Raw genomic sequence first — 120,986 nt, 5'->3', positions numbered from 1 at the left:
GACCATGAGAAGATCACCACCAAGAAACGCTACAAAAAAAAAGAAAAAATTCTGCTTTGTAACTGTCCGAGCAAGAGAGGTTTGCTTGCAGCAGTGAGTTTTTGGAGGTCTCCAGTCCAACCCTCTGCTAAAAGCAAGGCCAGCTTCAAAGCTAGAGTATGTTGTGTAGGGACTGTCCTGCTGGGTTTTGAGTATCTCCAAGAAAGGAGAAGCACAGCCATCCTGAGCAGCTGGTGCTACTGCTGACCACCTTGGAGCAAAAAAGGTTTCTTTCTGATACCCAAGCAGATTTCCCTCATTGCAACCTGCCCCGTGACCTTTTGCTGTGCACATCTGGAAAGGGTCTGGCTGCTTTTTGTCTCGGACCATTCTCTGGGCTCAGCAATTCCAGCTCCCCTGCAGTCAGTCCTGGCGAGCAGCTGTGGAGTTCTCCACGTTGCAGATCTCTGGAATACAATCTAGGGTATAACACACCAAAACTTGTAATCCGACAGAAGAGAATAAAAGGTCTGTCCTGCAACCAGCATCCCAGCATTGGGAAGGGTCATTGGATGGGGCTGCGATTGCAGACTGTCCCTGAGGAGGGACAGGCGAGAGGGGAGGGAGAGTCTGGTGACCAGGACTGTTATAACAGGAAAATTTCTTTCCTCATTAACCTCCTTGGGTGAAGCTAGTTGCTGTTTCCAGATTATTCTCACTTTATTTTTCAGCCTTGCTCACAAGGGACTCCTACAATCCGGACAGTCTGGGCCTTAAAGGCCTGTTTAGATCATCACACATCAGTGTCCCCCTCAGGGTAAACTACAGCCGTGTTTTGCATTTGTGTTACAGACCACATTATGCTCACCCTGCAGAATATTTGCTGAGAAGATTCATTTCTTGGAAACCAGCCAGAATCCAGCGATGCTCACACTAAAGCACGTGTCAGGACATTTTAAAAGCACCGCAACATTGGCAGGATGATCATGGAGATCATTTGCCAATGGTGAACTGCAGCTGAATCCAATCAGGGTTGTGAAATGGTCCTTTCAGCCTCCTCTGACTCACAATAATAATAGTAATAATAATAATTTGGGGTTAGATTTTGAATTTGGCTGTGGCTCTTAATGGAGGGTTGTGGAAAGCTGCACCTGCTGGAGCTGTGCACCAGCCCAGGGAAGGGGGAAGGATCAGTCTGAAACATTTCAAATGTTTGTCATGTGCCTTTCCAGCTCTCCAAGTGGGGACGCCTTTTCCTCCCCTGTTCTGCAGTAATTTCAGTTTGTTTGAATTTAGGATAGTGGCTAAACAAAAGGTAATCAGCCTGTGCCAGTGAAATTTTTTGTTTGATTATTTTTTGCCAGCAAATCATTATTATATCACTTTGGGCTAGCTGATGGACTGTGGGAGCAGTCAAATACAGGGAGGAAAGAAAATACTTCTCCTATGTGGGAGTGTGACTTGGGGAGCATGCACAGCATGAAATAATCAAGCTGCTGGTAGATCCCAGTGTACCAGGGGGAGGACAGAGCAGGGGAAAGCTCAGCATTTTCATAGAACTTGCCCTAATTCTTCCAGGTCTAGAGATGCCATTCTGTCTGTCCACAGCCAGTCCAAGGAAAACAACTACAGTGTGAAAGCAGGTCTGTCCTCCCTCCTTTAGCTATCCTACAACCCCAGAATGAGAGGAGAACAAACCAGGAGGATTGAATTTGATTAACTTTCTCTACTTTGGACCCAGCTCAGGGCAGAAATAACAAGCATCACTGTGGACAGACTATCAATGTGATATTGATGTCTCTATGTAATTTAAAATGAATTAAGCCACCACTCAAAAACACCTTACGGCATTGTTGGGTGGCCAAAATGTGCCCCCATTCTGTCTTCATCATCAAGTTCTTTATTTAATAAATGTAAAAAAAGTCTGCATTCCCATCTCCTAAAAATGTGCTAAAGGAAGCAGAAAACAGAAGGGAAAATATTGATGTCTGGAAGAGTTTCTATGTTGTTACTGAGTGCCTGGTATTGCAGAGCCATATTGTTAAGGTTTCTGTACCCAGAGGTGACTTCTAACTGGTTCTGACTCATTGAGCACTAAAATTTAGGCTAATTTGCTTTCCTTCCTGGTAGAATTAATAATGGCAAACTGATGGGTATTCTGCATAAGAACCTCATTCCAGAAGAGTAATGATCATGTCAGAAAAGATATTTTCAGACCACAAAGCATTTTGCAGACGTCTCCTGCCTGTGCTGGTGACAAGTCCTCTGCAGTAAACAGCCACGTCACAGGTGGAGGTGTGACTGTGCCAGGTGAACTGCTGTCCTGTCTGTCTGCAGGGACCTGGGTCTAAACACTGCAAGCATCCCAGTACCACCTGAGCCAGCAGGAACAGTGTTAAGCCCATGGATGAGCCCTGAGGAGGTCTGGATTGCATGGGGGGCTGGTGCTGAGACATGGCCCATGGCTGGTGCATTCCCAGGCTGAATGAGCCAGTGGATTGCTGCTAAAGGCTTTGCTTGGATGAGCAGAGGAGGCAGCACTATTTATTTCATTGAATAATATATGGCTTGTAGGTTAAATAAGAGAAAGCAAAGTGAGCTTTCTGGTCAATCCAAAATGTTTGATGCTTGTTTCCTGGGCATTTTGAGTCTCTGAGAAGCTTTGAAGTGGTCCTAATAAACTTGCCAATGTAGATAATGTAAAATCTTTAATAATTAATTTATCAGGAAGAGCTGTCTATGATATATGTTCTGAAATGTTTAAAGAGATGAAACTGTCCTTTCTAAGTGGTTGTTTGACCTCAAATAAAAAGGTGAAAATTCTGATGCAAAGATCTTTCATGGAAGCACTTCAATCTACTTTGCTTTGGATTAAATTGTCCTAATTGGACTATATTTTATGTCCTTATAATGCCACTTTTGCATCAGATAACTAAAGAGAGGGGTGAAGGAGAAAGACCTGAAGAGTAGCAACCAAAATTCCCAGAGACCAACCTCACCAAATGACAGAGCCATTTACTGTTGTAATTTTGATCTGTATCAAGTGATTAAGGCCAGGAAATAAGCCCTAAAAGAACTTGCTTTATCTTATCAACCCTCCTATACCCATTATACCTTTATTGTGGTTTAACTTTCATTTCCTGCACCTTCTTCTTTTGGGCACCTGTGAAATTTAGGTTCCTGCTTTGCAATCTAATCTCCAAAAACGACCCCTGCCCACCTCGAGCGTCCCACAGGCTTTTCATGGCAGATGCTGTTTGGCACCTTGGTGAGACTGTGGTGTCAGAAGGCAACCCAGCAACCAGTCTATGCCCAAAACTTTATTTTTTTCCCCTCAAAGTAATGCAGATCGTTGTGGCAGAGAGCAATAGAAACTGGGGATTTGTAGCAGGGGGCTGAGCATCTACACAGCTCTCACTAAGGACAGGGGATGCCAGTGGTGTCTGCCGGTGGCTTGGGACATCTCCTGGCCACCGGACAGCTGAGAGGGTGCCCTCAGCCCCGCGTCCTCGACACAGAGGCCGGTGCCACCAGCACCACTGAGCTCTTCCATTGCCATGGCCCCACAGTGCCACAGTCTCAGCACTGTTTCCAAGCTGTGAAACACAGCAGGAGACACACAGGAGGTTGGAGGTGAAGTGTGGGATCACTTCCTCCCTGCCAACACGGGTCCAAAACACATTTTTACAAGGTTGGACACATGACTGAACAGTCCCTCCCATCCGTGTGGGAGCGCTGGGATTGCCTGGACAAACCCTCTTGAGTTTGTGTTTCCAGGGGCTGTCCTGCAAACTGTCACGTGAGAATTGTTTTACTCAGAAAAGCCCTCAGTGAGTTTGGCCATGCTCACATCTCTGTGCTGACTGGGCAGGGTCACATCCTCCCTGCCCAGGGGCACACCTGTGTCCATGTGGGGGACGGCAAGTGTTGTAAGTCCAGTTTTTTTCCTATTTCCACCCTAGAAAATTACCTAACAACAATTAATGCCGGCGTTTTGGTACTATATAACAGCAGCACTGTAATGTGCCAAGACAAGGAAGGGCCTGAGAACAGCAAAAAACTGTTTATATTTTCAGCTCTCAGCTCTGAGTTAAATGAAGGTTTCAAACATGTGGCATGACTCCTCTTGGATCATGTTTAAAATAAATTTTGTATGTTTGGAAACAGTGAAACTAGAAACTGCAACAACAAATGTTGTGTTTGGGGGAAAAGATACCAGGGAGAGAAGAAACAAGCCTATCTAGAGATCTTATCTTCGTTTTTCTTGGGAGGACAATTTATCTGGCCAGCACTGGAAGTTGATCATGGTTGGGTGGTTCCCAGCAGCCGCATTTGGAAAGGAAAGGGAGGCAGCAGTAGGCCAGGTAGATATCTGAGTAATTCCACGTCTGCTCTTTTAAGTTAAATACCAGATGTTAGGACTTTGCTTGTAAACCTTTAACAACACGGACGAAAACGAAATGTTTGCTGCATTCTCTGCCTGGCTCCATTTCAACACCAAGCAGTGCACACACATCCCCCCTCACCTGCACTCGCCTCTTTGCAAATGGCCCAGATTTGAGCCTTGTGGCTGTTTCCAGGACTCCTTAGTTTTCCCTTGTCCATTCTAGCAGGAAGAGAGATGGGAAAAGCTAGATCTAATGTATGCAAAAGAGGCCACAGTGGTCACTGGTGCAGCACTGGTGCTGAGGGCTTTTAGGAGATCATCTGTTCAGCCTGCATAAAACTCCATTCTTCTAAGGAAGTATATCCTGATGGATTGCATATATTTATGGATATATTCCATATTTAAATTTTAAAATCATGCTTATTGCACAACAGAGACTTTATCCAGTTCCTGTGATGCCATTCTTCCTCAAAGTCTTCGCTAGCACAAACATTAACAGGGTGCAATGACCTGCCTGTGTTTCAGCCTGACACCTGGGAAATATTTTATTGCACAAGGTTTCCTTATCCGCTCCGGCAATAAAACTAATGGAGCCAGGTGTCTGCTAGGTCCTGTCTGCTTGGGAGGCAAGTGAGAGCCCTCCTGTGAGTTCCTGCCATGGCTTGGGATAGTGGCACTTCTCCCAATGTTAACCCCAGTTCAGCATCTGGGATCGTCAGCGGATTTTGTTTCTAATTAACATTTGCAGGGTAATAGACATTTATTCATACAAATATATAAAGAGGCCACATTTTACAAGCCCCAGCTCCCAGCCGAAGTCACTGCCTTTGTGAGCGAGGCCCACTCACCTGCTGAGAAATCCCTTGAGCCTGAATGTGTTGAAATAATTTGGTGTCCCAAGCTGTAAAATATATTAAATGAATCACAGTACAAGAAACAGATGTTTATTCCAGTGAGTGCAGGAGTCCAGACACAAAGTATTGGGTTACTGTCTGTCTCAGACAACCGTACAAAGCAGAGAAAAGTTGGGATTAAACATTTGACATGTGTTCAGTGTAGAAACTTTAAACCTTAAAAACGTAGCCCAGGTCCTGTACCTGGCCTTATGGGAACAAACCTGCTGTTGCCATGAGGCATTCCCAGGCTGTGATCAGCGCCTGGGCACAAACCTGGGCACTGGCACATGCCCTGCCCATTACACCAAACTCTGAGGTTTGGCTGCTTTGATGTCTGGCCACATTCCTTAACTGCCATGTCCAAGAGACAGTGATCCACAGCCAATATCTGTGAGACATTTGGGACCATCTGAGACCCCATCTATGACATTTCAGGCCTTTAGACACTGCTGTCCTGAGGTCTAACTGCAGAACTGAGTCCTGGGCTTTTCAAATGAGCTGTTTTCCTTAAAATAAAGGCTCATTATAGTTGATTAGTTGTTTTTGTCTTTTAAACCAAAACTCTAGATTAGGAGTGAGAAAACCTGGGCTGAATTTTTTTTTCCCCAAATGAAACATGAAATATGAGGAGCTCCAGAGAAGTTTGGGGGCTGGGCCGTCTCTGTCAGGCTGGCTGCTTGACCCTTAGCAACTCATTACAGGGAATGTTTACTCAAAACTCTGTACAGGAGAAAGCAGGAGCCCGAGAAAGCAAATGAAGTAATGAAAAGCATCTCTGTAGAAAGATCATGCATATCCAGGGATGCTCCTTGCCTGCAACTTTAGTTCCCTGCACTGATTCTTTTATCATCAGCATTACCCACATAGGTCCTGCTTGGGGTCATTTCTGAAAGATCTGTGGGTCCAGGCCATGCTCTCTGCTTGGGGACCCTGAGGGATCTCAGCCTTTGGCCCCACAGGAAGGCAGTCAGTGGAAAGCAGTGTGACCAGACCTCCAGCAGCTCCTGTCACCTGCAACCACTGTCCTTCAGCTAGCAGCAACTGCAGAAAATGAAAAGCGCCACTTTTACATTATAAAATCTGTTTAAACAAGCAGACCTTTGCTCAGACAGAGTTCTGCCTCCTCCCACATCCCACCAATCGCAGCATCACAGGCAGTGCTTCCTGGCTGCAGAATCTGAGCTTCACTCATAAAGGAGAAGAGATCCGCTGCTTCTTTTCTGTTCCTGTTTGCATCCCTCACCACGCTTGAAATGAGCTGTATCCTGGCTTATTCTTATACAAGTCTTCCCACTGTTCACGTCACAGGTTATGAATTCTGTTCCTTTGAAGAAACATGACCCATGTTATGGAAAAGTGAGAATGATGTTGAGTCTGCACGAGATCCTCATGGATGTGACATACAGGAAAAGGATGAGTGCTTTGCTCTGTCCTCATGAATGAAGCCACAGGAAGGAGGTGTGACAGGGCACCGGGTGAACTGCTGAGAAATTTCCATGGTTCCTGATTCTGCACTGGCTCAATTTGCATCCTCACCCTGCATTTTAATTGACTGAAAATGTTCCTCATAAAGGGCTCCTCTGGCACTAAAAGTCTTGTCTCTGCTAAAAGGTTTTTTAAATACTTAGCACCAGTGATTCAGACTTAATTTGTAACATTTGTGTCATGACAACCCGTGCTAAGCAGAGCACATGTACCGGAGTACAAACATCTCTACCTGGGATTGAGCAGACCTGGTTATATGTACATGCTTGGGAAGGGGAGGCTGGGGAGAAGCCCCACAGGAGGAGATCTGTGGGTTAGGGTCGATGGCAAATTAAACGAGTCAACAGTGCCTGGCAGCCAAAAGGGCCAACCATGTCCTGAGATGCTTCAGGCACAGCATCACCAGCTTGTCAAAGGAGGGGACTGTCCCACTCTGCTCTGCACTGCTGCAGGGTGCTGTGTGTCGTTTTGGGCTCCTCAATATACAAAGGACATCAAACTATTAGAGTGTGTCCAGAGGAGTTCAACTAAGATGGTGAAAGGCCTCGAGGGCAAGACTGAGAGGAGCAGCTGAGATAACTTGGTTTGTTCAGCTTGGAGGAGACTGAGGTGTGCCCTCATTGCAGGCTACATCTTCTTCACAGCAGGCTGGAGATGGGCAGGTGCTGATCTCTCTCTGGTGACTAGCAATAGGACAGGAGAATATGGAAGTTATATGAAATATAACTGAAATAGCTCAGTCAACTTTCAATTTTCAGAGGAAGTTCAGACTGGACATTCGGAAAAGGTTCTTTGTTGAGAGGGTGTTGATCTCTGGAACAGACTCCCTGGGGAAGTGGTCATTGCACCAACTCTGCCAGAGTTCAAGCAGCATCTAGAGGATGCTCTCAGTCATATGGTTTATTTGTAGGTAGTACTGTGAGGAGCAGGGAGTTGGACACAATGATCCTCATGGGTCCATTCCAGCTTGAGATATTATATGATCCTATGACAGTAATTGGTCCCTTGCCCATCTCTCCACACTAGACTGCTCCTTTAGTCTCATCAGCACTGCCAGCTGAGCATTTGCAAGGATGGGAGAAAACGCTGTGTGCTGATAGAGACCAAAAGTGCCTCTCTGGTGGCTGCAGTCTCCTCCCCAGGATGCCATTACCATTCACACAAGGTATATTTTGCTGGGATAGGAGAAAAAACCAAAATGCCTCAGCCAAAGGCCTGGTGCAGGCAGGTTCTGAGCATCACCAGTCTGGAGCATTTGGTGTTTGCTGCTGGGGCTCTGTGCCCTGCACTGTCCCTGGGATCACTTGGCATTTTGTTCTCCCAGCCCCACTCTCAGCACTGGCAGTGCCCATGCTCACCAACGCGGGCTATGCTGCCCATCCCGAGCTCCTTCCCATGCCTCAGCACCTCACTCCTGGAGGCTGCTATCATGTGCAAAAAGGAAGGAGAAGACAAAACAAGCGCAGCCAGGAATCACATAATATTGCTGCAGTCCTGCCAGGAAACAGACTGTAGAAGTTCCTGTATTTAAAAGCCAGGAGATGAGTTTTATTGTTAGTAGTTGTTATAGCAACCTGAGGTGCTGGAGAGTAATACATGCTCGGCGCGTTGCAACAGACTCTGACAAGTTCAAGGCTGTTGCCTTGCTGCTAAATCTTGTTGCCAAGGCAATGCAACACAAGGCAAGAGCCTAGAGAAATGAATACTGCTGACAGCTCGTGCCAGCAGGCCTGGGCTGATTAAAAGGGAACTTTTAAAAGTGATATTAACTTAAAGAGCATAGCAGCAGAAGGGAAAGGGGAGCACAGATATGGAGGAGAGGATCCAGAGGAGGAGCAATGGGTTAATGTCAAGCAACAGGTAAAGGAAAGTGTTAGATTAAAAAGCAATGTGGCTGAATAGGATGTCTCTGCTTGTGATGCAAGAAATGCGCCACATTTTTGGAGGGAGTAAAAAAAAAATCACAAAATCCTCACTTTTTAAATTTGTTTGGCTTAGGCAGTACTGCTGTAATTTGAATGGGAAGTTTGGCTTTTTCCCCGTAGTGTTGACAGCAAAAATCATTTTCTCAGTAAATTTGTTTAGTGGCATGGGTATTGTTGCTGCTGTAATAAAAACCATGAAATAGCTCCGTCAACTTTCAATTTCATTTCCACCCTTTTTAAACTGCTTCATGGCAAAAGGTTAGCTGGAAAAGAGATGAAGCTGCAAGCTGATTATTCTCTCCTGTGTATGATTCACTGTTAATGCTGACAGTATACTCTGAATTGGAGGAAGAATATTGCCCCAAGGACCACAGAGTCAAAATAAATGATCAATGCTGAAGAACTCAAGTAATTACTTTAATTTCAACTACAAATACAATATTTTGACATTGCTATGGGATACCAGGGTTCTAAAATTAAAGTACTGCAGAAGTACCTCAGACACACAATGATCTCAGATGAACTTGTTGACTTGTCTATTGATTTGTGAATAAAAGCATAACATTTCTTGGAAAATTACCATAGCACTATTCTGATCCACTCCCACTTATGTCCCATGTATTTTACATTTCCATGAATTATCAATAGCTAAAAGTGACCTCATGTTTTCCTGTTCAATGACTATTCCATCATGTGCAACTTGCAGTACAGTAGTACTTTACCTGACCAAATGCCCTATGTGGGAATTTGTTCTTCTGGCACCTGCTGTGGATCATGGAAAAGTCAGGTCTGCAAGTACTTTTTATTATTTAAAAATGGGAAACTAAGACATGGGAAGTGATTTGCCAATTGTGCTGGAATTTTTTTTTGTGTGCATTCCTTGGCAGAGCCATCTCTATTGACCTTCATAAAAGTCAGATTTTTAATTAACTGTGAAATATTTTTGTACTATTTTAACATTCTTAAGCTGTGGGCCAGGAAGCAGGCAGGTGACTGGTCATATGCTTGTAGCCATCATTTGGTTTTCAGCAGCTAAACTGTATGCAAAAAGTTAGCAATGTGTTACTTGCACCCTTACTACTGTTACTGGCATTTTTCCACAACTGCCATAGCTAGCTGTGAGATATTATACAATCAGAAAGGAGGGAAAAACTGGTTCAGGCAATTGGGAAGGGAACATGGCATTGCCCCAGAGGATGTTTTTATTTGGAGACTGTCCATTAGATAAAAACCATGAGAATCTGAAATCTGGGCATTAGCATTTTTTTTAATAAGAAAGCAAAAATAAAGTGTTTTTAGTCTTAATTTCTCTGCTGGTGATTCCACATGTGGTGTTATTTCTTAATATAGCCAGGTTTTGAAACCCTCCAGAATATCATTCCTTTTTCTGAAGGGATGCATACACAGAAGTCAGGCTAGTAAAAAGGCAAAACCATATGGGCAGGTCACACAGCAACATCAACAATTAGTTGAACTGCAGGATCCCAGAGTACTTCCAAGACCTGGCTCTCCTATCTGCAAGTCCCATCTGCCCCTAATGCCTGTGGACAGTAGGATCCTTCTTGGAAGGTATCTAGACCATGTTTCCCACCCCGAACCCGTTGTGTGATGCTTCCTCCAGGACAGATGGGATGCACAGGGGAAGCTCAGACCCCCCAGAAAGAACCACGGCTGAAAAGCACTGCAGCTAAATGCACCTTGGCACAGCCTGTAAAATATGGACGCACAGCCCAAGGGCATCCCCCTCTGCTTCCTTCTGCCTCCTACCCCTCTTCCCTGCTGTGGACTTGCTCGAGAGCCACCCCCAGAGAGCAGGGAAGCAATGTGGAGCCGGGACAGTGTGTCAACAAGATAGCTACTGATAGCAGAGCAGACAGAGCTATTTCCAGAATGATTAATACTATTAGCACATGCTAAAGCTTAAGGCTAAACATAAGCTTTAGACGAATGGATTTTGATGTAAAAAGTGAATAAATGAGACAACTGTCAGAACAATGAGTGGCGAACCAAGTAAAGATTCTTAGCATAGCCGATGCAAAGCACTGCCTGCTGGCCTGTTTTCATTGAAGCTGCTGGTAAAATTCCCACTGCCCTTCAGGCTGGAGAAATAGCCCTGCAATAGCATGTGGCACAGAGGTAACCCAACCAGCAGGCACCAAGGCTGCTCCCACAACTAATTAGCTGCATGGCATTTGAGCAGAGGCACTGCAATGGTAACACCCTGAGATCCAAGGCACCGATCCTCCCCCAGCCCAAACTACGCTCCACTGCTCCTGGAGCATGTTTGAAGATCTTTGTGCTGCCCTTTACTGTACATACCTTGAGTGCTTGCAAGAGTACCAGTGTGAAGGCTTGTCTGTCGCTGAATAAAAAGCACATCTCAAAAGGGCCATCTGACTTATGCTATCTTCTCATAATCCCTGCTCCAGAGGTCTCAAATGCCATAATTGAAAACCTGCTGTTCATCTTCTGAAAGTCAGGTTTAACTTCTTGTAAGCAGCTCCCAGAAGGACAATATTTTTCATGATCAGTTACAGGGGATATGTGTAGCATTTTTCTGTTTTTCTTCTTGTGACACTTTCCTCACAGGAGAGCAAGCAAATAAAATGTAGGCAGAGCTGTGAAATGTCCTCTTCCCCAATTCCTTTTTTTTAACCCCAATTATCAAGTCTACTTGTTTTCTTATGGCTATAGCATTGTATGGACTGCTCTTAATTTCCTTTTTGAAAATTTATTTTTCTTACATAAGACATCTTGAGAATAGATGTCTTGAAGGGATTCACCAAAATCAGGTGGGTTTGTTACTTTAGATCTGTGTCTGCAAAGAAGTCACATGCTCAGGGTGTTTCTCTGGAGTAGCTAATTCAGCTGGGACCCAGCCACATGATCCCCCTTTCGAGTCTTGCCTTATGGCCTCTGAGGAATGTTGCATTGGCTGCGAGGGAATTACTAGGTCTTGGCAAGACATGTTAGTATCTTCGCAAAGACTTGTTAGGGACCAAGACTTCAGCCTCCAACTATTTCCTCTGATAAAGCAGAGTATTCACAGCAGTTCATTAGTCTTGAACCACCAGTTTGAGAGAAATGAAAGTTCCCCAGAAAGAAGAGGGACTCTGTAAGTCAAGCTAGCTGGCGTTCCCTGCCTGTGTCTGCTAGCAGGCTTTGAAACAGAAGCACAGCATTAGATCCAGTTAGAGAAATCAGTGGCTCAGGACACTTTAGTGAAGGGTTGGGAAAATGAATACCCAGGTAGAAGAAAAGTTATGAATTATGGCCATACCTGCTGCAATGGGATTGGAAAGACCATCCATCAGGACATTGGAAAACTTGGACTGTCATACGTGGGCATGCAAATTTGATGTTTTCTCCTGAAGATCTGCCCATGTTTGTACACCAAGTTTGTAGCAGCAACAGAATTACAGTCTTATTTTATTACAGCAGTTGTTTTGGGTTTTTTTTAACACTCAGTGCTATCTTTCCATTAGCATCCAACATTACACTGATAATCCTTGAAAGCATCAGAGCGTGAGTATCTTATCTGCAGCTGGATCTCTCTGCTAGGAAGCTCATTACACAGCATGGAAAGAATTTTTGTTATCTCATTTTGAATCATTGATAACAATATCACAAGTGAAGGGACTGTATTGTTCATCCATGAGATGGGGAGGAACCACTCCCCCAGTCCCAGCACATTGCTGTCCCAAGTCCCCGCTTGCAAGGCAGAGAAGCAACATCTGAGTTACACATTTTTGCAAACCAAGAGCAGTTTTCCCAAAGCGCGTGGGGAACAACACTGGTGCAAGGGACAGAAGGTGTATCACAAAACAGGTCCCTCCACACCAGCTTCCCAAAGCATTTGTATCATTGAGCTGAGCTTCAGAGCACAGCACAGAGAACACTAAAGGAACCTGAGAGCTGGCCCCTAGCAGCAGCAGCCAGCCCCAGCAGCTGGAGTGCTCGATCCAAGCAAGGGTATCTATCAGTCAGATGCTCAGAGAATCCCAGCTGACTCACGGCCCCATTTCTTGGCTGCATGCTGGCCTCTTTACACCTCTGGTGTTGGAAAAGGAAGTGAAACAGCCGGTTCTCATGTATACGTTCAACAGCTTTGAAGCCCCCAGTTGTAGAAAAACGCAGCAGAGCTGCGAGGTCTGGAGCTGGTTTCCTATCTGAAAGCCAGGCAGGATGCTGGATCTGTAGCTGCAGTTTGGCTTGACAGAGGGCCAACTCCAACACCGCTGTTCTCATCTGCTTTAGTGTCAGCTGAACGTTTGTGTGCCATTTTCCCATCCAGCATCATACAAGCCTAAACCTAAGACTAAAGTTCCCCTAGCTTTCTATAGAGTGGTGCCATGAATTGCAGCCTTGTTCAGTGCCATTTGCCATCACCCAACTGACACTGGGATCCAAATCAGGGCCCCAGTTCAGCAGCTACTCAATGACTTGTCCCATTCCAGCCTCCCTTGGCTTGTGCATGTCCCTAGTTAGACACCTGTTTAAATAACTCACTACAGCCATGCTTAGGCCCTGAGAAAAAAGCAGCAGAAGGGCAGAGAACCAGCTCGATCAACCACTCACAACGAGATGTGTTCAAGCCAACTAATGGGTAATCCTCTGTCTATGTACCACAAATACACAAGATAACTCACTGTCCTGCTTGGCAGAAGAGTGTTATTGCCTCTTGGGAAACAAGCATTCCTGGTCAAAGATTATCCTTGTAGAATAAATAATCAAACCAAACTAATGCATGTGTATGTGTATATAAATATATATATATATAGTTCACATGGATTCATATGACATGTTGTATATGCTTATGTCAGTCCATCTGATGGGGTAGAAACTGATGGGGAAGTTGTAACTACATGGAAAGAATGGGAATTTTCTGGTGAGCCTCAGCATGGCAGAGATTGTTCTCAGAGGTCGTAAAAGACTTCTGCAGCCTGCTAATTATACACTAGCCAAATCTTATTACAAACAAGTAATAAGTATAGGCACGTTTGTTGGTTTTGCTAATGACATTAATGCCCTTTTTGATGATTTGCAGAGCTCCAGGAGGCCAGAGGCTCAATTTGTACTGATGTGTCTCTCACTCTGGTGAAGTCTAGGAAAGTCTGGATGTTTGATACCTTTTCACCATCTATCTTTACATAATCCAAGGTCTGTTTTCTTCACAGTAGTTTGAGCTGCTTCTTCTGCTGTATAACACACGCATTTGGAACTCTACTTAGATAGTGGATCTGTGTATTATTTTCTGGTATGTAAGTGATGGTACGTAGAATTACACATTATTCTTCTTAAAGGGAATTTGTGCTTTTACTCCTCCACAATTTCCTTATCTCCCTCAGCAAAATGGCTGTGACACTGAAGTCGGCTGTGTAGATTCATTTATCTTTCCCCTGTGGAGTCCCAGAGAGTTCAGATATCCCAGTTAAAACCACAGACTTTGCAATTTGGGTAAGTCATGACAGGGTAAGAGACAGACTTGGAGCTGGTTAGTACACATTCTGAAGAATTACCAGGATTTGCTGGGCAAAGAGAAGCAAAGGTTTTCCTCTTCTCTTGTCTCTGTCCACATACCTCTGTGACTGATTTGTTTTGAGTTTCCAGTGTCTGTTTGCACAGACCTGATCATGGGTCCCACTGCCCTTCTCCACTTCCTGTCTGAGAACAAATGGAGACAGTCAGCAGCAGCAATCTCACATCCTTTCGTATGAAAACCACGGAACACAATTTGTCCCGCCAGGGAGATCAGTGCTTTAAGTATGTGAGTAATCCACTGACTTCATAGGAGTATCTCTGGATGGTTTTTTCAGCCTGCTCTCGATGGCTGCAGTGACAGAAGGATGCTGTCCTGAGCACACTCTTGCAGGCTGCAGGCGGGTGCCAGGAGCTCTCTGTAGGCACTGCTGGCCCGTGCTGCAATTTGGGGGGCCCTGCTGTGCTGGGACAGCGAGCTCCTGCCCCGGCTTTCAATCCAGCCGTTCCTAGCATTACGCATCCCTGGGAATACACTCAGAAACTACAGATGAGGTCATTCCCAAGAGTCTGCTTAGGTATTTGGGGCCCTTGACACTGAGAGGAGCTAAAATCTTATACTCTATGAATGGTTTTTAAAGGGAAAGTGGAACTCCTTTTATAGTACATTAGCTGTTTGCTAATCTCAAATTGGTAAATTATTAACTCCTCTACAATTTGTTTATCCTTATTGTTAGGTACTGCACTAATACACATTCTTCTATTTTACTTGCCTCCTAAGAAGCTTTGGGAGTGACAGTTACTTACCAAAATCCAAAAGAAGACATTATTCATGAATTAATATTTTTTATGCATATTAACAAATCTGAGGCTGATTTCATGGTCGTGCTGTCCTTTCAAACGATCCATAAAATGTGAAAAGCAACAGTTGACCCAAACGGCTCTGAATTTGATTTGATGCTCTGAATTCCAAAGCATTTGTCTAGGAAATTACTTCACATGCTCCTCTGTGGGCTCTGAGATAGAACAACAAGCACAGCATGCAAAGATACTCCACCACTGAGGACAGGGGGTGGCTCTAGCTTCGTCCTATGTTAAATTCATCTTGGGGTAATGGAGAAGAAAGTGGAACTCCAGGATAGTTACAGAAATCCTTTTTCAGACTTACTGAATCAACATTCACATCCACCAGCCCATGACCTTAGACTCCCATACTTCCACGCTCCTCTCCCCCAGGCAGCTGCACAGGGCTTCCCAGCTGGTGTGTGTCTGGTGACAGCACACCCATGTCAGAGATGGCACTTTAGGTTCAAGTCACCGTTAATGTGCTGACAAAGAATCCCTACCTTGTTGTTCAACCAACATAAACCTTTTCCCTGAGTGTAGATGGTGCTGAGCCAATAAACGTGGGTTTCTTGATGCAAAAGGACGTGCTGTGCTCCAAATGCATCATCAGAATCACAGCTTAGTGATTCTTTTTAAAAATGTGCGCTGAACATGAGCTTTTCCTTCCAAAAATAACTTTTATTTTGTTCATATTAGAAGAGCAGGATGTTCTTTCCTGTCCTGAAGGGATAAGGAGGAAATGAGAACTATGGGGTTCTTATATGGTATGAGCTACTATTCTTCTGGACTAGTGCTGTGAATCTTGGATTTTTTTTCCCCAGGCTTAGCATTTTATTCCCCATGGACCTCATTTTGCATTCATTCATGCTGATGTTACTCCAGTGAAGCTCTCTTTGATATGAAAGGAATTCCTCCATGTTTACAACCTCTCTCATCCTAAGGCAATAGGCATTAGAAGGGAGGCAACCTACTGAAGACAGTGCATGCTAAATGTCTCAACTCCCTTTTCAAATGAGATAAAGTCAGTTGAGAGACATGAGTGGGGGCAGAAAGCATCCTTTCCTGTACTCTGTGTTCAAGGAAAGAGACAGCAGTTTGGAGGAAATGTGAACGTAATGGACTGTACATTTGTATCCCATTGTACTGAGGTCTGACAGGAAACACTTGGGGTTTGATTCAGGAAAAAGTAAATCGTATCCCGTTATAATACTCTCATAACCCCGGTTATCCTGCAGTATTTGACTGTCTTTAATGTATATATTCTCACAGCTCTCTCCAGAAGACCAGAAGGAAATCTGGCCACTGGGGAGCGGGGGAGGCATGGGAAGAGATTTTACAGCATTTTCCATCCAATGGCCCTCCTGAGTGACAGCAAAAGGCCAGCAGCTCTTCACTTTCAAACCAAAGGGACTCCTGAGCAGCTGCCATTATCGACTGCCACCATAAGCAGTTCCTTACATGAGGAAAGCTGCAAATACCAAACTTCGGATAATTTCTGAGCAGCCTCTGCCAAGGCTGTGAAAGTTTTTCATTGCCATTGACCTTAGCTGTAATGTGTAGATGGTTGCAGTGAGTTCCCACCACATGTGCAGGGCCAGGGACTCCTCAGCAGGCACTGGAGAATCCCTTGGTTAGAGGTTCACCCTGCAGCAACATGGAAGAGCTTCCAGCTCTGAGCATTTAGCAACTTCCCTCCTCATGCACCCGCTGAAGCTGATGAGTTGTGTGGGACCTGCGCTGGTCCCCGGAAATGCCTTTAATCACTCCCAAGGGAGCCTGCCTCCCAGAGTGACCAGGGTCAGGGAGTTGTTACAGTCCTTTGTCTGTGGGGAACATGCAGCACCACCAGCGTTTGGCATTTTGCTGTACAGCTCACGAAGCTGCAAAGATTACAAAAGAAACCACCCCCCCCCCCCCATGTGACCCAGAAGAGACAGATTGAGGACATAATGCCCTTGATTGAAAAGGAAGGCACCCAGGAAACCTTGTGGGACGTATATTTTTTTTAACTAGAGCTAAAGTAATTTGGCATGTGTGTCCCCTGAGCTGCTTCCTAAACCACAGCTGAATGAAGATTTATCTAGCTCTTAGCTGAAGTGACTTCTCAAAAAAACCCCAAACATGTAGGTCATTAAAGTGCTAATAAAAAAAACTTGATGAATCTCTGAGCAGTGTTCCGATTATCTCTCTGTGGGGAATGAAGAACTCATTAACATGAGCTCCATGCCACTCCCTCCTCCTTTCTCTGAGTTTGGCATAAAGCAAGGAAACAAATGTTTGTGGTTTGGCCAAGTTTCTAATGAGCAGCTCAACTAGGTCCACTGATTAGACACGTGGCTTCTATCGAGGGTGAAAAGGCTGCAGTACCATGTAAAGTGGCAAAGAGTGGCAAAGAATTTCTGCCACATTGGGTCCCTGAAAAGGAAACACTTTACCTCTTGTCTGTATTTTTTTCCCATGTATTTAGCCAGAAATGTACACACAGAGGGTTTCCTTGACATGGCAGACAGAGAGAAACACTGTGAGGTCCCGAGAGAGTAACAAAGCCGGGTGTATGTCTGAGGACCCACTCTCCAAAAACTGTTGTTGCAGCTTACTATGGGTTTGGTTTCACTTGTTAAGTGGGGGTTCTTAATGCTAAGCTACAGTCCAACCCCAAAAGAACAGTCCTGCCTATCATCTCTCCTCCCTGCTCTAGGTGTTACCTGTCCCACTCCACAAAAGGATGTCTGCACAGCAGCCCCCAGGCACCACAGGAGCCCACAGGAAGCACAAGCAGAGGTCTCCATTTGCTGCACCACCTGCAGGAGCTGCAGCACAGCGATCTGCCTAACTAGAACTGGCCCAGGCCACTGACTCTCCAGGAGCACCTGGCAGTTGTTTCGAAGGAGGGAACAAAAGCTCCAGAATTAATGGGAGAAGTCCCTTCCATGCAGGAAAGTTTCTTCTTGATCCTGCTTGTAACCCATTTATAGCCTGAATCATGAGTACTTGTCAGCTTCATAATCCTTTCAAGCCTAAACTAAAACTCACTCATCTACATGCCCAGGAGAAGAAAACTCACCCTACAATAAACAGGAAAAGCATCTGCTGGGATAAGCAACTGTTGCCTCTGAAATTCAAATATAAGGGTGTGTGATCAATGTCACACAGCACCTTAGCACTCAAATCAACCTCCTGAGACATCAAGTCTGTCCCCTGCTGCTGCAGACAATGCATTGTATAATGACTTTAATAAACTACAACTAAAAAGCAGTGAAATTTTTCCGTTCCAAATACCCTCCTTGGAAAAGGCAGTATTTGATTGCTCTAATGGTTAACAGCTCTCTTCTGGTTTCCAGCTGAAATCTGTGTGTGGCCAGTTCCTATTCAATCACTCATGTGCCAGCACCCTCTCTAGCTAAGCAGTTGTCTGGGCCAGAGCTCAGAGTTCAAGGCAAGTCCCAATCCACCAACCTCATTCCAGTATCACCCTGACTTTCAAAACCACACCTAGTTTGAGATTTCTTGGTCTTTTCCGGTTCAAAGTTTATTAAAACATGATACAGCTGCCATTTTTTTCCAAAAAGAAATAAAAAAGAGGGGATGAACATGGATGGAACAGCCCTACTAATTGCATGAGTGTTAAACTGAATAAATATGCAAATTGGAGAAAGCCAATTGCTTCAACCTTCATAGCACACTCCACATGTAGTTACATATTCTTGCTGTGCCCAGGGTAAGTTTAATTTCCAACAACCACCAGATAGTTAAAAGTCCTATGTTAAATAACAGATGCTGTACCACCTCATCCCCTTATTAGTGGCCATTACCTGCAGGTTCCCATGGCGCTGGTCTGGTCTGGTAGAGCCATCTCAGTGCTGTGTATACATTTGCAAAGTTAAAGCATGTTCTGTATTCTCTCCCTATTCAAATCAAATATGCCGTGGCTGGCCAGTTTGGTGCCTCAGGCACTTTTTTCTCCAAGGACCTCTCCAGCTCCCAAGAGCCCTCGTTCACCTTTCTGTGATGGACTTGTAGCTCCTACACTGATGTGGTGGCAGCAGCCAGCCGGGCTGGAGCCTCTCTGGTGGCTCCATCAGAAAGGGGTCCTGGCACGCAGTGTTTTCATCCTACCCTTGCTCCAGCCCTGCTGCTTTCCCCACGCCCACAGTCCTCGAGGGGCTCTTTAAAAGCAAGCAGTACCCAGAATTAAAAGGTTTTGTCCCTGAACCTACACGGAGTTAGCTAATGTGTGTAAGCACCTGTAAGCAGCAGTGCTGATTTCAAAGGGACTTTCTAAGCCTTTCAAACATATTTTAAGAAGTTTCTACTTGATCCTGCTTGTAATTCACTCCTAGCCTAGATCATGAGGACTTGTTGGACTTGAGGACTTCTGCGTCTTAGAAATAATTAAAAATATAATTAAAATAGAATTAAAATACAGAGGGGGTTTTTCCACAAAAAGGAGAACTATCAGCCAGTGCTTCTGTAACTTCAAAAGTCTGATGAGAGCCGCTCAGATGTAACCAAACCAGCTCTGAAACTGACAAACCAAGTAACTTTGGGTGGGGAACCAAGACAGGGATGATTTCAGCAGCAAAGCGGAACAACTACAGAAAGCCAAGAAAACAAAAAACAGGGAGGAAAAAAAAAAAAAGGAGAGAAAGAAAGGACAGTGTTTACCAAGACGACTTTAGCATTTTGTGCAGCTTTTTATAGCCAGGGCTGCTCTCGGCAAAAGAGCTTTCTCCTGAGCAGCACGAGCCATCCGGAGAAGCCGTCTACTGCCTTTCAGCCCCAACAACTGCTTAAATTTCTCAAAAATTCACTTCCAGCCCAGGGTTTTGTTGTTGTTGTTTGTTTGGGGGGCGTGGGTTCTTTATTCATTTTCCCCGCATACAGCTCCCTGTATCCCCCCGCCGCCTCAGCTGTGCGCTGGCCATCGAGGAGTCCCTCTCCAGCGCCATGGCCCCTCGGGGATCGATGCTCCAGCCCCGCACTGCAGGTACAGCCGAGGCGTGGGGCGGGGGACAACAATGGAGGGCAACTGGGGCGGAGGACACTGGCGGTGCCGCCGCCCCTCGGCCAAGTTGGAAGCCGCGGAAGGGCGAGGGAAGGCGGCCGTAATTCCAACTTGGCCGAGGGGCGGCTGGGGAAGGGCGGCGGGCGAGCCCCCTGGCGCTGCCAGATAGTGATCCTGCCGGGCGGGCGGGCGCGGGAGGAGGAGCCCAGGTGTCCCTTCCTGCCACATAGTGCGCCGCCCCTTTCCCCGCCCGCTCCCGCGGTGGTGCTGGCGCTCCCGCCGCCGGGCGCGGGGATGGACTGCAGCACAAAGGCGCGGGCCCGCTGAGGTAACGCTGCCCGGGCTGCGGGCACCGCGAGGGGGACGCCGAGGGAGCGGGGGCTCTCCCTTCCCGCCGAACGCGGGGCCGTGGCCGCCCCGGAGCCGCGGTCGAGAAGAGGGGGCGGCGGCGGCCGGAGGCCCCGAGCGCTCCCCGCGTTGCCGCGGCCGCCCCGGGGCTGCGGGGGGAGAGCGGGGCCGCGGCCGGCGGCGGGATGGGGCGGTGCGGGGGGACCGCGGCCGCCGCGGGGCCACGGGGGAACTTGCTCGCGGGTCTGCGCCAGCTCTCCGCCGGGGGAGATGCTGCAGTGCTGTCGTTCTGCCTCGGCGCTGGGCTGAGGAGGACGGGGCTTTAAATAATGCGCCTCCGCTCCGAAACTCCGCTAATCAAATAAAACCTTGGGAGTAATTGTTGTAACTACGGTCTGTTCTTGCTCCACCGCAAGGTTCCGGACTCCTTATGCGTCTCGGAAAACTTCTTAAAATTTACGTTATTTGGGGGTTTCGTAGTCGAGCGCAGCTCCACCTTCGCCGTGAATCCCGGTGCGGAGAGCCCGGGAATGCGCTTCCCGGTGCGGGCTCACGCATTCCGGTCACGGCAGCGCGGACCCTCCGTCGTGACCAGCATCAGCCCAGCGCCGCTCGCTGCTGCGGGCTCGCCGTGGCCACACAGCCCCCTGCTCTGTTCGCAGTCTGGAATTATCTCCATTCTGTGCTTGTCTTAGCGAGGAGGAAATTCAGGAGTGCTGCCTTGAACTTTAGGCTCCAGAAATGAGGATTTACGAGGGGCCTTTTGGGAGTTTGTTCCTCGGTGTTGGTCAGTTTTCATCTCGCATTAAAAAGCTTATTTAGGAATTCTGAGCGGAGTTATCAGTCAGTGTTCGCTGCAGACTTCAGGGCAGGCAGGGTCTCCATGGCTGAGTGATGTGATTTTGGCAGGGAAGCTTTGGACTGGCTCTGTAAGGAGGGTAGAGCATGCCTCAAAAGCAACAACCCGGTTGTGGAGGTGGGTTGCCTCTGTCTTCTCAACATCATTATGTTACAGGCAGGTTGAGCCTGAATCTGCTGGTTTTCATTCACATGTCCTGGACTCGTGTCTGGAGGGATGTGATATGAAGTGGAGGAAAAATGTGTAGGTTTGTGTCTCATCTACATGGTGCCACTATGTGGAGGAGTTAAGTTTAAAAATACAAATAGATAGAATCAATGGCAGTGAATATCTGGGCAAAAAACAAATGGCCAAGGGTTATAAAAGCATGAATGTATGGAATTGCTGAATTGTGTGGGAGAAGTTTCTGCTTAAATGAGCTTTGGTACCAGAGGAATGAACCTGACAAATGTAACCTCAGCCTTTCAAAGAGTTTTGGTGTGCCTGGGGCAGCTTCAGGCTGTCTCACTTACCTTCTGGTCCAGTTGCTGATGACTGGAGTAAAGCACAGGTGTGGCAGATGTATGGCTGTGTGTGATCTGCTAGGAAGGGATGGTGGTGGCTTTTGGGGGGAGCAGTGCAAGATGGGGCAGGTTCTGCACGTGTCTGCTCTGGCAGCAGTTCTGCTGTGAAAGACTCCCTTTTGCCTCCCTGCCAGGGTTTGCCTTGGACCAGGGAGTTCTCAGGACTGCCTACCCGGTCACTTAAGTGGCCTTGCTGGCTGGAAATTTTGTGTGAACAAATTGTACAAACCTCCTTGGTGGCATCCAGTACTTGCAGGGAAAGAAAGTGTCAACCCAGGGAACGGCATGAGCTCTTTGGCTGTTATCAGACAAGCTCCTCAATGCTGCTTTGAGTAAGAAGTGCATGTATTTCTCAATGAAACAAAATGATAATTGTGTGACTAATAGAGTATACCAGTTTTAACTTTAGATGTTGTCGTGTTAACGCTTCTAGTGTTACTCGCATTGTTTTCCAGAAGATATTATTACTTGAGTTTAATTTTTGCTGGAAGAATATGAAGTCTCAGGCAGGAAGGGGTGGGCTGCTTAGGGGCTGAGTGTTTAATGATAGAGGTTAGTGCACGGTGATGATGATGATTAAGCACATCCTTAATTCCTGACCAATAGATGGAGTGCTGCTATGCTTTAGGATATCTGGGGATTTAATGGTCTCTTGGTTAAATCAGTCATTATCCTTGACTCTTGCCTGAGGATTGAGGCAGCTGACATCATTTAAGGGAAAGGTGGTTTTAGGGTGGTGCTTTCAGGCTGTCATGTAGACCACGATCATGTAACCCAAAGAGGAGGTCCAGGTGAAGCCTCTCATGCCCCAGGCTTTGCATTGCTGGTAGGGTGGTTGGACTGGAGCGATTTGGGGGAATGGGGCAGTTCCACTGCCTCGGCCAGCAAGGTGCACTGCAGCCCTTGTGTCGACCCTTTGCTGGTTATGAAATGAGCTGTTGGACAGGGCTGGCTGAACCGAGCTGGGCTCAGTGTAACTGTGCTGGAACAGTCCCTGTTGCATGTGATGTTAGAGGTGACATTGCACGCCTGCTTTTGTTCAGCTCCACTTGTTACAGGCCAAATGACCTGGCATAAGGCTCTTACTTGCTGTGAAAATCGTGAGAAATTAACATGTAAGAGGTGAGAAGTGAAAACTTTTAAGAAAGGCCAGCATTAGTTTGTTTCCTTTTGTAAGGGGAATGTTTTATGGATCAAGAACTGAACTGAAAGAAGGCAAAAGGCCGCTAGTTTTTCCCTTGTTAAAATCATTGTTGCCAGTTAAAAGTGCAGCGCTGTCCTTGCTGTGCTTTGGTTGGTGCTGGAATGATAATGCTTTAAAAAAACAAATGTAATTTAGGAGAATAACTTGTTTCACTTTGAGATGGTGCATTAAATTGCCTTTGCTAGCTTTTTTAAAACTGGATATGAATTCTTTAAAAAATGTCCTGTAACTTTAGCAGCCATAGTAACCTCTGGCTGTTATTTCCCTTGTAAATCAATTTTGCATTTTCATAGTGCTGCTGTTTCAAAAACTGAGTCGGTCATTGTTTTGGTATTGACTTAGAAGAATGCAATCTATATTATTCCCATTACATCACAGGCTTTTCTTCAAGCTATGTTTTGAAATGCCTGTTGCCATATGAGAGGTGGTGGTAGATGGTGGTGTGGCTTCTGGTAGGATTCTTGGTGGGTAGTTGTCTTTTGTGTAGTGTTTTTTGGCAGATGAAGATGAATAAAAGCTACTTGACCCTTAGGGAACAAGCAGTAACTTACTCATTGTGTGTTAATATTAGCTCTGTTTGCCCACAGAGTCTACTCTGCTTCTATACTAACTCTGAATCACTTGACATGGGGGAAAACACTTTTGTTTCTTTTCTGTATTCAAGATAACATGTGTCATTGTACATCATCACAAATGGGGTTTTGAGGAATTTCATTTAAAGATATCCTAGCAAGTACATGGCTTTTTTGCAGCTAATTTGTGATCCAGTTTATTAGTTAAGAGAAACAAATTTTAATTAATTGGTTAGATAAGAAAGTATGTTCAGTTATGGCATGCTCTTAATCTAGGCTGGTGGCAGAGGGATGGCAGTTCAAAACTATAGACTAAACTGGAAAATGTTGTCTACTAAAAAGTTGTTATTTTCTACAGATTCTTTGGAAAGTTGGATAGTGGAAGAAGGCTTGAGAGCATCAGACCTCAGTGGGAGGGTGGCAGCTCCCAGTGTTTTATTCCCTTCTGGATCTTTACAGTCTGGTGAATGTAATGTAGGTATCTATTTATTTAGGACTTGGGAGCATCTTAAACACAGTTTGTGTCTTATGGTAGTAATGTCAATTCTGCTTGACAAGGATGCAATCAGGTGTTCCAAAGTGCTAATTAGGGAAATATTCTAATAGCCTCATTCATTGTTCTCATCTCTTAAACTGTTGTGGTCTTTGCTAGGAAGAAACTCTTTTCTTGAATTGTATTGTCTAACGTGTTAAAATCCAAGTGACATCAAAGCAGGAGGCAGTTTTCATGTGAGTCAGCAGGCTGAGGTGAAGATCCCTAAATCACAGGCTGTTGTGGGAGCTCGGGCTTGCTTTGTAGCATTTCACGTTGTGTTTTCTTGACCCACAGGAGTTAACAGCTGGTAAATCCCTTTTCCCTTGTGCAGTTGGAATCTCCTGAAGGTACTTCTCCAGCTGAAGTACGTGGCAGTCCTGCATAGCACAGAGTTGACAGCAGTTTGCTGCTGTTCCCGTTGTTGCTGCGCTGCTCTGAACGAGTACCTGGCGTTACTGGCAGCGCTTCAGCCGAGAGCTGAACTGTGCTGTGCTGGCCACACTAAGAGGATTCACTGAATTGCTTTGAAAATCTCTGCTTGTTATCTTCATCTCTACCTGTAATAACTGATCTCAAGCTTTTTCTTTAAATAATGCATATTTATAAGTGTTATATGGGGGTTTCATTGTTTTTATTTTGTTTGACCTTTTTTTTCTTGTAGAAAACAAGTGTCACTCTGTATATCATCCATTGCTCTTATACTAAAAACATCATGGTTTAAAGGCCAGGTGGACCTGCATATTCTGTTTGCAAATGCACAGTAAATGTCAGTCCTGGAAGGAGGGTGCTTACCACCCAACCTGTACGTGTCCTTCTGATGGTAAATAGAGTGCAAAATAGGAAAGCTTACTTGATGGGTAAAGCTTGCTTAACTGTTCAATGCAGTCAAAACAAGGAAGGAAAACCATAATTTGAAATACATGTTATATCCCCCCCTACAAATGTAGACTGGCTTCTTTTTCTTTTTTTTTTTTTTTTTTTTTGACAGCTCTAGAAGTCTTGGCAGAATGCTGTGGGAGCAGTTTGGTACTGAAGTTGTCTGCGTGATTCAAATAAATAGTTTCTAGAGCAATGTAAATTATAAATTGGCTGGGTTCAGAGAGATTGCTGGTATTAATGTACGTCATTTCATATAATCCAGTATCCCAGTATTTCCTTAACAACCCATGTGACGTTTTAGTCTTTATGGATGTATATACAAAAAACCTCTCTATTTATAAAGAGCATCACTAAGGCCACAAAGTCAAGTATTTGAAAGCTGGGTAGTGCTTTCCAAAGAAAATATCCTCAATTTAAAAATTAAATTACAGCATTGGAAAGTACACTTAGGAGCCCTGATGTCAGAAAGAGAGAAGTGTTTTGGCTCAGATGCTTCAGATCTAGCAGACACTTAGCAGAGGCTAGAGCCTAGTGTATGAAAAATTAGGTGAAATTGAAAATAGGATTTTGGGACGGAAACAGTGGACAATACTAGGCAGTGCATCCAGCTCTGTCTAGAATTGAATACAATGGCTTGAAGGTATTGACCTCGCAAGTACCTTTGTGTTTTCCTGACTCAGATACACAACCATTTTTAGGAGTGTTAATGGATTGTATAACAATTTCTCCAGGCTCCTGGTCAATGCTAAAACAGGAGTAAAATACAATTTAAGCAAGTTGCATTTCAATATTATTTAAATTATTGCTACACACCAGGCAACATACCACATTTGCTGTGTATCCTAAACCACCAAAACCTAACCTAAAATTTTGTTCTTGGAACATACAAACTGCATTTGGAGATGTACCCTGTGGAGGGTCAGATCAAGTGTTCTTATATGATTGTTTTCAGCTGTATTTACCACAATTTCTGTAAAAGTGCTGAGATTTAGGGTGTAAGAACTTGTGTATAAAAATAATACCTGGCATTCCTATGCTACATCAGCCTATGCAACATTAGCCCTCCTGATAGAGCATTACTGCAATAATAAATGAATATCTAGTTCAATAGATATTTGTGTTATCATGTTTAAATTGTGATAGTGCCCACAACAAGCCCATCATCCTGTTTCAGATCTTGATTGCAGGTGAAGCTTTGCACTAAATACCTGGTTAAGGGATAATTGTCTTCATAGTGTTCACAGTTAATCGGGACAGTTTCTGGCTTTCAATTGCAGCTGGCTTTAAATGCCTAAATATGTCTAAAAATATAGGCAAAGGCAAAGCTCTTTTGGTAACTCAAATGTTTTTGGACCCAGCCATCAGGGCAGAAAGCAAAGCTGTTCATGGTCTTTAATTCACTTACTAAATAGAAGCCGTTCCCCCTTAAGGCAAACTGTATTTTCAGGCCAAAGTCTGTGTAATTTTCTTATTCCTAAAGTTACTGAGGTTGTAAAAGAATTTGTGGGTATGTGTTAATTTTTTTCCTTTTTATTTTTTTTTCCCCATTCCCATTGATGGGCATAATACTGAATACAGATGAGATTTCTTACTGATGTGCTGACTGGAATGGGTTGGCTTTGCCGAGCTATTTGTCTTTGACACGTAGCTGACTTGGCATTCAAAGGACACGTGCATGTTATGTGTTAAATGGCTTAAGGACTGGAGTGACACAGTTGGAGAGCTTCGCAGATACCTCTGTGTGTGCATGATTTGGAACAAAAAACTCCATCTTCAAAGACAAACTGTCCAAAGTAGATCTCTCAGTCAAATTTTTATAAATATTGTTACTGCAAAGATTTCATCCTGGGCATTTGAAGAAGACAAAAAAGGACTTTTGATGCATGTTTTAGTAATGGCTGGTACAATGTTTTGTAAAGCCAAGTGTGTCTGTAACCAGCAAAGGCCTCTTTAGGTGTGTGTTTTGTTCCTTATCAACCTGATCAAAATCATGGGTCTGGTGTGGAGCAGAAAACAAAAATGCAGAAGAGCTTGCAAATACATTGAAATTTATGGTGTTTCAAAATAAATAGATAAACCCAATACAAAAGTAGAAACCAAACCAAGTGGTCTGGCAGTCAGGATCCCCCACTCCTTTTTTTACTCTGTTTCAAACTTTGTTTAAATACTTTTGCAGCATGCAGAGAGATTGAATACATCTGTGTAGTGCTAGCATGAGAGAGTCTGTGCTCAAAAACAGGTTAGTTCAAAAAAAAAAATCTTGAAATGAATCCAGATATCTTCCTAGTTAAAACATATCAAATAACATAAAGCATGTGAACTCAAGACAACTCAGTTTAACTGTATAAGACATTTAAGCTGTAAAGCATCAGGAGGTTTTTTTAATGGGTGCCTGGATAATTTGCCCTTAGGTGGCAGAGGGGCAGATTGGGTAGGTTCCCTTTTTACATTAGATGTTTTCCTGTGAGCCAACAACTTGGGGAAAAACTGAAATACTGCTTCCTCTTTAAAAGGTTGTTGCATATACATTATGCTCTTTGTGTGTGTTCGCTTAAACTTAGATGTTTTGAAAGAGCAGTGCCCCTCGTTTTAACATGTCCTAAGACAGCTCCTGGTTAAGGGCTGGATTTCAAAGGCTGCTTAGTTCTTCTCAAGCACCACACCATTCAAAATGGAAGTTTTTGCTGTCTGGTCAGGAGACAGTGTTCTTTTTTCTTGCCATTCCTAACATGAGTGTTTTATTGCATGTCAGTGCTTCTAATCAAATTAAGTGGCACTTAATGTGTTGCGTAGTGGGATCCTGTGTCCTTCGAAGTATCTTAAGTCTGAAAGTCTCCAATTACCTTAATCAAGGCACTGTCTCTCCAACAATGGACCCAAAGTGGTTGATGGAGACTTTAAGTGTGGTGGGATTTCTTCTGTACCAGAGAGGTGTTGTCCAGCAAGGGTGATCAACATTTCAGTCCAGTGCTTTGGGAAATCTGTGCTTAGATGTGGAGATCTCCATCTGGGGAGAGATTTGGCAAACACGTGGAACAGCCCTCGGAGTGAAAGGGAGGGAGAGCTTTGAATGGAGACAGGGGTAGGAGCGTTCTGCTCCGCAGGCAGGACCACCAGGAGCCCAGGCTCGTCCAGTGGTTCCAATGCCAGCATCTTTGTCTGTCTTGTCTTTTCCTAGAGCTGGAAGAATAGACAGCCTAGCCCATACATATCAGTAGAGCAATGTGTGTATGGGCAACTCTTTCCAAGAATCTCCAGTGCTATATGGCACTTGTTGCCAAGTTTGGGTCTGTGAACTGTTTCACAGGAACCCACGAGACAGACCAAAGTACAGTAGTCTTATTGTCCCAATACTTGTCTTAGGAGATTCTGCCTCCCCCCTGGAAAAATTATTAGATTCATTATTGAAAAGGGCTGAAATTCTCCCCTTTAGGGGAAAAATATAAAAAAAATTTAAAAACCCGAACCCAGATGTATCGCTTCCTTTCCTATTAATATTGGCTAATATATTGCATAGAACTAATGTACATGCAATGTTGACTAAAAAGAATTGGCTAATGGTGAGAGTAAGAATAAAAATGTATTTATAGCCTGGGTTAGCCTTTAACAAGAAAAAATAGCTTGAGGTATACCATGTACCACTAGTGTCTGGCTACTATCAAACATGCTTCAAATATATAGTAACAGGTATTGTGTGCAGTAAATTTATCTTTGTAGTAGAAACCTGATGTTGTTGCTATTCCCAGGGGCTAAGTTGAATTACGTTATTACTGAGGCTGAGCTAACAGAGCTTTGCTTATAGTATACATACAGACAAGGCGGCTCTTCACAGAGAGGTGACCTCTGCTGTATTTTGGTTTCACATTTCACAGGGACCCATTTCAAAGTTTTTAGCTTCAGTCCACACCCTGCTGGTAGCTAGCTATAAAACCCTCTTTGAAGTAAGTAAAAAAAAAAAAAAAGTCTGTTCTTTATTACTTTAATAAAGTTAGATAAAGGTCATTTGTTTACTCCTATTGTGGTGTGCACTGCTGCCACTGTTCCTTGCCAGTATAAGTGATAGTTGAAAGATGGAATTAAAGCTACAAAATTACTGGTTGCAGTGTGCAAATGCAGAGTGTAAGTAATTATCTTTTTTATGGCTTTTCTGTTTATTAGTTAACTTGGAGAATGTGCACTAGCATATATTTGTTCTGGGGAGGCTATTATGGTTGACATGGCATAATGTAGTGTACTCCCTCCAAGCTTATTCCACCCTCTCTCTATACTTTTCCTTGTGTTCCTCTCTCTCTCTCTCTCTCCAAAACCAATTTAAAGAACCAAATTAAAGCCCTGTAATCCTATTTAAGAGCCCTGTCCAATAAGAAGTCTGCATGTCACTGTTCCAATAAATATAATCACTTCTTTAATACAGTGACTCTTCTCTAGGACTGATTTCCATCCGATTGAAATATTCGGGTTGTACATTACAACCAAGCCAAAGGGGATATCCTGCTCTTCCCTCCTGGCCCTATGGTCCTGCCTCCTTGTCTCTTGTGTAAACCCTGCTGATGGCTGAACTTGTGCAATTCACTGTGAATTGCGGCAGAAAAGCTCCTCTCTCCCCCTTGACTGCATGAACTCTCTTTAATAGGTTGAATTAACTCAAGAGAGGGTTGGGTGAGCACTAGGGTGTGTAGGAGGTGTCGAAGGCAGTGGTGAGAAAAACGGAAAAGGGGGGAATAAGGAGATGGGACAGTGTCAGTGCTGGGCTCCGGGTAAACTCCTGCCCCTTAATCCTTGGGTGGTGCTGGCTCTGCAGCCGGGCACTGCTGCAGTACTGGGAGGGAGTGAAAACTGGACATGGAAGGTGTTGGTAAGCTGAGTCTTCTGCAAGAGGACTGATTGGTAGGAGAGTAAGAATGAACAAACCATTTCTCTAGGCTTTAAAATACAATGTAGCAGCCCCCAGATTGAGATGTTCCCACTTACCCTCCCAGTGCTCTCAAAATCTGAGGGGGAGCAGTCATGTTTAAAGGGAGATTCTGGGATAAATGCAATGTTTTGGAAAACCTACATAGATTTCAAAAATACTTTAATTAAAATAATCTCACCATGCTAGGCTGAGTGGCTCCCATATCCCAGCTCTGTGTGGCTCCCAATGGATGACAATATCCTGTGTGGTGTGCTGGTCTTGGGTATGTGGGGTTGCTTTCCCCAGCAGCCTTCCCTTGCCTCCACAGTCTGCAGTATCCATGCATAGCACAAGATGCACAGCTAAATTTTCTATTGTAAAATTCAAAGGATTTTGCTGCTGAGCAGTGTATACCATTGCTGCTCTTACTTTTTCTTTATTTCATAAATTATGTGTAAGAAATGGAGCCTAAATACTGACACAGGAGAACTTTATTACATCAGGTGGGCCACAGTGTCTATAAATAAAGAAAAAATTCTTTCTTTGGTGAGAGGGAAGGGTGGGCCTGCTCTTGGTTCTAGTAATGAACTTATGCATATGTTTACAAGACAACTTTATATATCAAAGATTCAGAATTGCATTGAAGAAAATGCATACAAATAAGTTGCTTAGCATATCTCAGTGAGTTGCCCAAAATGTGTAATTCTAACTTGCAGTCTCTTAGGTGCCTTTGACAATGGCATTGCCTCTCTTCTTCTTCCATCCAGGTTCGCATCAGTTAAACGATGTGTAAGAAAACCTAGTGTTGCTAGAAACAAACTTGGCAGAAGAATTGTTTTAGAAGTGTAATGCTGAGTTTCTAACAGCAGAAAGCTGTTTGCTGTTGGAGTTGACTGAAATTGTTCCAGTGCATCTCTGTGCAGGTGGTGAGTGATACAAGCTCACAGTGTGAATAGCTGTCCTGCAGATAGCACTTTATTGTCTTCAGTGCCAGGTCCTCCCCGCTTTTTCCTGCACCTCTGTTGTCCTTTTTTTCTCTTCTCCTAGCTGCAGTGAAGGATTGTCTTCAAGAGTTTGCATTTTCTGTTTCATATGATATGCAGGCTTCAGTATAGAGACTTAAGGAGTCTTATCAAAGTAACACTGGCTCAGTCAGAGTAAAGATGCTTTAGTTAAATAGACTATGGCTGTGTTTAAAAATAACAGCTCTGGCTGTGTCAGCATATTGGATGACCTGATGCTGACTTCAACAGAAAGGGCTTCTGAAAATTACTTTGCCAGTTGCAGTATTGCCCCAGTGTGAACTTGGTTTCTGTTGGTAGCATTTCAGTGTTAGATAAACCAAACCAGAACCCCTGAATTTTAAAAGTGAGTAGCCAGATGGCTTCAGCGAGAGCTTGTTGCAGTGGGCACCCTTTAAATGCACAAACAGGAGCAGCAGCACTTTTGCTCTTGTTCACATTGTCAAAACAGTGGTGCCTGGGTTTGGGTGCAAACACCACTCTCATTTGAGCTCAGTTAGTTTTGGATTCTCAGCTGTTTGATGATTGTGGGAAAAAGGTGGTGTGGTTTCTTTCAGCCCGAGATCTGTGTGTGACTGCCATGCTTGCACACATGTAGCCTGTTGCTTTCTTGTAGCAGTAAAATGTGTGAAGGGGCTTTCTAGTAATTCCTGTGCAATCGTCTCATCTTACCCCAGCCCTGATGCCTCTGACTTCTGCTGCCTTTCTGAAGACTCATTTGAAGCATTGATATTCTTAAAAAGTCTGGTTAATGAGGTATCGACAGTATACAGAAGAAAGATGCAACTTTTTGAAAATACTTTGTGTATCTGATGTTTATTCTGTTTTTTACAGTTCTTCTCATGTGTGGGTCTTCTGTCCTTTTTTTGTTTCTTGGCAAGGAAGACAGTATTACATTCTTGTACCAAGAGGAAAAGTATTAAACCTACTCATAAAAAGAAGATTTATTATCAAATGTAGTTTTTCATTTTGTCCTTTGGAAATTTTTTTTTTTTCCCCAACTCTTAACCATACCCAGATTACTGGCTTCATTCATACGGTCATTGTATCAAGTTTGGATGCTGTCTTTGTTAAATTACGGCTCCTGAGGGTTTTCTGTTACAGAGGTTTCTTCAGTCAGGGGAAATGAGGGTATAATAAAGAGGATCCAAGGACTGGACATGATGATCCTATATAACTGAAACAAACAATGCCAGATTTGGCTGATGTTGGATTTTCCATCAAACTTTTTTATTGGCATTCATTCATTTTACATTAAGCAGAGTTTAAAACTGAGGCACTTTGAGTGCCTGAAGGAACTGAGAGACCAATAGCAGACGATTTGGGCAATACTTTTAATCACTATATCCTATCTTCATGCATTTATTTTGAATTCTGGCTTACTCAGGAAGTTGCCTTGATTCAAATGCCATTAGAGCAGTAAATCCGACAGGAGACATCCAGATTCATGAAAGGACTATCACTAAAGCCAGTGTAACAGGCCTGGCTGTGCCTGGAGTTTCTGAAACACTGATTCCAAGCATTGAGCTGTTTCCTGGCAGAGTGAGTACCTGACCTTCATTTCTGTTGCTTCTCACTTGCTGCAATTCTCTTAGCTGTTACTGGTATATTTTGTGTTTTACTACAGTTATAAAATGTTATTAACTGTAATGTGCTGAAATAGGGATAAAATAATCAGAATGCACTTCAGGATGCAAGCAAATTTGCTGTGAGATTCTGTAAATAAATGACTGTGCCTCTCAGCCAGAAATACAGTGTGAATCAAGAACGCAGAGTATGCCGGTAGCTTTCTCTCTTTCTCATGTTGAGTACTGCCAGAAGGGGAATGATGTTGAATCTGTTTCTCACTGCTTCTGCTATGCCAGAACACTGGTCTTTCAGGGTAGAGAGTGTGCACTACTGCAGTTTTCTGCAGATACTTCTCAAGGAGAGAGGAGGAAGAAAAAACATAGTATTAGTTTTGACATTTATAAAGTAATAGATGCTACAGTAAAACTAAAGTCGAAACTGTAGCTGTTGTTTAAATGTCCTTTTAATTATTTTGGAATGGTTTGGGATATTTTTCCCACTCTTATTCTCAATAACTTCAGTGTCTTTGCGCATTGGTGAAATTGGGTGCAATGATTGAATCATACCCAGCACACAAAACTCTTTCCTCTTTCCATCTATTTCTGCATGTGCTTTTCAATATACCTTATCCAATTCTTTATTCATAGCAATCTAGAAGCTTTCCTAATGCTCTTTCTCTTACTAAGGTTCAATGGCATAACTTCTGTTTCTGCGTCTTTTCTACCTTTAGTGGCTTAGAAGGCATTCTGGTAAAAATGAAAGCCCTTACAGTGGCCTATCATGTAGCACTTTGGAAGATGGAAACTGGATTCCTTTTGGAGCAAAAAGCTGTATGTGATTTGAGATTAGCACTTGCAATGCATCAGCCCTGTGCATTATGGTCAAATTTATTGGACACAGAGGTTTTAGTCTTTTTATGCCCTATGTGGTACAGGAGGATTCTGCTTGATGGAAGAAAGTAAGCAAGCTGACAGAAGGAGTAAAACTCCATATTGCCCCAAGGATAAAATTTTGGAAATATTTCTCTGGATTCCAGCGATGGGCATTACATAAGAAAGAAAAAAATTTGCCCTGAAGTGCCTAAGTTATTGAAGCATTTGTAAAAGTAGGATTTGTCTGTCCAGAAATTTATTGCAATGTCCACTTCTGACCAGAGACGACACGCGTATGGATGCTTTGTAAAAAATCCTACTCAACTTCAGGAGCCTGTGGATTTTGAGGGTTGCAAGGTTGTGTAACTCGATGTGAAAACATAAAAGCTTGCAGCTGATATCTTCAAATTATTTATTTACATTGCAGTTGTGTGAAATTAAGTTTCCTGAGAGGTCTGAGTGACAGTATTTACTGTAAGAGGATCTGATCTTACAGTTGTTTGTTCTTTGTGGTAAACTGAACTAGCACAAATGACCAAAAGTGTGCAATTGTGCAGCTTTCTAATTAGAGTGCTCTCTTTGGTGTATTTGATAGATCACCATTGAGGGGTGGTGGTTATAAAAGCAGAAAGTAGAACTGTCCTAGTTGTGAGATACAGTGATTTCCCTGTAGCATCTTATGGGCAGGAGTTTGCACTGGACTTGGACCCACAGCTACTGAGACTTTCTCTTGAGCCACAGCTCTTTCTTTGGCTCAGCCCTTAACAGAGCAGAAAGGCAGGAGGTATTCACAGCACTATTTGTGGCCAGCTGAGGCTTTCCCCTTAATCACATTCCTGCTTTGAATTGCTTTTTGGAGAACTCTCTAAGGATGCCGGAAGCCTTAAAACAAGGCAAACTCAAGCCGGGCTTGGCTGGCTAATTAAGGTGCCACAGCAGAGCAGTGAATAGCACACTTAGGTTGTTGTGCCTGAATACAGAATCTTGGTACGAGGGACCTGGATCTGTTGGTCCTCTCAGCTCTGTGCAGATAACACTCAGATAACAACTCTGTTAATTCTCAGCTCATTATTCAGATTGCTGTTATATTTAAATATTCTGTCTGCATTTTGGCTTAATCTCTGAGAAGACTTGGGCTGTGAGGGTTTTTTTTCAAACTTTTTAACACAAGCTGTGTAAATGCTGCAGTATGTTATTTTTCTCGTTTTAAGATACTTCATCCCATACTGATGTGACAGCTGCTCATGTTCACCCATCTTGGCAACAGTTAAACCCTTCATGTGAAATAGCTGGCAACTAGTAAATTGATGAAGTTTTGCCATTGATTTATTAATGTGCCCAGAAACCACCTGTAAGGTTTTGGGTTCTCAAGCAATTCCATTTATTTGTCTTTCCTCTGAAGAAAATAAACAAACACACACATCCTCATTTGTTTCTCCTACGCTCATTCATAGGTAGGTTTCTCAAATTGGGGTTTCTTTTATGATTAAAGAAAATGCTTTGCTAACAAGGCTTCTGTTATAAATAGTAGGTAAGTGCACCTACACATCAGGGCTCTCTTTTTAAGAGAGGCTGTAGCAGCTGAAGTTTGGAAGTAATTTTTAGATACCCTGTAGATAGACTGCACGTGGGCAGAGCCACTCACCTGCGTCACACCCACAAACCAAAGTAGCTGGAAACACTTGGGTGAGAGCACAGCTGAACTTCAGAGTTTGGACACTACAGCAGCCTCTCTCACTGAAAGAACCTCTTCCTTGTGGAGCAGAAACAAGTGCTTTGCTCACCTCTGGGCTCGGAGTGCTTGTTTATCCATCCTCGCCAGAGCTTCCTCTCTGAACAAGCCGTTAGGTTTAACCGCACTTTAAATCAATCTGATTCCCTCACTAAAGACAGTGTTTATACAACCATGCATATATATTTAATCCTGTTGAAAATGATTCTCAAAACAGATGTTTAGAGCTCTTGTTAAAGGTCACTTGGGACATTTTAAATAGTTGTGTAAAATTCCAGTTGTCCCATCTTCCTGCCTCCAGAAGCAAGTAGCTATGTACCTGTTGATCAGAAATTGGCTGGTCATGAGAGGATTATAAAATTGCAGCTCCATTCATGTTATCTGACTCAGAATTTCTTAGGTCAAAGTAGGACTTTTCCCTGTTTTGATTTTTATTTTTTGACTTTTTCATCCTTTCATATGACCTTTTTAATACCTTGCTTGGAAAAGATAATCTAGATTAATCAAATATCTGAGCTTTACCAATAAATGTAGGTGCTCCTAAGTGGCAGTGTCCTCTGAAAGAGTTATTTAGTTTTATTTTTTAAAGGTCTAATCAAAACATAATTTGGGGAAAGGGGTTGTTTCCTTTTCAACTGTTGCTTCTCAGTGATGTCACTGGTAGTTAACTAACCTAGCTTTTCAAGTATTTTCATTCCTTCAATGAATCCATTGCTAGGCCAATAGTCTCAGTGACCGTTGAACATTTGGGGGGTTTACTAGTTTAACTTTATGTGATCATGAATGTGGAGTGATAGTAAGGATTATATAGAGAGACAATTTTTCTTATGCATTGGATTCTCAATTCATACGAATATGAACTTGTCTGATCTAGTTCAGGAGTGTGTTTGTTAAGAGGACTGTTCTTAGTTCAATACTTGGATGTCAAATATGGTGAAAATCTCTTGGGTTCAGATGTGGAATTATGCAGTCAGTCTTTCTGTACTGTTTCCTGTTTTGAAAAGAGTTTGAGCTTTATTCTAATTTTCTTGAGGATCTAGATAGGATTTTATAAATCAACAAGCATGAAAGAATGGAGTTCTTATTCAGACTTTACTGATTTTGAATTTAAAATGTATCTGTTGTTTCTATTCTTTTTGTTGGTTGCTCAGGGTTTTATCAGAATTAAACAACCTTTTATATCCTGAGTAATCCTATAGTACACCAATTAAATCTTTATATTTTAATTGCCTTACTGACAGCTCTCTGAGTTTGTAAGAGATTTCAAGGATGATATTATTCATCAAAAACTTTGGTATGTTTCAGTTGACTTCTAATTTTTTTTACTTAAAACACTACAAATAATTGCTTAGAGTGTCTAAAGTTTCCACAGTTCTGCAAGCAGAGTTGTAGTAACTATTCTTGTACTTTGAAAAATCAAATTACAAGTCAGGTGTAGTCCTAGTTAAGTGTTGTTTGTAGCAAAGAAGCTCAGTCTAGACTCAGTTGTAACCTGCATCGTTGCCTTCTCACAGCTGGTGTAGCAGTGAGCTGCTACGAAGCAGGGTTTCCTCAGTAGCATGCTCAGCTTTTTTTTGATAAGGGTGGGCTTGAATTATTTTTGTGATGTATTTGTGAAAGGGGAGGGCATGCAACTTTTTCAGTTATAGGAAACATTTTTTTTGTTGTGAGTTAGGAGACTTAGAGAAAACATAGAAAATGGGTGAAATTCACATAGAGAGAATTTTTCCTTAGACACTGGGTTCAGGATGTAGGCCACATCTGTAATCATGTTTGTAGAAATGAGTCCATATTAAATGGATTCTCTGCCAACAACATCTGGTTGCACTTTATGTACGTGTTTTCTTTCATAGAGAAAGCAAACCATATGACATAACCCCAGTCAGATAAAATGGTTGTTTATAATACTTTGTTTATTTATATAGCACCACGAGATGAAATACATCTTCATCTGAGAAACCTTGCAGCAGATTACCAAGGTGAGCAGATGACATCTGCATTTCCAGATGGCTGGTCTGGGGCACTGTGTTGTGTGGTTTATAAACCCTGCTTAAAGTCATATAAAATTAGTAGCTGAATTTGCTAATTGAATGGGGGCTAATAATTCCAGGTGCCTTCATGGGGAGTGTCCCACACCCTGTAGTGGCACGGCGATGCTGGAAGTGCTCCTGATGCATTGCATGGGGTCAGAAAGAACAATACTATGCAGTGACAAACCTTCACAGGCACAAGGCCTTTTAGGACTGGTAGTAAACCCCTGGTACTGGTCTCTGCTAGGAGTAAAATTTAAGAGCAGTGATTTGCTTTTATTGAAATAGACATCCCTGCAGTTGCTGTGCTGAACATGAATTGTTCAGACTAATTTCAGCAGCTTGATCTTAACTGTGCTCTTAAAAGTGGCTTCTTTGCTAACAAAACAAGCTGTCTGTGGGGCTTGCAGTGGTCCAGCCTGGACTCACCTGTTGGGTTCCACTTGGGAACAAGCCAAAAGATACGAACTGGAAATAGCTTGCAAACATCAGAGGTGTGATATCCTGTATTAAAAAGAGTGTTGGGTTGTGATGCCCTGGGAGCAGGGGGAGCTATGCAGTGGGGTTTCAGCTGTTGTAATCCAAATAAGAGATCTCAGCACATGCCTGCCAAGGTATTGAAGGGTGTCAGCCGTGTCTTTGTCACATGCAAGTTGAGCCACCTGCAGCTGTAGGAAAAGCTGTAGATGAAGCTGTGTTTAACTGATCATGTATGGTACTGTACTCCTGAATTAGAGATATTTGAAAGGAACAATTTCCATGTAGGCCAGCAGTTATTTCAGAAACAGCTTCATGTATCAAAAGCTTGATGGGAGCTTTTCTACCGTGCCAGACCTTGTGTGTTAGTGAGGAGCATACTGGGGAGGGAGGCAAGTGTCATGTGCTGCAGGGTTTATTTCTTCCATGAACAAGCTCCTATCAAATGTGCACAAGGAAAGAGCATTTTGACAATTTGTACCCAGATAAAGTATCCTTGTGTGGTTAATGATCTCGACTGAGATGCCGAGTGTCTTTCATTTTGGATTTTTTAACCAATTATTCATACACTAAAGTTGCTTAGAATATGCAGTAGTCAACAAGTAATAATTTATTTGACACTGCATTGCAACTGATTAACTTTCCTATTAACAGCATAACTTCTTTCTTTGAGTCAGCCAAAAAAAATGACAGTGGTTTAGAATAGATTTTTCTTGCACAACCCAAACAAACCAGAAATTTAAATACTGTGGCTATTAGACCTTTTAAAATTAGGCACCCTAATTAACAGAGCTAAACATGACTTAATTACTTAATGTAATTAACAGAGTATCTATTACCTTTTTAGTTGCTAAGCTAAAAGGTTTTTACTCAAGTACAAGCTTTTGCTGTGCATGATGACCCTTTAAAGGCTTTTGGGACTTTATCCAGCTGGCAGCTTGGCATTGCTGAGCAGATGTGGCTGGTCTCTGGAGAGCTGATCTCTGCTGCTTAGCTTTATTAATTCCTGACATTCACATTGATCTGTGGGTCCAAACAAAAGTAAAGAGTCTCAGGTGGAAGTGGCATAACGTGTCACTTCCTGTTGGCCTTTTCCTGCTATTTTCAGGACATATTTTGGTATTATTAGTCTTAGCAGCTCTTATTTATTGTAAGTGCATGTTTTACTGTTTCTTGGCTTCATATTCCGTTCTTGGTGATTCATAAGAGCATCAAAATGCACAGAAATCATGTTCTCAGCACTTTGGAAGACCTCTCCAAATAATTCTGCACACTGGTTGTTCACAGGAAGCAAGTGGGCGTGCTGGAAGAGCATTCAAGTTTCCCGAAAGTGCTCATAATCACTGAGGAACTGCTGTGCAGCTCCTTTCTGAGAAGCATTCTTCACTTCTTCCAATTATTTAATAATTAAAATATTGAGGTTGGGAGGAAGTACATTTTCCTGTAATAAGGACAGGTGGTGTTGAAAAAGCAATTGAAGATGTGTGCTGATGGACTGAAATTTGATTTTTCCTGAGATGTAATTTATATCCGTAAAAAGAAAACCCCGTAGTAAGTTTGGCAATAATCTCAAATCACAAGTGACAGATTTTTCTTTGTGTGGGGAGAATTGTAGTCAGATGTTCTGTGCATGGGAAGTCTTTGTGGGCTACCCATCAATGTACTATTATCACAGTATTAAAATGAAGGTTTTTTTTTTTTTTTTTTTAATGTTTGTCAAATTCAAGGGCAAACATGAGGAGTTTATGAATAAGAAGAGTGTGACCAGATGCTGGCATGTTGGAGACACTGATCACAGGCAGTTGCAGATGGGGATCTGAAGGTTACAGTGGAGCATGCCAGTGGGCTGTGGGTTTCCCCCTTCAACCACACTCTGTCACAAATAAACACGGTAATTACTGCAGCAAAGGCTCTGCACTAACGCACGTTGCTGACCTCATCCCAAGAAACACACAGCACTAGCCAATTTCTGATATAGTTTGGGAAAAACACTTATTTAAATACTTACTGAAAACAGATGTTTGGGAGTTTTTTTGGAATATAATTATTAAAGTCTTCTAAAAAACAATTTTAAATCCTTAACTGTAATTATAGTAGCTGATAGTTTATACCTTTCCAATCCTTGGTCTCCAAAGCTGTGCTTTGATAATTTCTCCAAAGGAAGCACTTGCTGGTCAGAAAGTTGATTCAGATTGAGACCACCCAATAGTCACTGAGTAGAAGTCATGGCAATATGTGTGTTTTCATTTAGTATAAACATTTTTAACTTAATGACTTCCTGTTTCTAAGGATGAGAATAATCTTGCTTAAAGAAGGAGGAGGAGGAATATTAAAACAGGAAGCTTGTGTGCATGACTGCCCTTTGCTAGTAAGCCTATAGGAGAAAGCTCATGAGATGTTTTGATAATTGCAGCTTGCAGTTCCTAAGGTATTTGTCAAGTGGTTATGGTTGTTTTCCTACAAACACACAAACTTCTGCATTTTGCCAACAGAAAGTAACAAGAGTTTGATGAATGGAACAGTAAATGAGGAATGAGTGGATGTCCAGGAAGACAGAGAGGGGACAAGATGGACAGTGTTTTAAGTAGTGTCTTAATAAATGTTACACTGGATAGGATTTTTGTTTAAGTAGGTAACAAGTCCCTGTTTACATTTTGAAACCTGGTCTGGATAGGAAGATATTACTATCAGAGAGTAAAAAGAAAAGCTTAGGTAAAACCTCAAGATCAGACTTGAATTTGTTGACTGTTTTAATGATTCAAGTTGAAGATGTTTGTCTTAGTTTTGTTCTCTTTCCTAACTGGATTTGATGTACAAGTTCTCAATGTGACCGCCTTGTAGAAGTAGCACATGAAAGTGGCTGTTTTGTTTCTTGAGTTTAGCAGCTTCAGCAGTGGATAAAAGTGAGTTGCAGAGATAGGTAAGGGCTTGTGTAAATTGGCTGACGTGCATATGCTCAGGAAACCTTACACTTCTGTAGTATTGTTTTGTTTTAGACCTGGATGTGGATTAGTTCTGCTGGCCTTCAACATGTATCTCATGCAGTCTTGCATCACCATTTAATGTTTGATCAGCACATGTTCCCTTCCCTTCCCTTCCCTTCCCTTCTTTTAAGTAATTTTTGTTGAAGGGATCAGAGTGCATGCAATAAATGCCTTTAGCCTAAGCGGAGGATCTTGTTAGAAATGTGGCTACTTAGAGGTGACTTTAAAAAGTTGTGCATTTATTTTCCTGTATTATTACTTTCATAGATTTTCTTCATACCTTAAAACTAATACAACCTCAACATGAAATTTAGTATCTTGTGTTTTATCTGTAAGTGGCAAAAGGTGTTAGAAAGCAAAGCCTGGGTGGGAAGTGAAGACTGCTGCACCATACAGCAGATAGACTTCCTTGTTGCACTTACACCTCTCAGCCACTGTTAGCCATAGTTGCCACTGAAATTCTTTATTTTTGATTTCCAGCCTCAATTTCTTAAGTTGTGGAACTGCCTCATTAAAGGCCTAATCTCCCCTTAATAACATTGTCGTGAAATAAGGTTTTACACTTGCTGAAATTTGCCTTAATAGCACGGGCAGTGGTACGAGGAATTTTTTAGTACCAGGCGAAGGCGACAGCAGTCGTTTCCACTGCCTCCCTGGCATGTCTAACCTGGGCATTCTCATCTGTTCAGTTTTAGCCCTTCCTTTGGTAGGTCACTTGATTTCTGCATGGTTTGCTTGCTGTGTTAGGAAGAAGTAGGCTGAAATGAAGAAAATTCTACCTCCTAAACATGCCTGGAGTGCATGCCGGGGCTCATTTCCACAGCAGGCATTAGGAGGTTACTTGCTTGCTCTGGGTATGCCTTCCTTCCTCTCTCTTTAGCTGGTAAGTGCTCCTCAGCACAGGAGCTTTTGACTACAGCCTCACTTTATAGACATTTTATATACGTTTAATATATTATATATACATATAAATCCCATTGAATACAGAAGGTAATCTTAAAGAAGTGTGTTCTTGCCTAAGAAGAGATCAAAGTTATTTGATGTTTCCATGTTGTGTTTACAGCTAAAACCTTTGTTCTGATTTGCATTCAGAGTGATGCATATGACAGGCCATTATCTGGAGTATTCAATGTGTATAATTAGGCATTTCCTTTCTTTTCCTTTCAGTGTATCTGTGCAGGATTTTAAAAATTTGAAGTAAAAATGATCTGTGCACTTTGATACAGCATTTGCATAATTAATTTGAGAGGTTGGTCAGAAGGATTTATTTTGAAGCTTTTGTGCCTAAAATAGTTCCATTGATTTATAGATAGAGATGGGTATTGATGTGCGTTCTGCAGTGGAATAACACAGTGGAAATAATACCGCAGCCTCTGGTAACATAATTGGGATTTCAGGGCTGGGCTGTCACCTCTGGCCTGCTGGCCTTCATGCAAACAGTTTCAGAAGCAGACTCTTAACACTGAGGTTTTGAGGTGTGTTGATGTTTTTGTTTGAAAGGAAGTTGTCACTGCCCAAACTAACACAGCAACTGAAGGAGAGTTCCCTCTCAACTTGAAATTAGCCTCACTCAAACACCTGTATTGAAACTGCTTTAGAAACGTTTTATTTTCAATTCACAATTTAGTTTTCATTTACTGTAGAGGAGACCTGTATTTATATTGAAATGTGAATTTAAGATAATTTAAAAAACAAACAACAAACCCTGTGTATACTCAAACAGAAATTGTGTTGCTGTGTTGTGAGAATGATGGATAACAAGAATAATTTTCCCTCTTGCAGACAGGTACACGTGTGCAACCTCTGTTGCTAAGCAGTGGGTTATGTGGCTGGTCGATAGGAGGAATGTTTCATTTCAAAGTTTAGGAAGTGCACCGTGTACCTCTGAAGTTTTAAATTCTCCAAAGAATTCTGATTATTTTGGCCTGGAGGATCTCATCATCTGGAGTTCCCTGGTGTAGCTGCTCTTTGGGCCTGTCTGCATCCTGAGTGCAATCCCTGCATGTAGGGTGCAGCACCAGCTGGGGAAAGCATCCAGAACAGCCCCATGCCATCGGGCTTGGAGGGATGCTCTCCAAAGTCCAGTGCTCATCGCTGCAAGGAAACCTGCCTAGCATTCATGGTGCGGAAACCTCTCTTGAAAATCAGCACCTTTTACCTGACCCACTTTGAGTTCTTGGACAGAAAAGTTTTCTGCCTCACTAGTTAAAGATTTGTTTTCCTTCTGAAAGAGGAACCACGAGATGTGGGCAGTCAGATTTTCTAAAGTCATAGCAGAGCCTCTGCACGCACGAAGGAGCAGACTATATTAGGTGCCAGCTGTATTATTTTTGGTGTCCCTTCCTGCACTGCGGTTGAGAGGAGTAGGCTGGCAGTGGCTGTGAGCTGGTGAGCATCCTGCTTACACCTCTGTGCTGCCCCTGCTCAAACAGATGCATGTGCCTCACCAGTCAGGCTGCCAGTTAAATTGCTGGTTCAGGACGCTTAAGATCCAATCCCTTAATCGGTTTGGAGGAATTTTGCTTCATGTGCCTTCTGCAGCTGATGCTGTGTTTGCTACAGAAGCAGCACAAACGCAGAAATTTTGTCCCTTGGATTCTGCCCTGTTTCCTTAGAAACTAATTTCATACCATAGCTGCAGACTGAGCATCAAGTCACTTCTTGTTCTCTCTGTTAGAAACATGTAAAATCAAACTGAGGCAGACTAAGTGCAAATATATTAGTCCTCACTTCTTTGCAGATTCTTCTCTTCTTTGCAGCGAATATTCTCCTACTGATAATTTTTCAACTTGGATGCTCTAGAGAGCAGGGCCCATTAGGCTTTGATTGCTATTCCTTTGATTAAGCTGTGAGGAGTTGTCACTGCTGGAAGTAAAACTTATTTTTAGTAGCTTGCATGAGACGTTCAGCTTGTGTCTCAAGAAGAGGAAGTTCAAGATTGCCTTATTGTTTATTGTCCATGTCTTCACTTCAAAAAGAAAAAATATTGCAAATTTTGGGGAAAATTTGAACAGTGTGAAATCACATGGAGGGGAGAAGTCCTTTTTAGTGGAGGTATTGCTCAATTGATAACAGATATCCTGGGGTTTTGTTTCTGATAAGTAATTTGGCTGTGCTTCCCTAAAGCAGAGATATGTTGCATCTTCACAACACTTAACTGCTTTTAATGACAAACCATGTTTATTCGTACTGCTGGTCTTTCGTGAGTTTTGGAGATGAGGAGGAAAAAACTGGGAAGGGACAATGTTGAATCATTCTAGAAACTGGCAACTGTAAAAGAAAGCAAGCAGAATGTGGTAGTGTTTGGGTGAGTTATTTCAGTAGTTATTTTTTCATGTGGGCATATTCATTACATTTTTAATTCATTGTTACCTCTCTGCTGTGTACTTCCTCCTCTAATAAATTTATTGTGGTTGTGGTATGCAGCCTCCCATACATCTGTAATTGAACTTTTACTCCTTGGTATTCCAGAAGAGCTGCTGAAGAGACAAGAAGATACTTAACATGATCATTAAAAGTCATTATGCCTCTGAAGGGTCACTTTATTGAATTAAATTCAGAAGCTCAGCTTGAAAATAAACAACCGTAGGTAGTTCTCTTTAAGCAAACACCCCTCTAGAAAGGTATTTTTCTTCCTAGTAAGTGTTTTCTAATTTGTTACACTGTAGTTCTACTATAAAAAAAATAAAAATTAAATAGAAATATTCAAAATAGGCATTTTCCCCTTATACAGGTATTAAATTAGCTCATTAAACTGAATTAATATTTTAACTTAGATGTTTGGGTCAAGCATTGCAAAGCATTGAGGCTCTTCAATTCCTAGTTAAAGGTAGCTGAATGTCAAACATTGCTCATTGCTTTCATTAATTTTCTCTGTAACGAAGGCACCAATCTGGCTTTCATTTAAACTTGATGCAGATTTCTGGTGCATGTCAAGTGGAGCAGAGTAAATCTGCAGAATAGCTTTTAATGATAAGCTATAGTTGATTACCTTTGATTGAAAGAGATAGTGTGCCCTGAAAATAGGGTTATAAAATACTAAAAGGCACACATATACTGCAGCTCAGATAAAATAAAAAGTAGGTGGGGCTTAAGGACGTGGTTGAAAGTAAAACCAGTTTGAGGTAGTTTCTTGTCTTCTGCAGCTTGTGCTTTTTCTTCAAGTTTCCTCAGCACATTGGATCAGCAGTGTTGGGAGAGGGGTTGCAGCACAGATATTTTGATGAAAATGCAATTAAAACATGTTGCATGCTCCTCTGTTCTGGAGGAGCCAAGATGCAGCAGTTGCTGCCTGGGGGAGGGTTACCATTAAAATGGATACAAGTTCAAAAGTAAATGTTTGTCTGTGTTCCTTTTAAAATTTGTCTCTGATCTTAGTTTGGCAATACTTCATTTTATTTGCAAATCTCTCACTTTTACTGTCTAAAAACACTTTGGTACTGATTCGGTACTGATTTGGTACTTCTAATCCATCATACATGAACTTTCATGCTGTTCATAAGGGCTTTTGTGAAGAGAGGGTGAAAACTGAGGGGAAAAATAGTAATTTCTATTTTTTAATTTTTTTTTTAAGGGCAGCACTAGGAAATGATAAGCGAAGAAGTTGTATGACATCAGTAGAGCTCATGAGGGCGATTGAGTGAGGTCCCCAGCGAGAACAGCAGTTTTTTGGAAAAAATAAGAACTTAGAAAATAACTATGGAGACAAGACAGAAAGATAGCAAGGAGATTTTCTTTGTTCATGAGCAAGTTTGACTTTCTTCCTAGTAATGTAAATACAGTCCAGATGGCTGGAAAGTACAAGATGCTCCCAGGGGTTAGGGTGGAGGTTGGCTGAATTAAGCTTTGCAGAAGTCAAAAGTGAACAAGTGAGATACAGAGGGGTTTTTTTAAAAAAAGCATAGTTGGCTTCTATTCTTTGTCAGGTTTGGGGGCTGGATTGACCATTTCATGAGCATGATTAAATAAAAGAATATAAAGAGGCAATGTTTCTGTTTGTAATGTCATAATAAAGTAGGACAAATGCCAATGAAAATGTATTTTTCTTTCACCAGTGGAGTTGGTCAGTTTGTAAACAAATAATAATCTCAACTTCCAAATACAGCTTGTTCTAATAAATAAGGGTATTTTGGAGATGAAGAAAAGTATTTCAAGATCCCTATGTACGCTGAACATTATTGGCTTTGCAGCAATAATTTGGTGTCATGAATGCAGCTATGGCTCTATCCATAAGTTAATGCTGGAAAAAAATAATATACATTTGAAGTTTATGTTGCGAAACATCTTCTGATCATCTGTTGTCAGGCAAAGATTCCTCGTGGGTGGTTTTGTCCTGTCTTGATGCAACTGGGCTAATTGCCCCACTAATCACCATTGGGAGCATGGGGAAAATCCTCTCCAGCCGCTTCAAACTTCAGCTGCAGGTCTTCACTTTTATTTCCACTATTCTCTTCCTGTTTGCAGGCACAGTATGAGGCAAGTTTTGACGATCTCAGAAAGAGCTGCAGAGTGCCAGTAACCTTGCTGCAAGTGCTCAGATGTAATGTTGCTGCAGTAGAATGAGAGTAACACTTCAGAGCTGAAAGACAAAGCTGTGTGTGAGTGCAGTTAAGAGGTACTGTGGATTTGATGGCTTGCAAATAAAACCAAGGTAGCACTACAGGAAAAGGTGAGATTAGAAAGGAATCAGTGGCGAATCTCGGGTGGTTGAAGCATCAATTTAGCAAAAATCACTTCTTAATAAAAACATCCTGAATGGACACTTTTTAGGGCTGAAGTGACAAAGGCAGCTTGCAAAAAAAAAAAAAAAAAAAAAGCTGAGAAATTAAACATAGTTTGAGAATGTGCTAGGTCTCACTTTTACTTTATAGGAAAAAGTGTATGGCAGGAGTCCCTATGAATCTTGCCTTGCTTTGTATCCTTAGGCAGACTCCTACTGTTATACCAGTATTATAACAGTGAATGTTTAAGTGTATGTTTTACATGTTAATCTGATGAGAATGGAGTCTCAAATGCACATACCTGAGTGAGTTGGGAAGTCGTTCTTTTTTCCTTGTGTGGGAGATGGAGACCAAGGGAGCAAAAGTCTTCCTCTCTGAAGTGCCCATTCCTTTCTTGAAGCTTTGATGCTGTGTTGGGTCTTATGGGCAGAATTGGAGGTGGATGGTCTGTGTACAGCACCAAGAAGTTGCTTCCAATTGTGCATTTGAGTTGGTTGGCCAATACAATGTGTCTGGGCAGTTCTCCTGCCAGGAGTTCACATGGCAGTGGAAGAGGAAGGGTGGGCTGGTGGTGCTGGAAACAGAATGCAGAAGCAGCATGGAAGGGGAGGGACTTGCAATGGGTGGAGGGTAGGATTTCTTATAACCATTAGTAGTCATGGATTTTTGGAAGGAGTATGTATTGCTAGGAGTGGGATCCTGCAAACTCCAAGGTAGGAGCGATTGGAGTGGATGGTTTCTGGGGAGAAACCGAGAGCATCTTTGAAAATGACCATGACACATTAGTAGGTGAGGTGAGAGGACAGTAATGAGACTGCAGTAAAAGCTAATAGGTTGAAGTTAACACTGAAAGATTGGTAGAAAATGAGAGATTTTGTTGTCTCAGGGACAAGAAGAAAGCAGGAAACCTGTGTTAACCAAAGGTGAGAAAGGAGTCATGCCAGGCCTTCACATTTCATTTTCTTTTTAAAAAGGAATGTAAGATATTTTTTCTTTCAGGAGAGATTTAAAATCTGAGAAGCCTCAATACAACAATATATGTGAAGTGAGACCCAAAAAATACAAAATGGGGGGAAAAGGTTCAGGGGCATTAAATAGCAAGTGAAAAATGCTAGGTGTCTTTTTCTTCACAATTGCCCAAACCTTGGACATAGCTTGAAAATTATTTTGCTTAAACAGATTTGGTGTAGCTTTAGCATATGCTTTTTTCATGTTTTGTCATGAAGGCTAAAGGAGCACTGTCTGCCTCCTCTTGACAGGCTTTTTGAAGCTGCAGTTAGCCCTGGTTTGAGGTACCTGTTACTGAAAGAGATGCAGTATATTAACACACACCTTCTCACGCCAGTCTCAGTAGGGGCCTCACCTCATTTGAAGGAAGCAAGGGGAGCAGAAGTATATAATGCAGAAACCATTTCCCTGAGGCCAGTTAGAAGGTCTGTTGCAAAAAGCAATCAGATAAGGCCATTCAGATGATTTCTGACAGTGCCATTTCCCATTGCTTAGACTGTATTTATGTGAAAATTTAATAATGAAGTTTGTAAAATACCCCACCTGAAACTAATTTTATTCTTGCTGAGAAACAGTCATTAAGATAGATACCAGACAGCAACTCTATTCTTTACAACACTGAATTGCTGAGCATTGGGCCTTTGTTAGGGGGGGTTTATCAGGTGAGAAAGCTAAAATGAGATAGCCAGTATTATTATAAACTATAACCCATAAGGTGAGTGTGAATTAGTACCTTCATTTTCCTATGTATTTATTTCAGCCAGAAGTTGTAATTAAAGTTTTTCAGTTACTCTTCAATAGCTTTGATTTGTAATATTTTTCTGAAATCAGTCTCTGCTTCCTTACCAGCACCAAAGCTTTTACTGATTGTGGTGCTAATTCAACTTGAGTATGAATGTTACATACATTTTGCCCGACAGTTTCTTACCATTCTGAACATGCATCTTGGTGCAGTGACTGTAGGAAAAATTAAAAGTGAACCAAGCATTTTAATGAAAACCAGCAAATAATTTCTTGCATCACTTGGTGTTACTATGTTCTAATTATGGTAATCGTGGTGTGCTTAACTACTGCCTTGCTTTACAGTCTGCAGAGTTTGGATACTTCTCTGGCATCACCAGGGAGATTAAATTGAAAAGTTTTTGGTGCATATTTTTTTCTTAGGATGTTGACAGCAGTAAAAATAAAAGATAGTTTTTGAGTAGTGTTCTAAATCTCAGCACACTTGGGCGTATCAGCTGAAGTGGGGTTTTTGTATCTAGTTAAGATAATAACTGGAAAAATAAGTTTTGCTCTACTATTATAATTAAACCAAGCTGTTTCTTTGTATAGTTTGTGTTTAGAGCTTCAGAATCATCTGAAAAGGAGGGGAGGTTTCATGTGTTTGCAACTTCAGAAAAGTCAAATTCTCCAAGACCAACAGTGTGCCGTGATGAAAGGTCAGCTTTTGAGAGTTCAGTGGGCATCTCTTTGAAAGAAAAGATCGAGAGATGCAGTAATTTAAATAAAGCCTAGCTTGAAAATTTTAGCTTCTGGTTTAGTAACTCCTGGTAACTGGTTTTGTTTGTGAAAATATTATGGGATGTAGTGGCTATTTTATCACTGATCTCGAAGACTAAAGTACAGTATAGACATTCCATTTATGATGGTGACCTCTTCCTCTGCAGAGTCGTTGGAACCAGTTTGTTGTCAAAGCCTTGTGGCCCTGTTTGTCCATATATGGGACGCTGGAGCCATGTTCCATTCTCCTTTTGGAAGAGCATGGAGGATTTTTCCATGTTCCCTCTTGAATGGGGAATTCCAAAATTTGAAATCTTGTAAGAGTGGTTTCCTTGACTACAAGAGTAGTGATCTCTGTGCCATGGATTGTAAGCACTTCCACAGAAGCAAAGTCTTTTTATGTCTCTATCTGAAGTTAAGACATTTGTCTGTCTTTTCCACCATCCAAAATTCTTGACTTGTTTGGCAAACTAACTCAGTAAAGCTTTGTCTTTCATTGGCTTTGTTTGTTTTGGTTTTTCCTTTTGAAAATGATTTGGTCTCTTTGTAGCACATTCCAGTTTTGTTCTGCTTTTATGGCTTATTCCTCTTGCTTTCCTTCAGCTAGAATGGAGAGAATTAAGTGCAGTTGTAGCTCTGATTAAAATCTTGCCTTAATTGAGTTGCAAATTTGCAATGACAGATATTGGTCAGGGTGCTGATGTAGCACCTTTTACCATTCCTGGTGCCTTCCTGTATTCTGACAATACTCTGTTTTTACAGTTGCTTATGTTGATTTATCCTCTATTTCTCTCTTCACAGCATGAAGTTCAGCACAGAGTGTAAATTACTTTCTCCATGATAGTGACTTCTTAATTATCTGTCAGGAAAATTAAGTCCCTTTTTAAGTCCTGTCTTGCCTTTCCCTTGAGGTGTCTCTGATACTTGGTCTCCTCGTGTAGGGTCTGGTAGACTGTGAGTTCTGAGAGCCATTGCTGTACAGATACACGAACATTTCCAGCTTCCTTTGGAGGGGTTAATGGTGTCAGTTGGCAATGCTCAAATAATCCTAAATGGAGAAGGTGGTGAGGAAATCTATCCATTAGATTTACACGGGATATTTTGTAAGGTACAAAGAGTAGCGTTGCTTTTCCTTTCACTCACTCAGTTGGGTGCCAGCCCATGTTTTTGTGCCTCGCTAGCCTCACCTGCCTTACTTTCAGGGAATGCTGTGGGAGTGAGTCTTGTTACTGATACGCTGAGTTATGGTTGGGGATAGGGGTCTGTTTCTGATTAACGTGGATGCTAACAGTATTTAGGGGAAATTCAACAAATAAGTAGAAAATCGTAGTTTTGTTTAGTTGAAGATGCTAAATAATTAGACAGAAGTTCTCTCTCTCTAACCCCTAGGAAATTATGTTTTTGTTAAGTTTCTCAGGTGCTGATTTATAGGAAAGATGTCTTGTGGCCCTGGTATGACAGTTCTGTATTCTATTATATCATCTATTTTGTATGCTGAGTGCTGAGAATGGAAAAGATGGAAACATGGTTAGATTGTCAGTTGTTTCCAATGAAGAAATCTGTTTGGTGGAACTGTTTGCATTCCTGTGGTCAGCAGTATAAGGAAATACCATGTTATGAAAAATTCCCAATTGTTTCCTTAAGGGCTCTTAGAGTTGCACAATCTTTTGATGGTTTTGTTTGTTAAAAAAAAAAAGAACTTAGTTGCCAGCTCTTCAGTTTGGAACTCAAAATTCTCTTAAATATTTACTAGAGCTTTGCTTTTGTACTCAAGGTTTGGATTCAAACCAGAAGTGTATTTTCCTAATGCACACTGATCAGCCATTATGAGTAGCTGAGGAAGATTATAATCTCATTCCAGGGCATCTTTCTTTGGGATATCCCATCAGTTCCTGGACTATCCATAATTGGATTACTCATGGTTTCTGGATGCAGCTCTAAAATGTTACCTCTCTAAGAGAGGGAGAGGTAGCTCTCAAGTAACCAAGTGGTTTTTGCACTTCAATTCTCAAGAAGATAAATGGTATTTCTGGCACACAAATTCTTTTGTCCTATAGGCTGAAGGCCTCATTTAGCATTTAATTTGTACTTACATTTTCAATATCCTGTTAGGATTTGTGTAGTATGTCTGATTTCTGACATACACAGTTATTCAGATGTATTTGCAAATTTTTTCGAAGCTGTTCAATATCTGTCTTACTGCTGTCATCTCTTGAGTTAAAATCCATCTCTCTTCCTAATTTATTAATCCAAGAATGTATACGGTTGTTATTTTCCCTGATCTGAGAGCTGACTCTCAGTTTGTTTTTTGATGTGTGACTCTTACTCCTTTTCAGATTTTCTTTTTCCCATTCTTGATATGATCTGCATCCTTTATTACTGATTGTATAATTTTATTTTGGGCATAGAGGCATTTAACTGATGAACAAGACCTGAGAATGTGGCCTAAACAATGCAAAGTGCAGTGAAGACATTTCCTGACCAGTGCCTGTGTCAAAGTTTCTTGCTCATACTCCAGGGGTGGGTAGAATGGAATGAAAGACCCTGGTGGATTAAGCAGAGGGAATTAAGTCATGGCACTACATGGCAGAGTAGTTTCATAATGGTCAAGTCTTTTTTATTGTTGTTTTAATACTGAAAATTTTGAATTGGGGAGGGATGAAGAGCTTGTGGAAGTGCGTTGAGTGGTAATATGGAGAAGGGATGTGAAGAAGAAAGGGATTGTAACAAAGAACTTGTGACAAAGGACAGGAAAAAAATTTGCTCAAAAGCATATGATGTCTGGAGTGTCACAGTTTATGGCTTTCTCCCAGACTGCCTCCTTCTACTGAGAGCTGTAGGATCTCCAGCCTCTGCAGTGCCCAGAGATGGGGACACAGCTGAGCAAGGTGCCCATTGCTGTCCTGGGGCTACACTGGCCCTCCTGGGAGGGAGCAGTGCTGTGCAGCTCCAGGGGGGCTGAAGTGGTATCAAACACCATCAGATATGGGCACCTCTGTGTTCTGCAAACCAGTGCTATTAGACCTGAAGCTAGAAAATTGGAGAGACTATTAAATTTTCATGTCTGAGAGTAGTCTACCAATGCCCTCTGGAAACAGTAGCTGCTAGCCTGGAAGAGAGTCTCTTCTTGCCTGTGACGGCTATGCTTAAAATAACATATCAGAAGCTTGCGTAAAAATAACTTTCCCTTATCTCTAACAGTGTGAAGTAGATGAAAAATAAACTGTACTCATGCCAAGAATAAACAGTCACGTTAGAGTGTTTAAATTCCTGATGCTGTGGCGTACTCCTGCTCTAGCATGGCATTTTGATGCCAATGCATTTCTTCCTCTTTCCCCAGTCACTGCCATCGCTTTGGATGCTCTGCCGGGGAGCAGTTGGCAGAACAGCAAAATGAGCAAATATGCCCAAACCCCATGTAGACCACCTAGGAGAGAATTCTGTCCCCTAAATCTCCCCTAAATCTGTATTCCTGTCAGGTCTAAAAGCAGATGAAGTAGTCTTGTGGCTGTTTAACTGTATTACACCTGTAATACTCTGTATAAGTACATTGTTCATTCCTAAAAGCAAAGTTGCTGAGCAAGGAATTGACTTTATATAAGTAAATAATTCGGGGAAAATAGACAATTTGAGCAATAACAAGATGCAATAACATCTTATTTTTACTTCTCTTAGAAGTTTGTTTTTTACTCCATAGTACCTGGTGATGATGGTGTCTTCCAGTAATTTTGTGTAATCCTACTTGCATTATTTTTGTGCACACTGTTTTTCTTGGAAGTCAGTTCTTTACTCCTGAAATTCATAGAGCATGTTGAGTAATCCAGCTTTTAGTGATGATGGGAAATGGGATAACCAGCCTTCTGAAGTTGAAACTGGTGAAATATTTGTAGCGTGATATGCTGAGAAGACCTAAGCAATAATGCTTGGGGATACTACAGTGAAGTCATGAAAGAGTAAAAAGGAAAAGCTGAGAATGGTTGAAAGAGTCTGTTACCACCTGATGAATTAAAATGGATTAACAAGTTGGTGAGAAGTACCAGCCTTGCCTGATGGTAGGCTGAGCTCAGTGTTTTCACAATGCATAAAATGTCTAATTTGCAATGTATAGATCTTAAAAAAGAAAATGTAGCGTATGTTTTGTACATATGTATGAAATGAAGGAGTCTGGCCCCTGTCCCCCAGGAAATAACTGGTTTTTCTTGGTGGAGGAGCTGAGGTAAAAAGGAAGGTGATGGAAATAATTTGTCAGGTTTGACTGAAGATAACTTGTGCTCAAAGCCTGTGAAGACAAAAGATGACAGAAGTAAAGAGTTGCTATTTTATTTACTCAGTTTACTTTCATGCTAGAAGATGAATGCAAGAGGAAAGCCCATTACTGCTCCGTGGTGGGAAAGGGTCAGAGCAGGGCGGTTGTTTCCGTACAAGCTTTGAGCACCAGCAGCTGTCAGTTTTCGAAGGGAGGTGTTGTGTTCCTGTCCTGGCTCTGCAGCTCAGTGGCTGCTCTGGAGTTCGGCTTCCTCAGGGCTAGAAGTGGAATTGTGGATTGTGGCTGTTATGCTCTACTTTAAAAATGTAGCAGGTGGTCAGGATTTTCTGTTTTGTAACTGGTCAATGTTGAGATTCACAACTAGGCACTCTTAGATGAGACTTTCTTTTGAGATTTTTGTATATGAAAAATGCTTTCTATGATAATGAAATAAAATGTAATTCAATGAAAAATTCTGAAAAAGAGTTCAAGAAGCTAAATGAGTTGATGCTTTAAGTGTATAGTATATTCTAGTAATGTTGAGAAACCTACCTGAAGTCAGTCATGTCTTTTTTTCTGTTTTACAGGTCAGCTATATTACTAGAGAGAAGGAGAGCTGTGGAAAAACTCAAGGTACCTAAAACATTTTACTGCCTGAATTCTTGCTGGGTTCTTGCTGTGGTGTTCTAGTGTAATGATATGAAGGGGGAAGAGGGAACTGAATCAGTAAACGGCCACTTTTAAAGTGGTTTTGTTAAAAACCACAGACAAAATACCCATCACAATAATCTTATTAATGTTGTGCAGAGTACTTTGTGGGATGAAGTTGGACCTCAGCTTTGGTGTGTGTGCAAGAGTCTGAACAAAGCTGCATAATATTTGCTCTAAATATTTTATAGAACTGCATAGACATAAGCATAGTGAGGTGTCCTGCAAGTTACAGCCCCAGTGAGGTGGATAATTCCCTCTTTGTACAGTGGGGTACAGGCACCAGCTGATGATAAATATCATCAAAGAGGAGTGAATGTGGTGCTTGCAGCTTTGACATTCTTCACAGCAGGCAGCTGACTTTGCTAACAGCAGTTAACTGCTCTGTCTACAGTTCCCAAAGATGCAAAAGGAGTGGTATGAAGATGGCAGAACCTGAGCAGCAGCCTGTATTTTACAAGTTGGAATTGGGGATTCTTTTATACATTTTTCAGACATTCTGTTAATGTCCTACAAGTGTATCTGTGGTATAGATAACATATATCATGTTGTGGTCTTTATTTTTGTAATAATAGGCAGCAAACATTCTTACAGTGGAGTCTTTTAGGGATTGAGTGCCTAATCTCTTCTCTGAAGTATTTTTTGTCTACCACTCTTTTCTGTAGCTTGCCAGGTCTTTATTAAAATAAGACAGTGTTATAACTTGCGTTTTCATGTCTGTTATGTAACTAAAAAGACTATATTAAAATTATCCTAGTATTTGGATAGGGCTCTTTTGGGGGATTTTTCTTAGCTGGAGAAAGTTTTTCTCCTTTCTTTGCTGGGAACTACTGCCTGTGAAATGCTATGCATACCTTGCAAATGGAACGCTATGAGGCCGAAGCAGGGAAGGAGTCAAAATATTATCACTTCATCAAAACGGAAGGACAATGGCTTTTACTAATAAAAGCTGATTTTATAATTCTGTGCACTTCAAATTAAGAGGTGCTGAGCTGCCTTCTTCCACCAAGAGTGCATCAACTTGTTACTTGTGAGTAATGATATAGTGAGCTCTGGCACTTTCTGTCCAGTTGATGCTGAGTTTGCATTGTTTGTAGCTGTTTAGGTTGCTTGTGCCACACATGCAAAAGCAGTTTGCTACAGGTGAGAGTACAATTTATATGGAATTAATTTCTCAAATTTCTACTATTAATAGCTTTTAGAGACGTCAAGCATTTGCCTTTGTGATTGAGGGAAAAAATAATGGGTGTTCTCTTTTTGTTTGAAGAGTGTGAGAATTTAAAAGAAAGAGCAACTTACAGTCCTGGTAAAAATAAAATGTGTTCAGTTCTTGACCTGCTGGTGGGTAGTTACGCTTACATTGCAGGTGATACAAAACTACTCATGTCTGTTATTTGGACAGAATTGAAAATACAGGAGAGAAATCCTGTCCAAGAGCAAGCCCAACATTGTTGTCACTGATGTGTTCATCTATAATGCCTTCCATTTCAAGAAACTGGGTCATTTTTTGGTCCTTTCACTTTGCTTTAAGATCATTCAGATCATTGCTTCCACATTTAAATTGAGGTTTTCTGTGATGCTTGGGGTATTGAAAATACAAGATCTTTTCCTGGGGTCTTGGGAGACTGCTAGACGTGGAGCCCTAGTGTGGCTGCATTCCCTGCAGTGCTGGACTGGCTTCTCCTGTAGGCTCCTGGTAAGATGAGAAGCTGGCAAAAAGCATAAAAAGGAATTAATGTGTGGCTGGAAAAAAGATACAAGGGACTCTCAGACATTTTATCTGGCGTCTCCAGTGCTGAAGGAGAGGTTTCTATCTCTTTGCTCATTTTAGACAAGAGATTTTGCTCCTGACGTTTTTTTGCCCCTCACTGTGCAGAACCTGTCAAATCCTTTCCCTGACACTTTCTCCCCCGTCAGTCTCTCAGAAAGACTTCAAAAGAGATTTTTCCCAATTGCAAAAGGAACCAGGCATGGCCTTTCTTACTCGCCCTGCATTTGAAGCATTGATAAGTAACATGTGGCTGACTCCAAACTGCTGACTTTCCCAGCCATTTAAGAAAACAGTTAGGAGTTTGGTTTTAAAGAAACTACAGGATTGTTCTCCCTTCTTTGCAATTGCTCTTTTGTGTAATGTGCCCCAAGAGGTTTGATTCTTTTCTGTCTGAAGCAGTGAGAATTCACTACTGTCTTTCTGATTAACACATATTGAAAAGAAATGTCAAATTTTTAAAACTTTTCCATATGGGAAGGGTTTCTTTATTCATAATCTGTGTCACGCTCTTTGAGTTATAACTTTCTTTTTTTCTTTAATGCCTTTGGATATCACTGTTTGGAAGTGCCGTAGCAGAAAGAAAAATATTATTTTTAGAACTTGAGACTGAGTAAGAGGAGCCTGGAATCAAAATCTACTGTCTTGCATAATTGTTTAAACCTGCTACGCAGTTTGGCAAAGGTTCAGACTGAGAGGTCTTTTCCACAAAATGTGGTTGGGGCATCATCTTTAAAGACAGGGTATGCCTGAGGACAGCCCTGGTCCTTTTAATAAGAGTTAAGCTCACTTGAAAGGCCAGGCTGAAGATGAAGAAGAATGTAACCTGGGGAGTTTTGAGCTTATTCAGTAACTCCAGTCTAATGCATCTCATTATAATGATGGGAGAACATGGTATAACAATGGCCTTTTTATTTCCTGCTCTGTCTAAGGAGCAATCTAAAAGTAAATTATACAAAAATACAGTAAGATGCAAGACTAACCTAAATCTGTTTTTCAGTCTATCACCTGAATTGATTTTTCTTTTAAAAATAATCACAAAACCCCAAGCCATCCCTGAAATACAGATAGTGTGGCTGTATTACCCATAACCGTTTAACCTGGTCAAATAAAATTCAGTGTTGTCTCTTAGCTGATGGGAAAACTGCATTCCCTTCAGGAATGTGTGAGGAGGTCTCAGATCTTGAACTATTAAAACGTTCAAAGGACTTGTTGGGGCTGTTTTCTGAAAACATCTCACGGAACTCTTAAGATTCAGCAAGTTTGTAAAGTTGATTTTTTTTAATGCCTCTCTCTGATATGAAGCACATTTCTAAGCCACAGGTAGCATTACTCATTTAGGCTTTTAAAATCCCCTAACACACAGTACTGAGGAAGAGGTCAAAGTAGGGCAGAGCAGGACAGTTGCCAAAGTATTTTTGCATGTTACCAGTGTAGTTGACTAAAACTTTAGTCTGTGCCCTACTGGAAGTGTCAGCCTGTAGTGTCCCATTCCCGCCACCTGCACACACCCTGTTTTCCAGGATGGCTGCAGCAGCTCTGCTGAAGGTCACGTTCCTAACAAGGCTGCTGTAGTGTTGGTGGTTTTGAGCCCCTGGGCTTTCTAATCCTTGAGAGAGGCTAGGTGTTTGTGGCACTATTTTAAGCATGCTCTTGAGTACTTTCCTCCCACCCTGCCCAGTGCATCTTTCAACACTCCCTCTCCATTCTCCAAACAACCCTCACCCCTTCCAGTCCATCAAGGAGGAACTGGGATGAACATTGGCACAAAATCCCTTTAGGCATGATGCTTCCTGGGTTCAAGCAAGGGAAAGTGTTTAATAAATGTTTGCTCCTGGATGTACAGTATTTCATGCAAACATGGAAAAATTGTTCTCCATCTTCTGTCAGCTACCAGCCCTGATTGAACCATATTTAATCATCCTAGAAGCCTGGGGTCATCTGGCTAGATGTGAATTTATTGTCCCCTCTGAGCCCCATTGTCAGAGTGAACTTCTTGATTCTGGTCAGTTTTTTAATTGGTGCTGTTTTAAGTCACCCAGATGTGGCTTTTCAAATATCAGTGACTGTAGATAATCCTGTCTGCATGAATGATGAAATCAAGTCTGTGATAGAAGGGTATTTCTGCCTTAAATGTCTGTTTCCAGTAAATATTCGTAAAAAGAAGTTGTCTTGCAGTCTGATAACAAAGACAAATTTAAACACGGATTTGGGCTCATGCACATTTCATACAATTATATAATCTGATGCCTCGTTCTCTAGTGAATCAATTTAAAGCTTTTTTTATTCCTAGCATGAGAAGTTTCAATGCATAGAAGCCTGAGTCTTTGATTTAATCTCACTAAATATTTGTAGATGCAGACAGTAATATTTGTTCCTGCTCTATCTGCACTCTGTGTTTTTCTTGTTCAGATTGAAAGGTAACCACATTAATTTACGATTTGCATTTAAAGTCCCACATTTGTTGGACTTTTTCTTTCCTGTTGAGGTGAAGAAACTCTCTGGAACTCAGTTCCTGTTTACTTGGCTGTCTCAACCTTGTCCTGTATGGACGTGACAATGGTGTTGTATCTCCTCCACTTCTCCAGCTTTCCCTGCTTGGGGTTGTGCTCATGCTGAACTGAGCTGTTTACTGTGACCAGGTCATCAAAGCACTGGAGCGCTGCCCAGATACTCATAAACAAATGAAATAAAATGTAGGATATATGTTGTGCAAGTTAAAGTAATCTAAGAGAATTAAAAAAAAAAGATAAAAGGAGGTCCTGTTCAACAGGACAAAGTTGTTGCCTTTCTCCTGAAAAAACACTTGCTTTGTGTGTAGCTCCTGTTGCTTTTAGTACATATGTGAAAGAGCTGTTGGGCTGTTGGTTGTGTTTTTAATAATTATTTTAAAAACATAATAATTTTCAGCATAGATTGTTGTTACAAATAAGAACCTGGTTCTCTGTAAACTCGACACCAAGTGATAATTGTCTTGTTTCAAAAGAGCCAAACCTAAAGTTTCTCTGGCATAAACAGACTAAATTTGAGCACTGGTACTGCTTCTCTCACTGTGATGGAAAGCTGGAGTAGCTTAGAAGTTGAGGATGAGGAAGTTTAACAAATGAAACAGGAAAACATCACCTTAGGATACTTCGAGAATTGCTTCTACTTCGATGATCCACAGCAGTAAGGAAGGCTTATCCAAATTCCTGCAACCTTTTAAAACATGAGTAGGGTGCTTGAAGCGAGGATCCCGCTTCCTCGGGCACGCTGCTAATCCCTGCGTTCGTACAGAATTTCTGTAGCTGTTACTTCTGCTGTGGATTTAGGAAAAAGACATTCAGGCTTTCCAAGACAGTATAGCTTTAGAAGGCTTTATTTTAGTTATGTTAAAATACTGAATTGTTGGTGCTGCTGGGTTGGGTTTTTTTTTTTTTCCTTTTGTCCTTTGCTTTTTTTTTCCCCACAAGTGCCTGGAATGTGTTAGAGTGTTGGATTGCTCTTTGCCATTTTCCCCTTTCCTTTTTCAAGGTCCTTTTCATGGAAACAGTTTTCTGGCAGCTGATAAGTTTCTGTATCTCATTCCCTGTCAAATTCCTCAGTCCATGTGATAAAGAGTTTCATGGGAGGCAGGAGGAGGAAGAGGACAGCATTCATGTGAAGTGTCCGATTGCAGCAGGGAGCAGAGGAGCTTGGTGGGCACCTCCAGAAGGAATTGTAGGGAGTGTGTGTTGCCAAGCACGGGGAAAAGCACTGGAGCTCTGGCATTCACCACGCAAAAACCTGTCCTTTTTCAGTTGACACAAAAAGGCTGTTAAAAGTTAGTACTACAGATTGTTTTATCGCATCCTGTTACTTAAAAATTAATGAAGAACAGCTCTGCAAAGAGGAGCTGATGGAATCCTTCAGTTGCTTGTGACATGGCGATCAAATTTTCAGCTCTTTCTGTGTGATGCTGGAATTAAAGCTGGAAATGCTATTCAGAATTGCAGACTGATATTTTAAATGATCAGGCTTATAACTGCAAGAGAACAAATCTACCTTAAAATTAAATATTTTTTCCAAAAGGTAAACTCATTCTACTTTAGTAGTATTATAGCCATTAATGAAATGGCTTTAAATGTGTCTCTCTACATCTACCACATTGTACTTAATTTTTTTTAATTGCTCCTTGGCTTACGAATAAGTCTGTCCTGATGACTTAAAATTGCTGAATCTTTGTAAAGCATAAAAACCCAAATGTGGCTAGATGTATATTGTGTCTTTACTGTAGAGATTGTTGGATTTTATCTGGTTTGGCTTTTTTCATCAATGAGCAGAGTGAATGAGGAATATGTGTTTTAAAATTGGATTTTTCTTTTTTTCTAAAGTAGTTATAAACCTTGAAACTCTCCCACTCAATACCAATTTAACTTTAGCAACAGTCAGTGGGTTTGTGATTTTTTCCCCCCCCTTCACTTATTGAACTGTATTCAGAAATTACAACGTCCCTAGCAAATGTTGATATTTATAGTCAGTTTTTTGTTTCCTCTCTGCTGAAGCTGGATTTGTGTAAATTCTTAACAGCTCAGTTGTAGTAACATGAAGATTTTCTCTGTCTGCTAGTGACCAATGACTCTTCATAGAAGAGTCTGTTAAATGTGGAAGTAAGCTTCAGATTTGGCTTCACTGTGTGTCAGGTTAAAACAAACTCAGTCGAGTTCTTTGCAGCTGATGCTCCTTTAATTCTGCTCCTCCTGCCGAGCTTTTGCTGCTAAGACTTGCCAACGCTCAAGTCTCTGCTGGTTATCAGCATGGAGTGCTAGGAACTGTGATTTGTATTGTGTCATCTTAGGCTGAGGAGAGTCTTGGTTGAAGGGGAATTTGTTCACTAACAAAGCATGAAAGTCTGATTTCTTTATGCTCTGCATTCAGAAACAGTTTTCCAGTGGTTGACAGTTGCTGCTATTGCTGTGTCTACACCTTAATGTAGAGATATGGAGGATTTCATGTCAAGTAGTTTGGTTTGAAGCTTATCTATACCAGTAACCAGAGTAACCTATAATTCTCTTAATTTTAAATTCAATTTATTTAATCACGTTTTTTGGATTAACAGTAGTGCAGGTACACAAATCAGTGAGTGCATTGCTGAATCAAATGTGTTTATTCTTGGTGGAAATGGACCACTTATACTTGACATAGGCTGTTACTTTAGATTGAGTTAATTCTTCTAATAAGCTAAAGCAGTCAATCCGTCAAATATTACAATTAAACAACAACAGAGCAAACCCATCTGCATTCTATTTGCAGTCTTTTGTGTTCCTTAAAAAATTTTGAAACATTGTAACACGCGTGAATCCCAGTAGTGGTTATACTGATGTTATCACCTTGATGTTTGGAGCAGCAACCTGCTACCATGAAGGTATGGAAGGAGGCAATTTTGGTGCTTCCAAAGCCTGTTGGTACAAGTCCCAAGCTTGTTGAAGGCAGTGACTTCAGAAAGCATCAGTGTTGCTTTCAGTATGTTTGCGTCTGGCATATCAAAGCTGTTCTTACCTGGCTCCCAGTTATGTGTCTGTATGAAACAAGTTCAGAGCAATTGCAAAGAAGGCAGAACAATCCTGTAGTTTCTTTTAAAACCAAACTCCTAACAGTGTTTTCTTAAATGGCTGGGGAACTAAGCGCTGCTGTTTCCCTGCCAGCCTTCTGCCTTTGCTAGTCATAAAAATGAGAATGCTTGTTATAAGGAAGTTAAAGCCTGCAGGTAGTAAAGTAGCTTTTTAAAGAATTAATTAGAAGTTGGATAAAATATATACCCATCTACCAAAGACTTCAAACTTTTTGTTGTTGCTGCTTTTTATTTTTAAGAGGCAAGGAGGGGTTTATAGCCGGGTTTCAGAATCTCTTAGCAACGCAGAATCATCTTTCAAAAGTTGAAGTTTTTGGTGAAGAAAATAGAAAGGAAAAAAAAACTCTCACAAATTAAATTTTAAAGTATAATAAGTCTGGCCAAAAGATATTCTGAGAAACAATTTGCTAAAGATATCAGAGCCGACAATAAATCATTTAAATTGAATCATTTCAAGTACATCAGGAATGAACATCCTGCCAGACAGACTGGAGAGCTGATAGATGACTGAAGTATAGGAGAAATACATGGTGAAGATAAGGCACAGAATAAAAGTTAAATGATTTTTATCCAAGTTGACTTTGCTGAGAGATTTTAGGGCAGAACTTCACTTTGTAGGTCATATTTTGGGAATTGGTCTTAAATTGGAATGTTGGTAAAAAAGATTTTTAGAACATAGAAAACAAAAATAGCAAATTGCCAGGAGTAGATACCATTTGTCCAGGAGAGCTTATGGTAACCACCAGTGACAACATTGATCTGGCAACTGTGATCTGTTACTTAAAATGGCTGCAAGATCAGAGGCAGGAAGATAGGCAAACACAATCTCAATATATTAAAAGCATTCCAGGAATAGTCAGGGTACCACAGACGTGCAGGTCTGTACAGGCAAGTTGATATATTTCATTAGGAACAAAGACCACAAAATTGGTAAACGCGTGGGCAAATACGTGGGCAAAAATTTATCTCAGGGTTTGAGGAAAGTGCACATGTGCATTTCAGATAGATGGCCTTTAACCTTAGGGTAGGACATGCAGTTATTTAGGTCTCTTTTTCCTCCTCTTCAGCTTGCAGAGTTGAACTTGCTGTTGGTGTCAGATGCAAGAAAAACCCCAGTCATTTGCTCTGTAATCATATAACTTTTTGAAAAACTTTTTAAAAAGGCAGAAACAGAACACTATACCACAATAGTAACTTTGTGATAAATTAGATGGATGTCAACAAATAACTGGATTATAGGGAATAGTGGACTGAAATTAACTGTATTGCCTCGAGAACACTAAATTATATGTATGTAGTAAAAAACTGTGACTGCTGATGTACATGGATTTAGATGTGGATGTTTGTTTAATTTTGGTCAATTTCTGACCACAAGGTGTAGGTGAAGCTTAGTTTGTGATAAGTGTGGCATGGTCAGTAAGGAGACTCCTATGAAATCTGCCAAGTCTGAATTTTCTCATGTCTTCGTATGTGATTGGCACACGTCAGACTGAATGTTTGTGACTCTTTTTTACATTGCTGATAGCCCACGATTCTTGGTAAGAAGATACACAATAAATAAGGTAAAGTGTCATCTTGGCATCAAATACTAGGCTTTAGGAAAAAAATGTTGTTTGGACCGCAAGTGGCTTCAAGCTTTTTCATGGCTACAGTCTCTTTAAGGTACTTAATGATGGTGAAATAGCTTTAAAGTGGAACAGATTTACTAGACCAGCTGAAAGGCCCTCTCCAGCATCTGTCAGCTTTGTACCAGTTTTGTACCAAAGAATTACAAAATGAGCAAAGGTTACCAGAAAGGTCAGGTTACTTCCATGGAAATATTTTCTCTGACCAAATCTGTCCTTTAAGCTTTGGGATATACACTGTAGATAAATTTGTGTTACTCTCTTTCAACCATAAAACATGAAGCTTGCACTGTTGCTGGTTTGCACATGTTGTGTCATATGGAAGAAAGCGTATATTTGTAGGTGGGTACTGATAAGCTTGTATGATTTAGAAAAGTATTCAAAAATACTTTCATCTTCACCATAACTTAGTGTTGTGTGCTTGTCATGAATCATGCTGATTCAACCCTGGCTCATCTGTCATATAAGAAGGGGAGCTTAAAGCAGCTTTTACAAAATACATTTTGGTGCAGTACATTCAATACATTTCACTGCAATAAACTCTTCATTGCCATGAATACAGCAAGGTGCTTGTAGTGAGCTGGTGGGTGCGAGGGGTTTGTTGCTGCTTTTACTCCACTTTCAGCATGAGCCATTAAAGGATTTCTAGTATAACGGAGTGCTTTGTTTATTTACGTCATGCTAACATTGAGATGTAGAGACTGTAGTACCACGTTGATGTCCAGAGGTGTGAGTCGTGCAACACATTTGCTAGCTTTTTGGCTCAGTTTTCTTTCTTGACAGCAACAATAAAATACAGAAGACAGTCTTTGAGATGCACGTTAGCTTCAAGCACTTACTGAGAATGGGAGAGAAAACATTGTCATTACTTTAAAAATCATTTATGGAACTTGTTAAACACTATTTCCTATTAAACTTGTTTGCTTTATAGTAGTCCACATGGATGAACATTTTTGTAACGAAGTAAATTTGTATTTTGATTGCGAATGCAATAAAATGTCTGCTACCTTTCTTCCATTCCTCCTTCCTTCACTTTTCCTCCTGCTCTGCTCCCTACCAGTTGAGATTTTATTTCTGTATATTTTTTAAGGAATTGGTCATATATTTTTACTTAATGATTGTTATGTTGGCAGCTCTTGCACTTGGTATTCTGAAACCTTGTTTGTGCCTGGTGACAGTTTCTCACAGCATATTTTAGTCTACACTCACACGGTTGCTGGGTCTTGGGATGTGCTTGGCACTGCAAGGTTCTTGTTTTATACTGTGTTATATCTCACTGCTGAGAATTAGTCAGTAATATGTGTTGTTGACTTAGGCAACATAAAAAAAACCTCTAGTTGTGAGATGCGTAGAAAAGTGTACTACCTGTTGTGCATGTGAATTGCAAGATTTTAATGAATAGGCTCTTGTTTTTAAATCTACCACTTAGATTTTTTTTTTCTTTTTTCCCCTGGGCTGACAAAATAGTTAAGTGATCTCTTCTAATATGTTCACGCTGTCTTGTCTGTAGCTTGTCAGTGTTTTAAAGCAGCATGTGCCTTGCATAACTCAAGATTTCTGCAATATCAATGCCTGCTTTTGGATTGCATGCCTCTGTTGGAACCAGTGTAAGTCTATGGTGCAGCCAATGAAGTCTAGATAATTACTCACTTCATGCCAGAGAGAGCTTAATTAGACAGCGATTTCAAATGCTATGTAATTATCTAAAGTTAGGCAAAAAGAATCGCACTCTACGACTTAATGGTTTCACAAACGCAAATGTTGAACACGAAGATGTTAAGTTTCAGTACTTCGTACATAATATAGATGATAAATGAAAACTGTTGCTTTAGGACTTAGGAATTTTTTCTTTCGAACTGGGGACTTTTAGACATTGAGCAACTTTGTTCCTGATTCACATCTCGGAGAAAAACTTAAATCATCCCAAGTGACTCACAAATTATTTAACCGTGAAGTATGAACTTCTCTTGCAAGTTCAGATGGTGCTATTTATCTTTAACCATTCTGTGATGTAAGCATTTCTAGGCACAATCAAAGAACTTCCCTATTTCAGTAATTATTCCAGAAAATGTGATATGTGTTCATTTTCAGCATGAGTAAAACAATTTGCTTGTGTTACAGCTGGATGTGAAAATTAGGGACTTTCTAAGCCCTTTCTGCATTCTTTTAGTGTGAAATTTTTTGCTGTGTATCAAATCTGAGAGGTGTGCACCACTAAACCTCACTATTACTCATCTGTAAGTCTGGTTTGGGACATAAGTGCTATGTGGGCTTGGAACCCTCTCTGCATCTGAATTTTAGCCTTAGTGACTAAAATTTATTTCCAGCTTGAAGCATCATGTCTAAATTAAAATGGTAAATCCTTAAGAGCAGAAGAATTGTGGTTTATTTCTGGGATAGATCTTTCATGCTTTTAAGCAATACTTAGATCTTGGATAGGTTTGCTGCACAAGAGAGAATTTTGCTCTGGAGAAGATGTAGCAAACAGAGAAGAGACTAGTCAGTGAAGAGCTGTGTTTAGTTAGCCAGTTGGCATATGTGCACTTGCAAGATTCACTTGAATGATTTCTGTTTGTAGTGCTCAGCTGAGTTCTACTGAGACAGTGAAACTTACTGTTATCGCTTTTAACATCTATCAGTATTTTCACAGCCTTCTATCAAAATATTGTTGAAAACTGAGCCTGAGAAACAAATTTGAAATCTATAACTAACACCCATTCTAGTTAAGTATGGCTGGGGGAAAAGTAATTTTTAAGCTATGTAATTTTTTTAAGGCATCTACAGCTCTATCACCATTCCCTACTTTACTGAAATATCTTCTGTTTTGAGGTAGGTCTAAAAAAGCCTTTTATCCTTCTGGGATTTTTAGATTAAAGACTTCTCCAGGTTCTGCTGTTTAAGAATACCTTTGTCTTGTATAGTCCAGTATTGAGGATAAGTAGGATATTAAGAAATATAATTATTTGCATTGCAGCACTTCATGTGAAAAGAACTAATGGTCTTGGAAAGGTGGCCTACATACTTTGGAGGCCTTGGCATTGCTGAGTGTGATGTGACTGACTGATCACCTCTAGAAACTTTCTGTGCATGTTTCTAATATGTGGGAAAGACAGGTTTTGCTGTGGCAGACAATAAGCAATGTAGGAAATCATCCCCGAGTGGATTTGCCCAATGTTGAGTAGCTTAAAAAAAAATTGTGGGAAGAATGATGAGTGCTGCTCTTGCTTTCCAGTAGCAGTGGAACTGTTCATGCAGCAATATAGTGAGATTACTTGCAGTCTAAATTGTGCTACACTTCTGATGTAAAAATGTGCTGCCTCTGTTTACCCTTTATTGAGTCATTGGTTCCAAGAGAGAAAAAAGAGATGGTATTTTAAGCCATTTGTACAAATTCCTATCTTCCAGTCAAACATAGGATTTGGATTTACTTTCCTTGGGAAGCTGAAATTACTGAAGATCCTCTGCTTTTGTATTTTCCAAATGATAACGCTGCACGTTTGTATAATGGTTTTGGAGATTATACCAATCTTTCAGAAGCATTGCTCTAAACTTTAGAGATCCTTTTTTAAAAAGGTAATGTTTAAATATTTCATCAATCTTGTTTGCTAGAAGGATATTTTTCTCCCATTTTTTTTATTACTGTATGGACATGATATTACAGTCTTATTTCTGCAGAATGTTTTTCTTTCCACACATTGGGGCACAAGCCTGTAGTTTTAGCAGACTCAGTTTATTCAGCAACATGCACAAGCTGGTACTTCATTGATTTCTTATAAAGGGAATAACCCTGTGATAGTTACTTCTTACCATAGGTACTGGTCTTGAAAATGGTCAAGTGAAAATACTTCCCTATTGGTGTCATTCTTTTGAATACCTGTGCTGATGATTGAGTGCTTCAGCCAGTGAAAAGGTGACCTGCTGCTACTAAAGATCAAAGGAGCTCTTTTTTACTGGTGGTATTGAAGCTGAAGAAAAAAATGCCAGTAATATATATTAGAAGTGTTTTGCTGTGTATGGCTTTACCCAGCAAGAAGGAATCAATTTGGAATTTTTAAATGGGGACTGGCTTGAATTGAGGGAGGAAAAAAAATACATGTTGTTTTTGTTTTTAAAATATATTAGAGGAAAAAATGAGCTTCTCATGTAAACTGGTGACTTTGAGTGGGATGAAATTTCCAGGGCTCAGCAGGGTGAGGTTCGTTGATGGTATCAATAGCATCTCCTTTTTATATACTCAAGGCCTTTCCTGAAATCCCAAGGATGACATAAGGGAATTTCATTCATAGGAAAGACTCTAAAGGACTGAATTCTGCCTTAAGTTCTGGAGCTTCAAGGCTGCAAGCATTGGTGAGATTACTTACCGATAAGTAGTAATTTCTTACTAATAAGTCTTACTCTCAAACAGATGGAGCTGAGTCTCTATAACAACTTTGCTGGGAAAGTGCGATCCCAAGTGAAAGTGACAGCTTTTGTAAAGTTCCCCCAAATCCCAAATCTGACATCAGCCAACGTAAAAGCACCTTGGCAGAGCTGATGTAGATGTGCAGGTTTCTGAGGTCATCCCACCTTGTCTCTGCCAGTGATGGTTGTGTCCTGCATGCTGAGCTTGGCTTTGCTGGCGGCTCCGCTTCCCCCCTCGACCGCCCTCTCCCCCAGATAACTTTATCCTCATAACACAGATACTCAGCACTCCAGTCTGGATTTCATTTCTTCTCCTTCAGCTCCGAGTGATCTCGAGCGCATTCCTGACGCGTTACCAGCAGCCCACATCTCCAAAAGTGCCATATCAGCTTTCAGTGGCCAAAGCTCGGAGGGGAAACAGGCCAGTTCCTCCGTGCGCAAACAGCTGGGCAGTTGTGGATGGAATTAATTGCTGATATGCACTGGCTGTGTTTTTCTTCTCTTGTCATTTCCTTTGCAGCTGTGAAAGGCAAGGTTTTAAGGCTTTGAAAACAGCTCAGACCTCAGTGGGAGTAATGTAGGAGTACTGAAATGTATGTGTAGATTAGGATTTGCGTACAAAATAAAACCTCTCCTAAGCTGTAACAACCAGCACTGTTGACATTGATATTTAAATTCCAGGTGCATCTTCCAAAAGTAATTTCTGACTTTGGTTTTCCAGCTTGGGAAAAAAGTCTGTTTGAAGAGATTTGGATTTCTGGAAGCCATAATCATTGTTTTCTGAAAATCGGAGTCTGAAGTTGAGCACTGAAAGCAATATGTTAGGAAAATGGTTGTCTTCCATGTATAGTCTTGGAGCTATTATACAAAATGGACTGATGCTGCTTTAGCCAAATGTGAAACAGTCAAGTTGCTGAAAGTCATGTTCCAGGCCAGCAGTTATGGGAAATTTATCACGGGGTTGGAAAACACATATGTTATCAACAGGACTGCATGTCTGCCTCGAGGCTTCACCCAGCCCATAACAATCCAAAAACAAACCACCCATCACAAATCAAAAAATGCTGTCGAAAGTAGATTCTAAGCCCTAATGGTGTCAGAAGCTGCAGCATGCTGGGCTTAGTTGTTAAATCAGTGGAAAAATGTGTGATACCTATTGTTGAAGATAATATTTTGTGAGCTTCCAGTATGCAAGTGCAACAGATATTTCCCCCTTTGTTTATTAAACTGTTTTAAATGAGCTTTTGTTTTATGGAATTGTTATATCTCCCCTACTAGTAGGCTTATGCTGCCATGCAGTTTACTCAGGGGAAGATCTCTAAGCTCTTTTGCCAAAATAATTACAACTCTCCTAGGTATTTTATTAGCACACAGTATTTGCATATCATATATTTATAAATAGTCTCGTACCTAGAATGGATTGTTTAAACAAATGCTCAAAAAAGATTTTGTTGTTTTAAGACCTGGTCTTAATAACTAAATAAATGAAGTTGTACAAATATGCTGAAAATGTCCCACCAGCTTGGGTTGTGCAACTCCTTGTGCCACAAGATGAGTATTTCAGAGGTCCCTCTGAAACCAAGGCCATTATTTGTGGTAAATACTGTGCAGAGTGAGGAAGGATTGACAAACCAAGATCTTAATAAATAAATAAATAAATATTGCACAACTCTTGAAAGGAGACAAACTTTCAGTCTCAGCACCCACATCGGCCAAGCTCTTGCAGAGGCTGCTGCAGAGATTGTCCTTGCAGCAGATACAAAGGAGTGCATCCTTACATCCTAGTTTTTCAGCCTTCCATGCAAGGGATTTCCGCTGCGACCTTGTCTGTCATAGCTAACAGCACACAAGGGGACACCAGCCCAAGTCTGGCTCACGTGGTATGCAGGAAGTTCAGCTGTAGTAATTTGATTGTGAATCTGAGCCAGAGAGTCAGTAACTCAAATCATGGCTGTTACTTCATAGAATGAAGGTTGGCTCTTTAAAAGGCTTCTAGTTTTTATAGCTGAACAAAAGTTAATTATTACATAAGTTGTATGCTATACATATGCATATATATTTTCATATCTTATTATAAATATACATGTATCATAGACACCCTTTTCCATATCTGTCATACTAAGTACTTTTTTGGCAGGTAGCAGAAGTTATGGAAACAATTAAAATTCCTGTGCAACACTGGATTACTTATTTGTTTGGAACAGTGGGTGGTGTTACAGGGAGGGAAAAAAAGGCAGATCTGTACTTCAAAACCAAAGTGTAAAAGCATTCTGGAGTGGTTTTGCCAGAAGGTCTTTTTGTCAATTTGTGTTTGAACAGAAAGGTCTGAGTATCAGGAATAGAGTTTTGGGGTTTGCACTCTGGTGTATCTTGTTAGTAAATATTTGAGGAATTACAGAGCTGCAGTTGTTTTTATGACCAGTAACCAACAGGTGATCCTTTCAAGGCAATAAACAGTGTATGAGAACAGAGTTCTTAATTGCCTTGGAGTGTAAGAAGTTGTTAAAGTTTAGAAACTGGTTGTTCTCTGCTCTGCCTTCACTTTAATCTAGTGCCTGTCTGACTGAGAGATTAGGAGTAGCAAAAAACCCAACCAGTTTTAAGGAGCTCATATAGTAGCTGGGCAATTTAATTTCATCCAGCAGTGAGTATCTTGATCCAGAGAGTCTGCACTGTGTTTTCCTGTGGGTTACATGACAGGTTGGTGGCATGATTTGCTTTGCAAACCTGTAAATGAGTTCATGTTTGTGAATCTTTTAGCTGTGGTTTCTTTCTCCACCCTTTTCTTATGAATAAGCTTGAAAAATATTTAGGACAAGATTTCTCTGGACTTGCCATGTCTGATGATATCTTTTTTAACTGTGGTCTTTGTATATATGTACTTCTAAAACAATTGGGAGGTGTGGTGCAGTGAGCTTCCTTGGAGGGAAGAACACTGTTAGTAAAGATTACTGATTCTGTGAGAAGAGTCAACTACAGAAAATGCTGAAACTAACACTGTGGCTGGGAGGAGTCTGTGGCTTTGGTTTTTAACTCCCTTTGGGTTTTGCCAGTGACTCGGAGCAGGGAAGTGTTTGGTCAGTTGTGGTGTAACAGTGAAAATATTCTTGTCTTCCTGACAGCTACATTTATCAATATAGTAATAAGTTCAGTGTCTTCAACAACCACCTGACCTGCTACATGAGGAAATTGTATGCAGTTAATAAATACTTTAGATTGTTCTGTATGTGACTGACAAGCCATAGTTGACTAATGAAATACAGGATTTGGCAGTACTAAAGCTCGAGACATCGTTGAGTGAACTTTGTGTAAGAGTGGGTTCATTCAATAAAAAATAAAAGGAGCATTTAAAGAGCCTTTTATTCCTTTCATAAAGATGCTTTGTGCTGTTGCAGTTGTGTGTTTGATAGAATGGTTGGGGATGGATGCTGCAGAAAGTTGTCTTGTAATTTGAGTGTCTTCTATTTGAGACCTGCATGATTTTTATCTTCGGTGTTGTGACGTGACTGGTGAGTTACAGTTTCTGTGCTTGAATGGAGTTTCCCACTATAGTTAGTATTGATGTATCCATAAACGAGTCTGTTAGCATTGGCCATTCTGCATATTATGGGATGGATTGGGGGTTTGTTGGTTTTGGGTTTTTTTTTTTTTCTTTTTTAGGAAATGAGATCTGATTTTGCTTCTGCTTAAGCCAAGGAGAATGCCAGACTCAGTAGGACTGGGCTCCGAGTTTTGAGTATATGTTGGCAGCTAAAGTGAGCACAGCCACATGGGGCACAGGGCTGATTCTGCTGTACCATGGTTCCCTGTACCTTTGAGGTTTTAATTTTAAGTCTGTGAAATAAAATAAATTGAATGTTTTGGTTTGTGGTTGAGTTTGGTTTTGGGTTGTTGTTTTACTTGTTGGTTTTGGGTTTTTTTATAGGTAGGTAATCTTGATGTGTTTTAGCACATGGCTCTAAAACAGTTCGTTGCTGGTCTCACAGTCGCAGCAATTGTTGCGCTGTAGCTCCTCAGCTCCCTTTACTGTATCAAAGTAGTTCAGCCTCTGTGAGTATGTGTGCTAATGGGTTTTTATAGTGTGTGAGTAGTAGTAGACTAGAAACTCTCCCATATTAGTCATTGCAGTGTGATAGATAATAGAGAAGTCTGTTCTCATTTAAAGCTATAGCTGAATGCATGAGGCAGCCTTCATTAATATATACTGCAACTGCATCAAATTTCTTCAATTACATCAGAGAGATTCTTACGATAAAGGCATGACCAGCTAGTTTTAAATTGTCTGTTAAATTCAATTTCCTAGTATCCAAAAAAAAAAGTACCCAAGTATTTTAAAATACATAAACTGGGGAGAAGAGATGAAAAAAAAGCTTCTAACTTTCAGTAGATTAATCATGCTTTCAACATCTGGAACGAAGGTTTTTCTTAAACACAGTTTTGAGACATGCAGTATTAATCCCAAAGCTTTGTGAGGGCATGCAGAGCTTAGCCTAGGAGGCAGATACTGAGTTCTGGCATTAGTTTTTTTTGCATTGTTTCCACATTCTGGCACTCCAGTCCATTTCCTCGCCTCACTGAGCACTGAAAGGGACATAAATTGACATAACTAGATTTTTGTGACTGGGGCAAGGGAAGCAGCCTGAAAGATAAACTTTAACCTGTCATCCTGTCAACAAATTTGTATTGTTACAAAAGTAAGAATTTATACATCATGGAGTCAAGAATAGTATGTAGGGACAATGCATTAAGATAAAGAAAGTGCATATCTGAAGTTACATTTTTTTCAGCCTAAAAATAGAGTCTAAACATCCCACTGTCTGATTTGCTTTTCCATAAAAAAATTTACTTTTTCATTTTTCTGTCGTAAAAAAGCTTTGAGTACTCTCGCTGGCCTAAAGCAAGGAAGTTTGAACTACGACAAAAGTTAATGGGAAAGTAATGGGAGAATTTGGCCTGTCCCTGTAGTTTTGGGACTTCAAGCTTCTCTAAGCAGTCTATACTGTGTCTTGAGCATGCTGCAGTTCAGTTATGCAACCTTGGGAAATTTCTCTCCCTCTGAATGCACTCTGCCTTTATTAAGGCTAATGGGAGTCATGTGTTCATGTCAGTGGGAAAGCAGACCCTTAAAAATCTTTCTGGTAGATTTGGTGGAAACAGAGCTCACGTTCGTTATTGCTGTTCTGGGCAGTTGGATGTCTCATTAGCGGAATGTTAATGATGTTCAGTGAACTTCATTATTGGACGAGAGGATGTGGTGAAAATATAAAACAAGTGACTTTTCAATCTTACAATTTCCTGTATTGTTGGATTAATTTCTGCCTGTTGTGTCCTTTCTCCCATCCCAGTACTTACACATTATTACCTGGAGTCTTGGTGGATGTGGTACTGAGGGTGCTTCAGCCCTGCTGTCGGGGCTCTCTGCCCTGAGCCCGTGCTATGCTCCCCTCTCCTGGGAAACTTACAGAGCAACCATTAGATTTTCAATCCTTCTGCAGCTTCAGGCAGGGAGCAGGTTATAAACATCCAGCAGGTTTTAGCCATGGGACTGTCAATGCAGTATCTTTACAGGGACCGCCATGTGTGGAGGGAGCAAACACGGCTTTGCACAGCCCTGCGGGGAAGATGGCAGTGAGACCCACACCATCCCTTCACTGAGCAGATGTTCCTGCAAGCCCCCACTAACAAAAACAAACCCACCATCTCCCCGCCAAGCCGCAGGATGGGCTGGCCCCGACGTGAGGCCGAGCCCTTGGCCGGCGGTGGGAATTCGCTTACCCTCGGAAAATGCGGCCTTTCGTTTTATCTAGCCGAGGCAACCGCAGGGGAACAATGGGTTATTAGAGCATTGGAACAAGGCAGGCTTTGAGTGACCCCTGCGTTACTGTGTTGTGCAGGCAAGGCTAAAAGGAGAGATTGGCGGCCCTCAGAGTTAATTTGGCAGCTGGTGCGTGGGGGCCTGGGCTGGTGGTGGGTGTGAGGCGAGGGTGGCCATGGAGGGAGCAGGGAGGGCTTCCCCTCAGAGCTGTCTCTGGGAAAGGGGAAGAAGTAAACACAGAAACAGAGAGCTGGCAGAGTTAAAAGTGTTCAGTTTGTTTTTTCTTTCTAGTACAAAATCTGTTTTCCTTCATTCTTCAGCTTTTAAGACAAAACTGTTACCTTGCTGATTTTTGTCGCTGTGACAGTAAGAGTGGCTGGCAATGGCTGAATGGCAGGTGAAGTGTCCGGTCACAAGCAGAAAGGTGCTGGCCTCCCCAGTTTTTCATGGAATGGCACAGGCAAGCTTTCATGTCCCATGCAAGGTCTGAACGTTTTGATCTTAAATGTAGCGTTTGGAGGTGTCGTCCTCCCTGAGGCTCGTCCTCCCTGAGGCTGTGCACATCTGTAAGCAGTTAGGTAGATTATGCCATTGACATCTCAGAAATTACAGTCCCAGAATCACAGAATAAACTGAGTTGGAAGGGACCCACAAAAACCAAGTCCAGCTCTTAGCCCTGTAAAGAAACATCCCCCAGAATCACACCACATGCCTGAGAGCATTGTCCAAGCACTTCTTGACCTCTGTCAGACTTGGTGCTGTGATCAGTGCCCTGGGGAGCCCGTTCCAGTGCCCAACAACCCTCTGGGGGAAGAACCTTTTTCTAATGTCTAACTTTATGTACTAAGAATTTGTTTTTCCAGAGGAATAAGGATGTAGGGCAATGTTTTAATCTACCAGCAAGGTATGTTCCATCTATGTGTGTTGCTGGTCTTAAAGGTGCACTGTAAGTATAAGCGCTCAAATTTCAGTGCTGGTAAAATATGTAGAGCTGCAGAGTGGACATGAATTTTGAGAAAATCCAGAAGGAACACAACATTCAGATGTTTGCCAGTAGCAATACTCATCTTTTGTAAAGCAGAAACCAGTTTTTTAGTTCCTCAGCTTTCACTTGCACACATACCCCTAAAAACAAAAAAAAAGAAACCAGCCTTCCTGATAACACTTGAGACTGTCTTGGGTAGAATTTTCCTGCCTCCAGGGCTGGAGGAGGAGCCCATCCAGTGAGTTATTTGTAGGTCAGTTGTCTTTCCATGATGAAGAATAACAAGGTGATGAAACGAGCTTTATCTTCTGCACTGGTGTATCTATTTCATGTTGAGATTTTATGTGTATGTTTTAATGTGTTTTTTCTCAAAGCATGTAATAATGAAGAATTGTGGCATCCCCTTCCTGGGTAGTTATCTACTCAATATGCAAATGTATTCTCAATGCCCTGAGTAGAAGCCTGCTGGAAGCCTCCCAGTCAGTCCTCACTGAGCAGTTCCTGCATTGCACCTGAGTGTCCAGAACCAAAGACTTTGCTGTCACTTTGATGGAAGCAAAACAGGCTCTCCATGAAGGAGGAAATATTTAATAGTTATGATGTGCACATATTTCTTTTTTCTTTTTTTTTTTTTTAATCAGTTGGGGAAAAACGAGCGAGGGCAGCAGCTGTGCCATGTGAGCGAGTGTGTCATGAGCCTGCTGGGCAAGGCATAGTGAAGGGCATTATTCTGCTGGGAGGTTGGCACTGGCCATGGCCCTCCAGAGTTGCCACAAAGGATTTTCTGTTCGACATCTAACGCAACAAGCACATTCATATGTTTGCAGAGGGTTGCCATGGAAACCATGTAAACTGTGATGCTGGCAGACAGAGGCAAAGGTTATACTATTGTAGAGGCCCTTTTGTATTCTCTTTAAATGTTTCAGAGCAGCTATATTTCTTAACTGATACTCTCAGCCTATGCAGCAATTTGTTCAGATTTTTGGTTTGGTCTTCTGTTTTTCCTCCTTTTTTTCCCCCTTGTTTTTTTCATGACTGTACTGAGGAGGTCAGATGAGAAGTAAGAATAGCAATGAAAATGTGGTACTCATTTTTATTTTTTTTACATAGGATCGCTTGAGTTTCATTATTTGAATTGATTTATCTTTCTGTTAGTGATAATGATGCAATTGGAAATGGAAGAAGAAGGCACAAAAAAAGAGAATTCAACCTATTCTGCTCCTACTAGTACATTTCTCTTTTATTTTTTTTTTTTGAGTGCTTTCATTGCTCAGGTAGAACTGACTTGGGTCATTGCTCACCAGCACTTGGGGAATTTTCAATGCTGGTCTCCTTTCAGAACTATGAACTTATGCTATTTATAGATACCAGTTTTAACACTGGCTAGTCTTTAGTATGCTTTGAGGGTTCATGCGTTTTTAAACTTACCATACTAATTTAAATTTCCAGACATACCTATTGCTTTGTTCGTGTTTCAGGAAGTACTCCCACCATGGCCACAAAAGCTACTTATTAAGATGAAAGAAAATTTTTGGCTCTTCTATAGGATTATCCAAGTCCGTTTTGGTTGTCCATGTTTGCAAAATTATGCTTGTTCACAGGCTCAGCTTAATTATTATGGGAGGTTATTTTAAATGACTGAACCTGTGTCTGGGCTCATGATGCAGGTCAGAGAGAGGTCCAGGTACTGCTTGTTCACCTGCTGCTCTATGAAGATGAGATGTTACCTGATCACGCTGTGCATGTATTCATTCCTGCCACTTAACTTTTGAACCTATTGGTTACTTTAAGCCAAACTTGGTACAAAAGTAAAAACATAATTTGCTTACGCTTTACAGGAGTTGAGATCTGGTTAAAGATGTAGAATTTTGATGCTGAGCAGCATCCTCAGTACTTAAACAGCAACCTCAGTACTTGAAGTACAAGTTGTTCAGTCCATCTCATTATAGGGTACTGACTAAAAAAATGTCCAAGTGTAGATAATTAATGGAACTCCATCACAAGTTTGCACAATCAAGAGACAAACTCTTCAGTTTTCAAGACTAAAACATACTTTGCTACAAAAAGGGCAAAAACCTTCTAGGTGTATAAAATATTACCATCTTTAATAGACAAGTAACCTCAAGGCATTGTGTTTCTGAACTTGTGAAAGTGCCGTCACAATTACACAAGGCAGCGCTTAGTAATTACTTTTTGTGGATACAAGGATAAAACAGCCAACTTGGAGAGCTTACTGTTGAGGGTGATAGTTTCTAACAGAGAATGAAAAGGTGGAATCTTAGCTCAGGATGGCTGCTGATTTACTTTTGGACAGCCAGGCATGCACCATGCCAGGAGTGGCCAGGAAGGGATGGATTTGTTTGTTTACTTATTTCTCGTGTTTTGCTATTTATATATCAGATGTATCACATCAGATGCTTCACATCCAGTGCCTCGTGAATGTGATGGTTAAAAATAACTTCAAAAAACTAAACTGTCCATTTTAGTCTTCTAGAAACCACTGGTCTTCCAGTCCAATATCACACAGTTACAAACAACACGTTGAATATGACATGAAAATGAACACGGGATAGATGTAATGAAAACCTTTCTTCAAGTTTCATCCAGCATAATTGTATAATTGCACTCTCTGAGGGACGGGGGTTGTCTGCCAGGTAGGAGCATTTCTCATTATGAATTCCAGTTTTCTGAGTTTGAAGCCAGAAGTCTCAAGAAAAAGTCTGTTCATGTAGCACAAAACTTTGCATGCTTTCATTGCATCATACTGACTGCTTTGCAGTACAAACTTTGATTAGTTTTGATAATTTATCACAGAGAGAGAACATGTACTGGTGAGGCAGGCCAAAATCAAAATTCCATAGCAATTTGCCAGGGAATTAAAAAGAACAAAATTATAAACCCACAGCAACCCACAAATGGCATCTTACATGCTTGTTTCAATGCACACTGGAAGCATCACTCAATTTTAAGATAAAAATAGAAATCCAGCTATCTCCCTGCCCAAAATAATGCAATAAATTAGCAAGTTGGAGCAACACATCTTACAAGGAAAAAAAAATCTAAATACTTGCCAACTCTAAAAGGAGCACCTACTCCTACTCTTCCAGACTCCTGAGACCAGATTAATCCTGCAGATTCCTTTTTTCCTCTTTGGATTAGGAAATGAGTTCCAAAGAATGATGTGGTTCCTCCTCATCCCCACTGTGGTTAAGGCAGAGCTCTGGCTGCCCTGGGTCAGTGTCGTCCTCCACAGCATTCCAGCACGTCTGTGAGAGCTGTCATGAAGGAGCCCTTGGCAAGCATCTAATCACCTATTATTCAGCACTTTATTAATCAAGTTCTGTGGTATTTTTTTAGCATGTTCTTCCACTTATACGGAGATCTTTAAGTCTTCGAACAGTGTTAGGTCTTTACAGATGTTTATAAAAACCCCACAAAGCACCCAACACAAAAGTGAAAAAAAATAACTGAAAGACCTAGAAAATACATTACTTTATTTATCAAGCAGATGTAAGCTCTATATCCTCAGACATTTTTCTGTATCATCGGTAATTTTCTTATGGTATAAGCTGGAATGCTGTTTCCCTAGGATGAGTTCCATGAGTTATTCAAATATTCAAAAAAAAAGCATCACCAAAACTCAGAACACAATGTCATTTTTCTAAAAATTGCTAATTGATTTTTAAATTTGTTCCTTTTAATTCTTAATGTTATAGTTGAGAGAAGAATTTGCCTCTACATCTCAGGCGCTGAACTTCAGCCCATGGGTAACATGTCAGATACTTCCACTCAATATAAACATACATGGGTTTAATTGCAAACAAGCAAGTAGCATTTTCAGGCCAGGTTTACAAATGAGCTTTGGAAATTAAAATAAAACAATTCTTATGTATTTAGTTTTATCTAGGAGACAGATCCATCTAATACATTTGTTGGCTTCAGAATGTTCTTGAAATTACAAACAAAAAAAGCCAGTAGAAGTCAAAATTGAAAGAATTGTTTGAGGAAGGATTTGAGGGAGAGTCTTTAGTGTTGCATGTGACTGATCAAAGGCTGCACATGCCTTCAAAATTATAACTGAGAGTCTCTGCAACTGTAATTCTGAGTTACTGGTGCTGCAGTTCATTCAAGTCCCTGGTTAGAGGAGAAACCAGGAAGCTCTTCTTCACTTGCATGACAATGCTGTAGTATAAAGTAAGTGTCTTCTGAAGCAGTCTGGGGTGGATGATTGCTTGTACCACTTTGGCTGCTGGGAAGTTCTGTTCCCAGTATGTTGGACCATCTCCTCTTTAGATATGAAATATTCATGCTTCATGCAACTGAGATCAAAAGAGAGGATGGTTTAACTCTCTAGGACAAGTGTCCGATGTCAGCTGGTTTTCCATTCTAGGAACAATCAGAGATGTGTGCAAGTCCCCATGATTTTGTGTAGCATGCCAGGGTGCATCCATGCTCTGTAATACCAGAGTAGTTTGTTGTGGAGTGTCTTTTATTTTATCCAAGTTTCCAGAGCTTACAAGTAACGATGGAGGAGGAGAATTACAGGATAACAGTAGATAATTGCTTGCTTGCCCTGGAAAATAATAGTAACCTAATTATGAAATATTTATATATTCTGCTTTTGACTTTAAAAATACTGCTCTTACTACTGGGCTTGATGCTGACTCACCCTACTCCTCACTGTGCGTCTTACCAAAGCTTTTGTTAGTAAATCTTCAGCACTTGTTCAGGGATGTGCTGGCTGCTTCTCTGAGCACATCTGCTTCTCTGTTCAGTGCTGTGGTTAAGTCCAAAGTGCCTCAGCCATCAGTTAGGCTTGCTTGAAATTCAGTGGAATAGTTTCCATTCCTGAAGGTGTGGAAGACCTTTGGCTCTCTAAATTCAATTTGCTTTTCTCATACCATGAGTAAAAGGTGGCGGGGACAAGAAGGAGGTCAAATTCAGGCCAAGTCAATTGAGATTGATGTACATTTTTATATAGCTTAAACTTTAAATGCAAATGAAACTTTTTTGCATTTGCTAGTTGGGTAGTTTATTGGGGGGAGGGGGTTAATTATTTTCAAGCAAGCTGAAGACAATATTAACCATGTGACTACATACAGAAAAAGTGTTTCTCACCACTGTAAATCCTAGGGATTTCCCTGGGAAGGATAATTAAAGCAACATGCTGTGAACGCAGCTAATAAAGTAGTTGCCTTTTGAACTCTTGAGTAGGGCAGCCAGGCCCTTGTGGCCCTGCTCTGCTCCACACTTTCCCCTGCTCTCCACCCCCAGATTATTTTTAACCCAGATGCCTTTGTGTAACCGCTGCAGACTGAAGCTTCATGGAGAGGTGTGCTTAGCACAAGTAGGGAATGGCATTTTCAGAGGTGGGGGACTGAAGCATGTGCACTGGGAGGGGCAGGATTGCCTCGAGGCAGCCAGGAAAACATGAAAAATTGTAGCATAAGGTATGTTTAACTTAAGTCCTCTAAAGATGATGATTTTGTAAGTATTAGGGATGCAACTATAACCTCCATCAAATTCTGCATGTTTGCTAACTTTTCTCATGTTATGTTTTGACAGTCACAAACATTTATTTGTAAATGGACCAAGGAAGGGGAAAAAGTGTTCCTTATGCTAAGGCAAAACTAATTTTGGTAATGGAGAAAAAAGAAAGTCTTCGAGTCTTGAATGGGGTGAGAAAAGACACTCTCAGCATAATCTGTGAATAGTTATTTACAGTTTTTTGTCCCTTATGCCATCTCATGGCTGATTTAGTCCTATTAACAGAGCCTTCCCTCTACACCTCAGTTTGAGCTTGCCTTTTTTAAGCATTCGCTAGAATAAGGGGATAGCTCTTTTCTCACAACACCTAAGATTTTTTTCCTTGCTCATGGCCAATCAGTGGCAATGTGATTGCTGCACAATCAGGCCTGGGCTTGGCTGGCATCATTTGTCTTGCACTTCCATCAATCCCTAAAATTACTATTTGTAAATGATAGTTAAAAACCCTAAAAGAGCCATAACATTCCAACTAAGCCTCCTCTTATGCAAAATCAATATATGTTGTTGTGCTGTTTTATTTAAAATATTTTGAGTTTTTAACTATACCTATCATAAATTAGCTTTTTTGAAATGCTCTTGTTTTCTGTTAAATGTGAAAATGATGTATAAGTCAGTAAAATGTTAAAATTCCTTTTTTGTGAGGCTAGCCAATTTATTTTGACATAGTCAAGCTGATATTGATGTATTAATGTGACTTATGTTATTGCTCTTCATATAAAATTTATGGCAGAGTGATTCAGAGATCCCAAGATGAACTGGGGAGACTTGTTCAGGGTGTGGTGCATAATATTAATGAAGATATGATTTGTCCTGAAGACTGTATGATCGAAGACCTGGCACAATTTCATCTTTTCCTCAAGTTTCCAGTTACAAATGTCCTACTGAGATTAGCTGTTGGCCAGGTTTCCCAGCTCTCACTTGTGAGTTATGGAGGGCGTTGAGCTGCAATTCTGTATGGTCAAGTGCATGGTGGTGGTCTTAAATGGTGTCTACACAGAGCTGTCAGGATTTGATGTGAAGAGAGAGGAGCTCCAGGGGATTTGGGCTATAAAAAGGTTTGGCTGCGTGCTGCCATACACAAGATCGATCGTTCATGTAAATATTTGTAAAATCCAGCAGTTGCCTTGTGTCGATCATCTGGATTGCCCACCGTCACAGCCTCTGACCCGCCAGCAAAACCCAGGAGGCAGCTGCTTTGGCCATGGCATTTCTCAGGGTAATGAAACTGCCATAAATCACAAAGGCTTTTCGTGTGCCCCAGGATCGATAAGAGGTGTCCTGCTCTCCAATGTCACACGTCGTACCAGTGACCCAGCAGGGCTCTTCCAGGCTGCTGGGAGTAGTCCTTGTTACTCCAAATGGCTCTATCCAGGTTGATGTGAATCAATGGATTTTAAAAAGAATTTTTACATGACAGACTTGTTTCTTCTGCTCCATAACCTTATGTAGATCTGCATATAAAGTGGAATTATTTTCCTCTGCATCTGTGCAGGTCAGGGACAGCCCGAGAAAAAAGTCACCAGAGGAAGCTGGAGACTTTACAAGAGAGGGAGAGTGTTGCAAAATATGGAAGGCTGTGGCTGCAATCAGCTTTTCCAGTTAAGTTTTTTTACAGAGAACTTCTTAGTTTATACTGTGGAAGAACCCGGGTTTCATGTTTTTCAAATGACACAGGGACATTGTTCAGCCATTGTCGATGTGTGTGGGTTATGTGTGTGCCTACTTTCACAGCTTAATACGGATAAGTGGTACCAGAATGTAATCTTTTAATTTAGCACTCTGTTGTCTACTGACTCGTGAAATATTTTTAGGTAACTTAAGCACAAATGATTATGTAGATAAGCAAAGGCAAGTCTTTAAAAATAAAAAAGAAGTGCTTTTTATTGTCACTTGCGTGAATTGTTTCACCAATAAGCTCTGGATTACTCCTCTGCTACTTCTCTGTAATCAGTTTGCTTGTGTGACTGAGTTTATTCTGACTTGTATGATTTGTGTACAGAACATTGTATTCTCAAAATGTTTGTATTGTCTGCGCAATCTTAACAATTTTTGTGAAAACAAGAGAACATTTTATGGAGTGAAATGAGGAAACCTGTACACTGCTGACTGCTCAGGTGTCTCACAATGCAGTGATGGCAACAGCCCAGTTATGTACTGCCTTTCCTTGGCACAAGAGGTTCCGTAGTGGGCAGGGTGGAGCCTAGATCTGAACTCTCAGGGTTGTGCTTTTCAGACCAGTTTTGTCTTTTATCATACTGACTCTCAGAAAAGGGTGACTGGATAACTTGCTTATCAAGGGTTCCCTCCCTTTTTTCTCCGTGAAAAACTCACGCGACATTGAAGGAATAGCAAAATGTGAATGATTAAAGTAGTTTGGGTCTACAGGGTTAAGCATGCAAGTTCATTTATGAGACTCAACACATGCAAATAGCATTTATGGCCATGTGGTAGAGCATATTGGATGCATCAAACCAGCATTCTAAGCTCCAGAAGTTTTTTCCCCACTGCTTGTGCTAAAAAATGTTGGCAGGCCAGCCTGCAAATGTGGAGGTGCAGACTGCACCTGCTACAGGCGGAGTGCATTACAAGAAGCCTTCCTTAACAGAGAAAAAACATCATCCCTGCAGTTGAAGGTAAAGCTACAGGCCTCAAATTCTCATATTCTGTGTGCTTGTCAGCAACCCACTTAGTTCTCACTTCTTGACAATAAGTGTGTCTGGCTCAGTTCCAGTTTACACTGAATAAAGTGTGAGTTGCACAACTTGACTATTTGCGTTGACTTCAACATTGCACCATATAATTGGGAAAAAATAATGCTTTAGATTTAACACAGCAATACAGAAACAAGGTTCAAATGTACTCTAGTGCTTATTTCTTAGGAAAAAATGTGTCTTGTTGCCATATAGTCTCTTTAATGTGGTGTCTGAAAGAGATGATAATTTTATTAGCTTGCTGTGTTTAAAAGCAGAGGGACTTAAATATGCAGTGCTGGATTAGACTATTTGATTAGTAAACAGTTTGGGCTGTAGTATGACAAATTGTTTATGGCTGTATTGCTACTGCAAGAAATGGTATTAGACACTCCTGTATCATCATTATCTTTATTTCAGAACAAGCATTCATGTAGATATGCAGTTAACTGGCAGGGGAACTGATACAGTTGAAAATTAATCCATTAAAAAAAAAACAAAAAAACCTTAAGAAACCCTTACAAGCATTTGCTGGTATGAATCTGAACATGTGTTAAAGGGAGAGAGGTTGAATGGCTGGGCAGGTTAGGGGGAGGTATGACTACTTTAATTTTTAAATGCAAATTAATTTGTGTCAGTTTAAGAGTGTCGTTTGGCTTAAGTGTTAGTGTATAGAATTACTGTGTATTAGTAAAATGAGTTTATAAAATTTTGAACAAATGCTACCTAGGTATTTTCACCTCCACAAAATGAGTTTAGAAAATGCTAATGTCTGAACACACATCTTACTCACCTGAACAATGTGTAAAGTAAGAAAATCCCAAATCCATTGTAACATTTTAAAAGGAAAAGAAAATTTGTCAACTCAGATATTTATGGTATTTGATGTCCTCATCAGGTGAATTTCAGAATGAATTTAATTTTGAGGTGCTTATCCAATTTTTTTTTGCCTTAGAGGAGTTGCAATTATTCATTTCTATGTCATCACTAAAATGTATGGGAGGGAGGATGAACAATTGACTTTCTAGTCCAGAAAATAGCGTTGGTGACCCTCTTCTCAGTCTGTATTCTCCTACCTATTTCCCCATCCCTCTCAAGCATTCTCCCATATTCCTGAAGTGTGTGTGTTGCTGCCAGCTGACGTACGTAGCTGACAGTGTTTGCTAAAGCCAAGTCTTTGATTCAGACTGGAACCTGTTTCATAGGGAGGCTGGAACTGAGATCAAGAAACGCCCAGTTTGCTTCCAACAAGTCTCCTGGCAGACAAGATATTGGAGGGGGGGTGGGGGAGAGAAAGAGCAGACTGTTCCTTAAAAACAAGCAGGCGAGAAATTGCAGGAGCAGAACAGCTCAACGTGCTCCTGAGAAAGGAACCGCTCAGATGCAGCGCAGTCCAGCTCGAGTGCTCAGACCCCAAATCAGTCGCACCAGTTAATGATGCTGTGCACACACTGCTGGTTTGCAGTGCTGGGAACTCTCAGTAAGATGGATTGCACTGCATAGAGAAAATGGAGATGTCTGAAACCAGCCAGAAAAGATCAGCATAAAAGGTAGGTTAATGTTCTGTTGCTAGGTGATCTAATAATTTGGTCCCTTTTCTGTTACTCTGTCTGGTGGTATTTATTTTTATATACATTCAGTACATTATGAAAGATATATCAAGTCAGTGCTTTCGGGGGGGTTCTTTCTCAATATAAATTTTTCTCACATTTGGCCTCTTGCACTTTTGTTTTACTTTAGTATTTCTTGTTTCTCTGACCTCATTATTATTTTGAGCTGGTTTTGTCATTTGACATTGAAAATAGTTATTGCAACAAAAGCAGCACAGCAGGTTACTTAGACTTTACAAAGTGTCAGATGGGGATGCTCAGGATGTAATGTTGCAACCTAAAATCAACAGTCCCAAGTTCCTGGAATAAATTAAAGCTTTTGTTAAATAAAACTTACTCCTAAGTAGAGAGATACACAGCTTCCTGACAGAGGGGTATGTTCTACTTTCTCTCTGTAGCCCAGTTACGGGTATGAAATACAGAACAGGATATGGAAGCCAAGCCCATGAGCTATATAAGGCATCAAAGCATGGGAGGGCACGACCTGTTTTCTTTTGTATCAGAATTCAGTTCAGCATGAACCGGGAGGGCAGAACTAGGAGGGGGAAGTGGTGTTAAATTAACAAGTTACGTTGTAGCAAGAGCTCGTAAAGCCTTTTTGTTTTACAGGTCCTTAAAAGTATTTTTAGCGGAGGTGAGGATTCCGTGTAACAAAAATGTATCCATTCTGACTTTCTCTTCTTGTATTGGCCCCACATTGGAGCCGTTGAACCATCTATGGGAAAACTGCTCTTCTCTATGCTTTGAATCTCTCTTTAGCGTGTCAGCATCTGCATGTTAGGCCAAAATGTGGGCTAGAATGTGTGTCTGAGTGGAGCAAGAGTGATGGCTCTCACCAAGATAGAATCAGATCTGCTTATGTTTGACTTCTCTGTGTATGTTTGTCCTTTCTGACCAGTCAAGATATAGTGTCTTGTTGTTATAGGGTCTCTCAATTCTACCTGTGCCTCAGTCTCTGTAACCACTCTGGAGCATGTGTAAGAAATGCTAATTAGTACTGTACAGGAAGGTGGTACCTCACTTTCTTTAATTCATAAACATCATTGGAGGGGGTGGAAGCCAAAAGTAGCCTTGCAGCAAAGTTGGTTTCTTCTCTAGGCACAAGTAGCACACACACACACAAAAAAAGAAAAGGTGGGGGAGAGGATCCTCTGTCACAATTCATAGATGTTGAGGTCTGGATTTTCTGTAAATATTTTTGTGTTATTGCTGGTTCTATGCTGAGAAGAAGATACTTATTTTTTAGTTCCCAAAAGCTGACAGCATTTTAAACAAATATCCCCTTTCTTAAAAAAAAAAAAAAAATTAAAAAAAGTCTGTAGAAGATGCAAATAAATAATAAAAGAATGGTTGATTTGTTTGAAAATATTCCAGGAAACAGTAGGGGTTATATGAGAGTCAGCCTGGGCTCAACAGGGCAGGCATTGAACCAGATCTAATAGGAACAACTGGACCCAACTCCCATATTATGTTCAGTAATGGAGGGGTTTTGTACTACAAGGACTTCAATGTTGTAATCTTAATGGCTAGAGGTAACAAACCAGGCTGAAAGGAAAGAGGAAAAAGTAAAGTCCAAGGCAATTAGAAAAATCTCTTTTCTGGATTTTGGGTATTGCCAGTCACATTTGTGCCATTTTTACAGATGAATGGGCTTTTCTGTCACTGTAAGAATGAATTGTAAAGTAATGGACTTGAACTAATTATGTCCTATAAACCTATAATAATAACAATAAATGTGTTTTGAAGTTCAGACATGCGTGTAGTTGATCCAGTCAACTGAGTCGATCAGCAGCTGAGCAAGTCTCCTGCTTGGGGTTAAAAGGATTCAGGAGCATTTTAGGGGAAAAAATGGTCAGATAAGACAACTCCTGGGAAGGAGGGAAAGGGCAGGAGTTACAGCTGGTCACCAGTTCAAGCAAGGTTCTTGCTATCTACATTTCTAGACTGCTTTTAGTTACCTGCAGGTGCTGGGAAGCGTTTGTTCTGACACTGAAAAGGTGTCTGTTCTGGCTCAGATGGAGGTTCTTACCCCAACACAGATGGAGAACAGTGGAGGCTGACAGATCTGGTCTCAAGCTCTTCATACCATGTGGCATTTAGCCAGTGATCTCATAGTCTTATGTTTTCTCCTGATGCTTTTTATCTTTTTCTTCTTAAACCTCACCATTTTCGGCAGGGGAGAAAGAGAAAGTACAAAAGGGAAAGTACACACAGGGCAGAGGAGGGGAGACATAAGACATGGTTGCATTTATAAGTGTATTTTTTCTAAGCTGAGCAGTGGTCAGATCCCCAGACACCATCCCAAGAGTTAATTATTTAGAAAAACTTAAGCTCCTTTTATACTTCCACCAGATTTTTCCCAAACTCTCACTTCCTTGAAGCAAGGTCCTTGTTTTCTCCCCAGCATCCCCAAACTGATCACACATACCAGGCTTCCCAGCAGTCAGTCAGCAAATGCTGAATGAACTCCTGCACCCAAGCAGCAAATGCAAAACTCACCAATATGTTACCACAGCCTCTGGAATGAAGCCATGAGAGTTCATGGAGCTTGTTTCCAGGATGTGAATTATGCATCCCAGAACATGGTAGGTTCATCCAGCATGCCGGGTACCTCGTACCTCCTGGGAGCTCTGTGTGTGCAGCTGGATGATGTTGCATCCCAGATGATGTTTTCTTTCTCTCTCTCTGGAAAAAAAAAAATGGCAGAAAGAACAAGACCAATTAAACCTGTAATAACTGTTTTATTTCCTCTCAATCCCAAATTTTATCATAATTTGTAGTATACAAGAAAGGCGTAGACATGGTTTTCTTGGCTCCTACCTGGTAATGCTTTCCCAGCTCTGTAGGTGGCTTCTATCTGGAGTTTCATACTTGGTCACAGGACTGCAGTGCCCCAGGATTTCATCCTTGTGCTCTCCCTTGCAGGTGTCAGCAAAGCCGTTTGGGAATCAGTGTGGGAAACTGGCTGAAAACCAATTTGCATCCTCCTGCCAGCCTGGGTCGTGGCGTGTCTGCACAGCAGAGGGTGCAGCACAAGGACTGAAAGGACTTGCTGCCGGCAGAAGGAGGGCTTGGGTTGTGCTGAAGCTGGTTTTAACAGGGCTGCCCAGTGTTTCCCGTGGGAAATACATGAGATTATAGTGGAAGCAGTTCAGATGCTCCACGTTGGCTCACTGTTCACAAAATACCCCTAATGGTAAATAGCAGTGACACAAACGAGGGATGGGTGAACTGTGCCACAGAGCAAGGACACTTTGATCCACTGATACCAGAATGTCAAAACATGCTGTTGAACGCTGCTTGACTTGAGGTTTTTTCCTCTGAAGATGTGAATTTACATACCAAATATTTTTGCATGCAAATATTTTTGTATTAAAGATATTACTGATTGTAGATATTTGCATGTTAAAACGTATTTTCATTATACACTATCTCATCCTTCAAATCCTGTTTCTCTTTGTTCCTTAAATCTGAGAAAGTGTCCCTCTTCAGTAGCTTTTGAGGAATGCTGTTCCTGAGTGTGCTTTTGAGCCTGATTCTTTGTATGAAAATTCAGATGTCTGCTTCTTTTTGATCCAGTTCTGTTTGTGTTTACACAATGCTTATCAGGTTTTTTTAATGAGATTTTTACGGTGAATACATGAAAGTATTTTTGGTTGGTTTTTTTTTTTTTTTCTTTTCCTAACGTAATGAGCTTCAGTGAGAATCTTTGCATACAACTGCACACAAAAGGAGAAAAGCTAAAGCTCAGCTGTTTGCTGTGGATGTGGCTTCAACGCCATGTAACCCAACATGCAACCTTCTCTGCAGTTCCCTCAACATCTCTTAAGTGTCTCATGAAAGAGCAGGCACCAGCTGGAGCCCTGTGGAAATTCCCTGGTGGTCTTTGAATGTCCTGAAGCCTTTTATTTAAGCTGGGGTTATGAGATGCTTTGAAAATGCTGTAATTGAGGAATTTCTTCATTCAAGTTGGGAGATGAGCTCTGAGCAGATATTAAGCAGGCCTTGTCTTCTGGGTGTTTGCTTGAACAGCTCAGGAAGGAGAGCTGTGTAAAAACCTCAGGAGGTGATAAGGGCAGTTTAAAATGATACAGGAAAGTTTGTCATAAAATGCACAATGGTAATTTCAAATGTTATTCTTAATTGTATGCTGTTGGGTTTTTATTTTACCTTGAATAGAGATGGTTGTGCACTATCAAAGAACTTACTAATGGTTTTTAAACAATTTTCTAGAATTTTTCCTAAATTTTCTAATTGTGGTAGTTATTCACTTGTTCTTCTTTCATTTTAGATGATCTGCAGAGATGAGGAGGGACATTTAGTTGTGTCCAGACTTGGAAGTTGTATGCACTGCCCTCCTTTGAATTAACATTGTTCCCTGTTTTCTGTTTGTTTCAGGGGAAGCCTTCCATCCACAGTGTTGAAGCATGAGTGCTGATGCTAGCCAGGTGGTGATCACTACTCCTCCCCCGGCCACGATGCCTCACAAAGAGCGGTACTTTGATCGCATCAATGAGAATGACGCAGAGTATCTCCGGGAGAGAAACATGTCCCCTGACCTGAGACAGGACTTCAATATGATGGAGCAGAGGAAGAGGGTCACCCAGATACTACAGAGCCCTGTGAGTGCCATTAATGGGGAGTAAAAAGGAAAGGGTGTTATAAAAAAAGAAATCTGTGTCACAGCTAGGTAGAATATCTCTGGACCATCTTTTAAGAAAAGTCACTGAACAGATTATCTGGCATTTTGTTGGCATAGTGGACAAGCAGCCTTTATTGTGTTGTTTTTTGTCCTGATACTTTTATATTCTTATGGTTCATTGCAGTATTACAGAAAAATGTGGCTGGCTGCAGGGTTCCTAATTAAAACTTAGGGGCAGGGAAGAGAGTGAAGGAGTCACCGGTCAAATAGGAACAAATTAGGGCATTACGTGGTGTTCTGCTTTCTGGGTTTGAATATTAACCTATCATTTGCATCAGGAATGCTTTAATTAACATTTATAATTGGGTTAAGTTTGTTTAAAAGCTAGAGTATGTTCTTTTTATGTCCTTGAGGGTGACTGTACCCCTACTTGGCCATATTAGCGCTCATCTACTGGTTGTGTAAGTTGAGTACTTGTGTAGACTACATATAAAACTATTAAATCTATTGAACCACGCTCATAGTCATTTTAATTTATATTTTAATACTTGTATTCTTTGAGTTTAACCTGATGAATACATTGGAAAGTAATACTGTTGCCTTTAGTATTTTGAAGCCGTAGGGAATGAGTAAGGCCTGTGGGGTGATCTTTGGGGGTATCCGGGTGTAATGTGAGTATTGAGGATAATGGGACTGGGAAGGGGCTAAGCAGCTTTACAGATCCTTCTGTCTTCAGTTCCTCTGTAAATTGGGGTGCTTCTGTAATTTTTTTTGAAGCTTTTCCATATGTAATGAGATTGCAAACAGCTGTTAGTAATCACCCTATTATAGTCATCCATGAATAACAGGATTGTTTGCTAAAGTGTTGTCGTGGAGTGTCTCTTGGATCTGTGTGTTGCTTTGAGTATAATGTGAACCTGTTGACTAAGGAATTTATTATTTTTCAAGTCAATTTGTGCAAGCTTGGGTTTGCAGCCAGGCTCTTTTATAAAGAAAATAAGGAGGTACTGCATAATATTTTAATCATTATAATTTTATGTTAAATACTCAGTTGTAAAATGTGATCAGAGTCTACTCATTCCTGTTCAAATACTCGCATTATGAGCAGCCAGGACTCAAAGCAAAGACTGAATCTTCAGCCTAACAGATAAAAATAAGTGGGAGAGATCATTTGGGTTTGTTTATGGGGATCGTTTTTTTGGTCCTTTTGATGACAGTATTGAATCTGATGAGCACAACTATTTCATTAACATTTTGGGGCACCTTTTGCCAAGTCTGCCAGATGTAATTAATGTCCTTTTGCTGCAGCCTCTATGTTGTTTTTATTACTAGATGCAGTGTAAGCATGCAGATTTTAGGGAGGGGCATGAAGAAGGGTATAAACCCCTGAGTTTAGGTTGCTGTTTTAACAGAAGATTGCAGGACAGAGAGCTGCTGGGCTGCTGCAAGAGAAGCTGAGCCAGCACTTTTTGGAAAGTGACTGTTCAGAGCTGCCAATAAGTTGCAAGGTTTTGTTGTGTAAGGGAACAGTTGTCCAAATAAGCCAGGGGCGTGCTGCCTGCTTGGCTTACAGAGAAATGGGAACATGGGAGCTGAGTGTGTGATCAGGCACGAAGAGGAGTTGTCTGAGCTCCCATTTCCCCTCAAGTATCGCCTTTTATCCTCTCTTTTCCTGATACAGAAAATTTAGAGGAACTCTGCTGTGATTCCTCACATGAGGAAATGAAAATATTTTTATACAGTATCTGTCTCCAAATGTCCACCAAGAGAATTTCGTAATTAATTTGGGGGTGAAAGGTGCGGCATTTTTTCCAGGCTCCAGTTGCTGTGTGCCAGTTCCTGGGACTGAAAACATTTACCTTGTTCTCCTGAATTTAAAATTCATCACAAAATGGACAGAAAGTATTGTTCCTGTTGCCAGTCTGTGTAACACAGGTTGAATTGATGAGTGTTGTCCATAGTGTTTTTGTTCTCTAGCTGCAGAGTTACATTGTGTTAGACATTTTTATAGAACTTAGTTGCTTTTCTGGACTATTCCGCTTGACAGAGAGAATATAGTTTGAAGGTGTTTACAAGAAGAGGAAGAGAAGTTATGAGACACAGTTTAAGGAAGAGCTTGCTTTGCTTGTAAATCTTTGCCGAGTCTTAGATATAGAAATGCATATCTTCACCAAGCCTTGATAAATGCATTCAGATCAAAGAAATAGTCATTGACTCCTCTTCTGGCAAGTATTAGGAAATATTAAGTGTATCTAGCAAGGATAGTAACTGTCTTAAAAGTACACAAACATGTATGGAGTTGAGGTGAGCTTTGAACATGCGCTTTCTGTGAGCAAAGGTCCAAAATTAAAGGGTTAATCAGTGTCACATAGTAGGAAGCTTAGGTACTAATTTAATCTGGCTTTATTAATGAGCTTTTTTCTTTCTTTCTTTCAAGTAGGAAAATCTAAATCCTTCAGCAAGAAAATAAATTAGAGAATATATTTCAGGAACCACAGTATATTTTATTCAGTAAGGGCTGTTAGGCCTGTAAGGGCTACAGGCCTGACCACACATCTTCAGACATCAAGCTGCTGCATCTCTCTGATGTGCTGTTTGGTGCCCATACTAGTGTGCAATCTGACTACTCCTCTCTGATGTGCAATTTCCCTTTCCTAAATTAAATAATTTAAAAGCTACTGAAAAGCTATTTCCATGTTTGCTAATGTCTTCGAGTCTGTTCATAATAAACCTTAAACAAATCAGAGTTGTTCTCTGACCATTGCCCATGGAGAATGTCCTGGCATTATCAGTTGAGTTCTCAGATGTGTTTGCCTAATATGCATGTAGCTCCTGAGCATCTGATAGCCTGGAGAATCTGATAAACTGAACACATTTGCTGTTCTGTGTATGTTAGAAAGGTGGAAAGAAATTAAGATCAGCTGGGCCTGAGCAGGCTGATAGCATCCAGAAGTACTGCTGGCCAATCTTTAGCATAAAGCCATTTAGGGTTATTTTAGTAATGACTTCAGTTTCAGAGGATTCAGGTAGCAAGTTGTTATTTTTAAAGGAAAGGTACTACATTTATGCAGTGGACTAATTTTATTGCTTATTAGGTCCAAGATACTTGTACTATTGATGCCTTGAGAGGCCACCTAAAACAGAATCTAGACAGGAGTAAGGGAGTAAGGTCGGTATTTATTTGAAAGGCCTTCAAAGGTACACCCAGAGCCAGAGGCTATTCTCAAACTGGACCTAAGATGGACGACAAGTCACGAGTTCTTCACGCTTTTATAGGTTTGGTTCATTTGCATATCAGGGTTAATTCTCCAGTTAATGCTTCCATTTAATGATGTAATTTCCCCTCAGCTTGCCCCCTTCTCAGAGGCTTTTGGTTTATTCTTTTTGGGCCTAGGATGATCTGGTTGTCCTTGAAGAGCAGGCCCAGAGAGGCTTTGTTATGTCTACCTGGCACGAGAGAGCAGAAATTAACAGGCTTCAAGAAACTTCAGAGTTACACACTAAGCAGCACAGGATTTGAAAAATATAAAAGTTAAAACCTAGGGCATTACTATAATATATCCAAAATCTGAAAAGATATGTTGGTTGTTTTGGGGTTTTTTATATTTTCCAACTTAAGTCTGCAATTAAAAACAGTTTTGCCTGTATGCTAAACAGTCATATGTTGCTTGTTACACAGAATAACTATGTCTTTCACAGAGCAAAAATATATTTGCTGTACCATCAAATCCCTTATTTTAGTTACGGCCTTTATTCCTTCCAGCATTTCTCTGATGCCATCACCATAGCAACCAGAAACTCTTAAAACACTCTTTTTAAAAAAAAGGGCAGTGGTTGTGCAGTTATGGTGTTTGTGAAAACTGAACAGCCAGTTCAGCACTGAGGAGCTGAATGAATATATAGATTGGAAGAAAATCCCCACAGCCACTGTGAAGCAGGGAAGGTGTTGGATGTTTCTGCAGGCAGGCAGCAATGCCACACTGCTTCCAGTGCAGAGAGACCATGTGAAACAATGGTCAGAAGAAAAGCAGCAGAAAAGCAGAAAAGCTAACTACAGCCTTCAGCTAACGGGACAGTGTATGTAACCTAACAGGAAATTAGGATCAGGGCTTAGATTGCACTGAGGAGTACCTTACATACCTTTATATTGGTGTATTGGAAGGAAAGCTACAGGTGAGGGTGGAAATTGAAGAGGATGCATTCTTATACAAAAATATGCTTTTATATAAGATATACTTCATTCTTTTTACTGATGTAAGAAGTTGTGTCTGAAGCAATGAGTGGAACAGCTGTTTCATGTAAACATAAAAATGCCTGGTTATTGGAATTTAAATGTCTAATATATGTTTTTAATTTAACAGTGAAGTTTTGTGTGGCTTCTTGAGACCCGTTGGATGTGTGTTTGCTATTTTTACGTATAAAACACAGCTATTTGGAGCTTGTTTATTTTTTTCTTAAGTTGAGCTCTGTGTTGGCAGGATCCCATCAGGCTTTATTTCAATTTCATGCTGGATCCAGAGAGTGTCTACCAATCCATCATGACTCTTCAGGTTGTTCAGGGCCATTCTGGCTTGACACTGCCATTGCAGGAAGGTTCCGGTCAAGCTATACAGATTGCAAAATTTTGGGGGGTTATGCTGAGGTTAAAAATGTACTTCTCTACTGTGCCTCCCTTCCTGCCTTGTATATGCACACACCCCCCTGCCTCCCACACTAGCTGGTCTTGCCCAAAAAAAGTGGGGAGATAACTATACAGCTTAGCAACTCTTCTATTCAGGGGTCTGCCTTAGTATGCAGCATGCAGGCAGATTTTTCTCCTCAAAAACAAGCAATCCCACCTACACTTGAGGTTTTTTTTCTGGCTATGTTATTTTCAAACCATCAGGACAGAGATGAAGGATGATGTAATTTATTTTTTCCGTAGCTTTTGCAGTTGTTTAGCTTACTGTATTTTGTATCGAGTGAGCATCCAGTATTTTTGCAATACCACTCCCTTTTTGGGGAGTTTATTTTCTTAAAAGTATCAAAGTCCTTTCAGTTCCTCATATGTTTTGGCTTTTACTGCTCTTTTCTCAGAAGTTCAAAAGCCTTTCAAATCCTTCAGGAGCCTCACCTCTTGGCCACAAAGGACTCACAACCTTTTATTTCACCTGAGGACCTCCTCACTGGGCAGTCCTCTCGCCTTGCAGCTCCTTGCTCTGGCTTTTGTCTTCTGTGACATCTTCCCGACATCCTGCTGGGAAGTCATGACTCTCCTCTCTCTGCAAGAGCTTATTTAATTGCATGCTTTCATCATACAACCTGTGCAGCATTTTGTTCACCCAGAGGCAAGAGCTCAACTTGACACATCATTGAAGACACACTCCAAAATGTCCCTTAAAGATCCCCTCTGCACTGTGACAATGTTTTAAGTGAGAGGGAATTGGTGTTCAGGGTAATGTCTCAAATCAAGGCCATCCACTAGATCTCTGTGAGGACCCAAGAAATCCCAATCCCTAGTTATCATTTCTATAGCTGCCATGGTGCACTGTAAATTCATACCAATGTCCTGCACCTCAAGTGTACGTCACATTTCCCTGCTTTCTTACCTTAAAAATAGGTTACCTCTCAATCCCCTCTATTTCCATACTGCTCCTTTCCACTTGGTTTGAACTGTGGTGTTTTTTTCATTAGATATAAATGCCAACAGATACATGTTGAACCTGGAAAACCTTGGAAAGCCATAACTGGTGACCTTCCTCCTTGGCTGCTAGGAGCATGTGCATCCAGAACACTCTGCAAGAGCTCTGCCATCCCTCCTAGTGCATCGCCACCATGTGTGCTCCCACCCTTCCAAGTCCTGCACTTACTGAAAAACCCAGTTAATTATGCTCAGAAATGCGTGAGACCCCTGATGAGCTGAAATTTGATTTCTTCTAGCATTTTACATTTCATTGTACATTCCATTTACATTCATTAAATTTCATTTACGTTCCATTTAGCCAGATGTATAGTATGGCTTTACTCCACGAGAGAACACGAGGGAGGGACCCAGACCCCCATGCAGAGCAGCAGTTGTGTGAGTGGTTGGCGCTGGGGCTCTGGGAGCTGGGTGTGCTGGAGATGGACTTGGCAAAGGAGTTCAGTGCTTCAGGTTTGGCTGTAATCATAGGGTACCTCTAGGCTGCTTATCACAGGAGTAAACACTGCTGCAGCTCAGAGAGGAAAGCCAGTGTGCACCAGGTTAGAGGAGCCGGAAAAACTGGCACAGGCTGAGCTGTGTGTGGGGACCGCCTTGCTGTCAGCCGAGTCACTAAATCCAGCCCAGCTACCCTCACCTTCAGTGCAAGAGAGGAGGTCATTGTAACTTTGGCTAATTCCCCATACTTCTTACTGAGCCTATTTCTTTTTGTCTTAACATGAAGCCCCCTCCCCCTTGTTCTCTTTCACAGCATTGACAAACACTTTTTGTGACTCTTATCTTCTCCCCGCCAGCCTTCACTCACTGGCGGTTTTTTTGTGGCCAGCTCCACCCTTTTCCACTTAGGGCCACCCGTTGTTTGTATCTGAACTCCAGTCTTGAAAGAGCCTGTTAGGAGCTGTGTCGGCTGTTTCGGTGAAGGTCTTCCTCTCACGGGCAGCTGTGTTTACAGCACAGGAATCAAAATTAACATCTCTTCGCTCTCGAGGACAAAATACCAGTTAAGTTTTGAAACTTTCCTTCAGTGGTAGAGATTTGACTTAGAGACTCTGTGTGGGCACGTTTAGATAAGTTGAGTTATACCCTTTTCTAAAATGGATTTAAGATATTAGAAACTGATCAAAATGGGCAAAAGTGAAAATGGGTGAATGGGTTTCTTGTATTATTCAACAGCTTTTAATCTAACAGCAGTGCTGCTATGAAAGGTAGGGGCCTCACATATCTTTTTTAGCTACTTTCCTGTAGAATGACATGAAACTGTTTGGTCATTACTGTAATTAGTCCTAATGTGCTTTTAATGAGCACATGCTTTCTCCTCTTAAAGGTTTGCAATGGTGTGGAGTATTTGTAGATGACTTGCATACTTATTTGCTTATGATTTTATTTCTACTTCTTTTGAGTTGGATACATGTAGAAATCAGTGGTCAACAAATAAGAAACAGCACAGATAGTCAAAATACTGTGTACTTATAAGCCTGTGTACTTCTTAACATCCTCAGAGAGCTGCCTACCAAGATGAAGCAATTAATACCAAGCTTTTTAGCAACATCATTGTTCTGCACTATATATGTGTGTATCCATGTACCATAGGTTATTCTAGCAAGTTGATTATTCTAGTTCTTCCTGTATACGTTGACTGAAAAGTACTAGTTGTCAACTGGTACATGGAAATGTTGCTTTGATTCTTAAAAGCCCAAATTTACCCTGTCAACTCAGATTGTACTTCTGAAAGAAAATGAAAGTAAATGAGTCAGAACTGAGCTTGTTAACTTTACTCTTGAGTTTCAGAGAACTGTTGCTGGTCTAAGTTGAAAGATTTTTCCATCTAAACTAAGTCTATGATGTGTATTTGGAAGATGATTGCAAGTAGTTCTGGAGAAGTAATTTTATGATATTAGAAAGACCTTGACCTAATCATTCTACTAAAGACTCCATCAAGAAAAGCTGTGTCTGTTCTGCAGGCTGTGCAGTACCATGTAAGGCTGCTAAAAAGCTGACTACAGTTTTGGGAAGAGTGGTGTTCTGGAAACAGTTTTAGGAACAGGCTGAGCTGCCCTGTTCATTTTTACTGGTGAGTTGTGGGGAAATTTATGTCTCAGAGCAAGGTGGTGGAGTGGCACTCAGAAGGTGGGTGAGGTGGAAGCAGAGCTGCAGCCTGCATTCCGCCAAAGTCAGGCTACTCACATAGCTGTCTGCTGCTGCCAGGTGAATAAAAGCCCTGCTCAGCATCCTCCCAGTTGTGCATCTTGTCTGAAATGTTACTGTACCTCCTTTCCAGTAGCTGTCGTGGGCCCAGTGTTCATACCATGGAATGTTTCCTATGCAAACTGTCAGTCTGATGCTTGAAGTGCTGTTCCAGCACAAACAAGGGGGGATACAGGTGCTTGGCTGGGCAGGTGAGGTCCCTGAAGGCAGAAGGATGCTTGTGCAAACAGGAAATGAGTCCCAGCTGTGGAGGGATGCGTTATCCAGGCTACATCTTGGCTGTGTGCAGGCACAGCAGGTGCCTGAGTCCAGCTGTGTTGGCAGGATCATGGGCAGCCATGAAGTGCTGTGCTGCTCACTTTGGGACTTGCACCCACCCCAGTGTAAGAAGTCACTGCTCTTAGTATCTCATGTCTAAAGTCAGAGTGGTTTCAAACAAACAAAACAATGCACATGTACCCAAGGAGCCTGCTAAATCCCAGGGCTGAAACTTTCCCTTGATTGAGCAATGCTGAGCATACAGCTGAATAACATGATTTTTCATTCACCTGACGGTAGAGTTTTTCCTTTGTCAGCATTTTCTTGTCAAATACTACATCTGAAATTACCAGTGACCTTTCCACTTGAAAAATACCTGCTTTGTGCCAGAGCAGCACACTTGTCATCTCTTTGAAAACATCTCTCTCCAGTGTGACATGCTTGTATGACTTGCTTGATCACTTGTGGGCAGTGTAATGCCACACATATATAAGCTTATTACAAACTCACAAATCAAAGCAAAACCAAACCACTTGGTCTCCAGGCTCTACTCAGGTTTTCAGATGCAGGCTCCTCCTGCTGAATGGGTCAGACCCCAGAATCAGAGCCCTGCAAGGTAGTGGTTTTACAGAAATCAGTCTTGCACAGTGAAATAAATATCCAATAAATATCATTCATTTAATGGCTCTTATTAAAGGTAAATTGTTGACCACAAGAAGGTGGTGCCCTTCATAGGAGCCCACTGGGATTACCAGAAATGGAAGAAGGTTGTATTAACACATGTGGGATGTTTATCTAAGGATATACAGTTCCAAGTTTTAAAGGTGTGTAGCAGTGAATGAAATGTATTGAAATATTCACAGATATCCGTGAGACAGGCTGAAGGCTGCTAAAAAACATCTTTATACTCTGGCATGTGGATAAATTGCATACTTGATTTTATGCACTTCATCTATATTCTCACCTGCTTTACAGTTCATCCCAAACCTCCACATTTGCCACTTTACTGGCTCTTACCTATCTTCTCTTATTTCTAAAACTATTTTTAAGGGAATCTGCTTGTTTGGTTTAACAAAATTGTTGATACAACACTAAATCCTCATTTGTAGCAGTCTCAGCAATTGTGTAACATACTACTGTTAGCATCAAGGTGCAAAACTAAGCTCAGAAGAATGAAAATAACATGACCAAAAAGCAGAAGAATTAAAAATACAGTAGGCAATAAACTAAAAAATCTTTCTGTCAAAAATTTCCCAAAATATATTATATCACCTTTTTATCTGCTATGGAAGTAACATTACTTGTACAGGTTAAAAAAAAAATGCCAGAAGTCTGAATATGACTAATAAGAGTTTAATGTTAATGTTTTTGCAGATCTTTTTTATAGTCCTTGTTGAATTGAAGGAGGAATAATTTAATATAATACAGATAACTGGGCGGCCTGTTCCAGTGCTCTGCTACCCTTGATCTAAAGTTCTTCCTCATGTTGAGGTGGAGCTTCACGTATTTCAGTTTATGGCCATTTCTCCGTGTCCTCCACTTCTTTTCTCCCAGTTAGGTTCCTTTCCTCACTTGATTCCATGTTTTTCCTTTCCTTTTCCTCATCTGCTCCTTTCTCCTGCTGCGTAGACCTTACAAACAGCAGCCACTAAAGAGAAAAATCTGACTTTGCCTGTGCATCTTCAGGCTGGTGAGAAGTTGTTCAGCTGTTTGGGGGATGCCATGTGAATATTCTGGTCTAAACTAAGAGATCTGTGCAACAGATCCATGCAGAGTCAGTCAGTGGCAATTTTTAGAGGCTTTACTTATGGAAATCTGGCAAGTCTTAGGTACAGACATGATCCTGAAAAAATTATTCTAAGGAGAGCACAGATATCTGAAAAGTTGGTAATTAGTAGTTATGGAGGCTCAACTGTCCAGCTGAGGAGGCTGTACCAAGTAGAGTCTTGAGGATGTTTTGGCAGGGGGGAGGGTGGTCACTAGCAGTCTGTCTTACTAATCAAAACTTGTTGGTGAACAGACTCAAGAGATTGGTGGATTTTGCCCAATAAAGTGGGTGTTTTGAAGGACTGAATTAAAATTCAGTGAAGAAATTACATTTGTCATACAGAACTGTTTTCTTTCTTTAATTGAGAGCAAGTGCTCTGCTAAGGAAGGCAGACTGAAAGGAGCGATTACTTACAGGGAATAGTCTGGACTTCTGTTAGGAGCCAGCTGTGTGGTAAAGACACCAAATGTCTTTTTGGAATGAACCAGGAGGAGTGTTCACAATCCACCTCAGCTTGTGTTGTGTGCAGCTTTGGGTACTGCTAGTTTTGGGAAAAGCTGCAAGATGCCACCAAGAAGAAATGAGAGGGGTAGAAAATGTAACCTATAATGGAAATTTGAAGGAACAGAATTTACTTTGTCTAGAAATGTCAGGACTGCAGTGATTCTAGGACAGGGGTTTGTTGTAGATAGGGAATAATCTGTTTATCATCTCAAAGGAACAGGCTTTGTCCACAGTCCATAGTGTATGAAATTTGATACTATGAAAACTTTTTTGTGATATATTCTGCAAGGGTTTATCTCTTGGGCTTGTAGTCACTTTATTCAGAAAAAGAAGGAAGGGTTTCTTCCCTCTGGGTAAGGAAAGAAATAGAGAGGAGATAGCATTCCTTCTACTTTTTGCATGTCTGGGATATTACTTGAGCATGGATGAGCTCCAGTTTTCCAGTTGTTTGTAACTTGATAAAGTTCGAATGGGTTTTCAGAGGGATTATATTATAAAAAAAATATCCAGCACAGAAAGCAACACATCCTGATTGAATTTCAAGTACCTCTTCCAAAATACGGACAACACTTCAATTATTGATAAAAATGGGTTTTATCATTTAAAAAAAAATACATTTTATCTTGGCATGTACTGGGAAATAGTAAATCCTCTGTGACCAAACTCCTGCTTTCTGCCCCCCAAATTGCCAATATCTAGTGTACAAAGTTTAGGCTGGATGATGAAGTCTGGCAAAGTTAAAACAGCTAAAAACAAAGTCTAAGGGGAAGTTTCATGTAACGTTAATAAGAGGCAAAACTGCCAGCCCCACCTATAATAGAAATAAGATTATCAAGGCCAGGTTTCCTTGATGATTCTCAAATGTTTCTACAGGCTTTTAGAGAAGATCTGGAATGCCTTATTCAAGAACAGATGAAGAAGGGCAATAACCCTACTGGACTGCTTGCATTACAGCAGATTGCTGAATACATCACAGCGAGCACTTTTACAGGTTTTTCCACATCTTCACTCAGTAAGTGAATTATACATTTAACTGCTCTTTTTTTCTTTTTTTTTTTAATTGTTACCAGGGCTTAGCCATGCTGGGATCTCCTCTTTCCTTGAATAAAAATTCTGTCAGAGCTTGCTTCAGCTGTGAAGTAGTGCAGATGGTAGCTTTAACTTGCCTTTTTAGGCTTCTTTCTCTCAAATTCTTTGATTTGTATAATGATATCCAAAATGGTTGGAATCCTCAAACTCAGTTATTCTATAATTTGTTAATAGAAGTTTAACTGACATAGGGAACAAAATGATGTGCCCTGTTACTATTAGGAGTTTAACATGAATATAAACGGAGATGTGAAATACATTACCATTTAGTTTCTTTATTTTTCTACTCTTGCATATAAATTGTTACTAAAAAAAAAAAAAAAGTACCCTGAGCTGAGGAGAATACCCTGGCAAACTGAATCATCAGATAAACAGCTCCCACATTTAAGAACAGCTTCTAGTCTGCACTCTACTTGTAAAGATGTCTCAGGGATCTCGCAGTTAACACCCAAGTTCTTCTTTCCAAGTCATGAAGCACTGAGATGTTCAAGTCAATTTAAGTTCTGTGGGTGGACATTATATGGGAGCTTACAAGCCTGAAGTACAGTGGCAGCTGTCAGCATTCATCATCTTTGGAGATTTGGTCCCAAAATGGTACTTCAGGGTTTATTTAACAAAACGAGTGGAAGAGAACAGAGAGCCCAAATAACCCCGTGTTCATGTCTCTGGTTGGTCACTGAGACTGCATCCTGCTGTTGTCTCTGCTGCTTTTGCCAGAGACAGGGCACTGATCTCAAACTGCACACTCCTATTGTTGAAAACCAAAATTACTTTTACCTGTTTTGGTCTTAACTTTCCCTCTAAACAAAGGTTGTGAGCTGTCAAAAGGCTATCATGCATTCATGAAGGGGACAAGGGTATGTTTGTGTAGTCACAAGTCAAAGAGAGAAATTGATCTTTGTGATTTCTCTGTTAAGAGGGGATTTCTTCTGTCTAAGGGTTTGAGAACTCTTGCACTAATCCTAATTTCTTCATTAGGACTGAATTGAAGTTCTGAGACTGAGATGTCTCTTCAAGTTAGTTTTGCTGGTGTCAGAAGTCCACAAGGAATGTCTTATCCTGCAAGAAAAAAACCTCAAAGTGACAAGTAAAAACACTTCATTAATGACAAATGTCTTAAAGCACAGTTCCAGTTCTATGCAGGATATTGATTCAGTAGAAAGTTCAGGGAAATACTTTATCCAGTTTAATAAATGCTGGTACTGCTTTGCTAACAATTTAAGTACACTCCACCTGGAACATCATGGCATAGCTGGAAATATATTTAATTGTCCAACTGTCCATTGTCTATTTTTGTCTGTTTTTCAGGCCATGGAATGATTACACCCATCAATGACCTACCTGGGGTAGATACCTCCTCGTTTGTTAAGGGAGAAAAACTTACTCGTTGCAAGTTAGCCAGTTTATATAGGTTGGCTGACTTGTTTGGGTGGGCACATTTGCCAAATGCCTATATCACAGTAAGTATTTTAGACAAAAAAAAATATATTTAGAATTTCACCCATTCATTCAAATTATTTTTCCTCCTGAATAATGTAAATTAGATCAGTAATCCATTTCCTGTCTCCTTTGCAGGTAAGAGTAAGCAAAGAACATGACCACATTCTAATCATGCCAAGAGGGCTGTCCTTTTCTGAAGCTTCAGCTTCTAATTTGGTACGTGATTCACCTGCTGTAGTAACCACCAAGACTCAACCTGTTTTCTAAAATACTTTTGTGGCTGCTAAAATGGACGTCTATAATTATGCTGTTGTTTGAGTTTTTTTAATATTTACCCACCAGATGAAAAGCTGATTAACTGCTCAGATAATAGCACCCTTTGTTGTCAGTGTTTCTTCCTGGGTTTAGCATTACTTTCTGTTTCTTTGTCCTCAGCTTCAGTGTGGAGCAGCAAAGTTTTGTTTTCCTGTCTGATGAAGCTCATCAGTAGCCTCAGTGTAGCAGCAGCCTTTTATAACCTGGCAGTGTGGTAATACATGTGAAATTACTCTGTAGGAGTAGTGTTATCAGAATCAGCTCTTACCTTTAAAAGTGAGGAGATAAAGTCGAATAATCCTCCCCAGGCCCAACAAATGAGCTGGGTGAAGTAACAAGCTGGTATTTAGGCAGTGGTAAATCACTTAGGTAAATGTGCTAAATCACACATCTTTTGGTGCAGAACCTGGCATATGCTCTTCATGTCAGTGCATATCTGTAAAGAAACTGCCTCGAGGTGAAAGGGGTACCAAAATGAGATTGATAGTTTTACATAGCAAACACAGAACCCAAATGAGATATGACCCTGCTGTAGTTTGTTGTTGATCCAGAAATTACTATTTTAATGTTCTCACGAATCTGAAAATTCCTTGTGCATTGAATGCTCTTACTGGAAATTTCTGAATTATCTTTTTATTAAAAATGTAGGAAATGTTAATGAAATGCGTTTTTAAAAGTCAGAAACAGGGAAAGGTCAGCTAGACTGAAGCAGAATATATGTTGTATCAGAGTCTTATTCTTACTTCTTCCATGGCTGAACTTCCAACAGCTGTCAAGGGCTTGTACAGCAGGGTGGTTTATTGACACACAGATTCATGGCTGCTCTCCTACTTTTTTTCATGCTCTGAGCCCTCAATATGTGTGGGGAAATTTGGTGCTAAATAAGAAAGGAAGGGTATTTTCTAGATAACCAAAGTTGTCTCAAAACTTTTGAATATCATGTGTTTCTTTGCCTTTTTCAGGTTAAAGTGAACATCCTAGGAGATGTAGTGGACCAGGGAAGCACAGCTCTCAGTATTGACAGTGTAGGCTTCAGTCCACACGTGGCCATCTACTCCACGCGCCCCGATGTCAGATGTGTCATACACATACACACCCCTGCCACAGCTGCTGTAAGTCTTCCTTCTGGCACCGACTGAAAGAAAACAGCTTTACCTTATGAACATAGGGCATATTTCTGCTCACAGGAGTTTCATTTTTGTTTTAATGTCGACTCTGCACTGGTAAATAAAAGTGTGAGGTTATCAAAAAGAAAGAGAGAGGGCTGAGCCACCGCAGTGGAATGGGACCAGAATAAACTGATGCTCAGAGATTGTTATACTCAGGTTGAGGCGGTTGTAAAGCAAATAGTTTACAGAGGCTTCATTTATAGCATCCTAGATAATATAATGTGCTGTATAAATCATCATCAATTGCATTATGCAGCTCCGTTTTTAAGTGGTTTAATTAGTAGTTACACTTAGTTTGAATTTACCTCACTATTTAAATGTTATAGTTAACATAAACTTTAAATGGTCTGTATAGTAAATGTAAGGCGGCCTGAAAGAATTGGTTTGAAATAACTAAATTCTTATTATTTTATCTAGAAATGCATATACACATATGCATTCCTTGCCTACAGACAAAATAAAAAGGAATTATTAATTTCTTTTTTACTAGCTTTTTGAAGTCATAAGTGTGGGAAAGAAGAACAAACCATTAAGTAAGATGAGAATTAAACATGGATAGAATCCGCAAAAATTAACTTAGTTGGAAAAAATTGTCTTTTGCTCTAGTTAATCTGTCCCTAGGTTGAGTAGCAGCACCTCTGTCACCCTATTGCAAATTAGACTGGTATGGGGGAGATTGTTTCTAAGCTTTCATTACAGAGTTTGCCTCTCTTCCAGCAAAGATAAAAAGTGCACCCTGCTAAGGCTTGGGTGGTTGGGATGTGAGTTTTAAGAGTTTCAAATTTCCTAGTTATCAGCATTTCATTTTCATGAAACAGGTTTCTTCTATGAAGTGTGGCATCCTTCCCATATCACAAGAGGCTCTGATTCTGGGAGATGTTGCTTATTACGACTACCAGGGATCTCTTGATGAACAGGAAGAGAGAATTCAGCTTCAAAAAGTTCTTGGACCCAGTTGCAAGGTATTCAGCCTCATTCGTGCTCTTCATAAACAATTTTCATGCCCTGCTCCAGTTTCTACCATTTAACATTAGTGTCTTCATTTACTAGGTATTAGTCTTGAGAAACCATGGTGTGGTAGCACTAGGAGAGACACTGGAAGAAGCATTCCACTATATTTTCAATGTGCAACTGGCCTGTGAAACTCAGGTGAGAGAGAATTTATCTGTTTAATTTCAAACACTTGTGCTGCAGAGTTACAGATTACATCCCAGATGGGAAGATCTCTAACATTACACAATTTTGGGGTTGTGGAATCTAGTAATCCTGTTTACCAGGACAAAGTCAGAAAGACTGGAATAATCAGGGAATCAGTGAAGGAACGGCACAAATACTCATTCTAGGAACTCTGACACAGTCTCCGTGGTGTTACGCTCTGAAGGGTACAGAAGGTTTTGTTCCATGCTGTGCAGAGTGAGCCTCATGCAGGGAATCTGTCAGATGATACATTTGCTGGTACTCACTGCATGGGGAAGTGTGATTTAAGATCTCTTGAGAGCCAGCTCCTTTATTGAAGCTGAATGTTGTGACAAGAAAAGAAGCGTCTCTCTGTGATCACAGATTTGTGAAACCAAATTAAAAGGAGGTCTTTAGAGCAATGGTAGAGGGTAGCACATTTAAAAATAACTTGAATCACTAATTCAGTTGTTTCCATTTTGTCTAACTTTAGCTACCTAGTTAGGTATCCAGATGTTACCTATAGCCTGTGAAAAGAGACCACCGAAAGTGTTCTCACCTTTCATAACTTTTAAGCCCATCTCCAGAAACTTTGTCACTTTATGCTTGTTCCCCAGTGATCCTGTCCTCCCAAAGAGGCATTTGGATGTGCAAATGGCAGGCTCCCACTCCTTTCCTTCCTTGCCCTTCCCTGCCATTTATTTTGAGTTCAGTCACTATTTCATTTTGAAACAGCTAGAAAAATGAAAAATTTTTAATCTTGTGATGCAGAAAGGTTTTTTTAAGGTACTCTGAAATCAAGTGTTTGAATCTACTCCTTTTAAAGTGCAGTTATTAGTAGATGGTATAATGCTTTCTGTAACAGTCACTTGCTGTGTATTTTAATACATTTTTTGGACAGTAGAAAACTAGCCTGAGAAATAACTGCAGCATGTATTTAAGCAAGCTTCTGCTGCAAATTCAGAAAAGCAGAGAATACAAAAGCCTTTTCACAAATCAAATATCCTCCATGATGTCTGCAGGTTCATGCACTAGCTGGAGCAGGTGGGATAGACAATCTCCTACTACTGGATCTGCAGAAGTTCAAGCCTTCCACCCACGCCGTGGCAGCAATGGGAGGAGGTGGAGTTAATATGGCTTCACAACAAAAATGGAAAGTTGGGGAGCAAGAATTTGAAGCTCTCATGAGGATGCTGGACAACCTGGTAAGAGCATGTTGATGGTGGTATCCATATAGTCCTGTAAACTTTTGAGTGTAGGAGTAACTTCTGTCAAAGCAAACAGTTTTTTCTGGTTTCTCTGTGAGTTCTAAAATGAAGACAGAGTAAATGTAAGAGGTAGAAAATCTCTTCATTATGTGAAGTTTAATTTGTCATACTGTTTCTGACAGCAGTATTCTGTTTTAGTAAGAATTTATCATGCTTTGAGCTTCAATTTTGTCCCACCATCTTACAAATGTATAGTAGTTTAATAGTAAAAAGTTTTATTTTATATGTTTAAACATTCTTTTCTTATTTTCCTCCTCCACAGGGATACAGAACTGGCTATGCCTATAGGCAACCATTAGTCAGAGAAAAACCTAGACATAAGAGTGACGTCGAGATCCCAGCCACTGTGACTGCCTTTTCCTTTGAAGATGATACAGTCCCACTTTCCCCCCTGAAATTCCTTGCACAGAGGCAACAGAGAGAGAAGACAAGATGGCTGAACTCTCCAAACACATACTTGAAAGTTAATGTGCCTGAGGAGTCCTGGAATGGGGAAGCAAGTCCCAGGACTAAGATCACGGTAGGTTGATACGTTGGGCAGTCACTTAGATTTTGCCCTACTTGAAAGTAAGTTATGCACAGTTTATATGAGGAAATCTTAAACAGGATTAGCAAATAAATTTATTGAGCTAATTAAAACAGGCTTTTCGGGGACTTAATGACATTGGTACTGAGGGTCTCCTTTGTTTGGGGAGGGAGGGGTTGACTGCAAGAGTAACAGTTTATGATAAAATTTAACCATGATTTTGCAGTTCTAACCATCTCTTCTTATTCCTGAAGTTGAAAACAGTTTTTCTACCAGATCTTCTTGTGCTATTAGTTATCCACCAAATATAGTAAGGTTTTAAGTCACCCGTGGGTTGTTCTTTTTTTACATGAGGGAGACACGAGCTCTAATTCATCTCTAGCTGCCCCTTTTCTATTTGTGAGCTTACTGAAAACAGCTTTCGAAAGGTCTGTTCATGCTACAGGCTTTTAATGATGATAAAGATTTTCCCCCTCCTGCAGCTCAGCAGGATGCTTACACTTAGTTTCCAGCCTGCAGAGAGGTGGCCCTCGTGGGACTACAAGAACGTGTTACTGCTCTTCATCTACTCCCAGTCACGCAGTACAGCTGTAAAAGCATCAGCTCCTCCTGCTGGCAGGCTGGCAGGTTTCTAAACTTGAGTTTGGGAAAAACACCCTCAGAACCCTGCTTGAGAAGGGAAAAATCTAGTCAATGTGTGGTCAGCAGAGGTGGAAGTCGATTGCATGAACAAGGGCTCTGGATCTACGTGCCAGTTACTAGAAAGTGTGATCTTTTCTAAATACAGCATCATTAGCACACAGCTAACACTGCATTTTTCAGGAATGTATGTTAATGTTTACAAAAAGTAATCTTGTTCAAGGCAACTTAAATCCTCTTGGGAAAACACACAAACATGTAAGGGGTTGGGATTATTTTTTAGATGTCATGTGGAATTGAGAATAAAGTCAGAAAGTCCTTTCTTGATACCTCTTCTTTAACAGTAAGACACCACAGAGAATTGTTCATTTCCAATAATACTGGGTTTTTTAATGTCTTCCCCACCCCCCCCCCCCTTTAAGTGGATGAAAGCTGATGACTCCTCCAAGACTAGTGGAGGGACGCCAATCAAAATTGAAGATCCAAACCAATTTGTTCCCCTAAACACAAACCCAAGTGAAGTGTTGGAAAAGAGAAATAAGGTAAAAGAAGTGTAATAAACTGAAAATTCTAACATTGCCAAATAAAAATATGTGTTCAAGTAATGATTCAGCAGAGCAGTAAAATAACATTTTCAAATGTTTTGATTTCATTAAGAAGGTTCTTACGTTATATGTGATTTCTGGCATCAAAAACATGTATTTAAATGTGTGATATACATAAAGTCTGTAGATATGTATGCAGTATTTATATATTTAAACTTTGAGTGCAATAGTCTGATGAAGGATGAGTATTAACTCTGAAAATAATAGATTGGAAATGGTAGTCCCTGTTATTTAGCATTTTATTTAGTAGGTAGTTAGGTGTCAACATGAACCGAATTGCTGTGCGTCATCTGCAGCATGATTCAATCTCAGACTCTAATCTTGCTCTGTTCTGTTTTAATTTGCCTAGTGCTTGTTAAGCTGGAATTTCTAATGGCAGTAAAAAAAAAAAATGAGAGATTATTGCTGGACCTCTCTGTAAACAGAAATATCTTTCTGCTTTTCCCTTCCAGCATGAAAGACACTGATTATCAGACTGACCAAATATTCCGCCCTCAGCATAACTATATTAACAGATATTCAGGAATTTTTTCATTTGATTGCGTATTTTTTTTTCTTTCTTGGAAAGCACTATATCAGTGTCCTTGGGGACTGAAGTGGAGTTAGAAGGAGTAACTCCCTTCCTCAGAACTGGAAAGGCACCCTCTAATCATCTAGAGATTAATAATACATGTCCCAGGCAATGATTTTTAAATTCATGCATGTCACTTGCTCATAGAGAGTTTATTCCTAAGTTTCTGCTGTAGGATTTTTTTTATATGATCTGTATTGATATTTATATTTATATCTGATCGGTCAGTCTCATAAGCATTGACAATTAAAAGCTAGGGCTGTTAGTTTAAGGAAAAAATAAACTATTCACAGAAGGAAAAACTTCACCAACCTTTGTGATCACAGAGTTTTCTCCAATAGCTGATGTGTGAGGTGGAGAGGACAGGTTCAGGGACTATTCCTGGGAGCTTATTTCTAAATGTTGGCTTACATGAAGTGCAGGAATTGGGACTAGGGTGAACATTTGGGAGTACTGAAAGAGCTAAACAACATATGCTGTGTATTTTGAGGTGGAAGAAGAGTTCCTAATTTTTAGGTGCAGCAGCATACAGCTTGATCCTCCAGCCACTCACTGCCGCCTGTGTTAGTGGCTTTGCAAAGCTGATGGGCATAGGATTTACTAAAGAGAAATATCTCTTTCTAACCTGGTTTATTTTCTCTCTATAGATAAGGGAGCAAAACCGATATGACCTGAAGACAGCAGGACCTCAGTCTCAGCTGCTCGCAGGGATTGTTGTGGATAAAAAGCCGAGTTCAGTGAGTACAACATAATTAACTAATTTACAGCTGTTCAGGTTATTTGGCTGCCTGTTTTTCAAATGTCAGCTTGGCCCATTTTCATTCTAAGTGTCTTGTTAGAACTGATTATTTTAATGCCAGTTTTAGAGCTCTGATACATCTTATTCATGTTTCATTTTAAAGGTTTAAAATGTTAGTTTCAAATTGAGATATGCATGTTAAGTCTGCTGCTATTAATATTAATGAAGTAGGATCCTTGTGTAAGATCATTTAAGTGAGAGAGGAAGAACTTTAGAATGCATGGGCCAAAAATAGCCTTCATTAGCCTGTGGAAGTGATGCTTAAGGTAACAATGGAGTCCCAGAAATAGCTGAGTTTAAAAGGTGGGATGTGACCATGTAGAAGACAGCTTTCATTAGAAACAGGCTTCTTATTGGGAGAGAGGGTTACCAGTTTCTTACCTGCCCATATTAACCTTTTCTTGAACAGAATATACTTCCAAACAGTATAGGTATCCCTAATAAGGTTATCCAAGAAATTTTGATGAATTGGAATTGGAGTTCTATACGTCTAGGAGTTTCCAGCTATCCAACAGTTAGTACATCGATGTTTTAATTCTGTATTCCCTGCCAAAACTTTGTCAACAAACTTTGGCTAAAAAAAAGAAGATACATTAGCCCTGCACGTTTTGCTTGTTGCTTCTTATTCTGTAACTGTTAAATTCTGTGGCTTTCTGTTTCCCAGCCAATGCAGTTTGATGACGAGCACGCGCCACCGGCACCACCCAACCCATTCAGCCACCTCACCGAAAAGGAACTGGAGGAGTACAAGAAAACCATTGAGCGCAAGCAGCAGGGGTTGGAAGGTTAGCGGTGTGGATTGAATTGTTGGGGTTTACATTTTAATAATAAGCTTGAAAATATCTACTGTAAAAGTTGTGTGCATGTTAATTATTAGTGTATACTGTTGGCAGCTAGTTTAGAACGAATCATTCCTTGAGGTGGTAGAATTCTTTTGTTACATGTAGTTTGTTCTTTTACTTTAGTTAGTGCTGAAATTAAAGCAATGAAAGGTTTGCACAGAAATGGGGTTGACAAAAACACAAGTTAGCATGATGAATTTTTGTGTCAGAATATAGAATAACTGAAGGTGCGAGAGTCCATGAAGGTCATCTTAATCCAACTCCTCCTCAGAGATGATGCTAAAGTTAGATCAAGTTGCTCAAGTCTGTGCCCAACCAAGCGAAAGTTTACTGAGATGTTTGGCCCTGGCTTCTTTAATTTTACTTCTGTTCTCCCAGTGTGCAAGTCTCATCTACTTTCACTTTTCACATCTTCTTCCAATACTACTATTCCATAGAGAATTGCTAATTCAGGGTTGATTTTAATTTTTAACAGTAGCACTTACTGTGAATTGTTCTTCACTAATACTGTGTAATAGAACAACTTTGCCATATGTCACACTCAGGACATAGTGTAATAGCTTATTGTACCGGCAGACTGTGACTTAGGGCTAGATAAAACCATGGGGCATGCTACCTGGAATGCAGCCTTGCCACCTTTGTTAATGCTTTCCGATAAAGAACTAATATATACTGATTTTTAGCAGATAAAACAAGTAATGCCCTAATTCTTTAGAGTTTCAACGGTGTATTGTAACTTTGTGCTGTTGTGAGCATGAGCAACACGAAGCTGTAGCAGAGCTGTAAATCTTGTAGCACCAGCACTGACACTCTTGCTTGATTTTCACTTTTGCTTGGCTACTAACTCACATCTTGTCCTGCAGATGCTGAACAGGAGTTATTCTCAGATGACGGTTCATCTGTATCACAAATTCAGTCACAAACTCAATCCCCGCAAAATGTCCCAGAAAGATTAGAAGGTATTCCATGCAATTTCTGTACAATGCCAAGGGCTCCAATAACCCAGGTTCTCCACTCTTCTGCTGCACTTTTACACTTGCATGAAGTCAACTGAGTCAAAAGGAGCCCTCTTCTTCAAAGTTTGGGTGGTGCTCTGTCCAGAAAACAATATTTCCCAATTTTTTTCTAATACCTAATTCTCACAACCAGAAAACAACTAAGGGCATGCTGAAACCTAGATATTAACCAGGTGGAGCAAATAGATATTATACTTCTATTTTACTGAAAATGTTAAGATTAGTTTTTTTGCTTAAGACTTCTCCAGAAGTCTAAGTAGGTGTTTTAAAAGGCAGGTTCTCCAATGCCTTCTGTATGGAATGGCTATGTTTTTGTAAATCAGTCTCTTGCAGTAAAGTGTAATTTGACTGTGCTTGAGACTATGTGTGCTGTGTAGACTGTATTTGTACATACTCTATACAGCTTGAGCTGTGCATGCACTTGGCAGAGATAAAGTTAGATTTTTATCTCATTTTCCTTTAATGACATTTTCACTGTGTTGTCTGCTTACAGCAACTAAGAGTGTGGATAAAGGGTTAAAAAACACATCTAAGCACTTCGGGTTTCATTCTTTGGATCACAGTCCAGACTCGCAGGCTTTGTCTCAATACTGGGTTTTTTTGCATGAGAGTCTACATAAATAATTGCAAAATCATTTGCTCTTTCAGAAAATCATGAGGATTTCTACACCCAGAATGCCAACCTCATATCTGTGGAGATGCCAGTTGTGGTGGTGAACGGGAAGGAAGATGCCCACGACGTGGAAGAAGATCTCACCAAGAGGGTCAGTCAGTTAACCATGAGTACTGTGGAGAGCGTAGAGATTACCATTAAAGGCTCTGAAAAGATAGAAGAGGCCCTGTCCCCTGAAGGGTCACCTTCCAAATCCCCTTCGAAGAAGAAGAAGAAATTCCGCACCCCATCCTTCCTGAAAAAGAGTAAAAAGAAGGAGAAGGTGGAAGCGTAAGTGCAGTCCTGTTGTGAGGAGACATTGCACATTTTAAACGTTTAAGTTCACCATTAACAGCGTAGTGTTAGGGGTGTGCAGTAACTGGACTTTTAACCTAAACAAGTAGAAACTGGAAGAGGTTTTGCTTTAAAGAAACCAAACAAAGAGACAAAAAAAAAAACCTTTCATGTTAATTGCAAATTAATTCATCTCTCACTTAGCTGTGTCCAAAATTGCTATGAGGGTTGGAAACATTGATTAGTTTCATGTAGAACTACACTGGCAGGTGCTCAATTACCATCATAGCAAGGTCAAATACCATCACAGTATGCAGCAGCAAGTTCTGCTTGGAGTATTTTGCAGACCTTAAAATTTTCAGTACAGTTAAAGTCTTTATTAAAGTTACTGTTGAGTGATCATATGACTTTTTAAAACTGCTGTCTCATTTGGAAACCAGATCATACATTTTTGTATTGTGGTTTTTGACCATATATTTTATGTTTCTGTACCCCTGTTTGAGTGGGTACATATTAACAGCACACCTTTACATCTTTTTTAAGATTAGCTCATATAGAAATATTATACACTGGCACATAATACTAGGGGAAAAACTGTGTAAGAGAAAGTTTATTTGGAATTATACAAAATGTCTGAAGAATTCCATTATTCAATAACTTTTTTGCCAAATATTTCATTTTAGTGAAATATAATTTTTGAAGACTTCTTTTTTATTCTATCAGTTGGGGCGGGGGAAACCCTTATTTTTCAAGAAGGGGGATTTTATACACTTAACATTGATAATTTAGTTTAACTGGCAAAACAAAAAGAAGATTTTATATGTTCAAATGTTTGTATACCATTCAGTATAAAGGTATTATAAGCATGTGAACCAAGCATTTCATAGTTAGAGTGTATTTAAGAATGCTTGGTTTAGAGTATACTTAAATATAATTCAGGAATCCAGGGACTTCAAAATCAAAGGATAAAAGCATATAAAATTGAACTGGATTCATGTTTAAAAATTACTTGTGGGTTGTTCTTTTTATCTCTCATGGTATTGCTAATGAATGAAGAAAAATAATCTCTTAACATAACCAAATGAAGGAAACAAAAATGTTAAAAGGGAAAGTGAAATAGTAGGGAAATAGGAGGAGACAAAGAAAGTAAAAGTTCGGTGATTATTTTTTTTAAATATATGATACGGATTGCGGGATATTTTTATTAAATCAGCAGAGTGACATTTCCATATTAGATGTTTTAAATAATTTGTATGGATTCATGCAGAGTGCAACACTTTGGGTTTTTTCTTGAGTTTCATTCATATTGTAAAAGAGTCTCGTGAATCTGTGTTGTCCTTTGGATGAACCCAGAGCAAATCAGAGCCTAGTGCCATGGGTAAGGGTGATACTGCCACTTACTCATTTTTACTTGTATTGTCATTTTAGTACTTTTACTGTATTGTAAATACAAACTAAACATAAAAATTAACATAGGGGTTTCTTCGCTGTGTCAAACGTCTGTAAATCAGTCATCGCAATAGGAAGTACATCTTTAAGATCCATGTGATTCCCAAATTACCGGTTGAAATATTATACAATATATAATTGTTAAATATGGCTGGAGAGTGGTTTGGCATGCAAAAATGTTGATTATAGCATGTTCGGGGGCTGGTTAGCTTTGACCGTGTAAGTGTGATAATGCAATGTTGGAATGGATCCTGGAAACAATTTTCTAGCTGTCACTAAATACTGGAATCAGTGTTTTTAATCATAGTGGAAACTTTCAGTTGCTTACTTTGTTTTTTATGTTCTACATTATTTGTGTTGTATTACAACATATGTAGAAACAGTAACCTGTGAACTACGCTTTTCATAACTTTTTTAAAAATATATCTAAATGAATGCAATGTGCATAAATATTTTTTAAAATGCAACCGTGAACTATTTGCACCTTTTGCTAATGCCTCTATTTACTTGCTTTGGCATAAAGAATGAGCCAGCCAACTCTTGTGTCCTGTGGAAAATATATAAATGTTATCTGAAATTGCTCATAGATGTAATGCTAATTAATGTTAAATCACAAATAAACAGTATTTTAAATAGATGGATTTCATATAGCAGCCTTTTGTTTATACACTTACATCTCTCGCTTGTAGAGAAGACGGTTTGATTATGCACGTTGCTTCTCAAGAATTTATTCTGGAGAGAGCTTCTTGCTTGTGCTTATCCTGAGAGCTCAGCAAGAAAATAACCTGATCTTGCTGTTGAACAGCTTTTGTCTCTGTCGCAGATGCTGGAAAGGAAAGTGGACATGCCTGTGGAAAAAGGCAGGGCACTGCCAGGCGGTTGTTCTGAGCCCAGGTGGGTCTGGGCTTCCCCATCGTGGGCTGCCTCCTGCTCTGCAGCACCATGGGATCATGGGTGACAGCATGAGGGACTGGGGTGGTTTTAGGGCTGAGTAAGTACAGAGCAAGGAAATAGCTCGCAGAAATTGCATTTTTTTAAAAATTATTATTAATAGCACAAAGGATTTCCTATAGGGAAAGCTTAATGCAAAGTTATTTGAAGACATCTGTGTCATGCCCTGCCAACATATGGTATATGTCGGAGCCTCTGAGGCTGCAGAAGTTGCAGTGTTTTGTTTTTGTAGCTGTATCAACTCTGTGAAATGTCTTTGAGGACTGCAGGAATGTTTATTTTCCTTGTCCTACCACAAATCAGCCTTTCGTTTCTGTTTACAAGAAAGTCAAAATTCGGCTCTCTGAGTCTGGTGACAGTTTGATGAACTTGGTTCCCATGTGGAAGGATAATTTTGGTTTAGCATTTTAAATAAATCTTGACCAAGATTTTAGTAATTTTCTGACTATCATTTGTCTCCAGAAGCATCTACAGTCTGCTTCGTGCTGCACTAATGTGAAAGTAGACACTGTATCAACACGGAGGAGCATCCACTGTAAGGCCAAGGGCATAGATAATTTTTGTCTTTAAGCTCTCTTTATTCCCAAGAGTCTACAAACCACATCAGACCTTTCATTTTCACTTAAATCTTACTCTTTCACAGTGTTACTCAAAGGATCTGAGATTCTGCAAACCAAAGCATGGAAATAAAGTAGATGTTTCTAACAGGCATAATGAACATTAAAACTTTAGTTTTGGGAAGTAGGAGCCCTTGGAAAGATGAGCTTCAAAATGGATCATTAACATGATAAGAAATAATTATTGTCATTAGGCTGCTTAACCCAAGAGAGAGCAATACAGAGAAGCAGTGTTTGCTGTGAGGAATTGCATGCAAGCTACCACCCAAGAACATTAAAAAGGAAAAGGATTTGTAAGGCTGTACACCCAGGTGATCACCTGCTCTAGTCTTTTACAGATTTCCAGCTGTTCTGGAGATGAGTGTTACATAGCAAACCAGACCTAGCAGAATTTGCAAAATGAGGTGTATCAGGCTTTAGATGCCACAAGGAGACAGAAAAATGTCACGGTTAGGGCTGTAATGCCATTTTGACTAGTATTTTCCTGCCTTGCCAGTTGAGTCCACGGCACACTGTTGAGCATGTGGCATAAATTGTTGTTCTCTCTGGTGCAACTAGTTGAGGATTTTCTATTCTGTAGGTACCCAGTTTGCAAAACTGTTGAGTTTTCACTATTTCAGCCCATGGAAACTTCTCAAACAGGATGTTCTGCAAAGTGGCTGAGGACAGTGAGAAAGGGCCACAGTGTCCCACGCTGTGCACATGGGTTTGATGGAAACTTCTGACACGGGCACCAATGTTCTCTCTCTTCCTTTCTGTAGACTGGCAGGGAAGCACATCCCCTCGCCCATGGGGTCGCTGCGTGGGTTGGTGTTTGTTCTTTCAAAGACCCAGGGTGTTAAAAGAGGTGCAGGGCTCTGAAAGGCACTGATTAGCAGCTGCCTGGCCGTGTGTGTGTGGGCAGCTGGAGCGTGGCCAGCCGGCCGTGGGCGTTGCCGTGGGCACGGCTCCCGTGGCGCGAGCAGAGCGCTGGGAGCACCGGGAAGGCATTCAGTGGTGATGGGCACTTCTGACGTGTTGGCTGTGCCCCAGCCTGCAGGAACTGCTCTGTCACAGACCTGCAGCTTGGCCAAACTTGCACAGACTCTTAGGGGAATAGTAGAAGGCCCATCCTCACTACAAAGATTGCTCAGCCCTTTGCCACAGTTTCTAATCTCAGTTTCAAAGCCAGCAGTAATTTAGGTTTCTGAGAGAATACAATATGAGAAAACTTGTATTTTTGTACAGCCTTGTCCTTTGGAAGTGTTGGGGTACAATAGCTGTACTTTTTACATGTGCCAGCAGTACAGGCAAACACACACAAACGGTTTTCACTGCAGCACACAGCATGGACAGCTTCAGTCAAGTCTGATCAACTTAAAAGCAAACAAAACAAAGCCTGACGATGAGAACTGGAGGGCGAACAAGAGTTCACGCTCTGAAATTGTGGCTGAAAGTCCCAAAGTCTAACAGAGCCTCTGGGAGGTGAAAATTCAAGCGGCCTTTAGGTGGCATCAGACCCTCGCGTTTGCTGCCTTTGTTCCCCGCAGTCGCAAAGCCGCTAACCAAGCGCTTTCAAAGAAGGTATTTTTGGTGTAGATTTTGTGGGCTTTATTCCAGTTCCAGTGCAGAGAGATGAAAGCAGACATCTGGCTGCCGGACTCATTTTCTATATTGATTCATTTCAAAATCCAGCAATGGAGCAGGCTTTGTCAGGGAGGCAGGGCTCCTCCTCTCTCCTCCATCCTTTTGCAACAAGCTAAAAATGTTGAAGTTTTTTTGCACTTTTTAACTCACTCCACTGAGCAAAATAATATCCGTATGTTCAATATTTTCCCTCTGTCAACTTTACCCACAGGCCAGAGACTTCTCAGTGTTTCTGGATGGTGGGGCAGAAATCACAGGAGACCCTAGTGGAAGACCACTGGTGCCAAAGGATCATCCTGCACCTTTCTGCCTCACCTGCTTCCATGTGATGAATTCCAGATGCATTTCCTTTCAGAATTGCAGCAGTAGCTCAACACAACTGCATGTCTCTGGATACTGCTGGAGCTTTTGCAAATTTTCAATTTGCAAATGTTATTTGTAAAAACAAAACTTGTGCCCTGGGTTATCAGGATGATGAGTAGTTGAACTCTGTAAGGAACAGCTGAAATTCTGTTGGTGACGTGGTCCTGGGCATGGTCCTGGCCGCTCCCAGCCGTGGCTGACATTGCCAGCTGGTGCTGGATTTGACCTTTGGCATGTCAGCTGCTGGCTGCTCTCTGACCTCCCAGGCATGGCACTCATCCCTCTCCTCCCAAAGGTACAGAAAGTTCAAACATCGACTAAAGTGAGGTGCTTAACTTAATGGCCTGGCTTTTCTCAAAGGGCTGAGCACTTTGCCATGGCAGGGAGAGCTGCAGAAGAGCAAGTTGTGTAGCCCTTGGCTTGATGCAGTGAGAGCCAAATAATCCCTGAACTGCAGGGAAAAAAGCAGCCCCCAACATCAGCATTTTGACCAGCTGTGCTTGAAGACCTTGCAGGAACTGAGTTTCTCAGTGAACATCCTATCAGCCCAGGCCTTTCCCTCTCCTCCATGCCCCCATGGGGATGGAAAAAGAAAGGTTGCTGCAGGTGGCTGATTTTCTGTGTCCAGGGTGTTGAGAACAACTAACTGACCCTTAATAAACATGCCATGTTGGAGGTCTCTTGAGTGTTAATGGCAGTGTGGGGACCTGCCTTGGCATGTCTCACAAGCTGGCACTTGGCTGATGTGTACCCAGGCAGCTGCTGAGCTGGGGCCTCAGACGTGCTCCAGAGGACCAAAGCCACCTCATCTCCTGAGTTGTACCTTTGCTGGGTGCCAAAAAGGACCTACAGAAATCTCTGAACACACTGCAGCAGCTGCAGTTTATACACAGTGCTTTGCTCTTGGATGCTGGACACTTTCAGCCCCAATCCTTCTTTAGATGGATGGACAAGACAGAAGTTGGCTATTAAATCCACTCGGCAGAAGGGGAATGTGGGACAATAACTCCCTTCCCCAAACAGGAACTACCAATTTCTTATTCCAGTGAGTGTAAGCATCCTCCCCTTTCTAGCAGGCAGAAGCACAGTGTTTTCAATACTTACTCTTTCCATCTGGCTAGACAGCTCTCTCAAACACCAATACCTATAATTACATATATTATGTATATTTGTATATACATATTACACATGCTAATTATATCTACAGAGGCATTAAAATGTTTACCCTGCTTGACTTCAGTTTTATTTTAAAGTTGGCAACATCCAACCAACCTTAGGAATATGCTGTATAAATAATGAGAATTTATTTAGATTTATTCAACAGTGTTTATGACTAATAAGTAACCACATCCATTCAAGTCCTGATCTCCTGGCTGGAATGTCACCTACATGTGATCATTCACCTTCAGCTGGAGCAGCTGGTTCTTCCTGGATTTATTTAATGGGGCCAACTTCACAAATGACCTGGAAGAGGCGCATTGGGCAGAATTTTCTCTGCCACTGTCTATCTAATGGGAGAATATTTGGTATTGGAGTAGTTTTCTTATAACCAGATGTTTTGGGCTGTCTTACTCCACTTGGCTTGATTTCTACCTTTCCAGTTGCTTTATGGTTCTAGAGATGCCCCAAATGCCCTCTCGGGCTGAGGGTGAAGGCGCTGTGTCAGTGTTACCCATTCCCTCCTGCCAGCACCAGGATGTCTGGGGTACCAGCTGCTCACTGGGGCTACTGGGCCTCTTATGGATATCTCAAGAAATGACAGTGTCCTGTCCCTTCATTGAAAATGAGCTTTGTGCAAATGAGGGGTGGCAAGGGAGTTGGGCTGGAAGATCCTCGTGGGTCCCTTCCAGCTCACGCTGTTCAATAACTCTGATGGTTTTCTTACACTGGACATTTTAAGTTCGAAAGCAAAGTACACGTTGCTTTTGCTTTCAGTCTCTTCCTCCAGTTTAAACCTCATGAGTGCTGCTGTGAACATGGTGACGATGCTGCACAGGGAGCAGTTTGGCTGGAGAAACCTCTCCCTCTGTGAAAATAATCTCATCTGAGAGGTTATTTTCAGCCTGTGGAGGATTCATGTGAGCTGGTCAAAGGCTTCCCTGGGGGCTTCCCAACAGCACCTCCAGCCTCCCTGAACCCCACTTCAGCATGGCACAGCTCACTGAGACTCACTGTGTGCTGCCAATGCCTTTTCAGGTGGGTTTTGTGAAACCATGTGCATTTCATCAACCTGTAAGATCAGGATTCAGCCTTTGCTCCCAATGCACACCCAGTGCTGCCCCTAAAGCAGAGGAGGGCTGCTGCCCCTGCCTAGTCCTGCTCTCATTTAGATCTTATCAAGGCTGTCAATACCACTGATTTACTGGACACTTGGAAAAAGCAGGTTTGCTTTGAGAAATCAGTATGATGAGAAAACCAAAGTGGTGAGTGGGAACACAGTGCCGGGCTCCCTCAGCATCTGTACAAGTGCCTTCTGCTCCACACACGACACAGTACCTGCCTCTCCAGAGCCCTGGACATCCCACAGAGGGCACAAAAGCAATGCAGGATCCCCGTGCAGCGCCAAGGGCGCCGAGCCCATGGCAGGCACGGGCTCACACAGTGTCATCTCCATGGGTCAGTGCATTCAGTGGCTCTTTGCAGCAGCAAGGTCACGAAATGCACTGGTGTTTTAACATGAAATTGTGATCTTGAGCATCTTTAGTGCTTTGATTTGTTCCTAATGAAATGAGGAGATTCTCTGAGAGGCAGCTCCAAGCACTTCTCCTACTTGGCTGGGTGGGGAACTGATGCTCCTCACTGAGAGATCTCTGTGCCCAAATAGGGGCTTGAAGGCAAAGCTGCAAATTACCCCTGTGGGATAATCCCAGCTTTGGCAGTTTTTGAGAGAGAAAAAGTGGTTCTTACCATAAATAAATAACTTTGTACAGAAGTCTGAGATCTGCAATAGAGCTATCAAGGGTGACAGAGACTCGTCCACTCTGCAATTCCCACCTGGGCACTGTCCATGCTGACCCTCCAGCATGTGTGGTGCAGCCCTGGACACCCCCAGCTGCAGCAGGATGGCTGGAGAAGGGTCAGAGCAGCAGCTGCTGTGCCCAGCTCCCATCACTGTCACTTCTTGGCTGTTATGGACTCCAAAGCCAAAGTTAAGCTGCTGTAGGAGCAGTGCTGGGCACACCGCCCTCCTTCCTGAGCTGGTCTGGGGCACAAGCAGGCAGAAGAAGCCAGAACCAACCTGGTTTTAGGCAGGCTCTAAAAGGACAAATTCTTCAAGTCCCTGGGTCAGCAACAAGCTTTTTCCCTGCCAGATGAACCACAAAGGCAGCTCTGCCTGCCCTAATGCCTAAGTCTCCGTAGCCCACAAGTGTCTTACTATTTGGAAAATTCAGTTTAAAAGGGGCATATTCCCATAAGAAGAGAAGGTCTGGCATGCAGGAAGCATTCCCCAGCATCAGCCTGTGCCCAGCATATGGATTAAATAGCTTTTGATGCACAAAGCAGACAGGCTCTTTGAGCAACACAAGTGCACGTGTGCAAGTGCCATTTTTGGCAGCTGCCTCTAATTTGATAGATGCAGTTACTAATTGATTTTAGGATTTAGACAACATGATTCCTCCAATCCTAAAGGAATGACAGCACCTCTTAGCTCCTGTGTTAACCGAAATGCTGTGGCCAGGGGCTGGGATGGCTATTTCCATGCTCCAGCTCCAGTGGCAGGAAGGATGCTCCTCCCTGCCAGCCAGTGGCTGTTGGAGAGCCAGATAGAGTGATGGCCAGTGCTGCACTTGGGGCAACAGGGATAATGTCAAGTTACTGATGGCTCCCTTCCTCCCATTACTCCCCTGCTGGTGCAGTGTCTGCTTGCTGTCTCTGTGAGTTACCTTACCAGTCTCGTTAATGCTATGTGCCACTCCATCCATCTGCAGCTGTCAGTGCGTTTAACATGGCAAAGGAGAAAAGGAGCTTGTTTAAAACATCACCTAGGCAGAGAGGTGAAGGGCCCCTGGGCTGGGAGCATAGTGAACAGGAGCTGCTCCAACAGCACTGCCACACCTCTGCCCATTCCTGCCTTCAGCCCAACACTTGGGAAGCAACACCAGGGTACAGCTTGCCACCGGCCATGGCTCACCTGCACTGTCCCTGCAGACAAGACAGAAGTCACTAGAAGTGAGGATGTGCAGTGAGTTACCAGCAGCTCCCGGGCAGCCGATGAGCAGGCGAGGTTTGGTGTTGCATCACCTGCTCCAAAACATGCTCAGGGCCACTGCTGCACAGGAACAGGACCTGCCCCCAAACCTGCCCACAGAAACATGTACTGTGGGTGCTGTGCAGCCCTCTGCCATTGCCAGCATAGAGACTGGTGTGGTGGAGCTTTGGAGGAAGCCAGGAAACATCTCATGCCCTCCTGCCAAGGATGCAGCTCTGCACAGGCAGTGGAGCCACATTCTGGAGACCCCCTGACCCCCTGGGCTGAGCACTTGGCCAGGACTCTCCAGCCAGCCCATGCTACTGTGCCAGGGGCTGACAGACCTGGACTCCTCTTCCCTCTCTGGGTGGGATAAAAGCCACCCACCCTATTGTTCACAGCCATCCTCTCAAAGTTTATAAATAAACCCCATTTCCCTGCTGTCTTTGTGCTTTTCCATTTTGACGCACCCTTGATTTCCTCCTGTTCCAGAGGCCGTCAAACAAACAGCTCCTTTTTTTGTTGTTGGTTTTCTTCCTCCGGGCCGTGTCTGAGCAGGCGCCGGTGGCGGTGCCTGTG

At 41.2% G+C, this 120,986-nt stretch overlaps 1 protein-coding gene across 7 annotated transcripts; it reads left to right on the top strand.

The window, feature by feature from the left end:
- The first annotated feature begins 19,837 nt into the window (after positions 1-19,837).
- ADD3 (adducin 3) lies at positions 19,838-113,302 on the top strand. 7 transcript variants are annotated; one of them, XM_032116075.1, is made up of 16 exons: positions 19,838-19,983; positions 53,603-53,648; positions 88,153-88,376; positions 99,685-99,823; positions 101,209-101,360; positions 101,476-101,556; positions 102,618-102,767; positions 103,643-103,786; positions 103,875-103,973; positions 105,023-105,205; positions 105,531-105,788; positions 106,856-106,975; positions 108,257-108,346; positions 109,073-109,193; positions 110,114-110,209; positions 110,915-111,519. In XM_032116075.1, the coding sequence occupies exons 3-16, from the start codon at positions 88,182-88,184 to the stop codon at positions 111,211-111,213; spliced, it is 2,127 nt and encodes a 708-aa protein (XP_031971966.1). In that variant the 5' UTR covers positions 19,838-19,983; positions 53,603-53,648; positions 88,153-88,181; the 3' UTR covers positions 111,214-111,519. The 7 variants fall into 7 exon arrangements, with proteins under 7 accessions (XP_031971966.1, XP_031971964.1, XP_031971969.1 ...); XM_032116073.1 differs by lacking the exon at positions 19,838-19,983 and adding an exon at positions 20,232-20,329 and having other exon boundaries at positions 110,915-113,302; XM_032116076.1 differs by lacking the exon at positions 19,838-19,983 and adding an exon at positions 32,398-32,419.
- Positions 113,303-120,986: the final 7,684 nt, after the last annotated feature.

Source organism: Corvus moneduloides, chromosome 8, assembly GCF_009650955.1.
Source record: "Corvus moneduloides isolate bCorMon1 chromosome 8, bCorMon1.pri, whole genome shotgun sequence".
In the NCBI taxonomy this organism is placed as follows: domain Eukaryota; kingdom Metazoa; phylum Chordata; class Aves; order Passeriformes; family Corvidae; genus Corvus; species Corvus moneduloides.
The sequence above is the reverse complement of the archived record's forward strand: the minus strand, read 5'-3'. Positions and strand labels throughout refer to the sequence as shown.

What these genes read in the sequence shown, in the direction of transcription:
- ADD3 (XM_032116073.1), top strand. Translation starts at nt 88,182, where the DNA reads ATGAGTGCTGATGCTAGCCAGGTGGTGATCACTACTCCTCCCCCGGCC. An exon ending in TGAGGATGCTGGACAACCTG is followed by an intron (nt 105,206 to 105,530) that starts GTAAGAGCATGT and finishes CCTCCTCCACAG; the next exon opens with GGATACAGAACTGGCTATGC. An exon ending in GTCCCAGGACTAAGATCACG is followed by an intron (nt 105,789 to 106,855) that starts GTAGGTTGATAC and finishes CCCCCCTTTAAG; the next exon opens with TGGATGAAAGCTGATGACTC.